At 50.2% G+C, this 144,179-nt stretch overlaps 2 protein-coding genes across 2 annotated transcripts in view; one reads left to right on the top strand and one right to left on the bottom strand.

The window, feature by feature from the left end:
- LRRC3 (leucine rich repeat containing 3) overlaps positions 1-1,451 on the top strand; it is a 1,469-nt gene extending 18 nt beyond the window's left edge. The window contains exon 1 of the mRNA XM_034782134.1: positions 1-1,451. This exon is cut by the window's left edge and continues 18 nt beyond it. Coding sequence (XP_034638025.1) covers positions 3-785 — 783 coding nt within the window. The 5' untranslated portion in view covers positions 1-2 and the 3' untranslated portion in view covers positions 786-1,451.
- Positions 1,452-18,387: 16,936 nt separating this feature from the next.
- On the bottom strand, positions 18,388-96,655 carry TSPEAR (thrombospondin type laminin G domain and EAR repeats). Its single transcript, XM_034782140.1, has 12 exons — positions 96,562-96,655; positions 81,241-81,461; positions 80,732-80,970; positions 78,651-78,741; positions 69,757-69,913; positions 65,867-65,998; positions 54,405-54,637; positions 38,537-38,723; positions 30,079-30,308; positions 25,354-25,541; positions 20,966-21,067; positions 18,388-19,525 (listed from the first exon to the last, which is right to left on the bottom strand). Exons 1-12 carry the CDS (start codon positions 96,653-96,655, stop codon positions 19,372-19,374), a joined length of 2,028 nt encoding a protein of 675 aa, XP_034638031.1. The 3' UTR covers positions 18,388-19,371.
- Positions 96,656-144,179: the final 47,524 nt, after the last annotated feature.

Below are 144,179 nucleotides of genomic sequence, written 5' to 3' on the forward strand. Positions count from 1 at the left end.
CGATGATCAGAATGTTCCTGGCACACCCGGCAACCTCACTGGCACAGCTGTCCTCCACCCGCGTTTTTTTCTGCCTCCTCCTGTGCATCCCTCCTGTGTGGACCTCCTGCCCCCAGCCCTGCCAGTGCACAGACCACTCAGGAGCCAGGGCTGTGCTGTGCAGCTCAAAGCATTTGGATGAAATCCCGAAGGACATTCCCAAAGATGCTGTGTTTGTGAAACTCGATGCAAATAAAATCACCCAGATCCCCAACAACGCATTCAAACACCTGAACCACTTGGAAGAGCTGGACCTCTCCAGAAACGCCATTGAGAAGATAGACATGGCAGCTTTCAGAGGGGTGGCAGACGGGCTGCGGACACTGGATCTTTCCAATAACCTTATTCAGAGTATTCCCAGGGAAGCCTTAGTCAAACTGAATGCTAAGATCCGCCTGTCCAATAACCCGTGGCACTGCGAGTGCGCGTTGCAGGAGGTGCTCTCGGAAGTGAATTTAGATCCCGAGTCGGTGAACGAGATCACCTGCCAAACCTCTGTGCGCGAAGAATATGTCGGGAAACCTTTGATCCAGGTCCTGGACTCTGGCGTCAATTTCTGTAACATCCATCAAAAGACCACAGATATCGCCATGTTCATCACCATGTTTGGCTGGTTCACCATGGTCATCACCTATGTGGTGTATTACGTTCGACACAACCAGGAAGATGCCAGGAAGCACCTGGAGTACCTTAAATCACTGCCTAGCACCCAGGTCCCCAAAGAGACCATCAGCACGGTCCTGTAATGCCAAGCACCGAGCACCGTGTCAAGAAACGCCTCGGGGGAAGCAATCTGCTTCTGACCTGCTTGCACAAGCTTTTCTATGAGATTTTTATGTGACATTTGATAGAAACATGAAAATGTATTTTGTTATTAACTGAACCGTGGCCACAAGCTTGTAGGGGAACAGCAGTACCCCTGTTTACGTCACATCCCATGCCGTGGCGGGTTACTCATTGCTAACTAAAACACAACAGGATATGTCCTGGCCGCTGCAGAAGGTTAGAGAGCAGAACCCCCTAGTCCTGCCTGCCTCTGTCATTTCAGAGCGTGGTGTTCCGGAGCGTAGAATGTGCAGCCAGAGATCAAAGGTCTCCAGTGTCTGGAGGGAGTGCGGGGATCCTAAGTTGTGCCGCTGAGCAGTCAGTGTCTGCTCAGCACCATCAGCATGAGACCAGCACAGAGGCCTGTGCCTGCAACTGACACAGCCGTGTGGCCTTGGAGCCTAAGACACCAATAACTGCCTCGGGCTGCATTTCCCCTGCCCCACCGCAAGTTCCCTGCTAGAGGGAGCCCTCCACACTGATAGAGGGGTCAGCCACATTGCAGCACCAGCCCCTCCTTGCCCCATACAGGCGAGAACGGCTTGGGGAGGGGCAGGTCGGGGATCTGCCTGCTCGTGCTATGTACTGGTTGGGCTCTGCAAACGAGCATGTTGGGGTCTATAGAAGAGCCTGGCAGCTCTGTGTGGAAGGCCCTGATCTGGGTCCCTGTGCTGGGAGCATCCATGGTCAGATAGCTAGATGGGCGCACAAGCCAAACCAGCACATGTTGGTTCCTTCAGCCAGGGAGAACACCCCAGAAGTGGGAGATCAGTGGGTCACCCTCAGTTTCTGTCATGCCACAGAGACACATGCTCAGCCCTGGGCCTTCCTGCCTGGGTTCAATGGGGTCGACTCACCCCCACCTGTCCCCTTCTGGTCCTGGGCAAGCTTCCCTGATGAGAGGAGAAAAACGAGCTGTTTGCCCAAGCCCTCCCCAGTACCACCCACCCCAGTCATGAGTCAGACCCCACCAATCATGAGATTAGCTCCAAAATCAGGAGGGTTTTGGTTTAAGGAGTGCAAGGATGAGTTTGGGCTAGTTTTGGATTTTTGAAAAAAAAAAAATTGTGAGACAATCAGTGCTGCCAGCTCTTCCCTGTGTGTGTGTGTGTGTGTGTGTGTGTGTGTGCGCGCGCACGCACGCGCAGGGAAAGGCAGCCCCTTCCCCAGCCCAAGACTCCTCCGGCTCCTAAGGGGAGGGGGGCAGAGCCCTGCCTGCCTCCTGCAGCAGCTCTCAGCACTGCTCCCCACCTCCTGCCCAAGCCTCTCAGGGCCCCGGGGCGGCTGCAGCCAGGGGATGCTACTAGGAAAGGGGCCAGACCCAATGCACCGGCACAGCGACACCTGCATTCCCTGGAGAGCTGCTGAGTCTGAGGGCGGGGCCTGTAAAGGAGAAAGTCCTGCCGCAATGGGCAATGGGAGGAGCTCCATGAGCAGAGCCTTGTGAGAGTCCTTCTCCCAGAGCCCCCTCTTGGGGCATTGGTCAAGGGAGGGGATGAGCCAGCACTGCTGGGCGATAGCTAGATACTGGCTGGGCGGGTTAGCTAATTACTGACCGTCTGTCTGCGGGGATAGCAAGTTATTGAGCAGCTGTCTGTCTGGACAGTTTAGCTAGTTACTGTCTGTCTGTCTGGGGCGGGGAGGGGGAGCTAGTTACTGTCTGTCTTGGGGGGGTTAGCTAGTTTCTGTCTGTCTCGGGGGGAGGAGGGTTATCTAGTTACTGTCTGTCTGGGGGGTGGGCAGGGCCGGCTCCAGGCACCAGCTTCTCAAGCAGGTGCTTGGGGCAGCCGCTCTGGAGGGGGCGGCACGTCCAGGTATTCGGTGGTAATTCGGCGGACGGTCCCTCACTCCGCCTGGGAGCGAAGGACCTCCCGCCAAATTGCCGCCGCAGATCGCGATCGCGGCTTTTTTTGTTTGTTTGTTTGTTTTGTTTCGGCTGCTTGGGGCAGCCAAAACCCTGGAGCCAGCCCTGGGGGTGGGTTAGCTAGTTACTGTCTGTCTGGGGGGCGGGTTAGCTAGTTACTGTCTGCCTGTCTGTCTGGGGGGTGGGTTAGCTAGTTACTGTCTGTACAGGCTTTCTGGATGTAAAGTACAATAGGGGACCTGTGGTGGTGTTGTTTGGTTTCACTCTGGGTGTGCAAGTTCCTGTTTCCACACTTGCAGTTTTCTTCTCCCCCCAGCAGTGCTGTGCATGGGGAGCCAGTGCAGGAAGCCGGCTCATCCCCTCCTGTGGACACTGTCCCAGGAGAGGCTCTGGGAGAAGGACTCTCCCCAAGGCAGCTGTGGATAATGAGAGATGGTTGGGCTACAAAGGGAATAGCCGGCCCTCACCCCTGCCTATAGCTTTATTAGATTCTCGGTCACATCCCCAATGAACTAACGATGGAACGAACTAACAATGAGTGTGCGTGCTGCAGAAATAGGGGGCGACCCTGATTCCCTTCCATTGCCTCTGTTGAGGGAAAGATGGCTGTTCTGATGGTGTTCACGCTCCACTACAGCGATGGATGGCTTTGGTTAGCGAGCAGACCATGCGGAAAAGGGGCCATTCTCTTACATTCCCACCCAAGTGCCTCCTCTGCTCCGCGTACAGCACCTCAGGCAGGCACCAAAATGCTGTTGCTTTTCTAACCTTCCCTTTCTCAATAAAGTCATACTGAATTGCCGAGCTGCTCGGGTCTCGTCGTGTCACGTCATGTGTAGGAACGAGGATGGGCCTTGTGGGACCTGGAAGGGACAGGGGCACAATGGCCCAGGGTACGGTAAAGCAAAAAAGCCTGAAGTTTGCTGTGCAGTGTCTTTTAAAGTGTTTCAGACACTGAGCTGTAGTTGGCTCAGTAGAGCAGAGCTGAAAGAGTGCATTTCTTCAATCTAAGACACATGCTTAGCCTGGAACCGATCCCTGGGAAAGGCAACCATAAAGTACTCACAAAGGAGTTTTTGCTGTAGAATGGTGTGCATTTGTAACCTTAGCAATGGCTGCTTGTAGCAATATTTAGCACCAGGTTAGCATGCACAGGCAGTCCGGCAGCTGGCATTCAGGTGCCGTGGTTTCAAATATAAATGACGACGGTGTTTGTTAGATTTTTATGAAGCCATGAGGAGAGAGAGTCTCTTGTCTCAACAAGGGTGACCTGGAAAGGCGTGTAAAGAAAGAGTTGGCCTTGCCAGCCAATACGCGCGGTTGAGCGAGAGGAAAGAAGAGCTGGTGATGCAAGAGGAAGGAATAAAAGCAAGAGGGAGCAAGAACAAGACAAAGGTTTGAAAGAATGCAAACCCAAGGAAAGGAACTGTGAAGAAAAATGGAAGGCCTTTAATAATGGGGATTAGCTGCGCAAAGCATTAGAATTTCACTAGTTTATATGCACACCCAAGACCCCCTTGCTTATTTGTAAATATTATTACTGCTGGAGACTCTAGTGGCCTCTGCCTGGGTCAGGGCCCCATTGTGCCAGGCACTGTACAAACATATAGAAGAGACACTTCCAGCTTCAATTAGCTTACTGTCTAAATGAGCAAAGAAACACACACAGCTAATGACTGCTGCTGCCTCACACCATAGGCTTCATTCATTCCCCGGTGGGCGTTTAGTTGTGCTGAGAACACTTCCGGGCCTCCGTTGTGTGTGAATAGCACTACCAGAACAAACTAGCACCAAAGCAGCAGCAGCTGAACAGAGCAGCATGCTGGTCAGGCTTTATTTTGCTACAGTGATTAAGGCTTTGTAATCTCAGATCTCCTTATGGGGCTGATCCAAAACTCATTGGAGTCTTTCCATTCACCTCAATGGGCTTTAGATCTGGAGCTAAAAATCAGCCTGCTATTAAATGTTCTGTGCCAAGCAGCTGGATGTCTACTGATTATGGGGCAGGCGGGTTACTGAAGCGTGAAAAAAGAAAGTTCTGTGGAAGTGAACATAAGAACAGCCGTACCGGGTCAGACCAAAGGTCCGTCTAGCCCAGTATCCTATCTACCGACAGTGGCCAATGCCAGGTGTCCCTGAGGGAGTGAACCTAACAGGTAATGATCAAGTGATCTTTCTCCTGCCATCCATCTCCACCCTCTGACAAACAGAGGCTACGGACACCATTCCTTACCCGTCCTGGCTAATAGCCATTAATGGCCTTAATCTCCATGAATTTATCCAGTTTTCTTTTAAACGCTGTTATAATCCTAGTCTTCACAACCTCCACAGGCAAGGAGTTCCACAAGTTGACTGTGCGCTGCGTGAAGAACTTCCTTGTATTTGTTTTAAACCTGCTGCCTATTAATTTCATTTGATGACCCCTAGTTCTTGTATTATGGGAATAAGTAAATCACTTTTCCTTATCTACTTTCTCCACATCACTCATAATTTTATATACCTCTATCCTATCCCCCTTAGTCTCCTCTTTTCCAAGCTGAAAAGTCCTAGCCTCCTTAATCTCTCCTCATATGGGACCCTCTCCAAACTCCTAATCATTTTAGTTGCCCTTCTCTGAACCTTTTCTAGTGCCAGTATATCTTTTTTGAGATGAGGAGACCACATCTGTACGCAGTATTCAAGATGTGGGTGTACCATCGATTTATATAAGGGCAATAATATATTTTCCATCTTATTCTCTATCCCCTTTTTAATGATTCCTAACATCCTATTTGCTTTTTAGACCGCCTCTGCACACTGTGTGGACATCTTCAGAGAACTACCACGATGACTCCAAGATCTTTTTCCTGATTTGTTGTAGCTAAATTAGCCCCCATCATATTATATGTATAGTTGGGGTTATTTTTTCCAATGTGCATTACTTTACATTTATCCACATTAAATTTCATTTGCCATTTTGTTGCCCAATCACTTAGTTTTGTGAGATCTTTTTGAAGTTCTTTACAGTCTGCTTTGGTCTTAACTATCTTGAGCAGTTTAGTATCATCTGCAAACTTTGCCACCTCACTTTATACCCCTTTCTCCAGATCATTTATGAATAAGTTGAATAGGATTGGTCCAAGGACTGACCCTTGGGGAACACCACTTGTTACCCCTCTCCATTCTGAGAATTTACCATTAATTCCTACCCTTTGTTCCCTGTCTTTTAACCAGTTCTCAATCCATGAAAGGACCTTCCCTTTTATCCCATGACAACTTAATTTACATAAGAGCCTTTGCTGAGGGACCTTGTCAAAGGCTTTCTGGAAATCTAAATACACTATGTCCACTGGATCTCCCTTGTCCACATGTTTGTTGACCCCTTCAAAGAACTCTAATAGATTAGTAAGACACGATTTCCCTTTAGAGAAACCATGTTGACTTTTGCCCAACAATTTATGTTCTTCTATGTGTCTGACGATTTTATTCTTTACTATTGTTTCGACTAATTTGCCTGGTACCGACGTTAGATTTACCGGTCTGTAATTGCCGGGGTCACCTCTAGAGCCCTTTTTAAATATTGGCTTTACATTAGCTAACTTCCAGTCATTGGGTACAGAAGCTGATTTAAAGGACAGGTTACAAACCCTAGTTAATAGTGCCGCAATTTCACATTTGAGTTCTTTCAGAACTCTTGGGTGAATGTCATCTGGTCCCAGTGACTTGTTAATGTTAAGTTTATCAATTAATTCCAAAACCTCCTCTTGTGACACTTCAATCCATGACAGTTCCTCAGATTTGTCACCTACAAAAGCCGGCTCAGGTTTGGGAATCTCCCTAATATCCTCAGCCGTGAAAACTGAAGCAAAGAATTTGTTTAGTTTCTCCGCAATGACTTTATCGTCTTTAAGCGCTCCCTTTGTATCTCCATCATCAAGTGGCCCCACTGGTTGTTTAGCAGGCTTCCTGCTTCTGATGTACTTAAAAAACATTTTATTACCTTTGGAGTTTTTGACTAGCTGTTCTTCAAACTCCTCTTTGGCTTTTCTTATTACATTTTTACACTTAAGTTGGCAGTGTTTATGCTCCTTCCTATTTACCTCGCTAGGATTTGACTTCCACTTTTTAAAGGAAATCCTTTTATCTCTTACTGCTTCTTTTACATGGTTGTTAAGCCACGGTGGCTCTTTTTTAGTTTTTTTACCATGTTTCTTAATTTGGGGTATACATTTAAGTTGGGGCTCTATTATGGTGTCTTTAAAAAGCGCCCATGCAGCTTGCAGGGATTTCACTTTAGTCACTGTACTTTTTAACTTCTGTTTAACTAACCCCCTCATTTTTGCATAGTTCCTCTTTTTGAAATTAAATGCCACGGTGTTGGGCTGTGTAAGCAGTGCTGCCAATTATTAAGGTTGCCTGATACTTCCCGTTACAAGACCCTGTTTTCACTTCTTTATAACTTTGCCAAACTTCAGCTATTAGGCGTGAAATCTTCCTTGCCAAGGCTGTTGTGTGTCTGCCTCAGGCTGAATTTCTTTGGAAAATTTCAGCCAAAACAGTTCAGCCATTCCCAAGAACGAGCTTTGAGAAAAATGTGTTGTTTTGCCCATATTAAAAGCAATCCGGTGAGCTTTTGTTAGAACGGCTCTAGCATTTCAAAGTGCTGACCACACACTGTGTGCACCAGCCTCACAGAGTGACTGAGCATGCTTCAGCCCACAGCTACAGGGCCGATAGGCCTTTTTCTGTAATTGCTGCTTCCAGCTGCGGTAGGATGGGGCCGGGCATAGGAACTGAGGGCAGGGAGTCTCTCAATGAACCCTCCTGATGGCCCCCAGGCAATGTGGAGGAAGCCATCTGATTCGAATGCAGAAAGGACAAAAGCCAGATCAGGGGGAGAAAAGTAGCTTGGGACAAGAAGTCTGGTGAGACTGAGACTGGAGGGGGAGAGAGAAACTGGGACTGACTGCACAAGGAGACTGGGAGTTTGAATATTAACACCCAGTCACAGCTGCTTTCCTTACTCTTACTGTATAGTAGGTATAAAGGGGTCAAGGCTTTGAATACGGGGTCACCAAGAGGAGACATTTGAGACATACAGAGCTAGGGGCTAGTGCACTGGGCGCAGGGCCGGCTCCAGGGTTTTTGCCGCCCCAAGCAGTGCAAAAAAAAAAAAAAAAAAAAAAAAAAGCCGCGATCACGATCTGCAGCGGCAATTCAGCGGAAGGTCCTCCCCCCGGGGGGGGGGGGGGGCCCTCTGCCCAAATGCCGCCGAATAGCTGGATGTGCCGCCCCTCTCCGGAGTGGCCGCCCCGAGCACCTGCTTGGCCTGCTGCTGGCCCAGCCAGTTCTGGGCATTGCTTTATAGCTCTGGACACATTCCCTTTCCTCTCCCCGATCCCAGCAAGCCGTGGTTCAGTGCAGCACCCCCAGCTGGGAATACACAAGGCAGGCCAACCACCCACCCCTCCCGCTCTTCTCACATGTCAGCAAGCCACTGACCCCACAATCGGACTATTTCTCTGGCAGCTCGGTGTTGCTAGGCAATGCTTTAGCCCCTCCTTCTTCTTCTGGTTTGGGCCAGTGATCATCTTGACTAGCCTCTTACGCTGTCTAGCTGCGTAGGTCCTTCTATGGCTCCTCTCCGAAGTGTGTGAGCGTCTCATACACACATCAGCACAAACCTCCTTCTCATTTCACTGCAAGATTCAAAGGCTCATCGAGAGGATAGCAGCATCCTGCCTTCAGAAGGCCATTAACCCAGGATATATGGGGGCACGGCCCTCTAGGGGGAATTTTCAAGACAGCAAGGTCAGGGGAGAAGGAGCAGAATATGTTAGACTAATAGCAGCAAGACAGCACAAGTACTGAGCAGGACACAAATATAGTTGATTAATCAGTTTAACAACTGTAGTTCCAGTACATTACAGCTTCTGCATTCTTCTATCTATCCGTCCATCCAAGATTTTAGTGCCCAGCTTACGATGGGGCATAATCAATACATCCTGGATCAGGCACATTTTTCTCTGCGTGTCAAACCATATTTCCATATCTCACAGCACAGGCCATTACCCAGCAGTTGTCTATTTTCCTTATCTTGCCTTTCCATCTACTTGGGGTCGATTTAGGGCTGTTGTTCTTGGCTCATAGTAATGGAGAGAAAATCAGATTCTCTGTTTCCACCAAGAGGAGGAAATTAAATGGAGGAATCAGTGAACTCCTGCAGCTGAACCCACTTTACATACCATCTACGGCTTTGCTAAGGGAATTTGTTCTCTGACAAATTGCAAACTCTGTCCCCGTCACAAAGCGTCAAGAGCTGCAGCCCTGTACTAAACGGAGGCTCAGATACATTGTTTCTGCAAGTGAGGTGGAAATGGTTTGTATTCTAACAGAGAGGGAACTGGTGTTTTCATGGATTTCCAAAATGTCCCCCACCCACACAGTTATCACTGCGGCAGTGCCTTCCCGGGGGCTGGGAGTTTTGTAATACTCCAGCTTCATACAGAAATTGTATGAAATAGGCTTGCTGGAGGAGTTGTTTTTCCTTACAGCAGTGCTTAGGTTCATTACATTTTTCATTACATCAGTGCCTTGGCTAAGATCCAGTTCCCATTGTGCTAGGGGCTGCACAGACACCTAGTGAGAGATGGTCCCTGCAGAGAGGCAGAACATGGTTTGCCCAAGGTCCACAAAGCAGATCAGCAGCAGCGCCTGTAGAGTACCCCGGTGCCCTGACTGCCAGGTCAGTGCTGTATGCGCAAGGGTCTAGACCATGCTGTGTGTGCCAAGTATGTACATAACCCTCAGTCCAGCAGAGATCTCCGGGTGTGTGAGTAGTCCCAGTCTGGAAAAGGAAGAACCAGTTCCCCCATGGGGGAAGGGATGGTGTCCTATGTGGGCGTGGTGATGGGGACACTAAGGTGTTTTGCCAAGCAGGGTTCAGTGAGAGCCCTCTCACAGATCACCCAGCAGCTGCAGGAAATATGGCACTGGATGGAGACAAAGCGTGGTCAGCTTCCCTAGGCTTCCCTCAGACTCTGCTTGGGAGAGACAGACCAGGGTGCTAGGAAGGGGGGATGGAACCATTTGGGGGTCATTCCCTGGGGTGCGCTGCGCTGAGAACTGTTCCACTGGAGAGTTGCCAATTCTGAGCAATGAGCTAAGCCTGGCCCTGCAGTTGAGACAGCGAGAGTGGAGCAGCTATCCCTGGGCTCCCACCCACTACAGAGGTGCCAGGAACCCTCATGTCACCACAGCATCCGACTCAAGTGTGAAACTGGCAGAACTGTGCAATGACCCCCCCTGCATGCATCCCATGTTCGGAAGGACCATGGGACCTCCAGGTCTAAGCCTAGACTGCCTGAGCCAAAGGTCAATTAGTTTACTCAGAAACCTCTCTATACAGCCCCACCCCTAGAGTGGGCCAGAAATTCATGCCATGTTATACACTCAAAGCAGCTTGTCCTGAGCATCGGAGACCCACTGCAGTTCAACTCCCTGTCCAGGCCACTACTCATAAGGACAGCCCTGGGGGGCCACCTGAAGGGATTGAACCTGGGGCCTCAGTATCTGAACCCACCACTGCTCAATGGGGTGCCTCTGAAACAGGGTTCTCACAGGTCCTGTACCACCCTGTACCAGCTCTCCCTGGTGGATGCTCACCAGACTGCTGTACCCAGACCTACCCGCTGATCCCACATGCTCTGGCTTGCAGGGTCTGGGCAGACCAAGAGCCTTGCTTATTTTCTCCATATTGAGGACCCCCCCCCCCCCCCGTGCAGCTTGTAACTCATGCACCTCTCACCCTCTGGGCAACCGTGAGCCCTGGCAGCCACAAGCCCTGAGAAATAAAACGGAACAAGTGCTGCTGATGCATCTAACAAAAATTGTGAGCAAGAGATTCCACCACTTTCCAGCTCACGTGTATGAAGTGGACACTCATACACGTTGGACACTCAACTAAATAGCAGTCCGGTTGCCCTACCTCCTGGGGCCGTAGCCTGCACTCAGGGCCCTATTGCACGAGGTGCTGTATAAACCCAGAGGACAGTCTCTGCTCCAGAGAGCTGCCGATCAACCTAAGCAAGAGAGCCAAAGGATAGATGGATTGTTACCCCCCATTGTACGGCTGGGGAACTGATGCCAAAGGGATAGGTGAGTAGCCCCAGGCCCCATGGGCAGACTGTGGCAGCCTTGCCAAAGAGATAATGGCAGGGCTTGGGCACCAATTGGGCTGGCAGGAACTGGGTGGGGCGAGGGCATGGCAGGACAGTGCTGTGTCACCCTGTGCCACTATAGCTTTTCTTTCTTCTTCGGCAACAGGGAAACCCCCACATGGCCTGAAGATTGTTCCCACATCAAAACCAGTCACATTTCCAAGGCCGAGTGACAGGCGATGAGAGAAGGGAGTGTTCCTCCTGCTCCCAGCCCCTGGTCCCAACTGGAAACAGCCCACTGCCCAGTCCAGCAGGAACCACACAGCTCTGTGGTGGGCTGCTGTGCTCAGCTCCCCGCCCCAGGCCGCTCCTTGGCACTGCGTCACCATGGCCCAGAGCTCAGAGGTATCTATGGAAGTTAGGTGCCAAAAGGCCTTTGAGCGTCTGGGCTTGAGTCCCTGACGGTGCAGTGCTCTGCAGCACGCCCAAGCATGGTTCCCAGGGACCCAGGAGAGTCATTCCAGCAGGTTCCCCTCCTCCCTGTCACTGCTATACCGCCACACAGACTCCTATGGCTCTGCAGCCCTGCTGCCCCCAGACTCCTCTCCTGCTTGCTCCTTCGCTATCCACTATGGGACGCTCCGGTGACCAGCCAGGGGCCCTTCACAGGGCCATGACTGGCCAGCGATGAGGCAGCTTCTCAGGCTGGCCTTTGAGGGTTAGATTCTCCTCCAGGGATGTATGCATGAGAAAACAGCTCAGCCACTGCCGATGGGGCCGTCCTGGGCTCTTGACTGCCTTTGGAGGCTGAGTCCTTCCAGCAGCCGTGTGGTTTGGAGCACCCTAGATGCAATCATAGCCACATGCCTACACACCACACTTCCATGTGCAGGGACAGACTGAGCTGTTGGCATTTAGCGTAGCTGGAGCTCTGCTGCACTCCGACAGCTGTCCACACCTAGGGTCCGGGCCCCTTCAGCCCACCTAGCTGGCTGGGGTCCACTAGCACCACTTGGGCTCCTGGATGCACACCCGCACTGTGTGGCACTGAAAGAGTTACACCGGTTTGTAATGCCCACGGTGCTCCACAGCCACTCAGTCTCCTTCATTCCAGCAGCCGTCCCCAGGGGCTGTGTAAGAAGCTTGCATTGAGGCAGTCGACACCAGCGGCCACTGGGGCATGTGCCTAGAGCCGCCGGGCTGTGATACTCACACAGGCTCTGTCACAGAGAGAAGAGTGCCTGGGATGCGGCCAAACCTGTCTCCTCATTAGTAGAGCAGCTGCTTTAGAGATGCACGCTGGAGCCAGGGGCTCCAGGCTGCTCACTAGTCCTCTCCAAACACACCAAGTTTCTGCTCAGAACAGGACCAGGAACTTCACCACACTAGGTCCTGGCAGCCAGTCCTTGGCCATCCACTGGTCATTGTTAGCACGGCTTGTTCCCTCTCCGGAGCGAGGACTGTAATGAGTGCACCAGGCACCATTCTGTGCCATTCACACTTGGGTGGAATGTTGCTGGGCCGCTCCTCAGCTGGCATAGGCTGGCACAGCCCCAATGGAGGTGTAGCCCAATAACTGTCCTCTTGGCTGCGGGCTGGAGGCAGCCTCACACATGCTCTGTTAGCAGAGGCATCCATCTGCCAGCTGAGCGAACCACGTAGGCAGCCTGCCTCTTAATGCAACTCTTTTACCAGTGCCCATGCAGCTCCCACAGCTCATCTCTGGCATCTCGTATGCAAAGTCCCTGAAATTTCTGCTCGTCTCTCACCCTAGCTGGGGTCACTTGTCTTCTGAGAGCTTGATCATACATGGGCCCAGCATGTTCCCTGCGCCTGCATTGCCACCTTCTGGGAACAATACGGCATATGCCCAGTTAATGCCTGGGCGTGAGCATGTGGCAGCTCATTGGAGGGTGCCCTGAACTGCACACTACCATAGTGAGCTCCATATGACCATACCATACAACCCCTCGACCAAGCAAAAAAGAGGAAAAAAGAAAACCTCAGCCAGCCAATTATCAGCAGAGCTCAAACAACCGTCCAATCAGAGAGAGCAGAGAAAAAAAGTGGACCAGCTGAGAGCCCCCTGCAAGTTGTGCTTGCTCTGGGTGCCTGCCCTTGCTTGCCCACCCCTGGCTAGGGTCCTGCATACCGGGGGCTTTGCTGGAGAGGTCCACAGTGGGAGTGTGTCTGGCTAAGCTGGTTTGGCACATGTGGAACCCAGCCCCCCATTCCAGAGCGCTCTCAGCTCTGCTCCTCCCCAGCACGGAGGAGGGTTTGCCCACCTGGCCACTGGCTAGTACTTAATAGCATCATCCCTTCGCACTCACAGGGCAGAACATGCCAGAGCCAGGCACATAAGACTTGCAAATCAGCTCAGGCTGAGGGCCCCTTAGGCCAGTGTCCCATCTGTGCTGGTGGTCAGCGCCGGCTGCGTACGAGGAAGGCACAAGAACCACTTTAACAGGCAACTGGGGACTAACCTGAGCAGTGAGCAAGCGTCTTGCTGAACTCAGGCAGGGCGAGGCTGGTTTCTCACCTGTACCAGGCCTGGATTAATCAATGGGCACTCACTGCCAGTGCTCAGGGCTCCCATCTAATGTCCCCGGACTGCTGGGGAAAAACAGTAACCCAAGTGGTGCTGTGACCCCAGGGCGCCACTCACTCCGATTTGGCCCAGCAGCCCATGAGTGGTGCAGGGTTCTGTGGGTGCAGGGCTATGGGAGTGCGGGATGGGCCGTGGGCGCTAGTGGAGGGGGGCCAGGCAGGGGCAGCCCCAGTCTGGGACTGGAGCAGAGAGCTGAGGCGGTGGTGAGTGGCCAGAAGTGGTGGTGGGGGGTGTTGGGAGGCTGTAGTGTGAGGGGTTGGAGGCATGATGGGATGGGGGCTGTTGGGGGGCTGTGGAGTGGGGGGTTGTGGTGTGAGAGGGTGGTGGAGTGGTGGGGGTGATTGGGGGATATTGGGGGGCTGTGGAGTGGTGAAGTTGGAGGTGTGGTGGTGAGTGGGGGACGTTGGGAGGCTGTGGAGTGGGGGGTTGGAAGAGTGGTGGGGTGGGGATGTTGGGGGCCTGTGGAGTGGGGGTTTGGAGGTGTGAGGGGGTGGTGGAGTGGTGGGGGTGAGTGGGGGATGTTGGGGGGCTGTGGAGTGGGGGGACTGGGGTGCGAGAAGGGTGCTGGGGTGAGTTCTGGAGGCTGTGGGGAGAATTGGGATGTTGGGGGCAGATGGAGCATTGTGGGGGTAATGGAAGAGGTTGGGTGGGTTGTTGGGGGCTGGAGACTGGGGTTGCAGAGTTGGGTTGCTGGGTTGGGTTGGGGGGCTGTCAGGGTAAATGGGGCTGAGGGAGATTGTTGGGGTATATGGGCTGGGAGGGCATGCAGGAGTGCAAGAGAGGGGTGGCTGGGCCAAACCTGAGCGGTGCTATGCCCTGGTGCTCGCCCCCTCCTCCCCAACCATAACCACTAACCCTCCAAAGGCTCACACCGGCTGGTAGGGGCTGGCACGGGCATCCCAATGACATTCTGCCTAGACATTCCCTGTGGGGACCCCAATTTTCATAGCACACAGGGCCCCGCATTTCTTTACCCTGGGCCTGCCTGCAGCAGGAGGGGTTCTCGCTCTTATCCATTCAGCCCTAGCAACATAGCTGTACTGGCTCTCAGTCTACATGGACACAGCCTCCCTGCATGCTACGCTGTAGCCAAAGTACCCCCAGGCGGCACTGAGACGGCAGGAACAGCTGGTGGCAGCTACCTGCCAAAGCAGTCGGGGGAGAGGCAGTCTGGCCTAGTGCTGAGGGCACAGGGCTGGAGCCTGAAGGGCTGCGTTCTAGTCCCAGCTGTGCCGATCCCCTGGAGCAGATCACCCACCTGTCCATCCCTCTGCACCTGCCACCCCGGGGCCAGCTCGACCCTGAGGCTGGAGAGCGTTCATGGGGGGCAGCTGCAGTTCAGGGGGTGGCTTGAGGTTCTAGATCCTATGTCATCCCATATAGATTCTGGACAGGGACGCGACCAGAAGGCGCCTATGGAGGGGGCCCAGGACTCTCCCTCCCCTGCCCTGGTCCAGCTCTCGCCCCACACTCTCTCCCAGCCCCTCCCCTCACTGGCACTCTCCCCCTGTCCCCAGAGCCAAAATCACTCCCCTCCTGCTGCCCCACACCCAGCTCTGAGCTCCCCCCTGCACCGAGCCCTGTGCCACGCCCAGACCTGAGCGCAAGGGAGGCAGTCAGCCTGAAGAGCATCACCCCCAACAGCAGCCAGGCAGTTCTGGGAGCCCCCAACCCAGCCACCTTCTGCACCTCTGCTTCCCCGGGAAGCACCAAAAGCTGGACCCACCCCTCCCAGGGGCTGGGGGGTCCTGATGCCCCCTGCCCCACTTCTCCCCAGGGTCTGGGAGTGGCCACAGGTGCCAGGACTGCAAAGAGGGGTGGGGGAAGCAGGCATGAGGGGGGTTGCAACGCCACTCAATTTTGGCCTAGCTGCCCCGAGTGGCTGGCCAAATTTCCAGCTCCTGTCAGGGGTCAATGTGGGGGGGAGCCCTCTACCCCCTCCCCTTTGTTACATCCCTGCCTCTATAACAATTTAGCTAGTGCATGTTCTGGGCAACTCATCTTCAGGACCCAGCATCTAATTGCAACAGACTTCTAAAACCTGGAGTCAGACAAATTGCTAGTTGCAGCCGCAGCCGCTTGTCATAGTCGTAGTTTACATGTAGCAATGAAATAGCCCCATGCGGCGCTACGACCCAGGAGGTGGGAAAATAACCAATGGAAAACCAAGGGAAAACATGTCTGAGCTTTTTTTTTTTTTTTTTTACTGTCTGAGCAAGGCAAAAGCGTCAGGCTTTTATGGTGAGCTGAACCCAAACCGTTCCCTTGGATTCGATTTGCGTCTGCTAATTGAATCGTCTCGTCCCCGTGGCAGGACTGTAAAATACAGTCTGGCCATTTGTCAGGGGCGGGAAGGGAAGATGAAATATAACCAGGGCACTGAGCTTTGGCGCCAGTTGAAACGGCTGCATGAGTTGTTCTGGGACGGTAATTGGAGGTGGGAGAAGGACAGGCGGGGAGTGTGCTGTGGAGAGCAGTGGGCGGTGGGCACAGTGGGCCGCACGCTTTGAGGACAGTCCTTTCTCAGCTGGAGCATTCGAAATGTTCTTTGCAGCTGGCTGGAAAGCACGGCTCTAAACCAGACATTACTGCTTAGGAAAGCCTGACTCAGCCACGCGGTGACACATTGGGATCCAGCCTCGCCCAAAGTCCTGGACTCCCTCCTGGCCATCTCTGCTCTCCTCCCTTTCCCAGGTGATACGAACATAGTTGAGGGAGGGATAGAGCTCAGGGACTGAACCAGAGCAATCCCTCTCCTCATGTGGTAGCCCTTAGGAGGCTGGAGTTTCCAGGCAGAGAAGCATTCAAAGGAGCAGACGGGGGAGATATTCCAGCTTTGTTGGTGGGTGTCTGACCCCTGGGAAGAAGACAGGGTAGGATTATAGGCTAAGGCCATGTCCACACTACAGCCGCTAAGCACAGGTCTGGTGCTGCGGCTGTGCTGTTATAGCACCATAGACTTGTCCTATCCCCATCCATGCAGTTACTCCACCTCTCCGAGAGGCAGGAGCTAGGTCAATGGAAGAATCCTTCCATCAACTGAACCGCGTCTACACGAGTGGCTAGGTCACCGGAACTACCGCGCACCATGTTTCACTGCCCTGCGCGCTGTAGCTAGGTTGATCTAATTTCTAAAAGTAGCCCAGGTCTAGGCAAGAGAGGGGGGAACCAGTCGCTGGCTGGGTTTGGGGCGTATGAAGGGGAAATGGAAAGGGATCGATGTGGGGCCAGTTTTAGTGGGCGTGGAATCACATGGCAGCGTGTGAAGGCAAAGCAGGCACTTGGCAGTGGGGCCCTAGCTAAGATGGCAGTGGGTTTCCAGGCTCTAGCAGTGCCACCAGCAGCAGTGGTCCTATCACTCATTATACACACCCTGAGCACCGGGCAGAATGGGTATCACAGCTATTCTGGAGCAAGCCAGGCAGCTGGGACAGGGCTGGGGCTACCAGGAGAGATCTGGAGCTGAGAACTGGTCTAGTCAAGGCTCATTCTCTCTGTGCGATTTCCGGCAGCCATTGTCGGCTGTGTGCTAAAGGCCGAGTGCTGCAGGCAGGACGAGGAGCTGCGAGAAACAGACGTAACCCTGCCAAGAGCCCTCCATCCTCAGCCGGCTGAAATAGCCCTGCAGTCGGGGGTGCTGGGTGCGGGCACAGGAGAAGGCGTTTGTACTTGTGATGTGAGCGAGGCAGGGGCAGGGTCTCTGAGCCAAAAGCCGCATTCACCTCCCCACTGTGCCCCAGCAGCATGAAATACACGCTCTGGTTTAGATTCCAAAGCCGGCAGCTAAGGGGAGGGCTGGGTTTGGCTGTGAAGCACAAATGGGTTTTTCCTCAGTCTTTGTCCATTGTCTTCTGCCCATGCACTGGGGGCCCGGGGCCTGGCCCAGCCTCTTCTGCCCATGCACTGGGGGCCCGGGGGCCTGGCCCAGCCCCTTCTGCCCATGCACTGGGGGCCCGGGACCTGGCCCAGCCCCTTCTGCCCATGCACTGGGGGCCCGGGGCCTGGCACAGCCCCTTCTGCCCGAGCACTGGGAACCCAGAGGCCGGCACAGCCCCTTCTGCCCATGCACTGGGGCTTAGGGGCCGGCACAGCCTCTTCTGCTCATGCACTGGGGGCCCAGGACCTGGTACAGCCTCTTCTCCCCATGCACTGGGGGCCCGGCCCAGCCCCTTCTGCTCATGCACTAGGAGCCCGGGGGCTGGCACAGCCTCTTCTGCCCACACACTGGGGCTTAGGGGCCGGCACAGCCTCTTCTCCCCATGCACTGAGGGCTCGGGGCCTGCCACAGCCCCTTCTGCTGGAGCACTAGGGACCCAGGGGCTGGCACAGCCCTTTCTGCCCATGCACTAGGGGTCCGAGGGCCCCTTCTCATTTAGTCTTGCCCCATATTTTCTGCAGTATTTGTCCCCTCGTCAGGACTCCTTCATCAGAATCTCTGTTCCTGATGCTCCCATCTCTCTAGGGGAATCCCCCCTTGGGGCACACTGGGGCTCCCCCAGAAGCACTCCCCAATGTGGGGGAGGACAATGGTCTTATGTTCATACAGGGCTTCTTCCCAAATCATCCCCAAGTGGTTCCATGCAGCCCCCCTGGAGGAAACAGGCCCGTTGTTTCAGAGCACTTAGTGCTGATGCCCGGGGGTGGCTCATTAGAGTGCAGCTTCTTTCCCCTCTAGCTCACACCCCAATTGTCTCCCCATGCTCCCCTCATATGCCCCTGCCGCCCGCATGCCCCCTCTCCTGGTGCTCAGCCTTCCAGAGCTGCTGCTTGGTGCACCAGGGGAGCCGGGGCAGGCTGGCTGGAGCTGTGATTAATAATGGCGATAACTCCGTGCATGTTCAGGGTTCAAAGGGGGCTCTGTCTCTGAGTCTACGCTGTGGTAGACCTCTGGTTGGTTAAGCAGAGGACCCCAAAGAAGGACGAGAAAAACAGGACAAAATTGCAACTGGAGCATTTTGCAATGTTTCCTCTGTGACTGTGAGTAAATATCTCATTAAAACAATTAAACAGACGCTTCCATGGGAAAATGACTTCGCCAGATTCGGGGGCAAGGGGTCAATGGTGCGAGGGTGATTTCCACCAGCTGAGGATCTGCCCTGCTACTCTAATGACTAAAATCCCTCTAAGTGCAAATCTCAGTGCAGCCGTAACTGTGGAACTGCCACCACTGCCTCCATCATTGTAAGTGATAAATCATTACATCTCCAATATACCTATTGATTTCTGCAATATAAACACGTCACTTACAGGAAATGACTGGAAACAACAACAACAATGGGAGGAGGTTAGACAGACACTGCACGCCACCTCAGGATTACAGGCAGGTGGACATGGAAACAAGGATCAATACACCTTGGAGGACATGGGCAGCATTACCAGAGGACATAACCATGCAAGGCTTGTGCATCAGACCAATCCAATGGAGGCTGGACACTCCTCAGAGCTGGTGTTCTCACCCGCTGGGGTCTGCTGCAGAGTGAGCTAACAGATGGCTGCCTAGGATGGGTTTGAACGTAGAACTAGATTGTGCCCTCGGACCATCTCCACTGCTGCATGTTATCCGAGCTCAGAACGGCACCAGCCTGACAGCCGCCATCTGGCTCAAGCCGTAGCTGGGCTTGCATGGTGCCCTGGCCAGCCCCTGGATCGAGGAATGGGAAAGGTGCCATAGAACCACTTTCCCTGTCTGTCCAGGTCCTGCGCAGAGCACAGCTCAACCAACCCCAGGGATTTGGCGCTGAGGCTCTTCTTGTCTCGGCTTCAGACTTTCCCAGCAATCCTGAGTTGGCGTATTTCCTGCAGGGGGATAATTCTAGCCTGGGCCGAGCCAGACAAGTTGCTTCTTTGCCTGGGTTTGCCCCACTCCTGGCAGCAAACAGACATCACTGAATAGCTGATCACACGGTTTTCAGCTTCAGCACCTTGGAGAGTGGTTCCCTGGCACTCGAGTACATGAGGTAGGAGCCCGCCGTTGTGTGAAATGCTTCCCAGTCTCGACAGCCAAACGTCGGAAGACGATGAACCGCTACGAAGCCTTCATACCCTTGCCACCTGCAGCACAGAGGATATGCGTTAATACCCACAGCCTGGGTTTGCATCTCCAATGGGCACCTCCCCACGCTAGTGACTCTGAAGGGCTGTCTATGCTGCAGTCAGCGGTGGGACTGCAGCAGGTGTAGATGCACCCGAGCTAGCTCTGACCTAACTAGCTCCAATAACAGCAGCAGTGACGCTGCTGCAGCATGGGCCAAGCTACCTAGATCAAAGCTAGTTCAGGTATGTCCACGCGTGCTGCAGTCACACCTCTGACTGCAGCCTAGACAAACCCTTGCTAGATCAAACTGACAGAAATGTTGTCCCGCAAAGATACATTGGCTAGATAGAGAAATGCTCCTCCCAGCCCCCATCACTCCATTGCAAGCTTCCTTATCTGGAAGGGTTGCAACTGGAACAGAACTAGAGGAAGAGCTCGCTGCTTGAGGCTTGGTGCTATAGTAGGCCTCTCCCCGTCAGGGATGTTTTGTGTAGTAGCAGACACTGGATTCATTCCCAGTCTGAATAGCTTCATAGCTCTGCCCCCCCTACAGACAATGAGGCACTGATGACTGGTCATGAGATACTGAACCTTTTCCCTCTAGGCTGGTGGTTGAAAAGTCACCCAGTAGTGACCTAGAATGATCACCTGATGGCTGGGTGTGGTGACTTATGGGAAATGGATTTGGTGGCCTCAGTCCAGGCCCTAGTGGACAGGGTCAGCACCACCCCACAGGTCACTGAGAGCAGGTGGGCAGGCTCAGCAAAGGTCAACGGGCAGCCCAGCCATGGAGACTCTCGCCCTGGTGGTGGCACCTCCCGGTCAGGATTGCAGTGGGGCAGCACACAGAGCTCGCGGGGCTGCTGCCCACACAGCACTGGTCCCCAGCCTGACGGAGGCCTGCAGGATGTTCGCTCGGGTACATTTTACCAGTTCTGCATCCACTGTGAAAAGCCTGAGGAGAAAGGCCTCTGCATGGGGTCCCCTCTAATCACTGTCCGTGGGCACTGAACCCAACACATCTATTGGCCACAAGAGAGCAGTGGAAGGTGCGGTGTCTCTCCTTCTCTCCCTGCCTCCTCCTTTGGGTCCATTGCCTTGCTTTGCTACTTTTGGCTGAAATAGCCCAGCTCTGCATGGGTTAGAAAGATGCTTGCTTTGTACTAGGGCCCATTCAGAGGTATGGATCTGCAATCAGGTAATGAGAGTAGAAGGAAAAGGTGGAATAACTTCCCCTGTACATTTCCTGCTTGCTCTGCTTCTGGGCCACCTGCCCCCATGCAGAGCAGCCCAGATCCTGAGGAGGCAGAGGAGGGTGACAAGATGAAGTGAATCACTCCGGCCTTCTAAGCCGTCTCTCTCTGCATTTCCTCTGGCCCTTGATTGCAGACAATTGACAGTGCCTCTCCAACTGCCTGTGGCTCTAAGATGGTGCCACGCTGCTCGGGCATCATTACCTGTATATAATACTGTTCACAGAGAAGGTGAATCCGTCAAAGGAGTTTGCTACCACCAGAAAATAATCTTCTCCCACTGAAAAGAATTCCCAGTCCAGAGCACTGTGATAGGGAGCAAGCACACAGATGGGTCATTAGAACCATCCCTAGAGAGGCTCACCAGGTCCCTTCGGGGCACCAGCCTGCATCTGGCCCAGGGCAGCACAGAGACACAAAGCTGTTACCATCTGCTGGCCATTTCCTGGGCTTTGTGATGAATTGGTGGCTCCAGTCCAGTTCCTAGTGTCCCCGGGAGAAAGGCCATGACCACAGCTGGCATGGAGTGGCCGCGGCAGCAGGAGGGGATGATGGGTATAAAGTACCCTCCTCCAAACAGGGTTGGTCTCCCCAGATCAGGGTGGAGGCACATTGGTGGGACAGTTTGCTGTGCCACTGCCCACAATGCACCTGTTTTGTGGATAAATAGCTGCTAATTCAGCCCTTTCCACAAGCACTTCATTCATAGCAAGCCTGGCCTCCAGTAACAGCCAGCTATGGCCGGTCCATATGTGGGCGTGAGTTATACATGCCACAGAGTCATGTCAGCCCTGGCCAGGTGAAGCCTTGCCAACCCAGACAATGCGGGTCATTGCTGTGGCTATACTGTGACATCTAGCACCACAAGAGGTTAAGAGTTGAATGGGTGACAACACCTTACCTCCTTTCAGCATGGTCAAATTGCACTGTAGACTCAGAGGAACTGATACAGGGAATGATTAGGGATCACAGCCAAGCTTTCCAATTGATATACGCTTGCTGCTAAATTCAGAACCACACATGACTGGGCTGGGCATTGAGGAAGACAGAACTGGGCCCATATGCTGTATACAGAAGAGGCAAGATCACCCCTCCCTTACAAGTGACTTACAAAAATTATGTCAGTTTGAGGGGAATGCAGCTCTTTCCACACAGAGGCAGGTTTTCCCCAAGCTGCCTTCAGTTATAATACATTTTGAAAAGAATCTTTTCAACAATTGATCCTCACACATTTTAGTTCCTATCATGTTCCAGAACCAGCTACCATTCAGCGAATTCCCAGCATGGGTCAGTGGAGAGGGAATGGGGTAGCCAGTGATTTTTTGTGAAGCTCCACATTTCTCAGCCAAGGTACAGTCGAGGTCCGGACTCCAGAGAAACATTTTTCACATCGCAATAACAATAATGATAAGAAGTAAATAACAAGATTTCGGGGTCCGTTCAAAAGCGGCTGGCGGTCTGGATTTGGCCTGCGGGCTGCCTATTGATTACCCCTGGGATAGGGCGTGGGTGGGACACAACAGATATTGCTGGTGCTTGTTATCGGGCCTGATTTTAAGAAGTGCTGAGCAACCTCATCTCCCATTGACTTCTGTGGTGCTGGGCAGCCCGGACTATCAAGCCACTAAGCTTGCTGCCTCCGTTTCCCTACCTGTAAAGAGGGCTAAAGCCCTTAGCCAAGTGGCTTGAAACCAGTGGCTGAGAACAGCCAGACTGGCACTATTTGTTATTGCCACTCTCCAAGCTCCACCCTCAGTGGGATTGGCTGGCAGAGCACCTCTCCGTGTGTCCTGCAGACAGCTCCAGAGAAGTCGACCTGAATGCTTTGCTCTGGGGAATGGAGTAGGGCGCTGCCCGTGCACAGGCCAAAGCACCAAGGACTCACCCGCTTGCCTTTTCGGTAACGGCTGCTGGTTGAGAGAAGGAGCGGGATACAGCCAGCTACGGTGGGGGCCTGAAACACGCATCCTCACTTTGGTCTTGGCTAAAAGAGGCATACTGCCTTTGAGCAGCTGAGGTCATGTTGGGCTAGGACCCCGTCTGAGCGGGCTGACAAACGATGGCCAAGTAGCTCACCTATGCCATGGTGCTGGTGGCACGGAAAGGCTGATTTCCCACAGGAGGAGGAGTTCAGTTAAAGACCTACCAAGGTGCAGGTGGCTCGCAGGTGTTACGCCAATGCAGAGGGCTGGCAGCACTCATGAGGAAGGCTTGTTTGGGCTCAGTTTAAGACTCTGATGTGGAAGCAGCTGGCTGAGGGGAGAGCGGTCCTACCTGGCCCAGGGCTCTTACATCGTAAAGCCTGGCTGGCAATGTATCCATCCCCCTACGGTCTGCATTCAGACCGAATGGGGAGAAGCCTCCTTTCTGCTGAGCTACAAACGGCCTCTCGACACTCCCTTCTGTCCCCAGTCTCAGCACACACAAAGCTCCAGCGCCAGGCCTTGAGGCTGCCTGATCGGGATCGGCACTCTGAAATCTACCCATGCCCTGCCAGAAGAAGGACCTGGGCCTCCCCACTAGCTCAGCCAGGAAGATCCACCTCAGCACAGAGAAATGTGTGGAGCAGAGCGAAGTGCCTGTATCTGGATGGGCCCTGGGTGTGGTGGGTCCCCACTGGGCACAGAGGGCCGGAGCAATGGACAGAGACAATGAAGGGGTGTTTTCTTTTGTTCTTGTCTGGCTTTGCTGGTGATACGGACTTTGTAACCGAGCTCTGCAAAGGACACTGGGCCTGGTTCTCCTCTGCCTTGCACCTTGGGCAGCCTGTTATATAGTGCAAAGGGGACATATAATGCAGCCACTGAAATCCAGTGTGGGGAGGGGAAAATTAGGCCCAAAGTGGGGGCGGGGGGGTTCCTCTAACCACCTTCTCCCAGTACTATGCTAGTAGAACTCCCAGAGAGTAACTATCTAGATAGCTTTCAAAGTAGCAGCCGTGTTAGTCTGTAACTGCAAAAAGAACAGGAGTATTTGTGGCACCTTAGAGACTAACAAATTTATTTCAGCATAAGCTTTCGTGGGCTACAGCTCTCTTCTTCAGATGCATAGAATGGAACACAGACAGAAGATATTATCACTTCAAAGTTTTTTCTTCTGCTGCTACTGATAGCTCATCTCATTGATTGGCCTCTTACAATTGGTATGCGTACTTCCACCTTTTCATGTTCTCTGTATGTATAGATATCTTCTGTCTGTGTTCCATTCTATGCATCTGAAGAAGTGAGCTGTAGCCCACAAAAGCTTATGCTGAAATAAATTTGTTAGTCTCTAAGGTGCCACAAGTACTCCTGTTCTTTTATCTAGATAGCTGTTCAGCCTACGCTCCCAACTGCTAAACATCAGATAACCACTGTAGCCAGCTGTGTCCTCCTCTTACACAACGTGGTTCATTGAAACAGGATGGGAACAGACGCATTGGTGGAACCTTCATTGACAGACACGGGACTCTGCTTCTTCTGAGCACCACAGCCACCCCAGTCGTCAGTCTCCCTCCTTTGCTTGAATGGGAACATGCCTCAATTTCCAAATCTGGGGCCTGATCCTCAGCTGGCGTAAAGCAGCACAGCTATTGAAGTCCATGGAAGTTGGCTGTTTTAAGCGAGGTCAGGGTATGGGCCCTGGTGTTCCTACGTAGTGACTTCCTCTCGTCATGTTTCCCAAGGGGAGGGGGAGCGTAATCATAGGTGTAGTTTGGGGGGGCCTCTGGGGACACTGTCCCCACAGAGGGGAGGCATAGGGGTCACATGCCATTCCTTCCCCCCTATTTCTGTGGGTGCTGAGCTACCCTGCAGGGCTTGCTCTGCTCGACCTGGGGGGCAGGAAGAGAAGGGGCTTTGTCACTGCCCTCATTTCAGCTCCCCAGAAGGCATGGAGCAGGATTGAGTGAGCAGCTTTTCCTGGGTCCTAGTGCCCACCTGATTCCTCTCCAACCATGAGTGCCAGTGGGGGGCAGAGGGGAGGGGACAGAGCAAGGGGGGTGTGGTGGTGAGAAGAGACAGTGGGAAAGGGAAGTCGGATGGGACGGGGGAAGAGAAGGGGAGAGGAAGAGGGAGGGGATGGGGAAGAAAAGGGGATACGGGAATGGACAGGGGGAAGCAGGAGCCCAGCATGTGACGTTCCCTGGGCAGCAGCAGCCCCAGCAAGGAGGCAATCGCAGCAGCAGTAGAGCTGGGACCTCGCTGTAGCAGCCAGTGCCAGAGTGGCTGCCAGCAGCAACTGGGGCTCCCCCGTTATGCTGTCCTGTCCCCCCCAGCACCAGCAGCCCAGGTACCACTGAGGGAGGGGGGAAGAGCCAGTGAACCAAGGGGACTGACTTCAGCATGCACCTGTGTGTGCTTGTACATGGGTGTGCTTTGCCCCCCCAAACAGAGCAGTCAAACTACGCCTATGAGCGCAATTCCTGGCAGATTCAGGTATTATGTGAATCCTTGGGTTAAATTCTCTGCCCTGTGCTATGCAGGAGGTCACGGTCCCTTCTGGTCTGAAAAAATCTACGAATATCTAATTCTGTGATCACTGGAAAGGACATTGAATTGGGAACTTTCTGGGACCCAGTACAGATGTTTTTGCACTGAAAAAAGAGTTGGTACCTGTAGGTGAGAAGATCCTGAAACTTGACAAACATCTGTGCCGTGATGTTCAGCTCATAGATGGAGGAGTTGATGGCGTAGTAGTTGTTTGGCACTACGGTTCCACTGTCGTAACTGTGACTGTTAGCCACAGCGAGGAAGATTCTGTCTCCAATGCGAAAGACCTCCCAGTCGGCAGCACCAAAAGTCTAGGATGAAACGAAAAAGTGAACATGGGTAACATATCTTTAGATTGTAGTCAAGCTTTTCACACCGTCCTACATGACATTCTCATAAACAAACCAGGGAAATGGGGTCTAGATGAAATTACTATAAGGTGGGTGCCCAACTAGTTGAAAGACCATACTAAAGGAGTAGTTATCAATGGTTTGCCGTGGAGGATGTGCCTAGTGGGGTCCTGCAGGGGTCAATCCTGCATCTGGTATTAGTCAATATTTTCATTAATGACTCAGATAATGGACTGGAGAGTGTGCTTATAAAATTTGTAGATGACACCGAGCTGGGAGGGGTTGCAAGCACTTTGCAGGACAGGATTCAAATTCAAAATGACCTTGCCGAATTGGAAAATTAGTCTGAAATCAGCAAGATGGAATTCAATAAAGACAAGTGCAAAATACTTTGCTTAGGAAGGAAAGATCAACTGCACAACTACAAAATGGGGAATAACTGGCCAGGTGGTAGTATTGCTGAAAAGGACTAGGGGTTGATAGTGGATCTCAAATTGAATATGAGTCAACAATGGATGCAGTTGCAAAAAAGACTAATATCATTCTGGGGTGTATTAGCACGAGTGTCATATGTAGGACCCAGGAGGTAATTGTCTCTCTCTACTTGTCACTGGTGAGGCCCCAGATGGATACTGTGTCCTATTCTGGGTGCCACACTTAAGGAAAGATGTGGACAACTGGAGAGAGTCCAGAGGAGAGCAACAAAAATGATAAAAAGTTAAGAAAACCGAACTATGAAGAATGGTTAAAAAAACTGGGCATGTTTAGTCTTGAGAAAAGACAGCTCAGGGGGAACCCAATAAAAGTCTTCAGATATGTTAAGGGTTGTTATAAAGAGGAAGGCAATCAATTGTTCTCCATGTTCACTGAAGGTAGGACAAGGAGTAATGGGCTTAATCTCCAGCAAGAGATTTAGGTTAGATATTAGGAAAAACTTTCTAATTATAAGGATAGTTAAGCTCTGGAATACGCTTCCAAGGGAGGTTGTGGAATCTCCATCCTTGGAGGTTTTTAAGAACAGGTTGGACAAACACCTGTGAGGGCTGGTCTAAGTTTACTTGGAACTGTGACAATACAGGGGACTGGACTTGGTGACTTCTTGAGGTCCCTTCCAGCCCGACATTTCCATGATTCATGAATAATTTTTAATGAAGGTCTCAAACCTATTACACAGGTGTGCGTAGACCCGTGTTAGGCCACATTTCAGCAGAGCATTTAAGCACATGCTTTACTTCAAGTACCACGTGCATGCAGAACTGTAAGGGTACTTGGTTGAATAGGGATGGTTTACTGAATCAAGGCCTGAGAAACTGCATGGTGTTGCATGGGAGGACAAAGCATTGCACAGTGCGTCACTTCTCATCCTCAGCAGCTTCACACTGTGACGCTATTATACATGTATCAGGAACAGGTGTCGTACGTGCTATTTCAGAGGTGGTGATCCAGAGGCTACAATTGTCACAAAATACTCTGACCAAAGCTGTGAAAGAGAAGAGATTTTGGCAGCTTCAGGGCAGGCTTTTGGGACACAGGTTCTCCTCCCCAACACTAGCACAGTCTCTGGGTGACAACCTTTCCCCAACATGAAGCAGATAGGAAGCCCTACCTGTTAGAACGACACACTTAGGAAGATCAATGTTCAGGCAATTTGATTTTGAGGCCATAGTTTCCTTAGCTCTAGTTCTGAACTTTCTGTTCCTTTTGTTAGCCCCTGCTGCTTTAGGAAGGATAGGGATTTTCACAAATCTTAAGGGTAAATTTAAAAAACAAATTGGAAGTTTGCAATTTCCCATTAAAAAGAAATCAAACTCTCCAGACATGGAGCAGTGTCTGAGAAATAGGACTGAAATGCATCTCCGACTTGTGAGAATGTACCTGCCACATTTCACTGGTTGCAATTTGGAGCTTGTTAAATACTCCTCTATGAAAGAGAGAACATACCCCAAGAGGGCAATCATGCCCTACCAAAAACAACTTCCACACAGGAATTGGCTGTTATGGCCTGAAACAAGTCCTGCTCCTGGTAACTGGAGGAGAGCGGCAGCTTTCTGAATCCTCCAGTGGCTCTTTCCCATAGCAAAGTGTTCCAGTAAACCCGGATTTCCTCTCAGAACACTCGTTTCCCTGGCCCTCCGGGGACTTAAATCTCAGCAGCATCATCATGGATTTAAAAATCACAAGGAAGGGAGGGAAGGTGAAATTGTATAAATAATGAACCTTCCAAGGAGCCTAGAGCAGGGGTGTGGCAACGCCACCAGGCGAGTGATTTGCTGATTTCAGCCAGTTGTTTTCTCAGAAGGATACAGCGGGTGACCTCGATGAGTCCCTTTCTTTTCTGGGCCCTGGCACTGTCTAATTAGGAACACAGGCTATTATTCAGTAGGCAGAACTTTTACTCTAGGTCCAGCGAGACCCCCGGTAGCTGCTGTCCTGGATGTCACCCTCGGAGAGCACAGGCTGCAGCTCTAAGGGCTGGGCGAGGAGAGCAGCCAAGCGTGGGTACTTGCTTTTCAAACGAGGACAATCTGGCAGATGAACACTCAGGAGCTGGGTCAAACCTACGCTGTGTTCTTGGTCTTGCTGTGAAGGAGATAGAAAGAAACTCCCAGCACTCAGCAGAGACTGCTCCAGTCAATGGGATGAGGGTGAAATTTAAGTCAATGGCAAAACTCCCACAGACTTCAGAGGGCTAGAGTTTCACCATCAGTGTTGGGTCCTGCTTGGCTATCGGGCTGGGAATCACAGGGCCTGAGAGGGCAGAGGTGTGTATGGAGAGCAGGGCAGAGAGGTGGAGCCGAACAGTTTGGTAGGGATGGGGAGAGCATTACGCTGCTGTCTCAACCAGGGCTGCTCTCTCCATCAGCCTGCCGAGCCCTGCTGCTCTGCTGATTTGGAGAGTGGCCTGCAAAGTGACTTGGGAGATCCCCACCCACCCAGCAATGTTTTCCTGGGCAAGATAATGCAGCAGGGGCTGTATAGGTCACTTTTTCTATATTCAGAGTGATTGGAAACTGCTGTGGAGAGTTTGGGCTTGTTTGTTGTTCACATGGTTTCTGCTACATGTTTGAGTCAGCCCATGGCAGGATGCACGAGGAGCTGCTGTAAAGCTGTGAGGAAAGGCAGGCAGCATTCAAGGAGCTGCCTCCAGCTCTTCTCTTCTGCTGGTCTGTTCGGGTCTCGGCCTGTGAGCTCATCAGGGCATGGACATTGTCTTTCCAGCAGTCTCTAAAGTGCCTGGCACACTACTGGAACTGTACAGACAGCAAACATTAATATGTGCATTGACGAAAGCGGGTGTGTAATGGGGTTGGGGTTGAATCTGAGGTCATATAGTCCCCCCCCCCCCCCCCCCCCACCGCCGCCCAGCGCTCTACTATTCCTCTCCCCTGCTGCCCCAAACCCCCTCCCAGGCTGGTGTCAGCTAGTGACACTGTCACTGCATATAAAAGAAACCTGAACTTGGCAAGTCTTTAGGGAAGAAAACCCCAGCAGTACCCCATGGGACTAGAGATACTTGTCTCTACGCTTATTTCCTAGCATTGTCTCGAATCCCTACAAGGCAGGAGACAGATTTCAGGCTATTACACTCAAGTAGCAAAAGACAAGAGAACAAAGCCGGGGAAGAGTGTAAGGTTTGTTAGAAGGAAGCAGCTTGATTAGTTTTCTATATTGATTTTTGTCTTCTGTGGCCGCGAAATAGGCTTCCGCAAGTTCCGCGATCAAAGGGGACACTCAGCAGCTTTCGCTTTTTTCACCAATTCACACACAAAGAGAGAGAGAGACTGTTGGTCTGTCCCCAGGACATGAGACATGCACCTCCTCCTACAGCCAGATCCCACTGGCCCCAGGAGCCACGCCTCCTCCTAGAGCCAGATCCCAGTGGCCTCCATGAGCCATGCACCTCCTCCTAGAGCCAGGGCCGGCTCCAGGCACCAGCCCACCAAGCTTGTGCTTGGGGTGGCACCTGGAGGGGGGCGGCGCGGCGCTCCGGCCCCCGGGAAGAGCGGGGCCATGGCCGGGCTCGCCGCCCTCCCCCCGGCGCTCTGGCCACTCTCCCCCCCGGCGGGAGAGCGGCGAGTCCTGGCTGGGGCTCACCGCCCTCTCACTGCCCTGCCCCCTGCGCTCTGGCAGGGGCTCGCCGCCCTCCTCCCAGGGCTCCGGCCGGGGCTCGCCGCCCTCCTCCCAGGGCTCTGGCCGCCCTCCCCCCGGCCGCTGGGGGGAGAGCGGAGCCCCCGCCGGGGCTCGCCGTCCTCCTCCCAGGGCTCCCCCCAGCTGCCAGGGGGAGAGCGGAGCCCCCGCTGGGGCTCACCGCCCTCCCACCCCCCGGCGGGGGGGAGGGCGGCCGGCGGCTTTTTTGCCTGGGGCAGCAAAAAAGCCAGAGCCGGCCCTGCCTAGAGCCAGATTCGGCTGGCCTCATTTAGCTGGGAAGTCCCATTAAAGTCACTGGATCTACTCAGTGCAAAAGGGAAGTCAAATCTGATTAATATCAATTTTTTACCAGGATTGACTGGAAGAGCTGAAAGGAGCCACCAAGCCAGATGTAGATGTGGGAGTCGATCTTCGTAGATGTGCCATTAAATGTGTTGGCCACGACCAGGAAAGAGTAAGGTCCAACAGTAAAAAATTCCCAGTCGTAGGCTCCAGAGGTAGGAATGGTCTGGTTGGCCTCGAAAAGTCTAGTCCTGGGGTTCCACCGATATATGACACTATTGATGTTGTGATTATCCCCTGGGAACGACAGAAACAGAAGAGGGCATTAGCAAACAGAATCTAGTCTGGTGATCAAAAGAAATGAGACAGTAACAGGACAGATTGAAGGAAATATACGAATGGGGGAAAGCAGCTAAGCTGTCTGTCCCTTAGGGACTAATTTCTTCCCAAGAAGTAAACGAATAGATGCTACAAATTCAATTCCCCTCAGCCAATGGCAGCGTTAACCCAGCAAGGACAGCGAGGAGTAAGTAATACCTAAGTGGAAACCTCTCCTGGATATGTGGGGGCAATTCTAACAGTGCCTTGAGCCCTCTGCAGCTCAGTAGGGGTGCAGCTATAGAGTTTGGTGCATGGGCACCACTGAAATGTGGCACTTCAAAGGGAATGTCCCAGCTACTCCAGGCAGCTGGGGATGTACCATTCACCCTGGGTAACTGCCGGGTGAGACTGGACCAGTCTTACTGTTTCCGAGAGACCTGAGGAAAGATTGCACAGGATGCATCAACAGAAAGGCAATCAGTTCCTCTCTGTGCGTGTACAGATACAGACACTACAGTGTAATCACACACACACACACACACACACACCCGACTGGGATCTACCAGCTCTTACATCTAGGGGTATGGCTACGCTTTGGGCTGGGGTGTGATTTCCGGCTCACAGAGACTAGCAGCTCTGCTAGTTCTCCCTCAGCTAGTGCACTGAAAATAGAATGCAGCTGGGCAGCGTGAGCTGTGGGAAGGGCTATCCACCCCACCTGTGTGCCCATCTGAGACCCTAGGCATGTACTTGGGGCAGCTAGACCGTCCTGCAGCTCATGCCAAGCTATCCCTATGCCACGGCACTCTCCTTAGGGCTGAGGGCAGCCAGACATAACACAGAGCAGCCCTGAGTCTGCTCTGAGACATGCCAGGGGCTGGACAAGCCCCATCCTGACGCAAAGTTTGCTTAAAGTGGCCTTTGGACTCAGCTGAGCTGAGCGCCTCTGGGCTGCAGCCATGGCACTAGCCCCGTGTGAAAGCAAGAGAACTTCATTCCCAAATACCAAACCTGGTTCCAAAGCCCACCGCACAGGAGAAAAAGTGAGAGGTGCTAGCGCTGTGACCAGGCATTGGGAGTGACACGCAGCTGTGTGCAATGGAGAACTGCTGTTTGGCCCAAACATTAACACTGGCTGCATTGCCAGCTTTCCCTTTCCCAGCAAAACACTTGAGAATAGAGCTTTCTACCCTCCCTTCCATCCTCCTCACCTCCCAAAGGAACATCCTGGGCAGCCTGATTTTTGGGCTTCTATTTCATCTCTCCTCCGTGGAGTTACCCAGCGCCTTTCAGCTCGCACCCCCAGGGTCTCTTGGACCATAGTGCTGCCCGAACGTGTGAGTCACTCCAGCTTGCCTCTAGGACACAGCCCAATGCACACTAATGCATGCGTAAGGACTAGAGCTGGTCTGAAAAAATACAGCCTAACAGTGTTCCATCGCACATGCAGTCCATCAAAATCTAAACACGTCACAAAATCATGTCGATTTCACCAACATTTCAGACACAGGAAGAAAATAGTTCCAGCAATCCCAGTGTTCGGTCTCGGCATTTTCATAATGAAACATTTTCAGTTTTAACTTTTGAAATTACTTTTTGTTGCAACATTTTTATGTTGTATTATATGATCTATTGTAATAGAAAATAAAAGTTGATCCTTTTGATTTTCATACTGTCATTGAGCTAAAACAAGTCTCTTTCCTGAATTTTCTTTTCTTACAAGTCTGTGTGTAATGGAGGGCCCCTAAAAGTGCAGGGCTGATAGTTTTCATAGGCCACTGATTACCTCCTGTCAATATCTCCGATTGCTTTCTCTTGTGGTTCTGTGCCTAATTATTGCACAGCTGGTCACACGGGATGGTTGGCTGTTTGCTTGATTTACACTGAGAAGGCTGAAATAAATCTTTCCACTTTATATTTGCAGCAGTGCAGCAATTCACACTTTCTCAGGCACATCAGTTTAAACCTGCATTTTTTATAGAATTTTTAATCGCTCATGTTTTAACTGCAAAGAAGTGGAGTCGTTGGCTGTACCGGTTACTTACTATAGAAGCATAAAAAGAGAGAGTGACAGATATACAAGAAAAAGAGGTCAAGGAGGTTTCAGTTATGGACATGATCATTTCTCAGGGGGAAATCAGATTTTAAATCATGATTGGAGGTCTTTCTAATAATATGCTCTAGCTGAATCGCAAGATATGGGCTGGATGCAGAAATCACTAAGACAAGCCTCTGGGCTATGGTATACAGGAGGTCAGACTACATGGTCTAACAGTTCCTTCTGACCCTCCAACCATTTCCTCACACCACCCTAATCCTTTAACAAACCTTGCTCTGTTCTATTACTAGTGGCACAACCACAAAGAAAAATGTGCTTTTCAGACAGACTCAGCTATTTTCATGAAACTGATTAAACCAATGGCTAGTCACTCGTTTTGCTAGGGTTACCATATGTCCTCTTTTTCCCGGACATGTCCGGCTTTTCGGCAGTCAAACCCCCGTCCGGGGGGAATTGCCAAAAAGCCGAACATGTCCGGGAAAATGGCGGCTCTGCTCCTCCCCGACTCTTCGGCTCTGCTCCTCCCCGACTCTTCGGCTCTGTTTAAGAGCCGGGCTGCCCGAGTGCTACCGGCTTCGGGCAGCCCCCGTGCCTCCGGACCCTGCGCTGCCGGAGCCTGGGAGGGGAAGTGCCCAGCTGGGGGCGCAGGGTCTGGGGGCTGCCCGGCAAACCCTGAAGCCGGTAGCCCTGGGGCAGCCCTTTCCCCCTGGCTGGGAGTGGGAGGGAGCGGAGTTAGGGTGGGGAAGGGGCGGAGCTAGGGGTGGGGAAATGGGCGGGGCTAGGGCCCGTGGAGGGTCCTCTTTTTTTATTTATTAGATATGGTAACCCTAGTTTTGCTTTACATGCAAAACCTTTGCCAAGCCTCTGAGTACAGTAACTCCTCACTTAACGTCATCCTGGTTAATACTGTTTCATTGTTACATTGCTGATCAATTGGAGAACAGGCTCATTTAAAGTTGCGCAATAACGTTGTTTGGCAACCGTCTGCTTTGTCCACTGCTTCCAGAAAAAGCAGCCCATTGCAGCTAGCTGGTGGGGGCTTGGAACCAGGGTGGACCAGCAGCCCACCTATCAGCTCCCCGCTCCCCTAAGTTCCCTGTGCAGCAGCCGCCCAGCAGGCTATCAATTCCTGGCAGTTCAGCTGTCCCTCCCCCCACTGCCATGTGCTGCTCCTGCCCTCTGCCTTGGAGCTGCTCCCGGGAGCCTGCTGTGTGTCAGGGAGAGAATAGGGGGGCTAATGTCAGGGTGTCTCCTTCCCCCTGCTCCTGCCCCCCATTTACCCCATCTCCATAGAGCGGGGGGGGACGGACACGACAGGGCTCAGGACGGAGGGCGCTTACTAGCAGCAGCTGCTGTCTCAAATTGCTGATCTACTTAAAAAGGCAATGTACTTAGAGTGCGGTCAGCGTACTTAAAGGGGCAATGCGCATCTCTCTCTCTCTCTCTCTCTCTCACACACACACACACACACACACACACACAGGGTGTGTTTCTCTGTCTGCCATGCTGTCTCCCCTCCCTCCATTTGTGCTGCCTTGTAGAGTGTGAGGCTACATTAACAACAATGGGTTAACCCTTGAGGGCTCAGCTGAATGCTGGTTCATCATTCAGCACTAAGGCATTCCCTGGGAAATATCCCACCCTCTAACTCCACCACCTCAACCAAGCTTCACAATCATCATTGCTGTGTACAGTATGAAATTGTTTGTTTAAAACTTATACTGTTTGTGTGTGTATATATATATATATTGTGACAAAGTTCCTCCTCTATCTTGGTGGGTCCTGCGCTTATTGGCGGATTTTTTTGCCTCAGAGATTCACCATGTGGGTTGGGGAACAACCCAGAGACCTTCCCCTTTAGAAGAACCCACAGTCCAGGTCAATTGGGAGGTTTGGGGGGAACCCGGGACTGCCTTCTACTCCGGGTTCCAGCCCAGGGCCCTGTGGACTGCAGATGTCTATAGTCCCTCCTGTAACAGCTGCATGACAGCTACAACTCCCTGGGCTACTTCCCCATGGCTCCTCAGTCCTCCAGCAGCACACCCTCTCACTCTCAACTCCTTGTGCCTCTTGCTCCCAGCTCCTCACACTCGCACCACAAATTGAAGTGAGCTCCTTTTAAAACCCAGGTGCCCTGATTAGCCTGCCTTAATTGATTCTAGCAGCTTCTTAATTGGCTCCAGGTGTCCTAATTAGCCTGCCTGCCTTAACTGGTTCTAGCAGGTTCCTGATTACTCTAGTGCAGCCCCTGCTCTGGTCACTCAGGGAACAGAAAACTACTCATCCAGTGACCAGTATATTTGCCCTCTACCAGACTCCTGTACCCCACTGGTCTGGGTCTGTCACAATGTATATATATATTATATAAAATATAGTCTTTTGTCTGGTGAAATTTTTTTCCCTGGAACCTAACCCCCCCTATTTGTCATAGAATCAGAGAGTATCAGGGTTGGAAGGGACCTCAGGAGGTCATCTCGTCCAACACCTTGCTCAAAGCAGGACCAACACTAACTAATTCATCCAAGCCAGGGCTTTCTCAAGCCTGACCTTAAAAACATTAATTCTTATGGGGAAATTGGATTTGCTTAACATCGTTTTGCTTAAAGTCGCATTTTTCAGGAACAGAACTACAACGTTAAGCGAGGAGATATTGTATTACTTGCGGCCCTTTTGTGTTAAATAATTTGGATGCATTGTGGTTTTATACTAACATTCCCCTCTGGGTGGCAGCACACTGCAACTCTGTGGCTAGCCTCAGCGTGTGGAATGAGTCCAAACTCCTGCATCCTGTTAGTATGGACACAAGCTAGCAGTCAGTGGGAGCTGAAGACCATCAGTGCTCAGTCCTGCAGGGTGCTGAGTGCTTGGGACTCAGTCCAGGGGGACTTGACATTTGTGAAGAGTGCCACTGAAGCCAAGTCCCAGTCCCAGTCCCATTGAAGTTTAAAGGTAAGCACGTGTTTAAGTGCTTGGCTGGTGGTCAGCAACTCACAGGATCAAACATCCCCAGTGCTTTGGAAAACTAGCCCTTAGCTGATGACGTTTGGAGACGCGGCTGACACAAGGGGAAAGACCACACTGCTCTCAGAGGCCAAGAGAGAAGTGATGATGTGACAGCAACATGAACACTTTGGGGAAATAGTGTGTAAATAATGACGTTCACCCCATGCACAGCCAGCACAAAATCTGGGCACACAAGTCCCATGGAACCCCCATTCTGAGGAGTGAAGGGGTGCACAGTCATTATACCTAGAGACATTCCCCAGGGGAGGAGAATGATTGACAGCTGGAGTCTACCTATGGTAATTATCTGCTCCCGTTACCACAGCACCTGAGCACCTCCCAGTAGTTAACATATGTAGGGCAGGGCTGTTACGCTCACCTGACAGATGGGAAAACTGAGGCCCAGAGAGGCTAAGTGACTCGCCCAAAGTCCAACAGGCAGGCTGTGACAGCAGGGAACTGACCCCACATTTCCCACAGCTCAGTCTAACACCCTAACCACCAGACCCTGCACCTCCCTCACATCGTGACCATGATGGGAGGCCTTGAGGAATCCATCTGGGAAGCAGAGGCTTCCCCTGGGAATGAAACGGCTCCCAAGGTCTCCTCCAACTCCTCAACGTCCCTGATTCCCCATTACAAACATGGGATCCATCGTTCAGATTCACCCTCCCATATTTGCTAGCTCTAGGTTTTCCATAGACAACTGCTGTCTTTACTCCTGCAGCCCACAGAGCCTGTAGACTGGGATTGTGGGGCTCTCTCTCACCTGGCAGGTGTCTCTTACTATATTGCTCTCATTTTAGGATCCCACCAGGCCTTGCGTGTTGGTCAGACACAGGGCATAGAATTGTGGCTACAGCACTCAGTGGAAGACCTGACTTCTATTCCTGGCTCTGCCAAGACCAGGCAAGGGACATCACTTCTCTGCGCCTTGGTTTCCCCACCCTTAAAATGTGGAGAATGATACCAGCTTCCTTTGTAAAGCACTTTGAGATCTACTGATGAAAAGTGCTGTATAAAGCCTAGCGAGCTATTACGGGAGATGCAGACTGTGTAAGAGGAAAGGTAATTTCAGAGACTATTTTAACCCATTGGGAAATCAAGTGTGTTTTCACTGCTCCCCAGTAGAAGTACTGTCTCTTTAAAACTCTTCTGAGGAGCCACATAATGCAGCCCATCCATTGAATCCATTGCAATATCCCTCCTGGCAGAACAAGCCTCTGATGGGGGTGGTAGGTGAGCTATTAGGGAGATATCACAATGCCCAGCCGGCTTGTATGGGGGTATCCAAATCCCCATTGGTAGATCATCACAGCTGCTGGTACAAAACGCCAGTGTGAACACATGGAATGAAGTTAGGCCAGCATGGTATGCTCATGGTTGCTCCACATAGGATGGGGCTGGGGGTGGGGCATGCAAACACACTCGAATGAAGAAATGGCTCATGACTCGCAGTCCGAGCAGTCAATACAAGCAACAGTTAGTCAACTACCCCAGAGTATATAGCAAGAACATAAATGTACTCTGGAGAGTGTTACAAGGTAGCCCCTGTGCTCCCTATGGTTGCCCTAACTTGAGAGTTAAAGGGACACTTTTCTCTCAGGATGAGATGTGGCCAGGCTGACGATGCCCTTTTGATGCTGATACTTCACAATCATTAACATCTGACAGATCAGCAGAAGGAACATCTTTAAAGGGCTGGTGTTTATAAGGCTCTTCTAGGTGCAGCAAAACACAATGTGGGTAACTCAACAGGTGAAAGATGCTTCGCCGGCCTGGTGTTTCAAAGACCCACTTGTACACTATCCGTTTTCTCCAGCATGAAGCAGGAACGCATGTCAAGGACCGCAGTAAGGCGACTGGGATTGTGCCCTGCTATGGAACTGTGACAAACACAAGGATTAGCGAGAAGCAACAACTGCTGGGTGGTTAGTGAGGTGTTTCATCAGAGTCCCTCTGAAGTGGAATCCTTCACTTTAACAGTGAGAAGGGAAATTGTAACTCAAATGTATCATTTCATATCTACAGCCACTCCAGGATAAGAGGGAGAGGGATCTCTACAAGACAGAGATGCTGTTCCAGTGATGGGCTAGAAGTGGGCTCTGATGGAAGAGGTCACCTATGAATGACAAGGGATTAGGATCTCTTTGACCTAACAACCAAGGGAGCTCTGTTTGTGGATGGCTGGCAGGATTGGAAATTTTCCACATGGTAAAATGGATCATTGTGCACCTTCCTCCCAGCAATGACCACATTTTTTCCCATCACCACAGTTTGTTTGCTAACCGAAAATCACACCACCTTCTAGGAGGTGTTAGGGAGACTCATGATTAGTGGTTAAAGCACTGGAGCTGGAAGATCTGGTTTCTGTTTCTAAGCAACTGGCTTGTTGTGTGATTGTGGGCAAGACACTTAATCATGTTGAGCCTCGGTAAGATGGAGACAATATTTCTCTCTCTCTCCGAGTGATTTAATAATTTCTGCAGAGTGCTTTGCTATCTGTAAGTGGAAGGGGTAAGAAGGTTCTGCAGGTAAAAGAGAGGTTGTCTTATGGCCTTCATTTACATTAGCTGGGTCAGGCTAATTAATACCCCTGTCCCATGACAAGGATCAGTCTCCGCTGATTCCAGTAGCTACTGTTACGTCTTCTTCCACCCCCTTTCTCCTGACAAACAAATGGAAATGAATCACAATATCCAGCCAAAACCAGTCTCTAGTGCCCCCAAAGCACTGCTAGCTCCTGCCTTTGCTACAGACAGCACGCTGAGAATGCAAAAGGCTACTGTTTAAAACACTTTACTAGGCATCAGCCTTACCTGATACAAAAGCGTTTCCCCAGGGTTTGGATTTTATGGGTGAAATCCTTACCCTACTGAGATCACTGGCAGAACTCCCATTGATTGCACTGGGGCCAGGATCCCACCCCACATTCCTGCTGTGGAGGTGCCCGCACAATAATGGGGGGATTAACAACCCCATGAGGTTAGTCCAGAACTTCCCCACCCTGAAAGGTGGCATTACAGGAAGGAGGGGTCCCTGAGTCCTCCTTCAACAGGCCCCAGCTGGCTGTCTCCCGCTAAACCACCTGCACTCAACACCTACCGACCGAGCACTGCCAGGAAGAATAAGGGCGAGGTACCTTCTCTGTGGTTGGCAACCGTGAGGAAGGCCTCTCCCTCAATGTCAAAGGCCTCCCAGTCCCTAGCGCTGTGCGTGGCGATCCGCTGGTACGGGAAGAATTTCTCTGTTCTGTGGCTCCACTTGTAAATTACAGAGAACTGCTGACCCCTTTCATTCTGCTCAAAATTAGCCACTGCTAGGAAGATCTGAAAAATAACAAGCCAGGACATCTCAATTTCTCCCCTTACAGGGAATGCTCAAGCGCAGGTGCAGTGAAAATGGGGCACGCTTTGGAACACAGGGCTGGGTGCGGCACATGGGCACCTCCCACTGGGTCACGGCAGGGCCTGGCAGCAGGGCCCTGGGGGGCTGAAGGACAGTGCAGCTAAAGTGCACCCCCTGCTGGCCACACAGAGCAGCTCTCTCTTCCCGTTCCTGTCCCTGCGTCAGAGGGGAGGGAGAGGGAGGAGAGCCATGGAGGGAAGGGGTGGAAGAGAATGGACAGGGCATTCGGAGAGCTAGGAAGGCAGAGCAGAGCGGGTGAGCGTTTGGGCCCTTGTAAAGACTCTACCAAGGCTGCTTTGTGCCCCAACAGGGCCCTGTGGCACCAGCTGGAGGCATTCTGAGCCGGCCTAGTCTCAGTCTGCCCGTCTTTCCTTCCAGGTCCATGAGCCCAGGGCTCAGACTGGCCCTTGTCAATGATATCTTTGCTGTCTACTGGGTCCACGGGCGGAGAAGGGGAAGTGAGGTCTCCTGGTTAACAGTTACCACTGTATCACTCTGAAGGACACCCCAAATTCCTTGCAAGGTGAGACTGCTCTGCAGAGCTCTACCAGTTAACAGAAGAGCCCCCCACCCTCCGCCTTGACCCCAAATTCAAATAAAGCTTTTTTTCTGAGGTTCAGAAAAGCAACGTTCACTGGTTCCCCCCGCCTCTGAATCTGCAGCTTCTAGCTCGACCAATCAGACCCACGGCATCTGTCACTAGCTCAGATAAGCGTCCCTTCATTTTGGCACTCCCCTTAGCTAATACCAACTCCAAGCTGTCTAAGGTTAGCTTTTCAAAACCAGGCAAACCCGTGAAGCAGCCCATTCAAACGCTCGGCACTGCCACCAGCATCCCGGCCTGCCATAGCACAGCTCTGACAGAAGCTTTCCTCACAGTCCTGGGCAACTCGACCAGAGTTAAGGGAATTGTCCCCAGGAAATCCTTTCCCACTGCAAGCAGCTCGGGGCAGGAACTGTCACTTACTATCTCTTTGCACGATATCTCGCACACGGGGCCCAACCTGGTTAGCCTCAAGGTGCTACCATGGTATAAATGTTTATGAAAATAAAAGATAGTATTAACGCAGACAGCCCCCCAACCTGAAGCAAATACTCACCAGCAACCACACACCACACAACAAAAATACTAACCCGGGAACCTATCCTTGCAACAAAGCCCATTGCCAACTCTGTCCATATATCTATTTGGGGACACCATCATAGGACCTAATCAGATCAGCCACACTATCAGAGGCTCGTTCACCTGCACATCTACCAATGTGATCTATGCCATCATATGCCAGCAATGCCCCTCTGCCATGTACATTGGCCAAACTGGACAGTCTCTACGCAAAAGAATAAATGGACACAAATCTGACATCAGGAATCATAACATTCAAAAATCAGTAGGAGAACACTTCAGCCTCTCTGGTCACTCAGTAACAGACTTAAAGGTGTCAATTTTGCAACAGAAAAGCTTCAAAAACAGACTCCAACGAGAAACTGCTGAACTTGAATTAATATGCAAACTAGATACCATTAACTTAGGTTTGAATAGAGACTGGGAATGGCTGAGTCATTGCACAGATTGAATCTATTTCCCCCTGTTAAGTATCCTCACACCTCTTGTCAACTGTCTGAAATGGGCCATCTTGATTATCACTACAAAAGTTTTTTTTCTCCTGCTGATTATAGCTCATCTTAATTAAGTAGCCTCTTAGAGTTGGTATGGCTACTTCCACCTTTTCATGTTCTGTATGCGTATATATCTCCTTACTATATGTTCCATTCTATGCATCCGAAGAAGTGGGCTGTAGCCCACGAAAGCTTATGCTCAAATAAATTTGTTAGTCTCTAAGGTGCCACAAGTACTCCTGTTCTTTAAACAATAGTCTGTGGACTGATAGGGAATATTCTAAATGTAACCTGTCCTGCTTGGCTATGATTGGCCATATAAGTCACACAGTATTGCTTCTCTTCCCTGACTGGTTGAGCACAAAAGCCCTTATAACATAAATACGTACACACATTTAAAATGTCCTTTCTGTGGCCACTCAGCATGCAACTTTGCCATTCTCTTTCTGCAAGCATTTTTGCCAGCTGAAGTCAATGGCTCCCATGTTTGTGGCAAGGGAGTACAAACAGGGCACGGAGGTGGTGGTGGTGGCAGAGAATTCATTTCAAAATTCAAACCCACGGGAGTGGAAATTGCTTTATGTTATTTGCCCAGCTCTAGCGCTGACTTTGCACCCCAATGGCACCCGCAGAGTATGCTTGGGTACCGTGCAATCCCAGTGGCTGACACGGCACCAGTCCGACATCCCTGTGGTAGAGGATAGACAGGAACATGGCTGTGGGCACCTCTTCCTTTCTGTTCCTGTTTTCCTGCTCTCCCCCCGTCTCTGTCATGTCCCTGGTTAGAAACCCATAGAATTCTACCATACAAGCAGGAATTCATTGGCCCGAACACCTTGCTAGTGTAGCATTTGGCCAATTAACTGTCTATATTAACATGCCACTTTGCCATAGACTTTTAGTTCTGCCTATATACAGTATTTCCTAAATCGTTAGAGACAGGCCTAAATTTGGGGATGTCCAAAAATCCGCAGCTGAATTGCACATGGTATCTACTTGCCTGAATATGTGTGTGTATGCAAGTGTGTCTACATGTGTGTGCACACTCATCCACACTCAGTACACGAGTGTTTGTGTGATCACCAGCAGTGGGGTGCCTATGAGTATGTCTGCCACAACACCCACTGTCAGAGGAAGCTTGAACCACACTGGCTTTATGTAAAGGCTTTTCTGTGGTGCTCATAGAGCACCCCGTACACTTTAATGAATTTATCCTCACAGCACCTGAGCAAGGAGCAGTGAGGGCACTTAATAAACTCATTCTGTTTTGGAGCTATTCCAGACCTCAGGGACTAACCACTGGCTGTCCCCAGGACGAGAATGTAGCCCCCATAGGAAAGTGATATTATTCCCATAGGAAAATGAGGCATAAAGGAGCATCACACAGGGTGTTTTGTGGTAGAGCCGGGCACCTAATGTACAACTCCTGAGTCCATCTTTGGTGGTCACCACCTCAGTCATAACACAGCTAGTTAACAATCCCACAAAGGCTCCGCCAGTTCTTAATTGCTCAGAAAGCACCCTGCCATGACAGCTATTGGCCTAGTGCTTCAGTATAGATCAGTGGTTCTCAACCTATTTACCGTTATGGACCGCATGTGCAGCCCACAATGTGTTATCTGGGCCGCATCCAATACTACCTGTTTGGGCCAGAGGATGTCACATGGGCTGCAGGCAGCTCTGTGCAGAATGGGCTGCAGGTTGACAACCACTGTTGTAGACACTACCTACGCTGATGGGAGGGGTTCTCCCGTTGCTGTAGGTATCCACCTCCCTGAGAGGCGGTAGCGAAGTTCCAGTGCTGTCTACACCAGGTTATTTTGGTCGGCACAGCTTCTCTCTCGGGGGTGTGGATTTTTCACCCCTCTGAGAGAAGTAGCTATGCCGATGTAAGTTCCCAGTATAGCCAAGCATAGCTCCAAACCACATGTCAAAGATTTGTCCTGGGTCTGGATAACTCAGTCTCTTTTCGGGGGTAAGCTGTACAGCACCATCAGAGCTGGACCGCCCAAGATGGCTGCTAATCATCGCCCTCCTTCTGTCCCTCTTCCCAGCCATTCATTTGAGCTATAGTGTTGAATTGAGCCAAATAAACCTCCAACAGCTTTTAAGTTATTTGATCTGGGACAGCCTGACCGCTCCCCTCTGGCCCTCTGCGCATTACAAACAGGGTAGCAAACTGTTGTAAATGTCCCCTGGCTGCCCAGTTCATCAGCCAGGCAACTGCCTTCTGCTGTGGTCAATGCCCCTTTGATTTCCTTCAGGGGACTGAATTGCTGCAACTCATCACAGTAGGCAAGTTCCAAATTGGCCAAAGCTTGTTTGGTCTACACTATCTCCTGGCAGAATTTCTGGCCTGTGGCAGTCAGGTTGTTGATCATCCTGTCAATCTGTTTGACCATTCCAGACTGGGTATGTCGCAGTTGGGTTTTCCAATCCATCTGGGCACTTGGTAGTTGCTGTTCCAGAAGGGATCTCATCTCAGCGTGCAAGTCATCTCTGAACCCTTTCTGGGTATCCTCCAACTCTCGCTTTAGATCCTGCTTTAGGTCTCGTTTTAATTTGTGCTGGGGCTTTTTGATTTCTGAAAGTAACTCCATCATTTGTTCCATCTTGGTTCAACAGGAACAGCAGCTCACAATCTCTCTAGTCTCCTTGGAAACTTGGTCCCGCTCCTACACGTGTGCTGCCCCTCTTTGATCCAAGCAGTTAGTCAAAGCTGGAAGGATACATCGATGGAGGCTCCTATTTTCTTTGCTGCCATCTTGTTTAGTTACAAGGAATGTACGAAGTCCTGCTTCTCCAAATACAGGAGGACCAAGAACAAAGGCAGTAGTTTCTTAGCTCACAGGCCCAAACCTCTTTAGCCAACAGACCCACGAGGTCTCTCTCTAGCTTTGCCAGTGAACTTAGGCTCCCTGCAGGGAGAACCATGTCAGTGTTGCTTCCCACAGGGCCCTGGACTGGGATATGTGGAGAGGGAAGGAACAGGGGTCCCCCTTGCACACCCACTTAAGGGCTGTTGCCCAGATGCAGGTGGAGAGCCGAAGATTCCAGATTAGGGTCAGGGACCAGCCCCTCTACCGTCCTAACAGAGAGCAAGGGGCTGGAAATTGGGTGTGCTAACTGCTAGGCTGCCTGGCTCTCCAAGCACCCTACCACCAAGCCTACAAATGACACACATCTGATCTGGAAGATCATAGGCTTAAAAGGACTGCAATTTTATTTTTAGCTGAACTTTGCTACAGAATGAAGGGAAAAAATAGCTTTCAGCAAAGCTCACTAACCCATCCAGTGCATGTGCCTCTCTCAGCAGGTTTGTTTAGAGTGAGCAGCCACTCAAAGGCACGCAACAGGGGATTCTGTTTCATCCTGCAGCAAGGATGGATTTAGGAAGAGAAAAATAATCGCCTGTTTGCAATCTGTATGCTAACGCATCCCTGATGGGATTGCTGTTGGAGTAGGTTAATGCAGGGGACAAACAACCTTGGCTGTTTTCTTTTAATAAAAGCTGTTATTTCTATTGTTAGAATATCTCCCATTGCAAAGATTTCCCCAGATACCAGGGAGAAGACAGAAAGTGCCTATGTAATCACAATGTTAATTTCCATCCAATACTTTACCTTTTCATTCTCCAATAGCTTTCCTCTCATAGGTTGTGTACCTGTAACATACCCTGTTAAGAACCCTTGAATCAGTTATGTGGTAACTGACCCCTAATTGATTAGGATGCTCATATTGTTGGATTGTAATTTGCTGATGTGACTGAACCTCATGTGGGAAACAGCAGACATTTGGTGAATAATATCAGACTAACTTGATGTCTTTTTTTGGTGACATTACAAGTTTGGTTGATAAAGGTAGTGGTGCTGATGTAATAAACTTGACCTCTGTAAGGCATCTGATTTGGTACCACATGACATTTTGATTAAAAAACTAGAACAATATAAAATCAACATGGCACACATTAAATAGATTAAAAACCGGCGAATAGATCTCAAAATATAGTTGTACACAGAGAATTGTCATTGAACAGGTGTGTTTCTAGAGGAGTCCCACAGGAATTGGTTCTTGGCAGGGGGGCCGGAATGGGGGGGCCAGGGGCTATGGCCCCTCCACTTTTAAAAGAGGGAGGCCTATGCCCTTCCGCCTTTTATCAGCCCTAAGGAAGAGCAACGGGGGGAGGGAAGAGACTGTGTACGGGAGCAGGGCTTCCGGGGAAGGGGCGGCGTGGGGGCAGGGGGGAAGGGGTGGCATGGGGGCAGGGGGAAAGGACGGCATGGGGGCAAGGGCTCGGGGAGAAGGGGCAGTGCAGAGGCAGGATCTCAGGGGGAAGGGGCAGTGCAGGGGGTGGAGCCTCAGGTGAAGGGTTGGCATGGGGGCAGGGCATCGGGGAAAGGGGAGGCGCAAATGCAGGGGCTCAACGGAAGGGGCAGTATGGGGGGTGGGCCACGGTTCAGGTGCCGGTGGCCCTCCCACTGTTTAGAAGCTTCCGCCACCCCTGGTTCTTGGCCCTATGCTATTTAACATTTTTATCAGTGACCTGGAAGAAAGCATAAAATCATCACTTATAAAGTTTGCAAATTACACAAAAATGGAGGGAGTGGTAAATAATGAGGAGGAGAGATCACTGATACGCAGCGATCTGGATCGCTTGGTACATTGTTTGCTTGCATCCAGTTTGTGTTGTAATATGGCTCAATGTAAATGTATACGTATAGGAACAAAGAATGCAGGCCATACTTACAGGATGGGGGACTCTCTCCTGGGAAGCAGTGACTCTGAAAAAGATTTGGGGGTCATGGTGGAGAATCAGCTGAATGTGAGCTCCCAGTGTGATGCTGTGGCCAAAAGGACTAATGTGATGCTGGGATGCAAAAACATCTATACTTGGCACTGCTGTGAGCATTGCTGCATCCTGAATCCAGGTCTGGTGCCCACAATTCAAGAGCGATGTTGAATCGTGAATGATTAAAGGATTAGAAACGTGCCTTATAGTGATAAGCTAAATAGCTTGAGCTCCTTGAGTCTAACAAAGAGCAGGTTAAGGGGTAACTTGATTACAGTCTATAAGCACCTACATGGGGAACAGATATTTATGATGGGCTCTTGAATCTAGCAGAGAAATGTGTAAAAAACTCCAGTGGCTGAAAGTTGAAGCCAGACAAATTCAGACGGGAAATAAGGCTTAATTTTTTAATAGTGATGGTAATTAAACCCTGGAACCAAAGATTTTGGCAGATTCTTCATCACTGGAAATTTTTAAATGAAGACAGACATTTTTTCTAAAAGCTCTGCTCTAGGAATTATTTTGGGAAAGTTTCCTGGCCTGTGTTATGCAGGAGGTCAGACTAGATGTTCCTACAGTGGTCCCGTCTGGCTTTGGAATCGCTGACAGTCATGCTTAGTCTGCATATGTGGGCAGGGCTGGATGATATCCAGAAGACACGGCCCCTCTATTAATATCTACCTAACAATGCAAAATATAGCGAGAAGCACTCTGTGATAGAAAAGATCTTAATGACAAGAGGTGGGAAAGTGAGAATCACTCGGGGTGAATATTGGGTTCTTTCTGTTCAATTCATTGTCTGCAGCTGAGGGAGGGTTTATTGAAAGTAAAAAACAAAATCCAACCCCCCATACTTTACTTGCAAGATAATTTACCTGTCAGTCCATGTGATGCTCAGAAGAACAGCATCTGTGGAGTTCTACCTTGGTGGGGAAATACCTGGCTTCACCTGATAATGTCAAATCCCGTCTGGCTCTTTCTTCTTGCTCATGTGGGCAGAAGTCACTGTCACATAGGGGTTTGATCTAAAGCTCAGTGAAGTCACTGCAAAGCCTCCTCTTTGTTGGCTTCCTTGGGCACTGGATCTGATGCTACGACCATAAATCCAGCTCCTCACAACCAGGCTAGCAGCAATCAGATTAGGAGCATTAACCTCGGAAATCCCCCTCAAACCATCTTATTCAAGTGCCCCAGGTGTGCTGTCACCTCTCCCATTCTGTGTCACTCCCTCCACTTTTGGTGAAGGGGTGGTGAATGATGGGGCGGAGAGGCAGGGAGCTGGCTGCTAGGTTTTGTACAGCACAGATGGGAGAACTGCTGAACAGATAAATGAATACACCCTTTACCCAGAGGTCAGATTGTCCCATGAGCTGGTAAGGTAGGCTGTTGTCAGGGAGGCCTAGTAAAAATATTATTTGGCCTCTTGTAGATACTAGGCTACAGGTAGACTTAAAAAATCAGCATTAACTTCCAAGGTCCGCACTTCAGAAACAACGGTGAAAACCAGGAGAGGACTCAGAGAAGAGCTACAAGAAAGATTCACAGTTATAAGAACATAAGAGTGGCTAGACTGGGTCAGACCAATCATCCATCTAGTTCTCTACCCTGTGTTCCTACCGTGGCCAGTGCCAGATGCGTCAAAGGGAATGAACAGAACAGGGCAATTATCAAGTGATCCATCCCCGTCTTCCAGTCCCAGCATCTGGGAAGCACACCTTCCTGAAGGCTGTTAAAAGCTGAAGGAGCTCAATCTCATTAGCTTATTGAAGAGAAGGTTCAGAGGCGACTTGATCATGGTCTACAAGTACTTAGAAGACGAGGAGCTTTCTGAGACTACCAGGCTTTGTAATCTAGCTGTCACGGGCAGAACAAGATCCACAGGCTTGATGTGGAAGTTAGAAAAATTTAAACTTGAAAAAATGCAGTTTGTTAACCGTGAAGAACCATTGGAGCATCTTACTGAGTTCCACAGGTTGACTGTGTGTTGGGTGAAGAAATACTTCCTTTTGTTTGTTTTAAACCTGCTGCCTATTAATTTCATTTGGTGACCCCTAGTTCTTGTGTTATGAGAAGGAGTAAATAACACTTCTTTATTTACTTTCTCCACACCAGTCATGATTTATAGACCTCAATCATATCCCCCCTTAGTCATCTCTTTTCCAAGCTGAAAAGTCCCAGTCTCATAATTAATCTCTCCTCATATGGAAACTGTTCCATACCCCTAATCATTTTTGTTGCCCTTTTCTGAACTTTTTCCAAGTCCAATATATCTTTTTTGAGATGGGGTGACCCCATCTGCACACAGTATTCAAGATGTGGGAGTTCCGTGGATTTATATAGAGGCAACATGGTATTTTCAGTCTTATTATCTATCCCTTTCCTAATGGCTCTCAACATAGCTTTTTTGACTGCTGCTGCACACTGAGTGGCTGTTTTCAGAGAACTAGCCACAATGACTCCAAGATTTCTTTCTTGAGTGGTACCAGTTAATTTAGACCCCTCATTGTATATGTATAGTTGGGATTATGTTTTCCAATGTGCATTATTTTGCATTTATCAGCATTGAATTTCATCTGCCATTTTGTTGCCCAGTCACCCAGTTTTGTGAGATCCCTTTGTAACTCTTCACAATCTGTTTTGGATTTAAGTGTTTGGAATAATTTAAATCAAATTCGGCGAATAGTTTCAGACAAAAAAAACCCTGATTTTGTTTCAGAAATGCCAACATGTCTTGTTTTGACATTTTCTAAGCGAACCACTTTGACATTTCATCTTGAAAAGACATTTTCAAACCAAAATGTCGATTCTAAGTAACATTCAAAATGTTGCATTTGATCCACGCAAAAAAGTTCAGCTTTTTAGCAAGAAAAAACAAACAAAAAAGAAATCAGTTTTGGTTTGAAGTGCACTGGGTTGGTTTTTTCTGATTTATTGGTTCAGCTACTGAACCAAAAAATCCATTGCTCACTCTAGTTTCCAAAATAAGGAAAAATAATTCCTTTTACTGCAAACTTTTCCTTTGATATAGCCCCGTTTATTTCCTTTGGTATAGCTCCTTGTATAGTCAGTATATCCCAAAGTCCCTTACAAGCAATAAGTTAGCTACTGGTACTCGTTCCAGAATAAGTGTATCCACATAGAGTGTTATTCATAGAATATAAGGCCAAATGGGACCATTAGAGCACCAAGTCTGACCTCCAGTATAACACAGGCCAGAGAATTTCACCCAGTTTTTCCTGAATATGATTAAACCTGTGTCTGACCAGCTTTCAGAAAGGCAGCCAGGCTGGATTTGAAGATCGTGGGATAGACTGGATGGAGAATCCACCACTTCCCTTGGTAGTTAATGCCAGTGGTTAACCACTCTCATTGTCAACAATGTGTGCCTTGCTGCTCATTGAAACTTTGTCTGGCTTCAGCTTCCAGCCATTAATTCTTGCTATGCCATTTCCTGCTAGATTAAAGAGCCCCATGAAGGTCCTTAGACACTGTCATCTTCTGCTTGAAAAATTAAACAGATTGAGGTCTCCGGGAACATCTATACTGCAACCTCCCCCTGCCCCATTGCAGAAAGCCTCAAGGCCAGGTCAATTGGGCTTGTGGGGTTCACACTACAGGGCTCAATATAGCAGTGTAGACATTCCAGCCTGGGCTCAGAGATCCTCCCCGCTTGCTGGGCTTCAGAGCTCGGCTTCCAAATCTACACTATTTTCTCCAGCCCTTGAATAATTTTTTGTGGCTCTTTTCTGCACCCTCTGCAATTTTTGAACATCCTTTTGAAAACATGAACACCAGAACTGGATGCAATATTCCAGTATTGTTCTCCCCAATGCCATGGACCAGTGTTTCCCAGATGGTGGGGTCCTGACATGCCAGTAGGTTGCAGGAAGGATCTAGATGGGTTGCATGTGCCTCAAAGGTGCTCTCACCCCACAACCCATGCTCTCCCTTCCCCTGGGAGAGGCTTCATAACTTCTAATTTATATAAATTACTATCTGTTTTCCATTTGTTATACACTGCCATTTTATTTCTAGGTATTGCCTTCACTAAACCAAGATGGGCTTTTAGTTAAAGTTGTCCTCTTTATTATGGAATCGTGGCTTTTTTTCCCCATCTAATAAATGCTTCTTAAAGAATTCCCACTTTTCATTCACATTTTTCTGTCTCAATGTTTCCTCCCAGTCAGTTTCGCTCCCAATTTTCCTCAGCTTTGGGGAAGTAGCCCCTTTGATGCCCCAAGTGTATATATCAATGATTGGGACGATCCTCTGTTTCCCCATGTTGAATGTAATCAGATCACATTCACTGGTCCTTAGGCAATGACCAATTTCCAGTCTAGTGATTAATTCATCTTTAGCCATCACAAGGAGGTCCAAATTAGAGTTACCTTATGTTGGGCGCTATACCTTTTGTGTCAAAAAATTATCATCTATAATTTTTTAGAAACTCTAAACATGTTTTACTGCTAGCTGCATGAGACCTCCAGCATATGTCTCCCAAACTGAAGTCCCCCGCAACAACAGTTTTTCTTTCCACATCTTACAGACAGTAAGGAGCTTAAGGAGTAACTCATCCTGTCCTCTGGTTGGATTTGGCAGTTTGGGAGAGATCCTCGCGAGCTCCCTCTTCTGGGCTTTGTTAGATAGCCCATTCAGCCAGAGGATGCAAGGTCCTGTGGTTCTGAGTTATCGATAACTCTAAAACAAGTAGTGGTGTCTTTAATGTAGAATGCCACCCCTCCACCTTCTTCCTGAGCACATTATAACCAATGATTTTAACATTCCAATACTGTGAATTGTCCCAGCAGGGTTAAGTCATGTCAATTATATCAAATTTATTCTCGGCAATGAGAATTTCCAGTTCCTTTTGCTTGTTACCCACACTCCTAGCATTGCTATATAAGCAATTGAAATTTGCTCATATTCTCTTCATGTTATTTGTCAGTGGTTCATGCCCAGCATTTTCTGCCATGAAAGACCACTGAGAAGATCACTTGGAAATTTACTGAAGTAGCTATCACAAGAGTAGACAAGCTCTATGTTTCCAGCCCCTGTGGTTGCAGAGAAAAGCTTGAACATGTAACTTGAATGCACCCGAGGCTCAGAAACCCAAAGGCAAATAAAAAGAACTCAATATTTATTTTAAAAATATCTCATGATTTTTGGGGCCTGACTCATGATTTTTGAATACTTGGGGTGGCAGTACTGCATAAGGACATGGCATTTCTTCATCAGTTTGTTTGCCGTCAGGTTATAAGCAGCCTGCGGTGCATAAATCCTTTTGGGCTTGGCACTAAGCAAGCTGGAAATGATTCTGTAACACTCTTCCTGCACTTTAAGAAAACCGAGGCAATCCATGGATTCCAAGGCCAGAAGGGACACTTGTGATCATCCAGTCTAACCTCCTCTATAACACAGGCCAGAGACCTGCCCCCAAGTAATTCCTGTTTGAACTAGTTCTTTTTTTTTTTTTTTAATCCAGTTGATTTTAAAATTGCCAGTGATGGAGAATCCACCCTGGTCCTTGGTAAATTGTCTCAGTGCTTACTTACCCCCACTGTTAAAAATGTGTGCCTCATTTCTAATCTGAAATTGTCTAGCTTCAACTTCCAGCCATTCGATCTTATTATCCCTTTCTCTGCTAGACTGAAGAGTTCATTATTAAATATTTGTTCCCCATATAGGTACTTACAGAGGGTGATCAAGTCAGCCCTGAACCTTCTCTTGGTTAAACTAAATAGATTGAACTCCTTGAGTCTATCACTATAAGGCAGGTTTTCTAATCTTTTAATCATTCTTGTGGCCCTTCTCAGACCCCTCTCCAACTGATCAACAAGACCATATCCCAAAAGCAACAATACATATTCCTTGATAAGTGATGACACCAGGTGCCTTTCAATGCATGTTCACTTTAAGAAAAATGAGATCACTGTGTCTTCTATGCAGGTTAAAGCTTCTAGCAACCCACGTGCAAAACTGGATGAGCTGCTGGCAAGAGGGCAGAGAATACAAGCAACAGAAAAGCTTACATCAGCTTAAGACATGTGCTTTCAGTAGTAACCTAAAGGACTCTTCACCGACTTCCTCCTGTAACTTATATTTGACTATGTTTGGATCTCCTTTTGGAAGGTTGATACACTGTACTTGACAAGGCCAGTAGAAATACAGGTTTGCTCTAGGAAGGGCCCCAGAAATACAGCAGAAGTGAATATCTTCATAATTTTTAAAAGGACATTTTCAGAACCTATCCCAACTTTTCTTCCAGTAAGATGCTATTACATTTTCTGGACAGCTAGATCAACTATTTATTTTATTATTCCTATCACTAAGGCTTCCACAACTGAGACATCCAGTGTACCCAGAATTAACTGAAGAGTACATCCAGGATCCTTAAGAAAAAGGGGCCAGTTCTTTCCCTTGCCACACTAGAAATTGGACAGGAGCAAGATCATGATGCAGGTGCTGTTGCAGTACCTGTTTACAATGGAATGAGAGTGGCAGAGAGGAAGAGGACGAGAGGGAGGCACAGGCAGGCCACCGTGACTTTCATCCTCACCCTGGGATGGTGAATTCTGGCTCCACGGAGTTCTACACTTCAGCTGCACAAGGAGCTGGGATGTGATTGTTGGGGGGTTGGACTGGGAGGATTTGTGTATGGTCAGAGGAGATGTACAGAGGTTGGGGAGGTCATAAGCAGTGCATGTGTATAGTTTGGGGGGCGGCTTTGTTTTCAACATGTGTTTCAATCATAGTACATTATGTCCATGAGTGTGAAAAGACATTTCTCAAGTGTTTACAGACAGCCGGCTGGCTCTCTCACAAGTTGCGGGCCCAGCTCCCTACCTCTGCCTGCAGGTACCAGAGCAGAAGCCAGACAGCAACCGCCTGAGTACCACATTCCCAACAGCGGGATTCGAAGGGCCGGCTTAGCAAAAGAGCCCAGACCCAAATTTTCAAGGTCTCTGACTGGGGCCAGATTTTCAAAAAAGTTTGGCCCCCAGCAGGCTCCAGGGAGAGCCACAGAAGCTGCTGAGAACTTTTGAAGATTGTGTGGCTGAGCAGTGTTGGAAAATGCCCCTTCAGACAGGAAGCGCAAAGTGAGCGAGAGAACAAACACCCACCACAGCATCACCTGCACAGAGCTGCCAGCTCTCAGCCAAGAACAGCCCTGCTAACATTCCCTGGTGGACGCTTCCCTGGCTGAGTCTGTGGTCTCTGAACCCTGGGGCCCAGCTGTTATGGTGGGCATTGGTGCTGGTGAATTCCCGATGTGGTTCTCCTGCTCTCTCAATCTGCTAGGAAAGTGCTGCCGTTCTTCTACCAACGCTTCCCTCCCCAGATCAACATATATTTTCCTGAATCCGAATATTCATGATCATCATCCAAATGTCAGAACCTTCAGATCCAAACATCATCTAAATCCAAATGCGAGCCTCTTTGCCCATCCCCAACAGACAGCACGTGCGGACGGCAGAGCACGTAACATATGCATGCAGCCTGCACAGAAAGCTCCCATTAGGCCAGGAGCAAGGTGCCGAGCAGTGTGCAGAGCAAGAGGTCCGTGTGAAGGAGGTGGGGCTGAGATGTAATAACATAGGAATAATGCTACTACTGATCTGTATTCATTCACGAAGCTTGTATGTGACCAGGTCATGGGCAATGTGTACTTTAGGACTATATTAAATAGCAGAGGTAGCAGGAAGGGAACACAAATAGATAAGAAACCTCTGGGTAAACCCTTGCAAGGGGCCTGGACTAGTGAGCTAGGTTACACAGCTGTTTTGCCCAGGTTGGCACAGCTGGGTTGAAGGGACTGAAACAGATCAAAAGTGACTGCCGAGGAGGCAGTTGTCAGGGCCTGTTTGTGGAGAAACAGACTAACACAGAGACAGGCCCTGTGGGAGGGGTCTGTAGCAGCTGGTCCCTCCAACCGACCAATGTAAAGGCCTTTACTGTTTAAAATCCTCCAGCTGTGCTGTGTCCCTGCTGCTAAGAGGAAACAATTTGTTTTAAGAAGGCTGTTTGGTCACAGGGCACTGCAGCCCACAGCCCAGTCTAAGACTAGGATAGTCATGGGATTCCACACAGGGCAGGTGAAGGCATGAGGTCTGACACCAGGAGTGGGGTGCATTTGGGGAGACAAGAGCTGGGCCACGGGGGCAGCTGGCCCTGAACCATGACAGCCACACACAACATACGGTGCGATTCCATTTACGAGTACACCAAAAAAGAGAAAGTAAGCTACAGCAGAAGCAATGTACAATGTACTGATTCTCCACTCCATCATCCACCACTTTTATGCTGGAAATAGACTGGACAATCCATGGAGTCACAACAGCATAAAACTAGTGCAGTGGAGAAGAGAATCTGGCTCCAGATCTAGTAAATGGAAGCACGTCCTGGCTAAGATTCTAGAAGGTTCATGTTACACACATGGAGTTCTGCCCAGGTTTGGAAATCAATTTTACTTTTCTAGACAGTGGGGACTTTACACAGTTTTATGGAATCAAAGGGGCATGTGTCACACAACCCAGTTCTCAGGAAAGACAGTTATTAGACTGGGAAAGTCATACCCATTAGACTTATTAAAATCCATCCACGGTACAATTCTGCAGGATACATGACCCGCATGGGAACAGGACATTGCGACATTCACAAATATGATTTTAATAGAAAACTATTAATGTCTGAGCTGAGAGCAGACAGAGTCCACCAGAAATCAACAGCAACAAATTGTTGTTTTAGAGAGTCTTGAGAAGAAAATCATGGGCTTGGAGGCTTCATATAGACCTACATGCCATGGAGAATAGTAATTCAAGAAGGACTGACTGATGAGCTTTGAATGCTATGGAGAGACAAACAAGTATCTATTTCCTATGGAGTATCAGTAATTGATATCAGCTTAGCACAGAGTTTTGCTGCTTTGTACAATAGTAAAACAAAAAAAAAGCAACATTCCCTTCCCAATCATCTATGTACAGTTGGAAATTTGCCAAAGACATGGGGACAGCCCCATTATACCAGCACAACTCTGTTGAAATTAATGGAGCTACACCAGTTTACACCAGCTAAGAATCTAGCCCTAAAACATTAACCCTTTCAAGACTCAAATTTGGGTCAGCCCTTCAGAGAAGAAGCTGTCATCTAGCGTTTGCAATTTGACACAGTACCAAAGGAACCCTAAAAGCAGAATTACCTTTTTTCCTATGGTGAAATAGCACCAGGATTGAGCTTGGTAGGTGGGGATGTTTTGGTAAGACTGGAATTTCCCATCAGTCCATTTGTAGATAGCTGACCCAGGCGGAGTATACCGATTGGCTGTGGCTGCAAAAAACCCGACCTTTGGAATGACGAAGATCTCAATGCCCATGGTTTCAGAGTTGGTCATCAAGTTCTGATATTCTTCTACATAGTCCAGCCTCTCTTTGACTAGGAAATAACAAAAAAAAAAGTATGGAAATGAAAAATAGATGCCTCCTTAATTCAACTGTGTTCCAAAGTTCAATGGAGGGCTATATTTTTGATTATTTCATATGCATGGCACTGAGTAGCCAAATTAAAAGCCCTGTGCTGAAGGGCTTAAAAAATCAAAGGGCAAGTTAATTTACTGTTGGGCTCTACCAGCACAGTCCAGCCCTAGGCATAGTGACATGACAAGTGATGGCCACAGAGAATGGACAGCATGGAACAGGAAGACAAGGGTTCCATAAACACAGCTCTGTGAGTGGAAGGATGTTACATGTATTGCAGAGGCCACTCTGCTTAAGGATGCAAAACAGTTTCCTTTGTACCTCCCTGTGCATAACACATATTGATCATTTTCCAACACATTCACCTCCAGAGCTGCATTCTGTATGTCTGGTCTCTGCCAGCAGGTGAATGGTTCTAGAAAGTTGGAGCAAAATCCCTTCAGGCATTTTCCCATTATGAGAGGGTAAAAACAAACAAACAAAACAAAACACACATTTTTTTAGTTTAAAAAAGGGTGGGGAAGGGGCACTGAACTTTGAATCTCATTGAGGAGACCATCGGAAGGAACCACCTGGAAGGGAGAAAAGCAGGTAATGCCATACCCTCTAGGGGAGAGCTGAGATCAGCTGGAGTTAAACCCTCTCCTCAGCACCCCAGACCCAGAACTGTGCAAAGGATTCCCCTTTCGGGGACACCAGAACCCCCACCTTCCTATCAGCCATAGGTGGAAGAAACTACTGGGAGGAGACAGCCAGAAACTCAGCCGGCAAGAGCTAAGCCTAGCAAAAAAAAATAATTGTGGTACTATCATGCCACAAACATGTCACCATCATATTGTTCACTCTGCTTGTATGTTATACTCCTTTCCCTTACCCTCCTCTCTCGTCTATCTAGATTGTAAGCGCCTCAAGGCAGTGTCCTGTTCTGGTGTCCCCCATTCAAGAAGGATGTTGATAAATTGGAGAGGGGTTCAGAGAAGAGCCATGAGAATGATTAAAGGATTAGAAAACCTGCCTTAGAGTGATAGCCTCAAGGAGCTCAATCTATCTAGTTTAACAAAGAGAAGGTTAAGGGGTGACGTGATCACAGTCTGTAAGTATCTATATGGGGAACAAATATCTAATAATGGGCTCTTCAGTTTAGTGGAGAAAGATCTAACACAATCAATGGCTGGAAGTTGAAGCGAGATAAATTCAGACTGGAAATAAGAGTGAGAGTAATTAACCACTGGAACAATTTACCGAGGGTCATGGTGGATTCTCCATCACTGACAAATTTTAAATCAAGACTGGATGTTTTCTAAAGGCTCTGCCCTAGGAATTATTTGGAGGAGTTCCCTGACCTGTGCTATACAGGAGATCAGACTATCACAATGGTTCTTTCTATCCTTGTAATCTGTGAATCTTAGGCAGGGAGTGTCTCTTACACTATGTATAGCGCCTAGCAAAACGGGGCCTGATCTTGGTTAGGGTCTTGGGTGCTACTGCAATACACATAAATAATAATCAACCTAAAAGCACATCCACAAGGATTAGGAAGTGCATGATTTAGGCACCTGCAAAAGCTGAAAGATAAAATGGAGACGTTATGAAGGTTTGAAAATATTCCATAGCCCATGCACAGTAGAAAAGAGCTTTTAGACTGCAGGGTGGTAACCCAGTATTACCTCACCCAGCTTCTCTGTCATTAGCTTTTACACAGGCATTTCACACATGGATGTAGTATGCATGGACACACAGCTATTTAACTACCCACTGAAATGCCTCCTTCACCAAGAGAATTCAAAACATGCAAGCATAGGCACCAACTATAGCACTATTTCTCAAATGCGGCCACTGTGGCCTCATGTGGCCGCCAGGGGCTTTTTGTGAGCCAACGACAGCCTCCAGCCTGGGGGAGGGGCAAAGCATCGGCCCCTCCCCATCCCTCCTTGTTGCTCCTGGATGCACCGCCCTGCACTGCCTCTGGAGAGAAGTGGGGCACAACACTGCAGGAGCAAGGTGAGTTCTTGACCCACCTTGGGGGAGGGGGCTTGGGCTGCAGGCTCCAGCAGTGAGACTTCAGGAACCTGGCTGTGCAGCCCCAGGCTCCGACTGCAGGGCAGCGAGTACTGACTCCCGCCCCCCCGGCTCTAGCCACACGGCCGTGGTGTCCAGCTGCAGGATTTCAGCCTCTAGCCCCTGGTTCCAGCTGTGTGGCAACAGGTGTTGGCTCTCAGCTCCAGTCCCGGGCTCCAACCGTGCAGTGACAAGCGCTGGCCACAGGCGCCAACCCCCGGCCCCAGCCGCACGGCAGCGGACTCCAACCATAGGGCTTTGGGCGCTAACCCCTGGCTCTGGTGGCAGAGCTTCAGTCTGCCTCTGGCCCCCAGTTCTGGCCATGTGGTGGCAGGCACTAGCCCTGGGGGCTGGCCCTAGCCCTGGCCCATAGCTCCGGCTGCATGGCAGTGGGCTCTGATCCCTGTCTGTGGCCACGCAGTTCCTGTCCCCAGCGCTGGGTTCAGGCACTGAGCCTTAGATGCATGGCAGCAGACCACCAGGCCCTGGCTCTGGCCCCACAACAGTGGGGCTCGTCACCGACCCCCATCGTCCCTGCAGCCTCCCACAGCCCTGTATCCATTCCCACCCATTCCCCTGGACCCCACTGCCTTTCTGGCCTCACATCCACCCCTACCCCCATTATCACAGGCCCCCGCTGCCTCCCCTGGCCCCGTATCCATCCTCCCTTCACCAGAACTCTGTAGCCTCCCACTGCCCTGCATCCATCCCACCATCGCCTCTGGCCCCTGTTGCCTCCCCTCTTTCCCCCTGCATCCAGAGCTTGCTGAGAAAAGTGATATTAACAAACATGCAAGTATCACTTTTCACAACAGACTTACTAGCTATCTATGAAAAGTGATACCTGAATGTTTGTTAATATCACTTATCACTTTTCATAGCCTCCCAGGTAGCTACTAAGTGTGCTGTGATATTAACAAATACACCTCTACCCTGATATAACGCGACCCGATATAACACGAATTCAGATATAACACGATAAAGCAGTGCTCCGGGGGGGCGGGGCTGTGCAGGGCCACCCAGAGGATTCAGGGGGCCTGGGGCAAAGCAATATCGGGAGCCCCTTCCATAAAAAAAAAGCTGCAATACTATAGAATGCTATATTCTCGGGGGGCCCTTGCGGGGCCCGGGTCCTGGGGCAAATTGCCCCACTTGCCCCCCCGTCTGGGCAGCCCTGGGGCTGCACACACTGGTGGATCAAAGCAAGTTCGATATAACGCGTTTTCACCTATAACGCGGTAAGATTTTTTGGCTCCCAAGGAGAGTGTTATATCGAGTTAGAGGTGTATACAAATATCACTGTTCACAGCAAGCCCCAGGACCCACTAAGCCCTGCATGGGGCGGGGAAAGGAGAGGAGAAGGGGGATCAGGGCGGCTCTAGGCACCAGCAAACCAAGCACGTGCTTGGGGCGGCACATTTTCAGGGGCGGCATTCCGGCCATCTTTTTTTTTTTTTTTTGCTTTGGGCAGCAAAAGCCTAGAGCCAGCCTTGGCAGCAGCAGCACATCGTGCATGGGGGGGCGCCCTGGGGCCGCTGCAGTTCGCGCTGTGGGGGAGCAGCGCCCACACCTTGTGACTGGGCAGGCTCCGAACGGGGGACACTCGGGCTGGGGGCCGCCCCGCGGGGCACATGGAGCCGCCTGCAGGTGCCGCAGGGTTGCCGCCCCCCAGCACCGCAGCCGGGGCTGGGTGAAGCGGCCCGAGCCGCCCAGGAACTGCAGCAGGGCACCCAGAAGCAGAAGCAGCCGCAGTGGGGCCATAGAGGGCGGAGCGCTGCTGTGAGGGGCCCACATCCTGCTCTCCGGGGCTCCACTCCCTCTGGGGCTACCATGCCTTGGCTCCTCAGCCCCCTGCTCGGGTGGTCCCCCGGCTCTGCCCTCCTGGGTCCTGGCCAGTCCTTGAAGTGGGAGCCCTGGCTGGAGGGACCCTGGGCTGAGACACAGCCTGGGAGCCCCGCTGCTTACCCCGACCCTGCCAGCGCCGGAAGGGCTGGAGGCGAGGGGGGAGTGGGCGGAGTCAGCACTGGTGGGGGGGAGCCCAGGGCTGAGGCAGCAGGGGGTGCAGGTGGGGTGCGGGGGTGGATCCCAGCGCTGGGGCGGCAGGGGGTAAAGGTGCGGGGGGGAGAGCCCAGGGATGGGGTTGCAGGGGGTGCGGATGGAGGAAGGGAGAAGAGAGAGCCCAGGGCTGGGGCGGCGGAGGTGCAGGTGGGGGAGGGCACTGGTGTGGGGTGGGTGAGAGCCCAGAGCTGGGGTGTGGGGCAACCAAACATTTTTTTTGCTTGGGGCAGCAAAAACCTAGAGCCAGCCCTGAGGGGGATGCAGCATTATTTCTGTTATTGACTCTGCCAAAAAACCCTACAACTATAAATGACAATGATTTGGATGTAAATCTGTGCATATTTAATTGTTTTTCTTAAAGTTAATTAAGTATTTAGGAAAAAAGTGTCAGTGCGGCCACCAGTGAGAGTTGGTGGTTGCACTCTGAGGCCACCAAAAAATTTGTTGTGAGAACCCCTGGGCTATAGGCTGGAGCACACTCAGAACAAAATTGTGGGTGCTCAGCACCCACCAGCCACAGCTGTTCAGAAGCTGGAGAACGTGCTTGGGGGGGGGTGAAGAGCAGCAAGCAGGCGGGTCCTTGGGGAAGAGGTCGGAGCGGGCCAGGAAGAGACAGAGAGGGCGGAGCCTTGGGGAGGAGTCAGAGCAGGGGTGGGAAGAGGTGGAGCAGGGGTGGGGCCTTGGGGCAGGGCATGGGGGAGCACCCCAGGGAGAAAAAAGAAAGCTTAGCATCTATGCATGCCAGGAATATTAAAAGCTGCTTTCTCCCCAACCACAAGACTTCACTGAAATCACGCGGCTTAAAGGTGAGCGCAGAGAGGTTTTGAGTCTGCAGCTGAAGTTCCAGTCCCACCCCTATAACTGACCCTCTTTAATAATACTTTGTACATAGCATTTTGCAAGCATTATTTTTCACTTGCTCTTTAAAGCTCTTAACTGTGCAGACCCCGGCTATATGTAAGACCTCTTTCATAATAGAACCTTTTAATACTTAATACATAGCATTGTTCAATCCTAGATCTCAACGTGCATTATAAAGGCAGGTGAGTCTCATTACAATGATTGAACTTGCCTTCTTCACTCAAGTTCTTCACACACAACCCACCCACTCACACACAAACAGCTAGTCGAGCTAGTTCTCCTGCAGGAGTGGAAGGCAGGAAGTAGATAAATGTTGCTGCCATTTCTAAATATTGAGAGGTGCTTTTATGCTGCAGTGATGGGGTCAAATCCAAGTCCAGTTTACAGATGGGTACACAGAATTGAAATTACTTCCCCAAAGCCATTTCATAACACAGCTGGGAATAGAAACCAGGCGCTCTGAACCCTAGTCTGGTGCCCTATGTAATGCAGTTCTAGAGATGAATTTTCCTAGTGTCAAGCAGTTTTCAACCAGATGCTAAATAGGTGTGAAAGCCTGACCTTTGGTCTTTTAATATTCCAGTTGTCATATCATTTTGTTTCTTTGAAAACCAAAAACCAACAAAGACTAGTGCTGATGCAACATTAAGGTTGAGAAATCAGAAGTCAGGAAGTACAGAGTAAGAATAAAAGCCCATCCTTAGTTCTGACAACTTGTGTTTATGCCATAAAACATGATCCCTCTTTTTATCATTAGATATTATTTACCAATTAATATAAAATATAATAGAATGCAAACTGGGATTTCTGATCGGACTTGACTTACAATAAATAATAGTGCATAACTTCTTAAAACTTGGCTTGATTTTTAAGTCTCTATGCAATCTACAAAACAAACCAAGTTTGAAATTGGTTTAAAAATTATGAAAAAGTTTAAAGCTGAATGGTTCAAAACTCCAGACAGTTTCCTACTTGTATAAAGCTTTCTTAGCAGCTCATCCACAGAGCTGTACTGGTTTTTATCTCATAACCAGTTTCTAATTCCACACCTCAAACTGAATGACTATAGACTTCTAAAGGGAAGATTCAGGCATAGAGCGGAGTGAAAAATCAGAATTTCCATTCTGGGGGAAATGACACAATTTCAACTTTTTCTTTTTTGCAGAATGAAAAGAATTTTTATTCAGAAATTTCAAAATGTCTTGTGACTATATCTGCAGTCATGTGACTCCCATGATGCACCATGCTTCTCAGGATCAGTCTTCACTGCAGAGTTAACTCAAATGATCTACACTTGAGTTACTCCTCTTGAGTTAGCTTAGCTTGAGTGAGAGTAGCTATGCTATGAAATGACACGCTAGCTTCTGTGTCCACATTGGTGCTGCACTCACTTGTGTATGGTGCTAAAACTTCTGGGGTCCCATCCTGTGGTTCTTTGCACTGCACTAAGGTCAGTTACTGTATGAATCTTTCCCCAGTAAATTGTGGAGAACTTGTCTGTCCTTTTTGGGCAAACAGGGGAAATCGTGCGAAGGCTCTGGAGGACTAGCAGCACTTGAATGGCACTAGCCTGTATCCATACTACAGAGTGGTCATATTAGCAGCTAACTCAAGCTTTAGTCTCTTACCTCCTGACACGCTAGACAACTGAAGTTAAAATCACCATCAGACTTGAGTAAAGGGGTTTTGTTTGTAGATGGGACTCGGGGCAACACTCAAGTTAGAACACGAGTTAACTGCAGTGAAGACAAGCACTAAATCAAAGAGGAGACCATGTTGCATCATGGGAGATGTAGTCCAGCCAGGGACCTGGAGAATAGGGAAGAATGGGGACACCAGGCATCCAAACTACAACTCCCATGAAGCAGTGTGCCACCATAGGGAGATGAAATGTAACGTTGAACTGACTTGAAAGAAACATTTCAGTTCAGCAAATCAAAATATTTCAGTTTGCATTGAACCATCCTGAAACAAAATAATTTGTTTTAATTTTCCATCAGGAAAAACTGAAAAATTTCACCCAGGAGTTGAAACTGCATTTTCTGTCCAAAAAAACCCACATTTGGATGGAAAAATTCTGACCAGCTCTAATCAGAACAAAAAAGGAGTAACCCACAGATTAGTGGATTATTAGCACCATCCAGAATGGCAATAGGAGAAGAAAACAATCCAATGAGCAGACGCTTGAGGGGTATCACCTAACACCAATAAAGGTCTGTATAAGTGGGGAAAGAGGCTGGGTGGTGCAATGGGATAATTCACTAGCTATTCCTTTCAGGAGATCCAGACAATCTAGAGATGGACCAGAGTCGTAGAGCAGTGCCAGAGGATGGACCTACATCCCATACTGTGACGTTGCACTCTATATGTTTTATGGAAATATGCTTATGAGTGTGAATATGATGTAACTGGAATATGCTTTATGCAAAAGGTCTCTTGTAAGGTATTATAACAAAGGTTATAACCTACTGACTATATTCCTCTTATTTGTATGCATGTAACATTCTTGCATATATACCTCCAGACCAGTGGCACTGCTATGGGCACCCGCATGGCCCCACAATATGCCAACATTTTTATGGCTGACCTGGAACAACGCTTCCTCAGCTCTCGTCCACTCACTCCCCTTCTCTACCTACGCTACATTGTTGACATCTTCATCATCTGGACCCATGGGAAGGAGAACCTGGAAGAATTCCACCGTGATTTCAACAGCTTCCACCTCACCATCAACCTCAGCCTGGACCAATCTACATGGGAGGTCCACTTCCTAGACACCACAGTACAAATAAGTGATGGCCACGTTAACACCACCCTATACCGAAAACCCACCGACCGCTACGCCTACCTTCATGCCTTCAGCTTCCACCCCAGACACACCACACAATCCATCGTCTACAGCCAAGTGCTGAGGTACATCTGCTCCAACCCCTCAGACAGAGACCAACACCTACAAGATCTTCACCAAGCATTCTCAAAACTACGATACCCACACAAGGAAATAAAGAAACAAATCAACAAAGCCAGACGTGTACCCAGAAGCCTCCTGCTACAAGACAGGCCCAAAAAAGAAACCAATCGAACTCCACTGGCCATTACCTACAGTCCTCAGCTTAAACCTCTCCAACACATCATCAGTGATCTACAACCCATCCTGGACAATGATCCCTCACTTTCACAGACCTTGGGAGGCAGACCAGTCCTCGCCCACCAACAACCCACCAACCTTAAGCATATTCTCACCGGCAACCACACACCGCACCATAACAACTCTAACTCAGGAACCAACCCATGCAACAAACCTCGATGCCAACTCTGCCCACATATCTACACCAGCAACACCATCACAGGACCTAACCGGATCAGCTACAACATCACCGGCTCATTCACCTGCACGTCCACCAATGTTATATATGCCATCATGTGCCAGCTATGCCCCTCTGCTATGTATATTGGCCAAACTGGACAGTCACTACGCAAGAGGATAAATGGACACAAGTCAGATATCAGGAATGGCAATATACAAAAACCTGTAGGAGAACACTTCAACCTCCCTGGCCACACAATAGCAGATGTAAAGGTAGCCATCTTACAGCAAAAAAACTTCAGGACCAGACTCCAAAAATAAACTGCTGAGCTCCAGTTCATTTGCAAATTTGACACCATCAGATCAGGATTAAACAAAGACTGTGAATGGCTATCCAACTACAGAAGCAGTTTCTCCTCCCTTGGTGTTCACACCTCAACTGCTAGCAGAGCACCTCACCCTCCCTGATTGAACTAACCTCGTTATCTCCATACTGATTTATACCTGCCTCTGGAAATTTCCATTACTTGCATCTGAAGAAGTGAGGTTCTTACCCACGAAAGCTTATGCTCCCAATACTTCTGTTAGTCTTAAAGGTGCCACAGGACCCTCTGTTGCTTTTTACAGATTCAGACTAACACGGCTACCCCTCTGATACTTGTAACATTCTTGTATCTGAAGCTAGAAATATGAAGTATAACTCCGAGGTCCTATTGTAATTATGCAAAGTGTGGGCTATTAATGGTGGTTTAGAATCTTGATGGCTCCCATCGACTAGGACAATTGGTTGTAAGTGGTTTATTTACCTGCAAGCTTTCCTGTGTACGTGTGGGCCAACCCAGGAAGAATGGAGACTAGGGGTCATACACTGGCATGTGACCATGTCACATGATACCGGAATCCATCTTAATCATTGTACTTTTCCATTGATGATGTGAGGGTGGAGACAAGCATAGACAAAAGATTCCCACCTTGTGCCAAAGCTATAAAAAAAATCCCTGCTTACCACCTGAGATGTCTGCTGGAACTAACAAGGACTGTACCAGGGGAAAGGATTGGGCCCAGACTAGGAAGGAGTCTAGTCTGTGAAAGAAGCTTGTTGGAACATCTCTGAGGGTGAGATATTACCTGTAATCAGTTTCTTAATGTATTAGGCTTAGACTTGCATGTTTTTGCTTTATTTTACTTGGTGACTTACTTTGTTCTGTCTGTTATTACTTGAAACAGTTTAAATCCTACATTTTATACTTAATAAAATCACTTGTCTATTAATAAACCCAGAGTAAGTGATTAATACCTGGGGGAGCAAACATCTGTGCATCTCTCTCTATCAGTGTTATAAAGGTCAGACAATTGATGAATTTACCCTGTATAAGCTTTATACAGAGTAAAACAGATTTATCTGGGTACTGGCTCCCAGAAAGGCTGAACACTGGCTGCTGGGAAAGTCCCTGTTAACTGAGAAGCTCCTGGGCTGAGTGAATCTCAGTTTCAGTGAACTGCAGAGAGGCATAGTCCAATCTCTGGGTCTGTGCTGGAGTGTCTAACTCAGCAAGACAGGAGTAGAGGGGTGCCTGTTCTGGCAGGAGGGTTGTTCTCAGTGGTATCCCAGCTCATAGAATGACAGTCTCTGTGATCGAACCCATCACACATACAATGAAAAATGAGGGCAGGAGAGCAGTGAAAAGATCTTTCTGTACCTCTGCTGAGATCTCACACACCCACTAGCAAAGAACAACCCTGCACAAGGGACAAAGAGAGAAAACACCTCATCTTGCCATGCTTACACCATTTGTTAATCATTATTATTCATATAACACCAAATATATGCTAGGTGCTGTCACGGTTCAGGGCAACTGTACCTGTGTTTCCCCTCAATGGTACAGGAAGGGCCCCCAGCTCTCCAGCCATCCCCTCTCTTGGGTGGAGACCTGTGTCTCTTTTCTTCCTGAACAGGGTGTCTTCAGGCTGAACAGTTCCCAGCAATCACCGTGTTATTCCCAGGAAAAGACAATCTGTTAAGCACATCTGCTTGCTTTCTCTCCAGAGACTAATAGTGTTTGCTGATCACAATTAAGCTACCACACAGCTCTTCCTAAGCAAGCACGTTTATTCTTCGGGTAAAAGCACTCCAGAGAAAACATATTAAAAACAATAAGAGAACCTACGTGCATGCAGACAAGCTTACCAGAGGTCACCCCAACTCCACCATGGCAGGAGTTTTTCCACACCCCACAAAGTGGTCTCTGCTATGGTCAGAAGCCTCAGCTCAGAACCAGCACCCAGTCTTATGGGGCCTCAGATGGTCAAATCCTTCCAAACCTAAAGATTGGGGCCATCTGTCGCCCAGAGGTCCTGTCCATTTGCTGGATCAGGGAGAAGGCCCTGAGTCATCTTTCTGTGAAGTCCTTTCTGTGTCTGTCAGTCCCTGGAGAATCCAGATTGTGTCTCTGAACTGCCCGCATGTAACAGGTGATCAACAGACAACAGGTGCACCCCTCAGGGCGAAGCTTCAAAGACTGAATGTGTAGGTGGGGGGTTGCAATCTCCTCACCTCACGTATTTCCTAGGAGCTCCACTTCACACTTCTGGTCCCCAAAAAGTCCTTGGAAGTTCCTAATCCATCCTAGAGATTGCACTAGTCAGTCTCCTGTAGAAGCTCCACAATAACACATCCACACTTGCATTTTTAATACAATAGACCCCAAGGTATTAAACTTAATTCAATAACATTTATCTTAATTCCATAAGGTGTGTCCAGGGGGGTGTCAGACCAGTCACAGGTGCTCCCAGATGAGAAGACTGAGTCTGAGCTCCATAGAGCTCGCAATCTAAATCTCTACCACTAGGAGCACCAAAGTGAGCCATAACGGCAGAGCTGTCCACCAGTCACAGATCCCTTACCTTCTAGCATGGCGACCCAGGCACTCCCATCACATAGATAGAGCCCTTTCCGAGAAGCATTAAACCAGAACTGGGCCTTTTCATTCTTCGTGCAGGGAGGTCGGGATCCCAGAGTCAGTTTCATGTCAGCCTCTGAACACAAAACAAGAGCAAACAGGTCCCTTTAATGCCCTCGATACAATGAAAGATTAAATCGGACCATTAAAAATGGAGACCCACTGCACGCTGCCCTGCCTGAGCATATAGCATAGGGTGGCCTGAATTGGATAGAGACTCCTACGGATCACAATGGGTTACATGGCTTAGGACCCACACCCCACAAAGCGCCTAAGCACACACTTAACTTTAAGTACATCAGCGTAATCCACTCATGTCAATTAGAGTACGGCTGGGCTTAATGTCAAGCATGTGCTTTAGTGTTGTGCTGAATAGGGCCTTCACTCACGAGAAAGAGATCGCACGTCCACTTTGCAGGAGCAATAGCAAGAGCACTGGTCCAAGACAAAGTCAGACTCAGCAGATATGCTGCAGAGCTCCAAGGGCCTAATCTATTCCATATCTGTTAAGGCCCAAGGTCCAGAAATTTGGAGATATCATACAAATGTACAAGCGCTTGATTTGCACATCAATTACTATGCATGGCCTCATTTCCATATGTTTTTAAAGTGGAAAAAACGTTTTTTTTTTTAATTTTCTCCCTCTGCTCCGAGCTCTCCCCCAGTATCTGTTATTCTGTTACAGGGACAAGCAGCCTATTCAAGTCAGTCCTAGGGGATGTCTACACTTGGAGCTGGGGGTGTGATCCCCAGCTGTAGAGGACATACCCATGCTAGCTGAGATGGAGCACTAAAAGTAGAGGGTAGCCACGACAGTGGGATCAGCAGGAAGAGCGAGCTGCCCTGAGTATGTGCCTATGGTCTAGGGCACGTATGCACTCAAGGCGCTAACCTCTCGCACTGCTTGTGCCACCATGGCTAGTCTCTATTTTTAGCATGCTAGACTGATCAGTGCTTGTGCATGTATGTCTCATGCTGGTCGGGCGGAACTGCTCTCTCTCTCCCCAGCCCCTTCTGGCTTACAACACCCGCTGCGGGCCACAGAGCGCTCTCAGATCCCCCTGCTCTCAGTGCCCGGCTCTCCTTTGCTCTCCAGCGACTCCCAAAACTCAGGCCTGATTCTCCTCACTCTTACACCGGTGCAAATCAGGGGTAACTCACTGACATCCAAGGAATCACACTGGCGTGAGCCAGAGAAGAATCGGGCATGGAGACTTACTAATGGATTCATCCCAGAATTCCAGAGTGAGCTCCCCACTCTATTCCCTTTGGGGACACAAAGAGCCCATACCCCACCATCCTTCTGCATGCTACAAGCCCTGGAAGATGCTGCGCTATGCTTAGAATGATAGTAAATAGCCTGGAGGGAAAATAGAACCACAGCAGTGCTTAGAATAACTGCATAGGGAGTAACGCTGGGCTGTTTTCTGAGCAAGAGAGACCAGCCCAGACCTGTTTCCACAGAGCTCCACATAGCAATGCTCTAATGAGAATATTACTGTGCATTACAGGCATTATATCCCCAGGACACCTCTCACTAGCTGATCTACGATTCTGAGGGCAGTGCCTTGCTCCCTAGCAATTCTCAGAAGTGGCCTTTGCAAACTGACATGTACCACAAAGATCAGACTCAGAAACGCAGCTTCTCTTGCTATTTCCAAGGGATAAAACCCGCTTCCTTATTGACAGGGCTCTGCAGAATTTGCCACCCAATCCACCCCTTGCCAGAATTGGACGCTAGCCTAAGCTTTCATGTTTAAAAAAAAAAAAATTACGGTGGTAGCTATTATGGGACCGACAAACACCTTCCACACAGGAACAGAATGCAAAACACAATAGTGCTGTCTGCCTGAGTCTGCAGACAGCTCAACACAATGGATATGAATGGCCTGAACTGTCTCCATGCTATTTAATGAGCTCTTCACGCTAAAGTCTAATGAAGACTGAATGGTGGATTTATTTCAGGAGTGGGTCTCTGGACTGCTGTATGGGCCAACTCTCCTCCCTGCATCATCCCGCTGGGCCCTCTCTCCATATGCCCCATCCTAAGACTATTCATTAGTATCAACTCCTACCCAGACCGATAGATTAGACCAAATCAGTCATTTCTGGTAGGGTTACCATACGTCCAGATTTCCCCGGACATGTCCGGCTTTTTGGTCCTCAAATCCCTGTCCAGGGGGAATTTTCAAAAAGCCGAACATGTCCGGGACAATAGGGAGGCATAAGCCTGGATCCGCCCGGCCCGAGCACGACCCGCCGGATCCGCAGCGCAGCCCAGCCGCCCGGGCTACATTGTAGCGAGCGCGGGCGGGGGGAGAGGGGGAGCACAGCTGCAGAAGGCGGCGGAGGGGCCGCTACTGCCCCCGCAAGCCGGGCGGACCGCGTGCCCCAGCCGAGCTCACAGGACCATGGGGAGGCCGGGCCCAGCCAGCGGCTCAGGCTTCCCTCGTGGGCGGGGACCCCCCCGGCCACTGGGGGACCGTTCCTGCGGCCCCGTCGCCCTGCGCGGCTCAGAACCTGGCACTGCGGGAGCTGTTTCCAGCAGGGACAGACAGGCCGGGGAATGTGCTCGGCGGCAGCAGGAAGGAGGCTGCGGCGTGTGCCGGGGCTGCAGGGACCCGCGCCGCCCCGGTCGCCACTGAGCATCCGAAGCCCCCGCCAGGCAGAGGCTGCCGGGAGAGCGGGGGCGCAGAGCAGGCGGGGAGCGCAAAGGCTGCAGGGTGAGGAGGAGCAGGACAGGCAGGGGCATAGAGGCTGCAGGGGCAGGCGGGTGCAGGGGCAGGGCAGGCAGGGGGCGCAGAGGCTACAGGGGCGGGGAGGTGCAGGGGCTGCAGGGCGAGTGGGGAGCAGGGGTCGCAGAGGCTGCAGGGGGGGGGGGGAGCAGGGGTCATAGAGGCTGCAGGGCAAAGGGGGGTGCAGAGGCTGCAGGGCGAGTGGGGAGCAGGGAAGCACTTAGCAATCCCCAACCAAGATCAGAGCGGGAGGGAGGAGGGGGAATGCGGGGTGCTCAGAGGAGGGAGCAGAGTTGGGGCAGGGACTTTGGGGATGGGGTTGGAATGGGGGCGGGGATGGAGTGGGGAAGTGGCGGAGTTGGGCCAGGGACAGGACCCCCGTGGAGTGTTCCCTTTTTTCAGTGTTGAAATATGGTAACCCTAATTTCTGGGCCAAGCCATTTTGGAGTTATGACAAGCCAAACAAAACCTTCAGAAGGGGAAAAAACCTTCGTTTTTAAGCCTTGTCTCTCACAAAACCTTTGATCAACATGCCATTCACTTTTCAGAAAGATACCCTCCCTAAAGTCATCCAGGAAGCTCGTAGCAGAACAAAAACCTGGATCTTCTGCTGCCCAGGCCCCTCACCTTAGTCACTGTACTATCCTTCTTCTAAATATGCTACTGTTTTGAGATAAGATTCTTCCTATACTGTACTGACAGGAAATTGCTTAGGGAAATAGTTAACAGCAATATGCAAGATAATGTAAGTGGTGTTCTGGGAAAGGAGATGAGCTACAGCTATTCCTTCCAAGCTTGGCACAGGTACATGATAGGAAATATCCTCAAGATTGCTCTGTTCCATGACTGATTCTGCAAGTTTCCAAGAAAAGCAATAGGATAAAATCAATGGAAGACAAAAATTCCTTCCCCTGAGATGTGAAACGCTTTGCAACTCTTGCCTTCTTGCTATGCAGTCTGCTCACCGTGGTTGGCTTTCCCATCAGACTAGCATCAGGCTACGAGTGGTTAGAAAGCAGCAATAAGCTTCTGCTCTAATGTTCTGCTAATGCACGATGGTGAAGCACCTCATGAACTATATCTGTTGCATGTTACTGACCGTAAGGGTATTTCAGCACCTCATTGCTCGCTGGCTTCACTGGGAGATCCTGCAGTACTGGGGGGATGGAGAGCACTGCTAGCTTAAAGTTCATGTTAGTGCACATCCTTGAGGTAGCATCAGATCCTGGCAACAGGACTAGCTGTCTTAACAAGCCCTGAAAAGAGAGGAAGAAAAACTAGGGAGATCAAATCCATCAAGACTGCAGGTCATGGCGAATGACAGGTGATGGTCTGTGGTTTGAATTTCCCTTAAACTCCTGCAGTCCGAGTGGGTGTGATTCATGAACAAGGGTCAGAATTTAATGACACCATCTTAGCTTTCCAAGAAGTCCATCCACAACAGTTCTAGAGCCATCACCACATTAATGTCAATAATGGGACAATTAGCTTTAAGAAGACCTAGCTGCCAAATTAGGGACCAAGAATGACCACAGGCAACTGTTCCCTTGCCTTTACAAAATCACTGACACTTCAAAAACCACATCAGTCCCATAGATAAGGGACAGTCAATATTTTTTCACACCTCTAAGATATTTTCTTAAAAACTTTTGACATTTTAACAAACTGCCTGAGTCACTTTCTATGTATCGTGCAAGTCTGGGAAAATGAGAGGAAATGTTGGGTCATTTTACATTTCCCACGCTCAGAGCCAGATCCACAGCCCATTGAAATCAATGGGAGTTGCTTTGGGTCAGGGAAATAGGGGCAGATTTTTCAAAGGTGTTTAGGGACCTAAGGATGAACATAGCCATCTAGTGGTATTTTCAAACTCTCCTAACTTATGAGTTTCATAGAATATTAGGGTTGGAAGAGACCTCAGGAGGTCATCTAGTCCAATCCCCTGCTCAAAGCAGGATCAACCCCAACTAAATCATTTCAGCCAGGGCTTTGTCAAGCCGGGCCTTAGAAACCTCTAAGGATGGAGATTCCACGAGCTCCCTAGGTAACCCATTCCAGTGCTTCACCATCCTCCTAGTGAAATAGTGTTTCCTAATATCCAACCTAAACCTCCCACACTGCAACTTGAGACCATTACACCTTGTGCTGTCATCTACCACCACTGAGAACAGCCTAGCTCCATCCCCTATAGAACCCCCCTTCAAGTTGTTGAAGGCCGCTATCAAATCCCCCCTCACTCTTCCCTTCTGCAGATTAAATAACCCCAGTTCCCTCCGTCTCTCCTCATAAGTCACGTGCCCCAGCCCCCTAATCATTTCCACTGCCCTCCGCTGGACTCTCCCCAATTTGTCCACATCCATTCTATAGTGGGGGGATCAAAACTGGATGCAATACTCCAGGTGTGGCCTCACCAGTGCCGAATAGAGGGGAATAATCACTTCCCCTCAATCTGCTGGCAATGCTCCTACTAATACAGCCCAATATGCCATTGGCCTTCTTGGCAATGAAGGCACACTGCTGACACATATCAAGCTTCTCGTCCACTTAATCCCCAGGTCCTTTTCTGCAGAACTGCTGCCTAGCCATTCGGTCCCTAGTCTATAGCAGTGCATGGGATTCTTCCTTCCTAAATGCAGGACTCTGCACTTGTCCTTGTTGAACCTCATCAGATTTCTTTTGGCCCAATCCTCCAATTTGTCTAGGTCACTCTGGACATTCACCATGCCCACTTCTCTCAGAAGACACACGGGTTAACCTGGTGTTTATGCCAATGGCAAAGTAAAAGCAGCTTGAAATACAGGCCTGATCACGGCACGCAGAAGAAGGATTATGTCCTTGCTGCACCACCATATGAGCTCAGGTCCCTCCCTTTACTCACAGGGGATGGTAATTTACTGCTGGCATGTCTCAACAACAAATTGCTTCCCCAACTGTCACGTTATTGGTTTGAACTGGGACCATATAGAACATGGTTGCAACCAAGGTCCTGTAGTGGCACCAAATCTTGTATAAAGGGGGTGAAATTAGTTGTCTAAGACAAGGTTATGGTTTGCTGGTTATGATTATGCTGTCTATATGTGTGTATCAATTTTGTAGTTGAAGTTATAAATATTGGCTCTATACTGTCTGCTATGCTTCTGGGTGACATCCCAGACAAGTTGGTGTTATCTCTGCCTAGCCTGCTGGATGGTCCATTAAGGACCATCAGCTATACAATTGACCCATTGAGAGAAGGCAGATATGCCTTGTGACTCAGCAAAGTATGCAAGGACTTGCCTATGTGACTGCAGACTCCATTTTGCTGTAATTTTCCACAGTAAGAACAAAGAGGTTCTCACACCTGGAAAAGACTATAAAAGGCTGATGTCTCATCTCCATCTTGTCTTCAATCCTGCTTCATACCTCTGGAGGAACTTTGCTACAAACTGAAGCTCTACACAAAGGACTGATGACCCATCCCAGCTGGGATGTACTCCAGAGACTTGATTTTGAACCTGCAGTTTATTCTATCACTGCTACAAGCCTGAACCAAGAACTTTGCCATTACTGTATGTAATTGATTCCATTTAACCAATTCTAGCTCTTATCTATATCTTTTTCCTTTTATGAATAAACATTTAGATTTTAGATTCTAAAGGACTGGCAACAGCATGATTTGTGGGTAAGATCTGATTTGTATATTGACCTGGGTCTGGGGCTTGGTCCTTTGGGATCAAGAGAACCTTTTTTCTTTTACTGGGGTGTTGGTTTTCATAACCATTTGTCCCCATACGAGTGGCACTGGTGGTGATACTGGGAAAGTGGAGTGTCTAAGGGAATTACTTGTGGTTAGCCAGTGGGGTGAGACCAAAGTCCTCTTTGTCTGGCTGGTTTGGTTTGCCTTAGAGGTGGAAAAATCCCAGCCTGGAGCTGTAACTGCCCTGTTTAAAGCAATTTGTCCTGAATTGGCACTCTCAGTTGGGTCCCGCCAGAACAGCATCGTTACACCGACTCTCTGCACTGGCCAGAAAAGGGGGAAGTGGAGTCAATGCTCTGCCCATTCCCAGTTTAGCCCCAACCATCTGCCCCGCTCACTCCTGTGCCTGGCCTCAGGGCCTGGTCTCCTGTGTGGGGCAAAAGGCTGGCATTCATCCCCACAGGGATGCCCAGGCCAAGCCACTGCCCTGCCCTTCAAGGGTTGCTCTTAAACCATGTCACCCTCGAAGTGAGCTTGGGGCAGAGCCTCGGCGTGGGGATGGCACTCAGACCTCTCCAAGGTCTTCCTCCTGGGAGCTGCCTAGCAGCACTCCGAGCCCAACCCAGCTCCTGAATGGTCTCTGTCCTCGGGGTCATGACTCTGTCAGCAAAGATGGGGGAGGCAGGCCCTGAAGTGCCGCCAGACCCTTGCACAAGCAGAGGGCCCAGCACAGCGAGGCCCCTTCACCCCTCCTGCAGCCTCACCAATACAGCCAAAGTTCCCTCATATCCAAGTTTCCCCCTCTCAGTCCCCCCAAACTGTCAGCCTCTCCTCTGCCCCAAACCCCTTATCCTCCTTTCTCCCTCTTCCCCAGCCCCCTCATCCTCTCCTCCCCCTCCTACCAACCCCTCAAGCCCCTTCATCCTCCCCCTTCCCCAGCCCCCTCAGCCTGTCATCCCCCTCCTACCAACCCCCCCCCAAATACTCCCCTCCCCAACCAACCCTCCAAATTGTTCCTCCCTCAACCCCCAAATCCTCCCTGTCCCCACTCACCAACCCCCCAAATCTTACCTTCCCGCAACACCCTCATCTTCCCCTCCCCCCCACCAACACCCTCATTTTCTGGAGGGGCCTATTTCCTGGAGCTCTGACAGCCCATCCAGAGGCAAGAACTTGGCATGTCCTGCAGGTGACTCAGCAATGGCACCCAACGGGGTGACTCTCGGTTGCTGGATTGTGTGTTCTAGAGCAGCAAGAAATGACTCCATTAGCAATCCTTTTCCTCCAGGGCATGCTCCACATCTGAGCCCCTTCCACAACCTCCTTTGCAAGAGTCGCTCACAAAGTTCTCCACCTGTGCAGCCAATAGTGGCAACTCAGTGGACTCCAGCTGATGGTTCTGACCCTGTGATCACAGGGGTGGCTGCAGGCCATTCTCTTGATTTCAAGTTATCCATTACGTCACATGCACGCTTCATTTCATATTTGTAGCCTGTGGATGTGGCCTGGGGGAGGGAAAGTCTCAAGGGATAGATCACTGGGTGTGGACAGTGTTGTATTTGTTGTTGCTGTTTCAGTGAAGGATGAGGCTGGTTTCAGGACAACCCATTTATCTAACTAGCAACAAGAGATGAGAGACAGGGGAAACAAATTACTGCCTAATGTTTTAACAACTCGCCTGGCTGCATAGCTGCCTCTGGAATAGGGCTGTGAGATATTGCATCTCCTAACCATCAGGGTTGTTAAGCACTGGAACAAATTGCCTAGGGAGGTTCTGGAATTTCCATCACTGGAGATTTTTAAGAGCAGGTTAGACAAACACCTGTCAGGGATGGTCTAGAGATAATACTTAGTTCTGCAGGGGACTAGACTTGTGCAAGGGACTAAACTTGAAGTCTTGTCCAGTCCTACGATTCTATATGATAAGATAACTAATTTTCCAACAATATTCGCTCCCACATTTAAATAAACTCTCTTTGGCCACATTTGCTGCCCTATGCGCTTGCTTTCCGCAAACACTCAACTGATTGAGATTTACTCACATCAAATGTTCAGAGAAACCCAATTTCAAAATTTAACACATGAGTGTTTGTGGGGAAACTAAATTTAAATCCCCACCCACAAGTATTTGGAGGTCCTTGCAATCTCATCCAGCCACAATACCATGTGACTTTCTGGCTACCACAGCTCAGATTTTAACAGGTGGTGAGTACTGAAATTCTCAGAGACACCTGCTCTCCATCAATTCAGAAGGTAAAAAATTAATCCAATACAACATTGACTAAATAAATGTGGATAACTAATACATTCAAGGGAAATCACCAGGGCTCACAGATATTCACCAAGCAGCAGAGACACTAAATCTGGATGCATTTGTTGTGAATTATTTGCTCTGCTCTCCCAAGGAGCTCACCATCAAGTTCCTGAGAGAGGGTGAAGCTGAGAAGTGTTGCAGTTTTTAATACTGTGAAATAAACCCCCTCCCCAGTAGTCTAGGCCATGCATGTAGTGCCTAGCTGCTAGACTGGATCCGTCCCACCACACGTGGCTCTGACACTCGTATGTACAAAGAGCTCCCACACACTCCTAGGCTTTCACAGCTGAATAAGCTGCATGGGGGCTGGAATGAAAATGAGGTTTTCCCCCAGCTGATTAGATGCTCATATAGCAACCCCAGGCACATTGGATCATTTCTCTACCAATGCACCTGAATCTGGCCCTGCAGCCCATCCTCTTATACCAGCCTTGATGCTCTCAGTGGTTGAGGCGGTCAGTTATGCTAGAGTTATGTGTGGTGGAGAAGCTAAATGAATTCTTTGTATGGGTCTTGTAGCAAAGTGACGACTCACTGGCACAGCACCTCCTGCTAGTCGTCCAGGGAATTAGCTCAACTTTAGAGCACCCTCTGCTGGACGGTGTGTCACCTGCCACTGGCCCCATGTCCTCCCAGACCCCAGTGCCCTTGACCTCAGCATTCTGCCCCAGCAGTACCCTCATGCTCTGGGTCTCCCCTCCCAGGGGAAACCTCTATCCCCACCTTGCCTCAGTGGCTACTGCCAGTCATCATCTAGCCCCCACTCACTGGGGCAGACTGCAGTCTATAAACCACTCATCACTGGCAAGGGGGGTTTGGACCTGCTGCCTTTCCCTGCAGCCCAGTACCTCTCTAGGCCTTCCTGTCAAGCCAAGCCTGGAAGGTCACCAGGCCTGAGCTCCCCAGCTCAGCCTACCCCTTCCCCAGCACTGCTCTGTGCATGGTACCTGAGCTCCCAGGCAGCTAGGTCCATCTCTCTCCAGAGCTAGAGAGGGACTCCTCAGCTCCTGGCCCCCAGCCCTCTTATCAGGGCCCTAATTGAGCTGGCCACAGCTGTGGCTACTTCCCCAATCAGCCTAACTTGGCTGCTTTTAACCCCTGTTCTGCAGGAGTGGGGCAGCTGCCCTATTACAATCTTCACTGCAGAGGATGTGAGGAAGATTCCCACACTTAAGCCGTTCTTTTTAGGTGGCAAATCTGAGGAACTGTCCCAGACTGATAAACAGCAACTATCACAAGACTAGCAACAAAATCATGAGAACTGGCACCATTGCATATGTTTGGGTTTAAACTTGTCACAGAGGGGTTTGTAACTTAAAGGCGACCTGTGCCGGAAAGCCCCAGGGTGAAACTGACTAGCTGCTTTTCACAACCCAAGCTGAGAGAAATGTAAAGACTGAACAAACAGCATAAATGGGGAAAGATCAATTAGATTTTTAAAATCCCTTTAATCTGATGCTATTGTGCCATGTCCTAGGCATGCTTTGGTGCAGCAGAGAGCCAGTCAAAGTCAAGCAGGGGATTGGTACCTACACTCAACCCCACCCCCTGCTCAGGGGCATGTTCCATGCTGACTCTCTCCCCTGGCAATGGGAGAGGGCACCAGGATGGCAATGCCCATGCACAGTGTTTCCATAGCTCTATAGGGGAGCGCTTTCCTCTGTGATTCTCAGTTAGCTGGGAACATTCATGGGCGGTGCAGTCTAAGACAGGGTGGTCAATAGCTGCAGCTGTTGGGCAGGAATGGGGGGTGGTACCCAGGAGGGCCCTCCACTGTGGTGATCGGGATGGGCACAACGTCTATCCCCACACCAGTGACCGGCCCCCTGAATCCCCCAAACTCCAGGAGAGTCCTTATCATTTGACGTGAGGATTCGTTGCTCTCTGTGTTTTGAGCACAGATGCAGCAGCGCCCAAACACGCACAGGACTGGGTGAGTTGCTCCAGAGTCAGCTAACATGTTTTCCCTGCTCCTGCCTGCCAAGTGATATGCACTTGGGATTTCTCTCCTCCTGCTTTGCTACTAGTCCAAGCAAGGAAACATTCTTTAAAAAGCAACAATGTTCTTACCCACCCATCATTTACTCAACCCCAAAACACAAAACCCTTTTGAAAAAAAGAAACAAAAGCTACATCAGACACATGGATCAGTCTCCAGTATAAGACCCATGCACCTGTCATTTCACTATCAATCAAGACGATTATATCCTTCACCTATTAAACTACGTAGAAAACTTTATTCTCAAAGAAATTGTAAGTACTTTGACAAAACAAAATTTGGTGGCCAGTTAATAAATACATTTAATGGACATTACTTTCCTGTTTGGCAACACCTTTTAAATGAAAATTATTTAGAGACCAAAACAGAGACAACAAAACCCCACCAAACCATTGGCCAGAGTGAAAGCTGTTCTCTTGTGATGAAATTGGTCTGATATTCTATAAGAATAATGTGGTTGTTGATCACATGGGCAGTGGAAGGTTTATTATTATAATTATTGGTATTATTGATAGAGATTTATATTGTGGTAACACTCAAAGGCCCCATTCCTACTCGGGGCCTCTTGGCGCAAACCATGTAAGTAATAAACATGCATCAGTGCTCCATTGTACTGGGTGCTGTATAAACACAGAATAAAAAGTCAGTCCCTGCCCCAAAGAGCTTCCAATCTAAGTACAAGATGAGAGACAAAAGGCAGATACAGATAGATTTCCCTATCTAGTCACTTCATTGATCTTAAGTGCTTGCATTTGGTAACTAACATGATCGGTGACATACTCTGTTTTCATTCAGCAACCGTTACCTGCTGTGAAACAAAGTAACAGGCAACTGAATCATGCTTGAATTTTTGTTGGCCTTGCTGTTCCAAAAACAAGGGTAATCTGGTATCTGCCATTGTCTTTAAGGGAGAAGCTGAGTGCACCATCCAAAAATAGCTGAAAAGAGCAGTACCCCAGTCTTGCAGAAAGAACCACATGGGTAAATCCATGTGCCCAATGCTCATAATGGTATCACTGGAACTCCACACTGGCACAGAAGTCTGCCTGCATGCTATCAGTTGCAGGACCGGGGTCTACCCTATTAAGAAGTGACCCCAGATTTTCCAGGTTTGTTCTGCCACATTGGTCATACTGCCTCCCATCTGAATTCCATACAGGGGGCAAAGACTGCATGGGAAGAAGCACATGGTCTTGGCTCAGAAATGTGCTCGTGTTTGCAGCCATAAATCAGCAGGGAACAGAAGCAGCCATGTGAATCTCTATCAAAATTCTGTAACTGCCACAATGGTGAATGGAGAAGCCACAACAGTGCAGATCAGCACTGTCTGTCCTGGCTCCAATCCTACACGGTTTGCTCACATTAGCAGAGCCATCCAGAGAATTTGTGATAAGGCCTTGCACCCTCAGGGGAATCCAAAGACTCTGCAAATAACTAAAGGGTTTCCCAGGACTGGCCGCTGTGCAGTGATCCCGACATCTCTTTACGGTGTATTGTGCAGGCGGGGGCTGTGGTTACTGGACGGATGCCTGGGCTTGTGAATAAAGAGCTGGAATGAAACCCAGTGTAGATACTATCAGGACAGTGACCGGAGGCCAATGTGGCTGGGAGCCAATATGTGCTCAGGAACTGCCGTGGCCATTAGATGCTGTTTAAAGGAAAGAGTCAATAGAGGCCAGCGTACCAGGGAGCTCCTAAGCCTTTTTCAGATGGAGGAGTTTTAAACCGGGGTCCCCTCCCCCTGCCTTTGGGAGCTCGGCTTAGAAATGTGCAGCCATCTTTCCCAAAGGACAGCCCGGCACTCTGTGCTACCTGGGGCCAGTCTTCCTGAGAGGAGAGTGTGTCTCAAACCCATGATGCTTCTGGCCCAGAGATGGTGGCAAACCTGCACTGCCACTGCTAACTTATCTCGCTGGAGCCCAGGTAAACCAGAGCCTGCCCTGTGTCTGATTATCGTGTTCTCAGAGCACACCAAGCCAATCCCACGCCACGAGTGACACTTACCGTGAATAGCCCTTTCCTTCTCCTCCTGCTCCCAATATAAAACCTGGATCCCTTCACGGACAAGGATGCAGGGAAGGGTGTATCCACCACCCTGGAGGGATTACAATAAGAGGCACATGAGCACAGAGCAGCTAACTTCATGGCATCCACCGGTGACTGGAGAGACCAACCCTGGGCCTGCCTGGCCTAAGGAGATTCGTGTAATTACAGTGCTCAGGTGCTAGGAAGACAAATGGAAACACAGGCATTGCCAGACTAGTTCAGACCAATGCTCATCTAGCCTGGGGTCCTGCCTCGGACAGTGGCTAGGATGCTATTCATATTTGGACTCCTACTAAAAGATGATGATGATGATTTCATGTGGCAGAGAGTTCCAGAAGGTAATTCTGTGATGGGCACTAAAGTCTTTCCTTTTCTCGGTTACAAACATGCTGCCTTTGGATTTTAGGGAAGAACTGGGTCTCACAGGCTGCGTTGACTCTGACCTGGACAGAACATCCGGCGGCTTTTCAGATGACAAGTCCCCTACTCAGGTCTTCAGCGAGATCACTTAAGCTGAGACTGTTTCTGCTCCCCTTCATATCTGCTTACCAAATCCTCCCTCCCCATTTGTAACACTGTGGATGCCCCAGATTATTCCCTTCCCTCCAGGGAAGGCACCCGCTCCCCCAGACCTTCCACCTGGGGTCAGTACCTTCCTCCTGAGCCAGCCAAGCTACAAGTGAGCCCCTCCCCCCCCAATAATGCCCCTCCTCAAAGGGGGAGCCAATGGTGGACCCTTCTCACACTAAAGTCACCAGACAGCAGAGCCAAGCAGCCTATGGACTGCGAGCAGCCAGTTTGGTGATTATTATGTAGCATTTATACTGCAATAGCACCCAAAGGCCCTTCTCCCCAGCTGATCCATCTTGCCCTGGGCACTGAACAAACTCTGGAGCTGGGCAATACACATTTTGTAGGGGTTGCAAAAATATTGGAAAGAAAATGAACAGTTTGTGTTTTGTCCAATGTTTCACTTGATTTCAGGTTTTCATTTTAATATGAAAAATTGCAAAATGAAAATGGAAAATTTTCATTTTATTTAGAAAAAAATCATTTTTATTCCAAAAATATTTCAGTTTTAGGAGGGCTCCCCCTTTTCCCACACTTTTACTCCCCCTCACTTTTTTTCGGAAGGGGGACTTTCCCCACTATTTCCAAATGAACATTTAGATTTTTTTCCCCAAAGAACTCCTTGAAAACAGGCATTTCAGGTAAAAAAAAAAGTCATTTTTCAGTGAAACCCTGTTTTTGACTGGCTTTTTGGTGACATTTTTCCAGCCAGCCTCAACACAGCTCAGAGCACCAGATCCTTGGGCCTGAAACACAGACAAGACAAACAACAACAGAGAAGTGGAGCATTGTGGGGGAATGAGATAAAAGCAAGGAGACACCTTCCTTTCTCCATTCCCTACCTCCCCATTCCCAAAACATCTCCTCCACCCCCACCCAGCTTACCCTGCCAATGCTGCCCCAGTGCACCCTCCTGCTGCCCTGCCCACCTCATGGCACCCGTCCAGAGTGACTGACGGCCTCTAGCCCGGCATGATGGGACTCCAGCCAGCTCTGTTCTTTGTAACTCCATGGCAGAATGGCACAGAAAAGAGGATACCATGAACCTGGATTGTCTCAGTGCTCCCGCCCCTGAGGAGACTTTTGTGGAATTCCTCTTGGGGCAGGCAGGTCACCCCCAGAACCAAGGAGCCTGGCTCCAAACTTGGGAAAGAGAGCTGAGTCCTCCAAAAAATTACTGACATTGCTGGGTATCCTCTGAGAATGCCAGGCTGGTGAGAGCTGGAGCAAGATGCTGCTTTCCAGGACTCCCTGCCTGAGGGCCAGGGACAGGACATAGAGTTCTGTCCTTTGTGCAGCATTGGGAAACATCCAGGTTCTCTGCTTTGTTACGTGTGCCAGGGTGAGCTGGCAGGAGTAGACAGAGCAACAGCAAAGCCTGCAGAGCACCCACATCTGAAAAGCTTTCACCTCCCCCCAGCCAGCCCTACACCCAGGAGGTCCCCCTGAATTGCACTTACTATACATACACGTCAATGGGGATACTGCAGTCCACAGTCAGGGAGAAGAATTGCCCAGACACGGCCAAGACAAGCGTGTGCCACTGATTGTCAGTTAAGGAGATGCCTTGGAAGGTGACCTGGGTCTGCCAGCCATTGGAGAGCTCTCTGCTCCAGAAGAGGAAGTGGAGTTTGTTCAGCGAGTACCTGAGCCCAACCAGCACCGTGTTGCTCTCCTCCTTCATCACAGTGAAGATGTACTCATTTTTCTGAAAGAGCAGGGAAAGGGTTAGTTCTGAGGTCAGCATTTGGGGCGTGGAGGCTGTCCATGGACGACTATACATTCAAACCTTTTTTCTCATTGACTGCACTGGAGAACTGGGAGCTCACAGGCAGGAAGGATGAGCTTGTGGTTGAGACACTGGAGTGCAACTCTGGTCTGGATATGGGCTTGTATCCTAACCATTCACCAAAGGGGAGGGGCATCCACACCCAGGGCCCTGGTGCAGGCCCTTCTCCATGGCATGGTTGGTGTTTACCTTTGGTGGGACGCTGAGGACCCTCAGGGTGATGATGATGGAGAATTCCTCTGGGAAGAGGTCACAGTAGAGGAAAATCTGGGAAGCCGGGAAGCTCAGGGCATGGCGTGCTGATGCAGAGAACTGAAACCCACGTGCCCCCTGCACTTGGAGCATCCGAATCCCACTTCTCACACCACTAGTCGGAACCACTTCCGAGAGAATATCCAGGGGGCGCAGGTCTGTGCCAGAGAAATCACAGAGCCATGTCACTAAGATTGCTCACCACCCTTGCCAATGGCATGAAGATCATCAGTAGGGCTGAGCTAATAATGGATTTTTCCATTTGGGTACCGAACCAGAAACAAAAACTGGTTAATTCAAAACCATTTTTTTTTTAATTCTAATAAAAATTCATTTTGAATCAACTGAAATATTTTGGGTTGATTCAAAATGATTTTTGAGTTTTTCATTTCAAATTGGCTGTTTTCAGGTGTTTTTCAACCCTTTGTGTGTGGGGACAGGGAGGGAGTGTTTTAATTGACCAAATTTGAATTCAAAATACCTGTTTCAAATGAAAAGGCCAAACAAGCTGTTTCTAAATGGCCAACGTGAAACGTGTCAACTTTTTCAAAAAGAAAGTTCATTTTTTTCCCCTCAGCCAAAAACCATTTGTTGAATTTGGCCCAAATTCACAAATAGTTTGGGAGCCCTGAAAAATGCTTTTTGTGACCAGAAGATCGATTCAGCTAAATAAGTAACTAAAACCACCCAGCTGGAATCACCAACAAATGGGGGGGGGGGGATGATGGATCAGATGCAGGGGGAGGGGAGGTAACATACAAAACCCCCAATAGCACAGCTGCCACGCCATGTGCATATGCCATACCAGAGCCATGCCCCGGACTGACCAGTCAGCTCCGCCCACCTGCTTCCCCTCCCCCTTCTCTACTTCAACCCTCAATTTGCTGTGTCATTTTGGATGTAGGCTGTGCGCTCCTCTGGGCAGATGTGCCTGCGGTTGCTTTTGGGAGGTGCCTCCCACATTGCGGGGGCTCAGAAAGGACATGCACAGATGGCTCACGCTCACCCCACGCTGCTGCATGGTGTCAGCGCTGTAGCATCACTGGTTTGAGATGGCTGGATTCCTTATGAGCGGTGACACCCACTCACTTCTACAGCCCTAGACAGGGATTTGTTTGATGCCCTGTATTCTGCAGAGATCACAGAGTTCAAGGACGGAAGGGGCCAGCAGATCATAATCTGACCTGTAAAGCACAAGCCCCCATCGCCACCCAGCCACAGTGCTTGAAATGGGGAGAGGGCACAAGGGATTGCAGACCTGGCCAAAAAAAAACAGAGTTTCAATTGAGCTAGGGGGCTCCAGGGGACACTTCCAGCACCGTCTTACCAAAGCTGCTGCTCCCAGATTCTGAGAGGGGCCCCACACTTTGGGCATGGTTCAGCCACCTGCACACCAAACCCAACAACCTGAATTAGCCCAAAAGATTACAGTCCAGAGGAGACTAAACTATTGTGTGCCACAGGCAGAGAACAGAGAGACTGGGTGTACCAATGCCTGAGACCCCTGCACTGGCAGGAATGATTCAGTGAGAGATATCCAGATAATCCTGACAAGTGACCCGCACCCACACACTGCAAAGGAAGGTGAAACCCCCGAAGGTCACTGCCAATCTGACCTGGGGGAAAATTCCTTCTCGACCCCACATGGCAATCAGTTAGAGACTGAGCATGTGAGCAAGACCCAGCCAGCCACACATCAGAGAGAGAATGCCTAGTGCCATCTCAGAGCCCTGGCCCACCCTGCTAGTGTCCCATCTCCAGCCATGGCCATCCCTGATACTTAGGAGATAACCCCTCCCCTCAAAAAAATACATTGGGAGGGGGAGTTTCCTACCTCACCACAAAGGATTAAGAATGCTTTTTAACTCATGGGACTGGTCAATGAAGCGGCGCCAGTTCACTCCGCATGGGAAACAATATTTGTATCCCTCTGCCTGTAAAGCCATCCCGGCTTGGAACCCAGAGTTCAGCTGTGCTTGGAGGGATAGAAAAATCACTGCTAATACATTTCAGATAATTATCTCCCCCCTACGCACTGGGGCCAAGGATCAGCCCATGATCCACTTCAGTCTCTGCTGGCACAGATGCCCTGATGGTAGAGAGTCCACCATGGGGAGGGGTGTTGATGGAAAGTGGCTTCTCCCTTCCCTCCACTGTGGGACCTGCATCAGAGTGGCCAGGGAAGCTCTGATCTAGCATGTCTTTCCCATGGATCCCTGTCCGTAAACTAATGCTGCCCACACCATTCAGAATCTCCAAGAGGGAAAGTCAAGCTCAGCTCCACCTCTGATTGGTGATATCCACGTACATGGACAGCTGACAAACTGTATTTGTCATGCGCTTTTGAGCACTGCCCCTGCACTCTGCCCATCTTCCACGGGACTCACTCCGACAGCCCAAACCTGTGAGATGCTTCAGACAACTGCTTAAAAAAACATTTCTTTCCTTCTTCAGCCCCCTACTCCCATCCTTCAGGGGAGAGGGCATTTCCTTTCCCTCCCCACCCCAGGGAAACAATGACCCTGCTCTGAATTGCAGGGCAGTCGCTGCTCAGTCCTGTGCCAGGGACAGGTTAAAGAGCCAGTAGCTCTAATCCATCAGGCCAGCTTCCTGCTGAGACATAGCACTTGATTGCCAGCCCTGCTATGGCCCAGGAGATTGGCCCTTGCAATCCTGGCATTATAACGGCTACTTTACGGATTGCTCGGTGGCGTTGCATTGAATCTGTGTGCTGCAGGCAACATGCCCAATGACTAGACCAATCAATGACTAAGCCAATCAAGCATGCCTTGGGGTGGCGGGGAGCCAGCTCTAGAATCCTGGCCCTTCTCTTCCAAAACTACTGGTCACTGTCACGCGAGCCAAAAGCCATCTCCCTTCAATGGGTCACATATCCTCGCTGCCACTAGGGGGCAACACACACCTAGTATAACACAGTCTTCCACGTAGGGTACTGAGGTGCCTGGCTTTACATGCCCCCTGGGACACAGCTTTCTAAAGACTCCTGGAAGCACAGAACACCTTGGGGAGGACTGCACCAGCCCAAACTCCTGCTGGTAAATGCTTTGTACAGCACTACCTCACCCACTGCGTGTCTGGCAGGCAGAGAGATGGGCAGAGGCGATGCAGGTGCGGATCCCAATATAGTTTTAGGCTAGAAATCATCCTTAACCAGAGCCTGCATCTGCATCTGGGGAAGTTCAGGTCTGGATTTACGCTACAATTCAGGGTGGAGGCTCAAGCAGCATTGGGGTTTGGGTGCAGAATCAAGGTCATGATGAAAGCCTCGGGAGCCATTCCCACAGGGATTCAGTCAAAAGGGAGAAGTCCTGGGAGCTGTACCGCTCTCATGAAGTTTCAGAGACCCAGAATCCCACAAAGGGCTCTGAACGTTTCTGCATATGAACTGAGACCGAAGTCGTAGGGGCAGGTTTGGATCTGCGGCTCAAAATCCAAATGGCCCTGGAATTTGAAACAGCTTGCTTTGGAGGTTCCAGGTTTTTTGGCTCATCCCTAATTATGCATCCACCAACCCACCCGGCCATAGGACATCGTTGTTAAAGAACTGACATCTACTCGGAGAAGAAAAAGAACAGGACTACTTGTGGCACCTTAGAGACTAACAAATTTATTAGAGCATAAGCTTTCGTGGACTACAGCCCACTTCTTCGGATGCATACAGCGTGGAATAAATATTGAGGAGATATATATACACACATACAGAGAGCATAAACAGGTGGGAGTTGTCTTACCAACAAGCAACGCACATGTGGCCTCAGGGTATTCCCCCCCCCCCCCGAAAAACTCAGCGAGCAGACAGCCTTTGATTGGGTACAGCTGGGAAGTGCAGACATCAGCCTGGCCACTCACACAACCTGTCTGCAGCGCTTCAAAGCCATGCCAGCAATGCTGAATTGTAGCCAGTTAAGAGCACCCGCCATCTGATCTCTTCACAAATATCGTGCTGTGGAGCAACTGCGAAGGAGCAAACTTTGCTCGGGTGCTTCACCTATTAACCGGCATCCGCATCACATCGGTCCAATTTTTCTTAATTGCTGTCGGCGTCCCTGACAACGTTCTTTGTATAACAAAGGCAGATCAGACCAGAGTGTTTGCACTGGTTGTGCACTTGAGTAAAGATCTGTTCGTTGCACAGAATCTGGTGCATTGATGTTCCTCCCACCCTCAGCTACACCGATGCTTTTAAGGTGACGATACTTTTCAGCAGAACTGTGCTAGACAGCTAGCTTGCCTGGCTTTGGTATCTACTGGCTCCTGCTTGTAGGAGAAGATATTATTATTATTATTATTTGTATTACTGTAATGCCATGGAGCCCGCATCATGGCCAAGGACCCCATTGTGCTAGGCACTGTACAAACTCAGAACAAAGAGACCGTCCCACCCCAAAGAGCTTACTAGTACCTGCTTTGGGAACTCCCAGAATTCAATGTGAGATTCTCCAGGTGTCTGTAGCAAGTGAATATTTTCTACCCGCAATGGGGCAGATTCTGATCCCCTTACTCCTGGGGAGTAGCACCTTGCTGCTCAGAGAGCAGGCTCACTAAACGCAGTTGAGTACGACGCTACTCCGTGTGAGTCTCCATGCATTTCCAGTGGGCCAGCACCATGAGATCAGAGTGAAATAAAACTCCACAGGCACTCGGGAAACCTAAACCTCATCTGTGGAGCAGCTGGGCTGGCTGGCAGCACTCTGTGGCACCAAGGAGATGATCCTGGATACCATTCCAGGTTCAATTTCTCACCATTCTGGGACACAGCCATTCTTGTTGCTTTGGGGTTTGTCGGCTCCATGCTGTACCCTCCCTTTGAACTGGTTACATTTTAGGGAATGAAATTCACATTTTTCATACAAATTTGTCCTGCTTTCCATAATCCAATTAAACAGAGAAGTTCCCAGGTTCCTAGTGGAGCACCCAATATTTAGTTGGGTTATGAGTGAACACATTATTTGTTGAATTTCACCTCTTCTTCTGCTGGTAAAAGGTTAGCAAACAAATCACAGGGTTTTTGATTGCATGCATTACACCAAACTCCTTGCTCATTTCTTCCTGGCTATTTTCCTTATATGAAGAGCTCATGAAAACTCAGTTGGAAATAATCTGCATTTGAATTTGGAATATGGCTCCACGATGGTTAATATCGTAAGTCACAGGCTATTATTTCTGCCCCCTAATTTATGTAATGAGACATCAAATGTACAATTCAAACAAATTACAATTCAAAATTCCCTTTTAGCCAAAATGCGTGCATTCAAGCTTAACATTTGCTTTTAGCTGCTATTTCTGCTAAGCCTTGGCTGCTTAAATGTTCATGGCAAGCCAGCTGCGAAGGGTCATGAACAAGGCTGAAATTGAATTTGTGTTTGAATTCAAATCAATGATTGTGGGAAAGTCTCTTCCCGTCCACTCCCTGAATTTACTCAGCTCTACCTAGCTCTCATCAAATTCCAGCCCTTCCCCATAGCCTCTGGTCTGGAAGGGTCACACAGTTAGGTACACTTTTCTTCCAGAGAACAATGGCTGTCTCTCTATGGGTAGGCCTGTGTTGCAGTCACACGGTGTGCAGCTGGAGTAGATCTACCTGAGCTAGCTCACATATGGCTAGCAGTGCAGAGAGCACTCTTCAGCGTGGGCTGTATGAACCTGCTCAGACCCCTGGCTAATTACTTGGTGGTTAGCCTGTACTGAAGCCTGTTCTCCACTGCTCCAGGCCCTGAGCCAGCTAGCTGTCTATGCCTGCTGCAGTCACACCCTCAGAAATACACTCTAGCTCAACCAACATTATGGGCTCCATGCAGTAATCACTGGGTGATACTCTCTGGTCTGTGTTACACAGGCAGTCAGACTAGATGATCTGATGGTCCCTTCTGACCTTAACATCTGTGTAACTATGAATCAGTGCTAAGGGCTGGATCCTCCACTGCCTTGCAGCTTGTTTAGTCATTGAGACTTGGACAAGTAAAACACTATCCAATCAGAATTCTCTACCACCTGGGGGGTAGCATTTTGTGACCCATGCATAGCTGATGGTAGCTTACACCACTACTGAACACGACCCAGAGACTTCAGCAGGATCTGTAGCCTCTTACAACAGATTTGGATATGCTCTGTTTCCTTGGGGAACCCATGGAGCTTTGCAGAACAAGTAGAAAAGAGGTGCCATGTGAAATGATTCTGCAGTAGGGTTGCCAAATTTGTAATATTTAAAAACTAGACTCTCTAGCAGGAGTGCCAGAACCTTCCCTGCCCTGCCTCTTCCCCCCGAGGCCCAGCCTCTGCCTCCAAGGCCCCACCCCCATTCACTCTTCTTTCCCATCACTCACTGCTCTTGCCCCACTTCCCCCCCCCTACACAGGTGAGGAGGAACTTGCCTGTGGAGCCGGGGCTGGGAGCTGCAGCCACCCAACACAGGTAGGAGGTGTCCCCAGCTGAGTAGGGGCTGGCGTGGATGATGACCAGCACCTCAACACCTCCCCCACCCACAGTAACTGAACTTTGGGTGTCCAGTCAGTAGATCTAACCAGACACTGTCAGGTCCCCTTTTCAACCAGACTTTCCAGTCGAAAACCGGACACCTGGCCACCCCACCCCCTCTGCAGGCAAGAAATGAGCTGAGCAGAAAATGGAGATGTTAGAACAACAGATTAGGAGCCACACCAGTGCGAGCCTGCAGAGTATCGTTCCAGAGCCCAGCACCACAAGGATGGGTGGGTGGGGCAGCGCCACATCTTTCCTGAGCCTTGGCAACGGGGGCCTATCAGCTCAGCCTTGGCCAATGCCAAGATCCTGGAGGGTCCTGATGCTTTGCTTGGATCTAATAACTGGCAATCCAGCCTGCAATGGCATCTCATGTTTTGCTGCTTGTTGCCCAAAGCGTTTCACTGCTTGCTGCATTAGCAGTGAGGCAGCTTTGACTTCGCTGCACAGTCTGACCTAACAGTAGGGTGGGCTCAACAATGACCTAACTCAGGGGTTCTCAAACTTCATTGCGCCGCAACCCCCTTCTACACAACCCCAGGAGGGGGGACCGAGGCCTGAGCCTGCCTGATTACTGCCACCCCAGGTAGGGGGCCAAAGCCCTGCTGTCTGGGGGCGTGGGGGGGGGAGGGGAAACCAAAGCCCTCAGGCTTCGGCCCCAGACAGTGGGGCTCAGGCTAAGTCAGCCCTGACAACCCCATTAAAATGGGGTCCCAACCCACAGTTTGAGAACCACTGACCTAACTTAACTCCCATTGAAGTCAATAGTAAAATGCCCGCTGACTTCAATAGGACTAAAGCTAGGCCAATACAGAAGATCCCAACCGAATACATGCACCAACTTTGTATGTGTCGGAGACTGTGACAGGCCCGCTGACGGGGTGGGGGGGAGAAAGGGGACAATTGCTCCGCGGCCCAGGCAATTTAAAAGGGCCCAGGGGGACCCCAGCCACCGCCACAGCAGGGCGAAGGCAGGCTTCCTACCTGCCCTTGCTCTGTGCTGCTTCTGGAAGTGGCCGGCACGTCCCTGCAGTCCCTGGGGACAGGGTCTCTGCGCGCTGCCCCCACCCTGAGCACCAACTCCGCAGCTTCCATTGGCCAGCGCCAACCCCCTGCCTCAGCCCAGAGCCTGCACCTCGCACCAAAACTCCTCCCAAAGCCCGACCCCTCACCCTTTCCCACACCCAAACTCCTTCCCAGAACCTGCACCCCATACTCCGACCCCTAGCCTAATGAAAGTGAGTGAGGGTGGGAGGAGTGAGCGACGGAGGGAGGGGGGATGGAGTGAGCAGGGGCGGGGCCTCAGAGAAGGGGTGAGACAGGGGCATGGTTTCAGGGAAGGTGTGGGATAGGGGTCAGGTCAAGGGTCTTTGGGTTTGCGCAATTAAGCAACCCCACCAGACGGGCATGTGGAAGCCCTGGCCGTGCCAGAAGAGCAGGCCCAACAGGGGAGCTGGCAGCTCGGTTGGCACCAGCCAGCACAGACGCAGCACCGCCCAAATGTCAGGCGGGCCACTTCCGTGCGGGCGCAACTTGTGCACGTGTGGGAGACCCATTGACTATTCTGTCCTGGGGCCCAGAATTTCTGTCAGCGGTGGGCCTGGGCTGTGATGCTCTCCTGTGGCCAGCTAACTCTCAGCAGAGGGTGAGCTTCTTTGGCTTACGTGGGAGACATCTGTACTTCTGAAGAACTAGAGGCCTAGAACCAGAGGGTTCCCAGCTCTGTATGGATTTACATTGCCATCAGCTGGTAGCAGCTCATAGATTCTTTCCCTAATCACAGCTGCCTTGTGCAGATGAATCATCTGAAGTTCATTTCCCACAGGGCTATGCATCTGGAATGAAGAGTTTCATAAGTTGTATTAATGGGAGCTGTTCTTGCACCCAAGCTTTCCATAGCTTGCAGTCAGATTTTAATATGATGGAGAGCCACCATCCCTTCAAGTTGATCTTCAATTAAAACCAAAGACAAGGATTTGTGTTTTGGTTCAGCTCCCACATTACAGGCACTGTTAATTATTAAAACACAGCTGGTGATTACACAAAACCTCATTAATGATTAGAGCAGCAGCTGGGGTGGTTTAGAGCAGTTTGTCAGTGTAAAGATCTTGAAATCTGGCTGCTTTCATGTCTTGGAATCTGGGGAGCTACCTCTTACCTTTGGCAAAAAGAAACACTATTCTCCCCAGGGTGGAAGCACTGCACAGATAAGAAAAAAAAGTCTGAATGCTCTTACAAGAAAATAGGTGCATTTCAGTGCATAAGGGATTGGCTGAATGTGTTATTGTATTTAGAGCTGTGCTTGCCAATACAGACAGCAAATATTGCCTGCACTCAAACCAGTCTGGTCATTTTTGTGAGACAAGGTGGGTGAAGTAATGTTTTTTACTGGACATTTTTGTCTCTCTCATCAGCAGAAGTTGGTCCAATAAAAGATATGACCTCACACACCTTGTCTCTATGATCATAGGACTGACACAGCTACCCCTACACTGCATACAGCCATGGTCATTTTTGTGAGTAGAATAGAACTACAAGTCACTGAAAGAGGCAGTCTTATTTGTATTACAATGACCTCTCGTGGCCTCAGTACTGGCTCAGGGCCTCATTGTGCTAGGCACAGCACAAACATGTAACAGCGAGATTGTCAGCTCTTTAGGGTACCCACAATCAAAGTGTTACAGCTGCCCAGAAAACAGAATTTCCATCCCAGGGGAAATTCAAAACTTTCCAAATTGGTTTTTGGTCCAAATCGGGAGGAAAAGTTGAAATTTGGAAAATTTCCTAGAATGGAAATTCCAAAACCTTTTGATTTGGAAAGATTAAAATGACCTTATTGAAAGGTTTCATTTTTATAATATTAAATATTTTGCACACAAAATAATTGCATGAAAAGAACATTAGTAAGGTTGTGAAGTCAACAGATAGGAAATGCCATAATTAATGTTGTCCATGCAACCTGAATGTGGCCCCCTTGTGTGTGTGCATTATGATATGGTCTTTAATGACATAATCACATAGTCTTTTTTTCCACAGGACACCTGCCTCATTCAGTGCACAGGATGGATGGTGCTCACTTAATGAGCAGCCATTCAATATTTGTATTCTCCTTGTTGTTCAGGGTGTGACCCCAGAACTTATTTATTGCAAACTATTCAAACCATTTTCTAAAGGCAGAATTATTAATCTCCTCGTGGTCTTTTCTATGGCCCTCATCACTATAGTATCCAAGTGCTTCATAGCTTATTATAACAACAGCCCTGTGAAATGACGGGGGGGGGTATTATCCCCAGTTTACAGCTGAGAAACTGAGGCACAGAGTGATTAAGGTCAAAAGTTTCCACTAATTTGGGGGGCTCAATTTGAGACACCTAGGAATTCTGTGGCAGAGGCAGGCACAGAATCCAGTTCTCCAGGGCAGCATTCAACTGCCTGAACTTGAGATCCTCCTTTTCTCTACCTGCAAACCCGTGCCTTGTTCACTAATCACCTTTCAGTCTCTGCAACAAATGAGACAGGGCCTACAGACAAAAGCTTCATTCACTACACCGCCATGACTTATCCCCAGAGCAACTCCATCCTGTGCCCTGAATGAGGTAGGGGTCCTCTGGAAAAAATAGGAGGTGATCATGTAATTTAAAACTGTCTCATAATGCATATACCCCAGAGGGCCAAATTAAGTTTGCAAAGGCAAACTTAAAGTTGACCCTAGCTACCTTAATCAGGTGCTTTTAACATAGTTGTTTTGTGGGTAATTTCCTAGATTTTTAACAAAGCAAACTGAAAAACAGAAATTCCATCTTGTGGCATCATATTGATTAATCAGCAGGGTTGGAACCGTTAGATCCACGGCACAGAGCTCTGCCGCTTGAGCTAACAGAGTACCTGAGAGAAGTAGTAGGTTGTTATCCTCTGTGTTGACCAGCATAAAAGGGGGCAAGACACGCACTTTGACATCTGGATGCCAGTAGGTTTCACAGCCAATCCCAGTTCAGAGGCATCTGAGGTTCTATTTCATGCTCCGGAGAGGAGTGTTCTCTTCTGCTCATTTTCCCCTTCTGCCCTGTCCCCTCCAATCTGTCCCTGTCCCAGTCCTGGCTCTTCCCCACCACTGGCTCCTTCTTTCAGTCCCATTATCCTTGCCTACCCAGGACCAGTCTCCACTCTCAGGCTTCACATCCCAATCCCATTCCCCTTGTCCAGCTGGTCCCAGTTCCCCGCTCACAACTCTTGGCTCAATCAGTCTTTCCCCTCCCCCACCACTGGCTCCCAGTCCCAGACTCCCTCCTTGGGCTCCTCATCCAATCTCAGCCTCCCCGCACCATCCCTTCCCTGGCTTTTGGCCCAGGCAGTCCCATTCCCCCCGACCCCCCATCTCCTTGTCAAATGCCAGTTTTTTCAGAACAATTGTTTGGCAGGAATGCGACAGTCTGGACTAAATTTGCGTAAGGGCAAGGGAGGAATCTGTGGCCAGAGAAAGAAAGTCACCTTCCCTAGACCAGCCAGCATCCAGGGGGCTGGGGCAGGCACCTGGATATGGAGGAGCCAGGTTCAAGGGCCTGGTCTGAATCAGGGATTGCTGGCTCTTGTACCTGGGTCCCACACAGCCCAGGTGAGTGCCTGAATCACAGGACTATTGGCTCGGCTCAGCTCATGCTTCCGTCCTAACAAAGAACAAGAAAACCTGAAATCGCAGACACATTCATGGGCCACGAAACCCAGTTCCCAGCCTGCCTTGAGTGCCCCAGAGCTGCCCAACCGGGAGCTCAAACCACCATGAGACAGACCAAGAAGAGAGCCGGCTAAGCGTTTCTAGAGGTATATCTAGGAAACCCCATGTCCTTTGCGCTCTGATTCACCCTTTATGCACTGTTCCTCCTCTCTCCTCCCCCAGTTGGGGCATTTCAGACCAAAAATTCAAGATGCAACAGAAGCTGGGTGCCGAACCGGCCTCCAGGAAGGGTACCGCCAGCACCACTGCCAGCCCTCGGGGTGCCAGCTCCTTGCCCTGCTCCCGCCACTCCAAGCAGTGTCCCTTGCCTCCCGCGGGTGTCACTCCAGCTCACTCCTCTGAGCGCCACCCCTCAGAGCTCCCATGCCCTTCCCTTGGCCTAGGCATGGGCCCCAGCCCAGCTGCAGGGCAGGTCCTGCAGGCGGGGGATACCACCCTGTGTTGAAGTTCTCTGCTCACTGGTCACAGCGCTACAGTGAGTGGGTGTGGCCTTGGGCTGCTAGGCCTCCTCCCCCAGTTGAGATGCACACCTGCCTCCATGGGCCATCAAATCCCCTGAGAGCTGAGTGACATAACATTGGCATAAAAATGGTCTCCTCCCAACCCCCTCCCCATCTCTGCCCCTCCCGCCCTTCGGGGTCTCCGTCCCATATGCAGAAGTAGAGCTGTGAAGAAGGTTCTGTGAATGGGATCCCCCAGCAGCTCCCCCGCATCCTAGGGGCAGCACTAGAACGGCACCTGGGGCACAGCAAGCTCACCAGAAGATGCTCTCCGAATTACAGTACTACCAGCCTGCCCCAGCACTGCTGCAACTCTGTCCCTGTTCTCTCTCCTTTATCCCCACCCCCCACCCCACTTTGTTCTTTGCTCCCACTCCCAGCTGTCATTTTGGGGGCAATCTCTTCAATTAGAAACATCCACCCAGCAATATTGCAATATGAATTGGGTCGTGTTACCCATTCCCTGCAAGGACGCTGGCGCTGTCTGGGCAGGGCCTGGGTATTGAGGGCTGCTTTCCTTACCTTTCCGTTCTTAGTGTTTTCATTTAGACTTTGTGTTAAGCGTGTCACGAATCCGCTCAGAGAGCACACTGTGAATGCAGCCGCCACTCCTTGCTTTAGCTGCCAGAGCAGCAGGGACAGAACTGACTCCAATTCCAAGATGATCATGAAGCAAGAGCGTGTGCCTGGTCCTGAGCAGCAGGAATGGAGCCTAACCCTGGCTCTGACACCGACATCTCTGTGACCTTGGGCAAAACACTCAATCTCTGCCTCAGTTTCCCCAGCTGTGAAGTGAGGATAATAGCACGTACTTAGGTACCTCCCGGGGCTGTTGGGAGGGGTGTTCGGTGCCTGCAAAGTACTTAAAGATGATAAACGCTCTGCACTGTTATTACGCAGCAGGCTCAGGCTTGTGGGCTCACCATGAGCCCTGACTCTCCCCTTGCAGAGATGACTAACTCCAGCAGTGCCACGGCAAAGGATCCCAGGGACAGCCTGTCCAGAAAGGGATTCAAACTCTTCCCGGTGTGTGAACTTGATCCAGCGCATATGGGCTCAATGGCATGGGCCTGCCATGGGCACACGGCTCAAGCCCTGCCTCATATAGGACCTACAATGCACGGCAGATCAGAATCCACTGTGGTGTTTACAAGGGTGTTGCCACTAAACTTTTGGGCCCAGCAGTGTCTTGCAGGTCTGTGCAGAGTCCGAAAAGTGAGAGCCACCATCCGCCAGGGCTACTCTCACCTAACGTAGTAGTAAGACACAATCTGCTGCTGCCCCTCCCTCCAGACCCCCAGCACCCCAGTGTCAGCCTGGCTGCACCCAGCATGCACGTGAAGCAAGGCGGCGATGGGGTTTCGGGCTGAGCTGCTGGCAGTCCCCGGCTGTGGGGCGGCGATAGGCAGACATCATCACCTGCACCTGCCCTGCTGCCCCACACCCAGCTCAGGGGCAGGGGCACTGCTGGGGCCTGGCTGCATGGAGACACATCGCTAAGCGGCCCCACTAGTTAATTAGCTGTGGCTGCTGTGCAGCAGAAATGCTCGGCCTTCCCTTTGCCCACTGGCTCCCCACGGCAGGTCTCCTGCCAGGAGGGCTAGGGACCACCCTGAGCACAAAGCACTGCCAGTCCTGCTCCCACCCCACTGCCCATCCTCCATCATCATGGCCAGTCCCCATCACCGACTCACCTCCCTGCGCCCCCGTTCCACTCAGCAGTCTTTCCTTTCCCCAGCTCCCAGCCACAGGCCCCATCTTGGCTCCATCACAGTGCTGGTTCAGATCCCCCTCTCCACACTCCGTCCCTCTGCCCCCCAGCAGCATCCAGCCAGAGTCCCCATCCCACCCTGCACACCCCTCCACACAATCCTCCCCACCTGCCTGAGTCCTGATCCCCCCCAGCTGTATTCCCCTGCAGCTCTCCTCCCGCACATGGGCAGCCAATCTTGTCCCTGCCACGCTGTATTCATGGGTTTCTGCAAGCAGAGGACGCCACTGGAGGCAGGAGAACAAGGTGGCAGCCCCACAAGGGCCACTCCTCCTCCTCTACCATGTGCTATATATTGCCCACTCTTCCCCCCCTTCCATGCCCCCATCCAGCCTGCCCACTCCCAGCAACCATGGCCCTACCAGGAACTCTGTCTTTGTCAGCTGTCACCTTGCAGCATGGGACTCCAGAGTCCCTGGGGAGATTTGCTGATGGGAGAAATTGGAACTAGCCCCTACTGGAAAGATGGGTGAAGGGCTAGGGCCTTGGGAGACCCAGCTTTCATTCTCACCTTAGCCATGGGCTTCCCGGGTGACCTTGCTAAGTGATATCATCCACCTTGTGTCGTGGTTCCCTGCCTACTAAATGGGGACCAAACACCCTGGGAGGCAGGGACTGCAAGGATCAAGTCCCATTAATGATGGCGATGCTCAGAGGGCCAGATGAGCACCCAGATCGGTTGCTATGACGACAGTTCAGGATGGAGGACATTTGGGCTGGGTTCTGAAATGGTTCTAGCTGGCCCAAACAAAGCCCTTGTCACCGTCAATAGCTCCACGCCCATTTTACACCAGCAAATCCAGGCGGCTGGCAGTTGCCTCCGTCCCATGCTTACAACCCTTACACATTCCCCCTACAGCAATACAAAGGCCACAGAGACAACAGTATATCCTGGCAGATTAAATCCATGTAACTATTGGCCACCTCTTCTGCAGCCCCCTGCCAATGGCAGCTGTAATACTCCAGGCCCGGACTGCCTGATTTCCTTCCCTATTTTCAGTGGAGGTTGTTGGATGAATGGCAGGGCACATGCTATTCATCACAATACTTGGCATGATGCCGAAGCCAGCTCGTTAGCAGAGAAATCAGGTCATCTTTAATAAATTGCAGAGCCAAAAGCCCACAAGCAGACCCAGCAGTTCACTTAATTCTGGCTCAGTCAGATGCCCCGCCCGCTTTTACAAATTTCCATCCATAGGTTACGGCATAGGAATTTTTTTTTCACCAAAAACTCCAAGTGCCGTTGAATTGAGGTTGCCAACCGTTGTGACTGGAAGCCAAGCTAAAGCAAAGCAAACTGTCCAGAGGGGCAGCACAAGATCCTCGAGGGAGAAGGAAACAAACCCAGCTGTGCCTCTGAGTGCGGATTAGGCCACTTTGCCGGATCAAATTCCCGGGCAAACAGGACTCGTGGGCTCTCATGGCAGACCCAAAATATCTGGCATGTCCGCCAGCTTCATTTGACCCTATGTCAGAGTCAGCGCTGAAGGGTGAGGGCCGGAGGACATTGTCAATGGCTGAGTCATGCTGGGTGTAGTTCCACATCAGGGTCCCTGGACTGCAGCTGAGGCTCTTCCAGAGGAGGAATGTTTGACATGTTTGTGATTATCTACCAGATTTGGAAGGGCAGCGTTGAGTGCAGAGGTTGGAAGGTGGGTTGCAAGCTCCTCCACACCCCGTTCCGCCCCCCCCAGCAAGATGGCTAATAATTGCTTATCAAACAACTTGTACTAACCCCCATGACAAGCTGCTCCTACCTGTGCAATGTCGCCATGACGTCCCTCCGCTGGCCAGGTAGCTGGTGAACCCTGAGGGCAGGAGCACAGCCCAGACCACCAGCAAAGCAGACATCGGGGGGCCTTCTTCACCGGCTCCATGCACAGGAACACTCCTGCCCTCCTGTCTTCAGACCCCGGGCAGGTGGCACTCTGCTCAGGAATCCACTACAATTTCTCATAGCCAGCTCACATGACAACCACTTCTGGAGACCTCCTCATCCTGGATGCAGACACCCTCCACCCCTCCAGGGCACTTCCGGGAGCAGGACTCTGCCAAGGCTCTCACTGTAGCAGCCTCACAGCTTCAACTGCTCCTCTGAGAGCTGGCCACGCAGCCTGCCCCTCCGCTTTGCTTCTCCTCACGGCCACACGTGCCGGCTGAGCCCCGTCTCTGCCTGGCCTCTTAGCCGGCATTAGGTAGAGGAAAGGTTTCCAGAAGGAAGCACAAAAATCAGCACTGCAGTGGGAGGCTCAGAAAAGAGGACGCATAGGAACTGTCTGCTTTAACTGGCACATGTGGTCGGTGAGCCTTGGAGAAGCCAGTGCCCCATCCCGAAGGAGAACAGACTTTCCCCCAGCAGCCACAAAAGCAACTCTAGCTGGAGCCTGCCTTTGCAGACATTTAAAGGAGAAGTCAGTTGTCAAGAGGAGGAGTCCCACGGCCTTGGAGAGCTTTGTATCTTTTGCCCAGCCCTCTGGAGGTTGTTTCTTTTTGTTTGTTTTCGGGGGGGGGGGCTGGAAATCTTCGGTAGAGGAATTTCCCTCTCCAGAGAAATCAGAGAGGGAATCAAATGGGAACAAGGCGAAGACACGGCTTTGCGCACCTGAGTGCTTTAGTGTCTACACTGCCGATAGCATGCATTTTAGCACACAAGGGTGTGGGTGGTGGTGGGGGTGAGCCCATATATTTAATTACACCCCTCTTTTGTGCAAAAAGGTTTTGTTTTAATGATTCCTGGCAAGGCAGTGCTGCACAGCTGCTGCTGGGATCCCCTTTGAATATTATTATAGCTCAAGGAAATAACTGCCTGCCTAAATGCCAGACAGCAAAACCTGATCTGCTAGAAGGGAAGCACTTGAAGAGAGTGTCGCTTTAGAAACTCTGGAGGTAAAAATATTCAAACAGACTGAGCAATGGAAAATCTCCTCGAATGTAGCAAGCTCCATTTGGTTTCTGTAGCCACACACACAAAAAAGAAGAAGGAAAAAAAAGGGACTTCTGTTCTTAGAACAATGCAGTTAGCATCCTCCAAGTTCCCCTACAAGACAAGTTACAAAATGGAAAACTGCTGTCCAGAAAGAACTGCCAAGAAGTTTCAGTTAAAACTTGGGTTTGATCTCTTTTTTAAAGAACTCAAGACGACAACTTAATGATGGGCTTCTTTGTGGGGCCTAATCTGGCCAAGTGCTGTGCGTGAGGGCACGGACTCCCCCGATGGGGCACTCACACAGAGTCAGGACCACAGAGGGACTTAATGATGATTTTAATGCACTTAATGCAACTCAGCCGACACTTCCTCCTTTTCCTTTGTTCTTGCCATTTAAAGTTCTTTATATCATTCAACTCGCATTTGTTTTTTTAATTACATGAACGTAAAAGATTAAATATGGACCCTGGCATAGTGCTTGCAGGAGATCTCAAAGTGCTTTATAAAGGAGGTCAGCAGCATTAGCTCCATTTTACAGGTGGGGAAACTGAGGCACAGAAGGGGAAGTGACTTGCCCAAGGTCACCCAGCAGGCCAGTGGCAAAGCCAAATCTAGAACCCAAGTCTCCTGAGTCCCCATTCAGTGTGCTATCTACTATGTCATACTGCCTCAAGCCAATGGCATCAAAGACAGGTACCTAAAGTTAGGTGCCGCAAACACACACAGGCACTCTCATTCAGCCTTTTTCCTATTTACACTAAGGCTGCTCACTGGGTGTAAGTGTAATTTACTCATTTTAAGGCCCTTTCCTACTGCCAGCCAGGGGCCTTAGTATAAATGAAAATCTGGCCAAGTGAGTTCAGTGGGACTACTTATGTGGGTGAAGTTAAGCATGTGGGTAAGTGTTTGTAGGATCAGGGCCTTAATCCTTAGGCAGCTCTTATGTGGCCTGATTTTCAGGCGTATCAGCATGTAGCATCTTCCATTAAAGCCATTAAAGCCACAGGCTGGTTTAGGCCGTCGCTGACGATTTTCCATAAAAACATAGATCAGCCAAATCTACATATTTGTCTACCTGGTGCCTGTGCCAGCCACTTGGGTCGCTTAACACCTGCATTCAAATCCAATCATCAACAACGGAACAGTGACATTATCCTTGTTAGTCCGACAGTGAGATTGGAGGAAGCAAATTCTCAGAGGCTGAATCAGAGCTGGGCTCCAGTCTCAGACCAATTAGCACCAGCTGCTTCAGAGGAAGGGGCAAGTACCCCCACTGAGCAATTATGGAATGACCAGTTCCTCCTTCCCCCCCTCAGCAGAGCTTGGAGTATCCTGTCCTCATTTTTTTTAAACTCTGTCTAATGTAACTATAGACAACCCCTCATCCACATAAACAGACGGTCCTTTTTCTTGAGTCCTGCTTAGCTCTTGAGATCTTGTGGCAATGAATTCCACAGGTTTCTTGTGTGGGGAAAAGTAATTCCTTTTATCTACCATGCAGTTTGACCGAGTGTTTCTTTCTCCACCACTTCTGCAAAGGCCTAGAGAGATTGGGTGAGTTCTGCCATGTGTAATTGCCAGACTGACACAATTTATACTAGCTGAATAAGAGCACTCACAGATGGATCCTTCTGTGTATAAAATAGGCTAGGAAGTATGTTTCCTTATTCATATCTAAGGCTGATGGTAGTCCATGGCACAGGAAAGTCAAGCTAGCCTACACACTGCTTGCATTTTTCTGAGAAAACAGCTGATATTTGTCAGGACTGTTGAAATCTCTGAATTCGCCCCAGACAGCTCTCAGGTAACAAACTATGCAAGGCCAGGAGCGCCACCTGCTTTTTTGCCGCCCTAGGCGGCGGAAGGTCCCGCCCCCGAAATACTGCCGACGACCGGGGCGGCCGAAGATCCTAGGCAGTCGCCACCCCCCAAATGTTAGTGCCCTAGGCGACTGCCTAGGTCACCTAATGGGTTGCATCAGCCCTGTGCAAGGCTCTTATACAAGCCTTGCAAATGCATGCCAGCAGGGAACATGGTGACAGGAGGCAGCTCTGCAACTGGAAGCAATACGTGGTAAATTATTAATCCCTTTGGCATTCTGGATGCCCCACGATTAGTCAGGAGGAAATGCTTTGCATGTATCAGTGTGGCTTGGGATTACAAACCCTGGCCTTCAGAGACAGGGGCACAGTACAGGAGCAGAGAGCTCAGGCACACTCGAGTTTGATTCCACCAAGTCGCAAAGTTGGTCACTGTGGTATGGGAGAGACTCTCCAAATTCCCTTTAGGTTAGCAGACCGTGCACTGAGCTGGGAAGGTTCCAACCTCACCTCTGAGCTGTTTATATTTCAGTGCAATTCCTAGCCCAGCTCATTGGCCAAGGCTTCAGACACCGACCCTCCAAGGCAGTCTAATCACAGCTTCCATTTTATAAATAAGGTAAGAGCAACTGCATGACCTCAGCTGATGCAGAGGTGAGAACAGAACCTGCAAGAGGAAAAGCGTAAGTCTCATGCACACCATGCTGAGCATCTCAAATGCCATGTGTCCTGAGCTGCCCTGTCTGCACAGGACATTCCCCTTCTGAGCCAGGCTGAAAATGCTGGTCCCCCAACTCCTATTGTTATCTAACAAATAGCTCATGACACTGGCAAAGTGTGTGCCGCTGCCCTCCCTTGCGGCTGGCCCATGTGGATTCGAACACTGGCTGTTTAGCTCTGGTCAACGCTGAGGGGCTGGGGCAGGTGGCCCTGGGGAGGGCTGGCTGTTGCTCCTGGGAGGCGTCCCTTGGACAGGGATGGAGGAGCAGCAGGCAGGCTGCTCTCCCTGCAGAAAGCCCAGCTCAGATCCCCATGCATCCAGCCCTGTCCCCAAAACAGCAGCTCACCCCTCCACACAGTCCCTACGTGCACCTGTGCCCTTGCCTGGGACCCCGAAGTCCAGCATCACATGGCCCTCATTACCATCAGCACTGGCCACGGGCTAGTGCCAGGGCCCTGGAGACTGCCCCCTTTGTCCAGCTGCTGCAGGTTGGTTATTCCACAGTTACAGTCAGCTTCTCTGAGGGCTGGTCCACACTAAGCCCCCAGTTCAAACTAAGATACGCAACTTCAGCTACATGAATAACGTAGCTGAAGTCGAAGTATCTTAGTTCGAACTTAAAAGTACTTACTGCGGGTCCACATGCGGCAGCAGGCTCCCCCGTCAACTCTGCCTACTCCTCTCGCAGAGCAGGATTACCGGCGTTGACAGCGAGCACTTCCGGGATCGATTTATCGCGTCTAGACAAGACTTGATAAATCTAGACAAGACTCGATAAATCGATCCCAGAAGATCGATTGCTTGCCGCCGAACCAGTGGGTAAGTATAGACGTACCCTTAGTCTCCATCCATCCCACGAACTGGGGCTGCATGACCTATGTTGCCCCCTAGTGATCACCCAGGTGTGGTACTGCTGGGGTCCTGCAGGCAAGCTCCCCTTCTACAGAGAACCTCATACCAGCAAGTCCTTCTACACCAGGGGTAGGCAACCTATGGCACATGTGCCAAAGGCGGCACGCGAGCTGATTTTCAGTTGCATCCACACTGCCTGGTCCTGGCCACTGGTCTGGGGGTTCTGCATTTTAATTTAATTTTAAATGAAGCTTCTTAAACATTTTATAAGCCTTATTTACTTTACATACAACAATCGTTTAGTTATATATTATAGACTTATAGAAAGAGACCTTCTAAAAATGTTAAAATGTATGACTGGCACACGAAACCTTAAATTAGAGTGAATAAATGAAGACTCGGCACATCACTTCTGAAAGGTTGCCGACCCCTGTTCTACACGCAGGCTATGGCCACCTGGGCAGGCCGTTGCTGATAGCTGAGCAGTCTCTGCTCAAGTGCCCAGCTTCATTTCCTCTCCCTCCTGGATCCAGACTGGCTCCTGGGCCTGGCTGCACAGCGCTCGGCAACACAAAGCCTCCCACAGAGGGGGGTAGGGATGCAAGACAAATGCAGCCTCCCCACCCCCAGAGCCAGTGCAGCCCTGAGAGTACAGAAGGGTGTCAGGCCTAGGGCATGTGTGCATTTAGAGCACCTACAGGGGAAGCTATCCTGGAAGGGCACCCAGGAAGCCTCAGCTGCTCCCTGCAGTAGAACCCCGGGGGGGGGGGGGGAGGGGTCAGTCTAAGCACTGCCTACACTGCCAGGGGGGTCCATGCTCAGAGATACTGGCCCACTGGAGCAGTGATGTGCCATGTGCACCAGCCACATTTCTGTGCATGAAGGGAGCCCTCGAGTGGAACGGTCCTCAGCAGGTTGCATGTGTTTGATGCTATTGTGACTGGCAATGGGTATGAGAAATCGCTCGCTCCACATGCCAGCTGTGGGGGAGAGGGGAGGCACATTCCAGGGGCCAAGGGAGCTGATGACTAGCACAGCAGCAGACTGAGAAAATGCCAAGCTCTGTTTATCAGCATAAAGGGCAATAAAAGAGGCTGTTAATGGAGCACTCTGCTCTTTGACTGCTTGTCATTATCATGGAGTCCTGGCGTGGCCTCTGTCATTAGATGTTTCAGTTTTGTTGCCATTGCTGTAAGACAGGCAAACCAAACTGATCATTAAGAAAGTGTGGGACTTTCAAAGGTGGTTTGGGGAGTTCAATGAGACACCAATGGGAATTGTGTCTTCAAATCCCTTGGGAAATCCTGGCCTGGCACTGTTAGCATGCCTGACATGGAGGAGTTTGCTTACGCTTGTTGCTCCAACCTCAGTGGCATCGTTCATATGGTTGGGGAACTAGACCACAGTGTTCAATAAGAAACAGGGATCCATATTTTTGCATGATGTTGAAGCAATAAGATACTATGTACAATATACTTCTGGGGGAGGCCTTGGATGGTGGTTTCTGATCAGGACCAGGAGTGCGCTGGCATTTTCAGTCAGGACAATGCGTTTCTCCTGCCAATGATTCTTTGCTATTTGTCACGTCGCAAGGCATCCTTCTGCCCTGTCCATTTTCAGCCTTGATTTGATTGCTGATAGTGGAAAGAGTTCTTTCACCATGAAGCATATCACTTAGGCCTGGTCTACACTATAAGTTTAGTTTGAATTTAGCAGCGTTAAATCGAATTAACCTTGCACCCATTCACACAACGAAGCCCTTTACTTCGAAATAAAGGCCTCTTAAAATCGATTTCTGTACTCCTCCCCGACGAGGGGAATAGCGTCGAAATCGACATTGCCATTTCAAATTAGGGTTAGTGTGGCCGCAATTCAACGGTATTGGCCTCAGTGAGCTATCCCACAGTGCACCATTGTGACCACTCTGGACAGCAATCTGAACTCTGATGCACTGGCCAGGTAGACAGGAAAAGCCCCGCAAACTTTTGAACTTCATTTCCTGTTTGCCCAACGTGGAGAGCACAGGTGACCACACATCACTCATCAGCACAGGTAACCATGCAGTCCGAGAATCGAAAAAGAGCACCAGCATGGACCGTACGGGAGGTACTGGATCTGATCGCTATATGGGGAGAGGATTCTGTGCTAGCAGAACTACATTCCAAAGACGAAATGCCAAAACATTTGAAAAAACTCCACGGGCATGATGGAGAGAGGCCACAATAGGGACTCAGAGCAGTGCCGCGTGAAAGTCAAGGAGCTCAGAGAAGCCTACCAGAAAACCACGAAAGCAAACAGAAGGTCCGGGGCAGAGCCGCAGACATACCGCTTCTACACTGAGCTGCATGCAATTCTGGGGGTGGGGGTCGCCACCAGTACCCGACCCCTGACCGTGGATTCCGAGGAGGGGTAATCTCAGCCATGCCTGAGGATTCTGCGGACGGGAAAGATGAGGAGGAGGAGGAGGAGGAGGAGGACGAGCTTGAGGAGAGCACACAGCACTCGGTTCTCCCCAACAGCCAGGATCTTTTTCTCAGCCTGACTGAAGTATCTTCCCAACCCCCAGACAATGAGGCCATGGAAGGGACCTCCGGTGAGTGTACCTTTGTAAATATAAAACATGGTTTAAAAGCAAGCATTTTTTAATGATTAATTTGCCCTGAGGACTTGGGATGCATTCGTGGCCAGTACAGCTACTGGAAAAGTCTGTTAACGTGTCTGGGGATGGAGCGGAAATCCTCCAGGGACATCTCCATGAAGTTCCCCTGGAGGTACTCCAAAAGCCTTTCCAGAAGGTTTCTGGGCAGTGCAGCCTTATTCCGTCCTCCATGGTAGGACACTTGACCACGCCATGCTAGTAGCAAGTAATCTGGTATCATTGCATGACAAAGCCTGGCAGCGTATGGTCCCGGTGTTTGCTGGCATTCAAGCAACATCCGTTCTTTATCTCGCTGTGTTATCCTCAGGAGAGTGATATCATTCATTGTAACTGGTTGAAATATGGGAATTTAATTAAGGGGACAGAGGGGGCCATTCCTACTGGGCTGTTTGCTGGTGGCTGAAAAGAAATCCTTCCCTGCAGTTAGCCAAGCGGGGAGGCTGAGGGGGAGGAGGATCATTGGCACTGAGATTTTCGTGTTTGGCTAGCAGGGATCTTCCCTGATACCAGCCACGTGGTGTGGGGAGGGATAAAGTGATCATCCCAGGGAATTGGATGGGGGGGAGGGGTTAGTTTGGTTTCTGATGCTGCACGTTAACAGGAAAACCGCAGCACTCAATGGGCTTTGCTTGGTATGTGGGAAAAGAGGGCGCTGCTTTTCTGAAGGCTACAGAAGCCGAAAGACAATGGCTTACCATGGCCGCATGCAAGCCGAATTCTGTTGCCCGGACCTGCGTCTATGCTCTCTAACACCAAAGCCGCAGGCACTCAATATTAAGATGCAAAATGCGATCTTGTACCGAAATCACATGTGCTATGTAATGTGAATTGTGTTGTTCACCGTGAAAGAGTATAAACATTGTTCTGTAAAATGTATCTTTTTAAATACTTCTCTACCTTTTTTCCCTCCCTCCTGCAGCTGCAAATTTTTCAAGCCTCCCTCCTCCATCCCGAAGGTTATCTCAGATAAGGCAGCGAAAAAAAAGGACGCGAGACAAAATGTTCTCTGAAATCATGGAATCCATCCACAATGAAAGAGCTCATCTGAATGAGTGGAAGGACACCGTATCAAAGTACAGGAAAGATGCCAATGAATGTGAGGCCATGAGGGACGCTCGAGATGAGAGGTGGCAGGCTGCAACCCTGGGGCTGCTGCGTGATCAAACAGACATGCTCTGGCATCTGGTGGAGCTTCAGGAACGGCAGCAGGATCACAGAGTGCCGCTGCAGCCGCTGTATAACCTTCCTCCCCCCTTACCATGTTCCATAGCCTCCTCACCCAGACGTGTAAGAACGCGGGGGGTGGGGAGGCTCCTTGCACCCTCCCACTTCACCCCAGTGGGCAGCCCAAACAAAAGGCTGTCATTACTTTGAACTTTTTTAGTGTCCTTTTCCTTCCCTCCTATCCTCCTCCCAAACCCCACCCAGGCTACCTTGTCAGTTCTCTCCCTATGTTTATAATCAATTAATAAAGAATACATGATTTTTAAATGATAGTGACTTTATTTCCTTTGAAAGCAGGCTGTGATCGAAGGGAGGAGGGTGGTTTGCTTACAGGGAATGAGTCAATCAAGGGTGTGGGTTTTCAACAAACAGAACTTTCACACCATAGCCTGGCCAGTCATGAAACTGGTTTTCAAAGTTTCTCTGATGCGCAGCGCTTCCTGGTGTGCTCTTCTAATCACCCTGGAGTCTGGCTGCGCGTAATCAGCGGCCAGGCAATTTGCCTCAGCCTCCCACCCCGCCATAAATGTCTCCCCCTTACTCTCACAGAGATTGTGGAGCACACAGCAAGCAGCAATAACAATGGGAATATTGGTTTGGCTGAGGTCTGAGCGAGTCAGTAACATGCGCCAGTGACCCTTTAAACGTCCAAATGCACATTCTACCACCATTCTGCACTTGCTCAGCCTGTAGTTGAACAGCTCCTGACTACTGTCCAGGCTTCCTGTGTATGGCTTCATGAGCCATCGCATTAAGGGGTTGGCTGGGTCCCCAAGGATAACTATAGGCATTTCAACATCCCCAATGGTTATTTTCTGGTCTGGGAAGTAAATCTCTTGCTGCAGCCATTTAAACAGAGTAGTATTCCTGAAGACGCGAGCATCATGAACCCTTCCCGACCATCCCACGTTGATGTTGATGAAACGTCCCTTGTGATCCACCAGTGCTTGCAGCACCATTGAAAAGTACCCCTTGCGGTTTATGTACTGGCTGCCCTGGTGTTCCGGTGCCAAGATAGGGATATGGGTTCCATCTATCACCCCACCACAGTTAGGGAATCCCATTGCAGCAAAGCCATCCACTACGACCTGCACATTTCCCAGAGTCACTACCTTTGGTAGCAGCAGCTCAGTGATTGCTTTGGCTGCTTGCATCACAGCAGCCCCCACAGTAGATTTGCCCACTCCAAATTGATTCCCGACTGACCGGTAGCTGTCTGGCATTGCAAGCAAGGGCTATCGCCACTCGCTTCTCAACTGTGAGGGCTGCTCTCATCCTGGTATTCTGGTGCTTCAGGGCAGGGGAAAGCAAGTCACAAAGTTCCATGAAAGTGCCCTTACGCATGCGAAAGTTTCTCGGCCACTGGGAATCATCCCACACCTGCATCACTATGCAGTCCCACCAATCTGTGCTTGTTTCCCGGGCCCAGAATTGGCATTCCACAGCTATAACCTGCCCATTAACAGCATGATCTCCAAAGCGCCGGGGCCCGCGGTTTGATAGAATTCCATGTCCATGTCCTCATCACTCTCATCGCCGCGCTGCCATAGCCTACTCCTCCTCGCCTGGTTTTGCAGGTTCTGGTTCAGCATAAACTGCATGATAACGCGCGAGGTGTTTACAATGTTCATGACTGCTGTCTTGAGCTGAGCAGGCTCCATGCTTGCCAGGGTATGGCATCTGCACTGTTCACCCAGGAAAAAAGGTGTGAAACGGTTGTCTGCTGTTGCTTTCCCAAAGGGAGGGGGAGGATGCACCCAGAACCACCCGTGACAATGTTTTTGGCCCCATCAGGCATTGGGATCTCAACCCAGAATTCCAATGGGCGGAGGAGACTGCGGAAACTATGGGATAGCTATGGGATAGCTACCCACAGTGCAACACTCCGGAAGTCGACACTAGCCTCGGTGCATGGACGCACACCGCCAAATTAATGTGCTTAGTGTGGCCGCATACACTCGACTCTATAAAATCAGTTACCAAAAATCGAATTCTGTAAATTCGGAGTAATCCCGTAGTGTAGACATACCATATCTAACACCTGGCTGCACCGCCCTACCACAGCCTCTCTCTCAGTCAGGGCTTTGTCAGGGGACACACGGGGGCAAATCCTACCATTGCTTGCTGTTAAACCCATAGACATCACTTCAACAGCTGGGGTGCGCAGTCGAATCTGGGCCACAGAAGTTCTAGCCCAGCCCCCCAGCTAGAACCACAGCCATCTATTTACTCCCATGGGAGTGCTGACTCTCGTGGAGTAATCACATGAGCCCTAGCACCTCCCAGGCCTTCCTAGACTCCGCCTCACAGCAGCTCGGTGAGGTAGGGAAGGAGAACTAGCCCTATTTTACCTACTGGGAACCGAACCCCAGAGAGGGTCAGTGACCAGCCCAAGGTCCCAGAGCAGGTCATAAGCAAAGCTGGGAATAGAAGCCAGCTCTCCCAAGGCCCAGTCCAGGCTGTTCTGGTGTGGAAATCTGTGTCCCGGTGACATCCTGAGCGTTAGCAGATCCTGCCATGTGTCAGTGCCATCCGGCCCTGGGGTTGGCTGTATCCTGGCTCTGTCTGCCGCGGTGTTCTCAGTACAGCCAGCAGCACAGCCTGAGGAGCTGGGGAAGCCCAGGAACAAGAAGGGGGCACTTCTGAGTATGGCCAGGCCTGTTCTCCCTCAGCTGACTGAGCCTCTGCTGTTCCAAAGTGCAGACACTTTACACTGGCAGGGCTGTCAAAGTGCCATGGGACGAGGTGGTGATAAAGCCAGGCCACACGGGGGGGTGCTGCCGGCTCCTCCCCCATGGGTGACTCGTGGAAGGGACCCTACACAGTTTTAGAGGTGGGGCAGGCCAGGGTAGACCAGGCAGTAATTGCACTCTGGTGCATCAATCACCAGAATACCAGGCCAAGTTCCAGGTTGGCCTCTAGGTGGTTGGAAGCTAATAGAGTTTTGATCTGTATTAACTCCACTGGGGAATCCCTCCATCACCCATTGAGTAGCTGCAGCAGGAGCCAGCAAACGGCAGAGTGGCTCCCATAGGAGGCCCAGAAAAGAGCCATGCAGAGGGGTAGCCAATGCTGTCTATACAGACTGGCCTCTGCATCCTCTCCCCCCAAGCCTCACTACAATGCTGCACCCAAGAGAACCTCCCTAAATGCGCCATGCCTTCCACATTGCCGGGGGAAGTCAGCTGGGAAAGGCCAAGCGCAATTGCTCAACCTGCCAGTGCTGGAGATGGACGTGCCTGGGGATTGCAAACCAGCTGTAAACTGCCCCTGCATGACTGCATGAGCTGTTCAGCACTGCTCGAAGGGGGCTGGGGGGGGAAGCCAGCTGAGCACTGATGGTTGCTGTGCAGGTGTCATTTTCAAAGCAAATGCAGGGCAGCTTCCGCACCAGCTGGGAAACCTCAGGTACAGAAAGAAGCCTTGACAAAGCAAGATGCGTTTTCATTTGGTTGTATAAATTACAGCAAGAAAGGCTCCAAATCATTCCTTGTAGCTGCTAGCATGGCTCCAGGGAAGGGACTGGAACAAAGATCCTTAGAAGACTCAGGAGGCAAGAGCCCAAACAGGTGAAGATGACGAATAACAGGTGCTTCCTACTTCAGACCGCACAGACGACGACATTTTAGATAAATAAACTCTCGGAACCTGATTTTCAGTCACACTAACCCCACTACATCGCTCCAGGCGTGCAACGGGCCATAACAGGGGGGGGGGGGGTGAATTACAATTCCAACCGGTGTAATGGAAAGGGGCTGGAGTGAAAATGAGAATTGGGCCCTAAGTCTCTTACATTAAATTTAAAACGTGCCCCTTATTGTTCAAAAGGATTGTATTTCCCTCACACTGCGTGGGATGCCATGTGTGCAAAGCTCATTAAAAGTACCAGAGCCTGCGGTCAGATGTATTGAAATACCCTCCATGGCCTGATTCTCTGCTCACACTGGTCTAAATCAGGTGTAATGCCACTGAAGTCACAGTGACCCTGTGGTCACAGAGAGAAGCAGCAAGTCATGCTGCTTGTTCAAAGGGGAGGGATTAAAATGTCCTTCCATGGGGCTGAGATCTGCCCTAGGATTCTTGTAGGTCATGAATGAATTACTCTAATGAAACAAGCCAAACGAGGGGAATCACCAGATGGTATGATCAACTTGCATTGCACCTCTGCCAGTTCATGAACTTTCCTGGAGCCACACATAGCTCGTTAGTGCTTGATTGATAGATCAGCCCGGGTCCTTATAAGTCAGGCAATAAGGCCAACGTTTGCACCAGAAACAGCCTTCCCATAGCTGCTCTCCAGCAGGGCTAGTTTGATCATCAAACATAAAACAATACGTGGGTCTTACTCTGTAATACCTGTAATCTGTGCCTATCCTCCTGTTGGCCTGCATGGGCGATTGTGGGAAGACCAGCCTTGCGATCCAGTCTGCTGAGGTCAGAATTACATATTCTAGGCTCAATCATTCCTCTAGATCTGCAAGTTACCACAGACCTTGCCATCCCATCATGGTGCCACCTAGACCCCTGTCGCTGTCCCTAGACCCAGAGGGATCCGTGCTAGGAAGGGAGGCAGCCAGAGAGGTAGGGCCAGGGAAGGCACTGTCTCAGGCTATAACACTGTACTAGAGCCCCCTATGCACCAGGAACCCCTATTTTCAGAGGGGTCCGGGGCACCGCTAGCTGGGGTAGCTCTGGGAGAGCAGTAGAGGGCACAGGACCTAGCCCAGAGGCCTTCTGAGCAGCAGCTCTCAGGCTTGTGTGGGTCCCGGGAATGGGGATGGTTTGAGGGGCTCGGCCCCCAAGCTGCTTCAGTGGGGCACAAACCCAGCTCCCTCTCTCCAATGGGCTGAAGGGAACCTTGTGAAGATTTCTCCTCATAGGCCCTGTCCTGTGCTTGGCCCCCTATGGGGGCGACCAGCCCTGCTGTTCCCATTTCACAGTAAACCATGCTGCCGGGCTGGCTCCTAAGTACTAACTTTAGCCCTATTGATCTCTGAACACCTCCCCTTTCTCCCCCCCCATCCCACATGCCGTACTGGCCTCGGCCCAACCGATCAGCTCCTCAGCTTGCCAAGAGTCACATCCACTTCTGTGCCTTTGTTCTCAGCAGAAGCCATTTAACCCTGTTCCCCTAGTACAAGACACACCTGCTCTGTACAACCCGGCCTCTGGGTGCTTTCAATACCTTCCATGCCCCTTCTTTAAAAAGAACAGGTGAGATCCTGGCCCCAGTGAAGTCAGCGACAAACCACCCAAGAGTTCCCCAAACAGATTTCTGCTTCCTAGTCTTTTTGCCTAGCCCTGTCCCAGCAGAAACTGTCTTTAATCTGCAAAACAGAGCATTGCACTTCACTACAGCATGTCCAGCTTTCCCTAGCAGTTCTGTAGGAGGCAGTTGGCTAAAGGCTCAGTCCTGCAAGGTGCTGAGTGCTCTTTGTGCCTATTGAAAATCCTAGGATCAAGGGTCCTCCGTACCTGCCTGGACTGGACCTTTATCCCTTTGGTTTGCTTTCACCATTGGATCAGATTTCTGCCCCTCATTCTCGCCAGTTGAAGAAGCGGCTGCAAAGTTCAGGCATTGTTGGACCAAATGCTCAGGCAAAAACAGCCGTTTGGCCACACAAGTGGTTGAATGACTAACCTCCAGCCTGCAGAGTGCAAATCAGCTTGGCATCTTCATTTTCTTTTATTCCTAGTCCACGATGCCCAAAGCATCGTTAAACACAGATCCGCTTGCAGTGTTTGGGATAAAGAGACCGTACGTAGTGAGACACAGATGCAGTTTATCTTGGGAATGTCAGTTTCTTTTTATTACTATTTACCATTTATATTGCAGTGGTGCCTATCCACCAACCAGGTTGGGGCCCTATTGTGCCAGGCACTGTACAAACATGTGGAACATTAGAGTCCCTGTCTCCAAGACATTGCAGTCTAAAAGAGGAGACATCATGGGTGATGAGACAAACAGGCAGATCAGAGTGTGGAGCAGGCGAGAGAGGGTAACAAAAATAACAGGCTAGGCACCCTTCTTAGCCAGTTCTTAGATTGGCTTAAAGCAGGGCCGGCTTTAGGAAGTGCGGGGCCCGATTCGAACAGTTTTGACGGGGCCCCGTCTAAACTAAAAAAAAAAAAAAAAAAAAACACGTAAAAAAAACGTGGGGGTTGTACTCACAGGGTGGCGCTCCTAGTCTTCAGCAGTGGTCCTTCACTTGCTCTGGGTCTTCGACGGCACTGAAGGACCTGCCGCCGAAGACCCGGAGCGAGTGAAGGACCCGCTGCCGAAGTGCCGCCGAAGACCCGGAGCGCCGCCAGGTGAGTAAAAATTAAAAAGGAGCCTCTAGCCAGGAAAGGGATTCTCGGCCACTTTCCCCCACCCCGGTGGCCCTGCCACTAGGTGTGGGGCCCTCTTAGGCGCGGGGCCCGATTCGGGGGAATTGGTGGAATTGGCCTAAAGCCGGCCCTGGCTTAAAGGCAAAACCCCACCCAACTGTTTAGTGCAATTCCTGAGCTCTGTGCCTCGGCCACTGGCATAGTTAGGAGTGGACTCTGGATGGGAAATTTTTGCACCAATAAATACGTGAATGGTGGGGGGGACATTGGAATTTTCTTTAACATGGTATCTTTTTTGCAAGGTTTATTGCCATAAGGAAAAAAAATATGGGAAAGTTTGTGAAAATATTGATAAGACCAGGAGTGGGGAGGGCAGAGAGACCCTACTAGAGAAGGTAAAATCTTCACACTGCAAACGTTTCCACCAGAATCACAAGCAGTGAAGCACTTACATGTAGCTGGATAGGGTCATATCTCCCCCAAGCTGCAGGTCAACTCCTGTCAATTTCCTATTGGCCAGCAGTAAGGGCAGCATGAAGGCCAGCAGCATACTGACAAGAAGTGGAAAATGACACTTCTGACATGATGTAAACCCCTGAAGTCTCCTTCTCCTATGTATCTAACAACAGCATTTGCCTAGGCTCTTTTCTGACTCCTATCACCATCCTTCCTCCCCAAAGAAGCAGTAATTATATGTTATCAATACGCTCAATTTAACAGGTGTGAGACCATGATCTGCACTGCCTGTGTGTGGATAACAAGCACATGCTACAGCCACATACGTGTCAGACACATACTGATCCAAAGCCCTAGGGAGTCACTGAAAAAACTCCCATTCAGCAGCAGGCTTCGGATCAGAGCCACAGGCTGTGCCAGATACACGTGAGCCAGGAGTAGCGATACTGCCCATCTGCAAAGCTCCTTATTGGACCAGACTGAGATGTCCAGGTTCTGTTATTTCCAAGCTGTGTTTTGCAGAAGGCTGCCAGGGTGACAAAGTGTCCTTTGAAAGATATATTATTTGCTTTTGACCTCAGTTAAAAAAATCTGTCTTGTAAAAGCAATAAACTGAGCTCCCGAAGCCAAACACAAGAATGCTGAGGCTTGGTTCCCCGTTTCTCATGAAGAGCACTGCCCACACATGTTCCTGGCCCTTCTCCTGCATGCTGACTCGCTAATGATTTATAAAACACAGCCTTTGCACATTGTGGGAAGAGGTTGTGGCTGACAGAGAACATGGTGCAATCGGTGTTGAGAGACAGGGAAGAATTACAGATGTGTAAACTTTCCTTCTGTCAGGAGCTACAATCTGAATTAACATGCAAACCAGGGCAGGGTTAATCTTTTGTGGGCCCTGCACCAAACATATTTGTGGGCCCTCATGGGGGCAATGGATCATGGCACAGGGAGGTCAGTCCCCGGAGTGAGGGGCCAGCCAGGGGCAATGGGGCATGGCATGGCGGGGGTGGACCCGCTCCGCCCAGTGTGAGGGCACTATTTACAAACTGGCAGTCGCCAGATGCACACTAGCCCACCTGGTGCTGTGCTGCCAGCATGCCCTTTCCCCTTGGGGGCAGAACCATGCCACGCCACACAGCCCCCCCCCGGACCCGCTATGCCCAGCACCCCTGCCCACAAATGCACAGTGTCCTGCACACTACCACCCCTGTCCAGCACCCCACAGAGAACCCCCACTCCCTATCACTCCAACACACACAGATCTCCTCCACCCCCCATTGCCCTTCCCCACAGTGCCTCACAGACCCCCCAACTGCCCACCACCCCAACACACACAGATCTCCCCCACCCCAACTGCCCAGTACCCTTCCCCACAGCCCCACCACAACTACAGAACACCCCCCCCCAAGCCCCACTGCTCAGCATCCCAAAACACACAAACCTCCCCCCTGCCCAGCGCCTGAGCGAGCCTTCTACCTCCTCACAGCCCAGCATCCCACTCACCCCTGGACCTGCTGAGCCCACCACCCATCCCATCCCAGCGCTAGGGGGCGGGGCAGGACAGCTGAAGCTCGGGAGCACAGAGCAACCCCATCCCCTGGGACCCTACCCAGTCCTACCCGCCTGGTGCTGGTGGTGCCTGTGGCAGGGGAGGCATTTCCTTGCATGGGATGGCGGGGGAGGCAGCCGCCAACTCCCTCAGCCCACTCTTTCACAAAGCGAGAGGGAGAGGCGGGCCCCGCCCCTAGGTAGCCAGAAGCGGATGGTCATCCGCCCGGAGTGGCAGCAGCTGAAGGCTCCTCTCCATCCCCGTCTCTGCCAGTGGCTGCCAGTCAGTGATGGGGGCAGAGAGAGCCCTCAGCTGGCTGAGAGGAGCAAGTAGTGGGCAGGGGGAGGGATCGGGGGTATGGAGGAGCCGGCAGGTGGGGCCAGGGGCAGAGAGAAGCCCTGGGCCGGCTGAGATGAGCAAGTGGTGGTGGGGGAGGAGCCAGCTGCTCCGGGTGCAGCACAAGTGGAGTGGGCTAACCTGGTACTGATGCAAGCCTAAGGGTTCCCTGTATTGAAATCCAAGAAAAAAGGGCTGGGTGAATGGCCACGGAAGGAGTGCTGTACACTGCTAAGCACTTCATCTTAGGATAAAACCTGCCCTTGGGGTTTTGTTGGCTCCGGATTTGAGTGCTGAGGGTTAGAGCTCTCAGTAATGAAGATGAGCCTCTGTCTACAAAGCCAGGGAGATCCCCCTCTGAAAGGTTTGCAAGACACAGCTTGCTTGGAAGCTTATTTAGTACTTGACCTGGGCACTGCCAGGGGTGGCTGCTTGCACTGAAAGGGGGTGTTACTAATGTAACCCCCAAGGAGATTACATAGATTCCTGGAGCTCTGTCTGCTGGCAGCTCAGGGAGGAGGAGCCAAGGAAAACTCAGAATCTGCCCAGCAACCAATAGGGAGTGAGATGCCCCTCCCAGGGAGTTCAGGAAAGGGGAGAAGCCATTTTGGAGGGATCTGGGGTCAGCCAGGGCACGGGCAGGATTGGTTGTGTGGGGAGCTGGTGAGTCCCAAGCCTGCATGCAGGGTTCCCCCTGAGAACTGACCTCTAGGGACCTGACAGCAGATCCCTCAGCTGGGTTTTTCCTTCCCCACTGATGATTCCCAATTTGTAGTGTTTGCTGGGAAATTTCCCCAGCCAGGCTGAGTTTGCCCTCCAGCTCCCTAGGTGAGGCCAGTCACCACATGGTCAGCTCTGCTCTGGCTCCTAGTCCAGAGAAGCTGCCTGCGGAGTGCGTGATTGGAGGCTGGGCTAGGAGGCTCCAGTTTGGATGTCAGTTTAGTTGTATAACCTACACCTTGAGCCCTGCACCCCTTTGTGGTGAGGGGAAATCCTGGGACCAACACAGCCTGATTCCTGCATGAGGAGGATCCTTGACAGCAGACAGCAGCCCCTCTGCAGTGACTGAGGAGTCCAGCATCATCTTCAAACCTGAAGATCATTCATGGAGTTCATGAGTGCACCATCTTTTAGTTAGTTATTCAGGGAATTTGGTTTGGGGACCCCTACTCCCTGAACTGTGTCCTTAAGCCAGGGAGTAAGGGTTTGAGGATTTTATAACCTGCTGCATATTATACCTGTGGAGCGATTTACCACTTCCTCCCACTTGTGAGTCCTTTGGGCTGTACTGAACCCAATCAGCCACACTGCTAAACCACAGCTGAGAAGAATTTTATAAGTCATCAAGGGCCCCAGCAAAGTACGCGTACCAACAGGACACTAATTTTACAGTTGTTACATCAAGTCCTGAGTATTTTCAGTGTGGGCACCGGTGACCCTAAAAATAGTGATTCACCCCGTTATGTTCTATTTGTCTCCTGTTTGATATAATTATTGTGTTGCATATATTTTTATGTGTTTGTGTTATTTCTTGGAAATCTCCAACTCTCTAGCAAGTAAATGGGGATTACTCTGTAGTTAGAATTTTTTGTCCAAGCTGCCCTGGTGACCCTGCCAGGAAGGAGCGAGGGTGGTGGAGGCACCGCCAAATAATTTCATAGGGAAAAAAGATACACCCTGCTGAGTGGGTGGCGGGATCCAAAAGAACCCAGACCTGTCCATCAAAACCTATAAGCGGATTTCCATTAAAGGAGGTAACCAGGTGGAGAGGGGCGCTACACTAACACGAAGTCCTGAAGGCTAACATAGGGGAAAGGCAGCCTGAGTTGTTCTGTTTTTCCTGAGCAGAGTCACTAACCCTCCACTGAAGTGAGCGAAAGGTGGAACAGTATAAAACTGACACTCCTGTTAATACACCCCAGAATGTTAGCTCTTTTTGCATTTCATGACTGACCCCTGGGGGTCACAGTACAGCCAACCCCCAGGGCTCGGTCATGAAATGCAAAAAGGGCTAACATTCTGGGGTGTATTAACAGGAGTGTCATATGTAAGACAGGGGTAATTGCTCCACTCTACTAGGCACTGGGGAGGCTTCCGTGGGCATAGTGTTTAATTCCAGGCACCACAATTTAGGAAAGATGTGGACAATTGGAGAGAGTCCTGAGCAGAGCAATAAATGACCAAAGGTTTAGAAAAACCTGACCTATGGGGAAAGGTTAAAAAAACTGGGCATGTTTAGTCTTGAGAAAAAGGACAGAGGAGAGTCCCTGATAACAGTCTTCTAATATGTGAAGGGCTGTTCAAGAGAGAATGGGGATCAATTGTTCTCCACCTCCACTGAAGGCAGGAGAAAAAGTAATGGGTTTAATCTGCAGCAAGACAGGTTTAGGTTAGAGATCAGGAAAAGCTGTCCAACGCTCCTGGTAGTTAACTCTGGAACAGGCTTCCAAGGGAGGTTGTGGAATCCCTGTCACTGGAGGTTTAAGAACAAACACGGACCAGATTGGTCTACATTTACTTGATCCTGCCTTAGCGCAGAGGGCTGGGCCTACATCTCTCATTCTATGACATGGTCATAGACGTGATTTTTTTTTTAAGGTCACAAAGGTTGGTTCTTTCCCTTCACCCTCTGGTCTCTGAGCCTTCAGGTTGCGGTCAGGTCATGGTTTTAAGCTTTGCTGAGCAACCACAAGAGCCAGACGCTTCCTTTGTCTTTGCAATGGAAGCTGCGATTCTCCCACATTGACAGCAGCTTTAAAGGGGAAAACGCACACAAGCTATCACAAGACTGGTGACAAAAATCACAAGTAAGCAAGACTGCAGCCGTTCACACAGCCACCGCACTTCAGCATTCTAATACTGTACACCTTTTACTGCTACAGGCCTTTACTGCTACCCTGTTTATTACTGGGTTTATTCAATAAACTCCACATTGCTTGCACCAGAGTAAGTGTAATGAACTGGCTGTCAGGTCAAATCAAATAACTGACAGTGTGTCTCCTCACTGTACCTTCTGGATACCAGCCTTCGGACAGAGCCTCTCTCTTATCTCATCACCAGCGTCTAGACAGCCAGGGACCTCCAAGAGAATAGGTTCTCAGACATTTTGGTAGTGTCAGAGGATATCTTCTCTGACAATAAGTGAACCATGGTAGTTAGTTAATTTCCACCATTAATTTTTAAGATCACCTAGGCAACTGCTGAATATTGGTTATATTACAGAAGCCCCTGGTGTCCCCAGTGAAGTTCAGTGCTCTCTCACAAAATGCATGGGCACAACGGACAGCTGCTACCATGACAATCTGAGTAGACAAGGCAGAAAAATGGTGGTAGGAGGAATTGAGGCCCGGGGAACAGAAGTGATTTGGCTCAAGGTCACAGAACAAGACAGTGGTGGTGCTGGGAACACAACCCAGGTTTTCTGACTCTCAGCACAGTGCTCTACCCACTAGACTACGCTCCTCTGCAGAAATATGCTACATTTAAACCTTAAACACCTCATGAAACAAACATCAACTGCAGACATGGCTTTCTGCAGTGTGGAAATCCTGTTGTTAAAGTTAGACCTGGGAAAAGATCTAGCAAGAGAAACCTCCTCTTCCTTCTGCCTCTAGCACCGAATGAGCTCCCAGATTGCAGAGACCTTTGCCCTGCTAATAGGCTAATTTTCTTTTGCTCAGAAGGAACAGTTAGTTAAATGCTGGCTGGGTCATATTATCTAGGAGGCCTTGATGACAGGGGATCCTCTTGTCTGAAGCTACAGCAAAGCACAGAAGTTACAATTCCCTTTGTCTAGACCAGGGGCGGGCAAACTTTTTGGCCTGAGGGCTGCATCGGGTTTCAGAAATTGTATGGAGGGCTGGTTATGGGAGGCTGTGCCTCCCCAAACAGCCAGGCGTGGTCTAGTCCCCACTCCCTATCTGACCCCCACTGCTTTTCGCCCCCTGACGGCCCCCCGCGGGACCCCTGCCCCATCTGCTCCCCACTGCCTCATCCAACCTCCCCTCTCCTTCCCGACGGACCCTCCAGGACCCCTGCCCCATCCAACCACCTCTTCTCCCTGACCGCCCTCACTGCCGTTCTGGTGAAGTCAAGTGAATTTCCCCATTGCCAGCAAGCCAGAATTTGGCCCCCAGATTCTCAGTTAGAGTGTATTTTCCTTGATAATTCATTGCCTTAAAAGGTGCTGTCCCATTTTCCACAGCCAGGGCTTCGGCCTAAGGTTGTGGTACACAAGGCAGATGCTGTCTGGGCTTCTCACACTCATAGGATTCTCGGTGACACTCTCAACTCTTGCTAACCTCTCTCCATACAAAGCAGAGAGGATTTATCTCCTCTCCTAGGCAAACAGGAATCTACACCGAGTTTTCAGTGAGCTCTCTTTGACCCGAGGGCATTTAACACCATCCAAGAAATCGCTGCATTTACACACAAATGAACAATTCCCTCAGATACTGGCAGGTTGCAGGTGCACTGAGGAGTACAGTCTGAAAGAGACTAAATATTTCCAATTAGACACAATACCTGCATGTAAATACAGATAAGCCTCTTTGTCACAAATACATGAAACAGCTTCAGTGGGTTTGTTTTGTCCATGACATTAACTCTGCCCTGGCTATTGGATCTGTCCCAGGGCTCATTTCATTGTGCTGCTCAGGCCCCAAGCGATAAATGCAAAGAACACAGTGAGCTCAGGTAGCTTCCTCATCTACCTACATGGCTCCCATCATCAGAGCACCTGACAATCTAACCTACTCCACCTCACACCACCCAGAGAGCAGGGCAGGGCAGGGCTGTTATCCCCATTGTACAGATGGGGAACTGAGGCACAGAGAAGCTAAGTTGCCAAGGGCAAGAGCAGGCTGTGGCAAAGAACAGAATTGAACCTGGGACTCAAGTCCTAGGCTAATGCCCTAATTACCAGGCCATCCTTCCTCTGCAGCCTGCCTGACTGGCAGGGGATCTCAGTTACACTAAGGCCCCTTTATACCACCCTGGCAGAATAAGAGGGCTGTAGCATGGGCTTATATTACATTGCACTGCCAGAGAGGATCAGGGTCCATAACTCCCAGTGAGGTGACTAAGCTGGTAACAGAGTTGAACTCACCTGGCTGCATCCTGGATCTGCTGTGAAAAGCAGCAGCCAGCAGAGAGAGTGACAGTTGGTCATCCCTCGGTGACGTTCTGCCCCCTGGTTCAGGTGAAGGGGAGTGAGGCAAAGGATCCTTGTGCCTCATGCAAGTCCTGGCTGTGGAAACCTGGTGAGATTTGTTGAAGGGGTCCAGCAAGCCATGCACCATCCACTGCTTTCACCAAGAAACAGGAAGTTGTCACAAGCAGGGATGGCAAAGGGACTCATTTGAATGCTGTATTCCTTTCCCAGAGGCTTATTTTTAAACTGGTTCCAGTGTTATTAAAACACACACACCAGATGGCCACTTCCATTCTGCTACAATGCACTTGCAGCGAAAGTTTGTTCTTTTCCTTACTAGCTGACTCCTGATCATTTTGGATCTGATGCTTATTCCTCTTCATCCAGGGCCTGCCATGTCGCTTACTCCTTTGAGTAACCTTCACTCCAGCAGTTAGTACATCCATGACACTACTCCCATGAGTAAGGCTTTGGAGGATCAGGCTTTTGCAATGACTCTGCTGTGTCTGTTTCTCTTTTGGTTTGATGATGAAACGAAGCACTGCTTTAACACATCTGTTTCTGGGGAAATCGGTCAGTTGCTAAGTGGAACCCCTAGGGCTTGGAAGCATATCCATTTACAGAGCGATAATGCACACAGCCACAAGGGAAGTGGAATGCTGGAATAACTCAGTCTATGTTCGCTTCTGTGTCAGTGCCTAGCTGTAATGGGTGAGAGCAGGCACCAACTCCTTGTATACATTAGGCCAGTTAACAGTGAGATTCAAGAGAGATGGGCCTTTCCCTGGGCCTGGACGATGGCTACAGAGCTTACTCTTGTCAGAGACAAGAATGGCCAAGGGACTAACACGTACAGAACTAAACAAATGCATCTCTGTGACTAAATCTTGCCTCAGGAGCTCTACACATACACACCCCACCCACAAACACGCCATATAACAATCCAGCTGTTTCTCTTCCTACATTAGAGCCTATGTTACAATCAAATACTTGTGAGACATACTTGTAGCGATGAGAGACATAGGAGCCAAGATAAAATAAGATTAAGAGATGTGGGAAAAGGGTCATAGTTACAGGCAATGCCTTGTTTCTTTCCTGTTTGTTCCACTGAAAACCCCATTGAAAGACCTGGGCTCCTAAATCACTCGGTGCTTATTAAACTCACCCCCTTAGGGAATATCATGGAATGAAACATAGGCGTGCACACGGGGTGTACCGGGTGTGCCCGAGCACACCCTAATGCAGAGGTGGGCAAATGGCCCCCCTCTCCAGGTGCGGCAAGCCGCGGGGTCTGCGCTCCCCGGCCGAGCGCAGCAAGCTGCCGGCCCCTCCCCTGCCTTCCTCCCTCCCCATGAGTCCTGCTGCCGCGTGTGCAGTGCTTTGGGAGCCGGGGCTGCATGCGCTCCCGCGGGGCAGCATTTGGCTCAGCGGGGAGGCTAGGAGTCTCATCTCATGCCATGGTAAGGAGTCTGGGGCCAGGGGGGTTGGATAAGGCATGGGGGGAGTCAGGGGACAGGGAGCATGGGGGGTTGGATGGAGCATGAGAGTCCCGGGGTCTGTCAGGGGGCAGGGGGGTAGATAGGGGTCAGGGGACAGGGAGCAAGGAGGGTCCTGGGGGGGCAGTTAGGGTGGGGGGGCCTCTGGAGAGGGTGGTCAGGGGACAAGGAGCTGGGGGGGGGATTGGATGAGTTGGGAGTTCGGGGAGGGGGCTGTCAGGAGGCAGGGGTGTGGAGAGGGGTTGGGAGAGGCAGGGAGCAGAGGGGGTTGGATGGGTTGGGAGTTCTGGGGTCCTGTCAGGGGACAGGGAGCGGTTGGATAGGCGTGGGAGTGGATAAGGGTCGGGGCAGTCGGGATAGGTAGGGGGTAGGGTCCTAGGGGGGTAGTCAGGGGACAAGGAGCAGGGAGGCAGGGGCAGGGGTCCTGGGGGGCAGTTAGGGGCAGGGGTCCCGGGGGGCAGTTAGGGGCAGGGGTCCCAGTAGGGGGTAGTCAGGGGACAAGGAGCGGGGGGGGTTGGGGGTTCTGAGGGTGGCAGTCAGGGGGCAGGAAGTAGAAGGGAGTGGATGGGGCGGGGCTCCCTGGGTGCACACCCTAATAAAATGGGCTGCGCACGCCTATGGAATGAAATAAGATCTGCCAGTCATTTGGATGACTGAGCGAATTTGTTCATGATGCCAAAGGCCTTGGCTACACTGGCGCTGTACAACGCTGCAATTTGCTGCGCTCAGGGGCGTGAAAAAACACCCCCCTGAGCACAGCGAGTACAGTGCTGTAAAGCGCCAGTGTAATCAGTGCCTGCAGCGCTGCACCTCGCTCGCAGCACTGCAGGCTACTCCCCTTGGAGAGGTGGAGTACGTACAGCACTGCGAGAGCTCTCTCGCAGCGCTGGCGGCGCGACTACACTCGCGCTTCACAGTGCTGCTGCGGCAAGCGCTGCTGTGGCGGCTCTGTGAAGTCCCGAGTGTAGCCAAGGCCTATGAGCAGCACCTCTATGCATTGGCCCTTAGCTATCCCAATGGTTTCATTTTTGCCCCCACCTTGGTCAACAAGAAAATGCACACTTGCTCATTGCCGGGGGAACGTTCCATGCCTGCCTATCGTCCCAGGGATATACCAGATTTGTTTTCTCACAATGACAGAGGGGGAAATAGATTTTTTGTCTGCACAATTTTAAACAAGGAAACACGGCCTTCCCACCATTTATTGATTAGTGCCTCATTTTTACAGATGGCTGTCACAATTATCAAACTTCAATATGCCCAGGAAACGGACATCCCAAATATAGCATGCCAGTTTTCTGGAGATATTGAAGATGTCAGGAATACTGGGCAATGATCTAGCAATGTGCCAGTTTGGCACAGACATTAAATAGCTATCTATGGAGCTATTGGTTTAAGATTCCAAAGTCCAATCAATGCATAAAAGGAAGGATATTTGTTAAGACTCCACAACAGGCAGGGGTGAAAGTAACTTAAGGGACTTACCGGTACGCAGGGCCGGGGTCCTGAGCAAGGGGGTGGGATCTCAGGTAGAAGGGGTGGGGCCTTTAAATCCCCAGGTCCTTTAAATCACCGCTGCTACCCTGGGGCTCCAGCAGTGATTTAAAGGGCCTAGGGCTCCAGCAACGGCAGCCAGGAGTCCCGGGCCCTTTAAACCACTGCCGGAGCCCCATGGTACCGGTAGCTGCAGCTGCTGCTGGGAGCTCTGAGCCCTTTAAATCACTGCCGCAGCCCCGGGGCTCCAGCAGCGGAGCTTTGGCAGTGATTTAAAGGGCCAGGGCTCCGGCCGCTGCCGGGAGCCCAGGGCCCTTTTAAATTTTCGGCCTGGGGAAGCTGCCCCCTGCTGGGAGGGTCGGCTATGTACCAGCTCTTGCCGGTACGCAGTACCAGACCGGACCATTTTCATCTCTGAAAACAGGGAAAAAAATAAATCACTCTTCAGCATCCATTCTTGAATTTGGCCCCCTACGTTGTAGCAGGGATTACAAGAGACTTTGGGTTAATCTTTCATTGTGGGAGATGCAGGGCTACATTAACTCTGCCTAAAAGGAGAGGAAGAGCTCAGAAACGTCTTTCTCCAGTATCGCTTTTTTGCATGTGGCACAGCTGGATTCCAGCACAAAAGGGGATGAGCAAAGCCACCTGGAGTACCAGAGAGCATGTGAAGGAGAAGAAAAGAACAGGTTATTTGAGGTGAACCTGGCATTTTTCCTCCCTTTTATAGATTGCATTTAATTCACATCAAACAGAATGTGGCCTTTGTTCCTGATGGAGTCGCACGTCAGTAAATAGAGGCCTTGCCTCACAAAGAGCAGGAGATCAATAGACAGGGGGACTGTGTGTGAGGATGATGAGCAATCCCTTGATCACACCCTGAGCCCAGCTCTAATTATAACCCTTCTTCCAGGAGATGCAGCAATGCAGCAAAGGGAAGCCTCCTCCCATCTTTTAAAGCCTTTGAAGTCAGGCCTTTCAGAAATACCTGGGAGGCTGCCCAGGCCTCTTTGCGCTGTTAATTGCAGTGTGCATTGCAGGAGGGAGAAGGGGCTTCAGCCAGTCCTTTTTTGCAGCTGGAGCGAGTGGTGCTGTAAGTTACAATGCAGATCTCCATCAGACGAAAGACCTGTACTTCTGCTCAATGATAATCTCACCAGAATTTGAGCAATGCACTCTGGTTGCAAGGCTGTGTTAATGGCAGGTTAAGTGCCTTCCTCCCCAGGAGGGCTAACCATTTACCTGGAGTGGACTGGTTGCCCTATAGTGACCTATCTGTCTGGGGATTGGCCCTGCTTTGAGCAGGGGGTTGGACTAGATGACCTCCTGAGGTCCCTTCCAACCCTGATATTCTATGATTCTATGATTCTTCCATCACTGCACCTGGGCTCATTGGCACATTCCTTTTTTCCATTCTCATAGGCCAGATTATGCCACTGAAGTCAGTGGGGTGTTCTGCTTAAGAGGAAATGGCCCTTTGCAGCCCCATGAAACCGCCTGCTGTTGTCAGACGTGTGTATCCTTTACGTGCTCACAGCTAAATCCTGTACGTCCCTCTGGAAATCATTGCTACAGCCCTTTGCGAGGCTTCACCTTGCTGCCTTTTCTGCCTCTCATTTTCCTTGGAGTTTCTAAGTGGCTCTTTTTCATTGTGGCACTTTCGCAAAGGCATAAGTTAGGGAGCATGTGAGGGCAGGGGGTGCACCCAATCAACACGAGCTCTGCTTGATCCAGGCAGCATATGTACCACAGGCAGCAAGGCAGAACCAAGCAGCAATTCACACCCCACCATGGGCATAGACGCTGACTCCGTGGGTGCTCCGGGGCTGGAGCACTCACAGGGAAAAATTGGTGGGTGCTCTGCACCCACTGGCAGCCAAGCTCCCCACCCCACCCCAGCTCACCTCCGCTTCGCCTCCTCCTCTGAGCGCGCCGCGTCCCCACTTCTCCTCTCAGTGCTTGCCGCTGCAAAACAGCTGTTTCGTGGAGTAACAAGCTCCAGGAGGGAAGAGGGAGGAGCGGGAACGCAGTGTGCTCAGGGGAGGAGGCAAGGAAGAGGTGGGGCTGGGGCGGGGATTTGGGGAAGGAGTCCAATAGGGTCAGAGAGGGGGCGGAGACTTTGGGGAAGGGGTTGGAATGTGGGCGGGGCAGAGATGGAGTCGGGTGGGCGCCTGGGGGTTGAGCACCCACTGACACCAGGAGAAGTTGGCACCTATGGTCATGGAGGCAGGAGAATGGAGGATGGGAGCAACCCTAGGGTGACCATATGTCCCATTTTGGCTAAGACAGTCCCTTTTTTAAGCCCTGTCCTGAGTCTTTTGGCAAAACTGGACATTTGTCCCATTGCTCTTGCCAATGGATCACCTGGCAAGAGCAAACTAGACAAATTCCCAGTTGTGCCAAAAAAGTGGGGTGCAGCCCCTAGTGGGGTGGGGAGGAATGTGTGGGGGGAGGTGAGTGACAACACCAGACCTGTGTGGGAAGGGGAAAGAGGGGGGTGCCATGGGCTGGTCCCATACCATATACCATTTTCCCTTTGGGAAAATATGGTCATCCTAAGCAACCCCTAAAGTTCACAGTTAGCAGCAGAGAAATGGGACTAGGTTTTGTGATGGTTAAGGACAAAGGGCAAGTTTCCCAATCTTCATCCTGAGTGGAACACTGCACCCTGGCATTGGCCCTGTCCACGCAAACACAAGCCAATGGCTAGGACTCCTTCCTGAATATGTAACCTCCAGGGTCCCACTTTAGATATTATCACAACAACACATACTGTGTACAGCACTGACAGAGCTAGCAAGAATGCAAGCACTGATCTGATTAGGGTTGGTGGGTGCCAGCTGGGAGACCCTGCTGTTCAAAACCAAAGACTCCTGGGGCTCGGAGCTATCTTCCCTATTAGTCTGTGGTACAACCTCACTGAGCGCTAGAAACGTGTATCAGTGTCCGCATCATAAAGCCTTTGGTATGGAAGCAGTGCTTGTGGTGTAGAAAGGGCAGAGGAACAAATACATTTGTTCCAGAACATACCCTACTGGCATCTCTTTTGGGAATATATTTGCCCAAGAAAACCCTGCTCAGAATAATCACACTGGAAACAGGAAGGTTCCTACTTTTTACCCAGCTGCAGTACAAGGAAGGGTTGACCTGAGTGCCCTGGCATACACTGGACAGATCTACCCTGGACATTTTAGTTGTGTTTAAATGTGTTAATTACCACCATTGCAAATTCTAGTGTCATGGAATGCTGTAACACTGTTGTAATAGAATGCTAAAGTGTATTATACCATTCAGCCACTAGGTAGCCTGATGTGTGAGATACCTTATTTAAAACAAACTTCAGCCATACATGGCAGAGCATTAAAGGATCTTATGGGGAATGCATCTGGGGTATATGAGCAAGCTCTGTGACCAATTCATATCTGGTACAGAAGAATACAACATGGTGTCAGAAGTAAACCAAGAACAGAAACAGAAGAAAAACAGCAACAAACATTGCAGACAGAAGGTTTGCAGGATCTCATCAACATGCCACTCTTCAATGCCCCAGAGAACTTCAGCTTTCACAAACCTTCACAATGAACAGACTGGAAGCCGTAGTTTGCAATATTTCAAATTGCAAGCAAACTCCACAAAGAAACTAGGAGATATACAGGTATCTTCTTTAATTTACGCTCTGGGGAAGCGAGAGGAGCATATCTTTAAATCCTTTGACTTTACTGAAGACAGTAACAAAGATGACCATGAAAGGGTTCTGGCTATGTTTGATGCATACTTTATACATCAGAGAAGTGAAGTGTTTTATGATAGGGCATGTGTTCAGAGAATTCAAGAACCAGGGGGAAATGTTGAATGTTTGATAAGAACGCTGCATACATTGTCTGAAAACTGATTTTAGGAATGCAAAACATGAATATCAAAGACAGACTGGTTATTGGGTTAACAGATAAGTACCTTTCACAGCAGCTAACTAGCGAAGAAAGTTTTAACCCTAACCACAGCTACACAGAGAGCAAACCAAAACAGTTAGAATTAGCCAAACAGAACAATAGGCAGAGGCATCTTGAAAAATCTGAAGCTAGCTTAGAAATTATAAACAGATATTTGAGTGATAAGTCGTCATCATAAAACCCCTGAGGCAAGGAGAAAGAACTTCCAGGCTAAGAGAGTAATTCTAGCCTACATGTTCAAGGTGTGGAAAAAATCATATCCACAGAGATGATGCATGTCTAGCCAGAGGCTCATTGTGTAATATTTTGCAGCTGTTTGCCACACCAAAGCAGTCAGGGAGTTGACTCATATTACAGACCATCAGGAGCCATTGTTTCTGGGATCTATCACATTTGAAGACACAGACTGCTTGGAGAGTGAAACTAAAAGTTCAAGGCAAGACTACTGACTTTAAAATTGACTCAGAAGCTGAGGTCACAGTCATCTCAGAAGGGACTTACCATCACCTTCAACCCCTCCCAGAGCTGTTCAACCCACCTGACACAGCTCTGACTAGCCCTGGATGTATTCTGAACTGCATGGGCCAGTTCACCACAGAAAACTTCCAGAGACAAAAAACTTTGCATTCAGAGTGCATGTTATCAAAAGATCAAAGAACAATAAACCTTCTGAGCTGTAGAATGGCAGCCATGATGGGCCTAGTGAGAAAGGTGGAAGAACTCTGAGGATATTGGACATTTGAAAGGAGATCCAGTACAAGAGACAATGCTGAACCATACAGTGTACAAACACCTCTATCAGACAGACCTTGGAAGTGACTAGCTGCAGATTTATGTGACTTCAGAGGACACCATTAACTTGTTGTCATGGACTATTTCCCCAGGAATATAGAAATAGTGTACTTGAAAGACATAATGTGTCAGTGTTAGAGAAACTGAAGTGTGCTTTTGTTTACTTCGGTATTCCAGAACAACTAATGACGGACAATGGACCACAATTCACTGTGGCAGAATTTAAGTCACTGTGAATGAAATATGATTTTGATCATATTACTAGCAGTCTGTGTTATACACAAGCAAATGGAGAGTCTGAGAGAGCTGTACAGACAGCAAAGAATATCCTATAGCAGGTGTGACCAACCTGAGCCTGAGAAGGAGCCAAAATTTACCAACGTACATTGCCAAAGAGCCACAGTAATATCTCAGCAGCCCCCCCATCAACTCCCTGCCCCCACTCCCAGCGCCTCCCACCCACCAGCAGTCTCGCCGATCAGCGCCTCCCCTTCCCTCCCCACATCTCCTGATCAGCTGTTTCGTGGCGTGCAGGAGGCTCTTTGGGGGGGAGGAGGAGGGGGAGGCAGGAGCAAGAGCATGGCATTCACCTCGAACTGGATGGAGAAAAAGGATGGACAACTCCAGCTGTTATAATGAAAAAGACTTCAGCACCCAGGTTGAGTGTGTGATGCTGCACTCTATATAATTTTATAAAAATATGCTAATGAGTGCAAATATAATGCAACTGGAATATGCTTCATGCAAAAGGTCTCTTGTAAGGTATTATTACAAAGCTGATAATTTACTAAGTATGGTTATTTTATTTGTATAAATGTATTATTTTTGTATCTAAAACTAGAAATATGAAATATAACTCTAAGGTTCTATTGTAGTTATGCAAAGTGTGGGCCATTAATGGTGGTTTGAAATTTTGATGACTTTCATTAACCAGAACAATTAACTGTAGATGGCTCTGTTTTACTTGTAAGTTTGTCTGTATATGTGTGTGCTGGCAAGTGGGTAACAAAGTCTTTAGGTAACATGTAATCATCTTACCTAATCTAAAATTCATTTTTAACCTGGTGTTTTTTCATTTAGAAGGAGGGGTGGGAACCCAGAGGGACAAAGGATTTCCACCTTATGCAAAAAATATATAAGTGGGTAAAACAAAACAAAGAAGGGGCCATCATAAAAAATCCCCTAGCTACCACCTAAGCTGAAACAAGGGCTGTACCAGGGAAAAGAATTGTGCCCAGACTAGGAAGGCATCCAGTCTGTGAAAGAAACTGATTAAAACATCTCTAAGGGTGAGATTTTGTCTGTATTCACTTTTCTTACTGTATTAAACAAACTGGTGTGTTCTATTTTATTTTACTTGGTAATTCACTTTGTTCTGTCTGTTACTACTTGAAGCCATTTAAATCCTACTTTCTGTATTTAATAAAATCACTTTACTTATTAATTAACCCAGAGTACGTATTAATACCCAGGGGAAGCAAACAGCTGTGCACATCTCTCTATCAGTGCTATAAAGGGAAAACAGGGTAAAACAAATTTATTTGGGGTTTAAACCCCATTAAAAGTGTTAAAGACAAAAACACTTCTTAAGTTGCTTTCAGTTAACTCTGCAGCTTTGGGGCGTGTGGTTCAGACCTTGGGTCTGTGTTGAAGCAGACTGGCATGTCTGGCTCAACAAAACAGGGTGCTGAAGTCCCAAGCTGGTAGAAAAAGCAGGGTCAAAAGTAGTCTTGGCACATCAGTTGGCAGTTCCCAAGGGGGGTTCTGTAATCCAACCCATCACAGAGTGGTCGAGACCAATCACAGAGAGTTAGAAACCATTTACACCTCCATTTTTTTCCTCAGAAAGAACAATCAGAGCACACTCCACAGATGGCAGATACAGAACAAGATGATGACAACTCTGTGACAGTACCTCCCATAAGGCTTAGAATGTGTTTTATGCTACATATGCCATGTAACATATCTCAAATGTTATGATCTACTGAATGTATTAATCCTATTTGCATGCATGTATCATTTTTGTATTTGAAGTTATGAATGTTGGCTGTGTACTGGCTTGATTTCTAAATAACCTTAGTAGAGCATTTGGTCAGTTCCTGGAGAAAGGAATGTTGAAATTAAGTACCTAATCAAGAAACACTTAAAGGACAATGGATCTTGGAATGCTCCAATCCACATAAGAAGTCTACTTGAGGACGTTCAAGGTAGCATGTAAACAATGGATGCTACCTGTAAAAACTGTGTCATACATGGACATGTGACTTGCCCAGGTGACTCCTAAACTCCATCCTGGAGATGGACTTTGCATAAGAGTGAGGAGCGGGTCTCCACCCATAAGAGAGTCTATTTAAACCCCTGGGAGACCTCCATTTTGTCTTCAGCTGGCTAAAGAGGGAGCCTCTCCACCCTCCAGGATACTTGAAAGAAACTGGAACAAAAAACAGTAACTACAGAGGGTGTGAGTGATTCCTGGACCTAGGCTAAAGGGAGATTAGTCTGTAAAAGGGAGCATTCTGGAACCGGTGAGGATCTTATCTGTATTTAGTTTGATTAGACATAGATTTGTGCATTTTATTTTATTTTGCTTTGTGGCTTACTTTGTTCTGTCTGTTACTACTTGGAACCACTTAAATCCTACTTTCTGTATTTAATAAAATCACTTTCTACTTAGTAATTAACTCAAAGTATGTATTAATACCTGGGGGAGCAAACAACTGTGCATCTCTCTCTGTCAGTGTTAGAGGGCGAACAATTTATGAGTTTACCCTGTATAAGCTTTATACAGGGTAAACCGGATTTATTTGGGTTTAGACCCCATTGGGAGTTGGCCATCTGAGTGTTAGAGACAGGAACACTTCAGTTAGCTGCTTTCAGGTAAACCTGCAGCTTTGGGACAAGTAATTCAGACCCTGGATCTTTGTTGGAGCAGACGGGAATGTCTGGCTCAGCAAGACAAGGACAAGTGCANAAGACAGGGTGCTGGGGTCCCGAGCTGGCAGGGAAAGCAGGGGTAGAAGTAGTCTTGGCACATCGGGTGGCAGCTCCCAGGAGGTTTGTGTGATCCAACCCATCACAAACTCCTCAAGGATTCCAAACCAACCACAGCTGGTTGCTGCAACTACTGGACAGCCAGATGACCAAAGTGCTATGTGTTCAGGTCATGTAATTAGAAAACCAGTACAATTCAGAGACACTTAGCAGACTGATCCATACTGAACTTCAAAGACAGCATGATAGTGTAAATATTGTAAAGGGGAGAAATATAGACCATAAAGGGAGGAGATGTAATGGAATGCTAATCTATATTCTACTGTTCAGCCACTAGGGTGGTGCAGTTTGTGAAATACCTGATTTAAACGAACCTCAGCCATACCTGGCAGAGCATTAAAGGATCTTACAGTGAACACAGCTGGAATGTATAAGCCAGAACACAACAACTGAGACAGAAGTGGAGCTGCTTTGTAATAATTTGTGAATACTCTAGATTAACCTGGTTATTGGGATGTTACTGTCTGAATATATTGCTTTAGATTAATAGATATTTAAACTAAATCAATATTTTGGCCCAAACAACAAGTTTTTACTTTTCAATTCACCAAAAGTTTTGAAAATTTTTGTTTTGGACTTGACTCAAAACAGGTATTGTTGGGTTTGGGGTTTTTTTTTTTTTTTGCAGGGAGGGTGGGGGAACTGGCAGAGAGCCCCAAAAAAACACTCATCAGCTCTGTGCACAACTCCAGCTTTCTCCCTGTCACAGGGTGGGGAGTACAACTATTCCCTTCAGGTACCTGAGCAGCTCTGGAGAAAGGTGACTTGATGACATGTATCAGTACCTTCTCAGGGAGAAAATACCAGGTACTTAAGGGCTCTTTAATCTCGCCGAGAAAGGCAGAACGAGAACCAAGACTGGAAGTTAAAACCAGACAAATTCAAATTAGAAATGAAAGGCATACGGATTTTCAACAGATGGAGAATCCACCAGTTCCAATGGTTAATCGCCATCTCTTGGAGTCTTCAGATCCAGACCTTTCCAGGCCTTTCTGGAAGAGGCTTTAGCCAAAACATTAGTTATTGGGCTCAACACAGGGGTAACAGGTCAATGGCCTGCTCTGATATGCAGAAGGTCAGACTAGATCAGGGGTGGGCAAACTTTTTGGCCTGAGGGCCACATCAGGGTTCCAAGACTGTATGGAGGGCAGGGTAGGCTATGCCATGCCGCCCCAAACAGCCTGGTCCCCCACCCCCTATCCGGTCCCTCCCACTTCCTGCCTCCTGACTGCCCCCCTCAGAGCTCCCCACCCATCCAACCCCCCTGCTCCTTGTCCCCTGACTGCCCCCCCAGGACCCTACCCCCTATCCAATCCCCCCGCTTCCTGTCCCCTGACTGCCTTGACCCCCATCCACACCCCTGCCCCCTGACAGGTCCCCCAGGACTCCCATGCCTAACCAACCCCCCCCATTCCCTGTCCCCTGACTGACCCCCCCCAGAACCTCCATGCCATCTAGCTGCCCCATCTGCCCCCTGGGACCTCCTGCCCCTTATCCAACCCCCCCCCCCCACTCCCTTACCATGCCGCTCAGAGCAGGGTGTCTGGCAGCTGTGCCACCCGGCTGGAGCCAGCCACGCCGCCGTGCTGCCTGGCAGGAGCAGGACGGCCCAGAGGATTCAGGGGGGCTGGGGCAAAGCAATTTCAGGGGCTCCTTCCATAAAAACAGTTGCAATACTGTAGAATACTATATTCTTGGGGGGCCTCTGCGGGGCCCAGGGCAAATTGCCCCACTTGTCCCCCCCCACCCCCGGGTGGCCCTGGGCAGGAGCTCGCAGCCCCGCCACCCAGAGTGCTGGAGACACAGCGAGCTGAGGCTGCGGGGGAGAGGGGACAGCAGGGGAGGACCCAGGGCCTAGCCTCCCTGGCTGGGAGCTCAAGAGCTGGGCAGGATAGTCCCATGGGCCGGATGTGGCCCGCAGGCTGTAGTTTGCCCACCTCTGGACTAGATGGTCTAATGAGCCCTGCCCTAGCCTCGCCCCTGCCACTCCCCCATCCACTCCCTCCCACTGCCCACCCCCTGACTGCCCCCCTCAGAACCCCCAACCCCCCCTGCTTCTTGTCCCCTGACTGCCCCCTCCTGAGAACCCCCCACCCTAACTGTCCCCCTAGGACCCTGACTGCCCCAACCCTTATCCACTCGCATGGGTGGCAGGTTTGTAGAAATTTTGGTGGTGCCCAGAACCCCCCCCACCTGCCTAAGGCTCTGGGAGGGGGGTTGGGTGGGGGGAGGAGGTCTGGGGTGCAGGTCCTGGGCTGGGGATTAGGGTGCAGGAGGGGTGCAGGATCTGGGATAGAGTTTGGGTGCTGGGTGCAGGCTCTGGGCTGGGACAGGGGGTGGGTGTGCAGGCGGTGGTGAGGGGTGCAGGCTCTGGGATGGAGTTTGGGGGTGGGAGGCAGTGCAAAGGGAGGGGGTGCAGGCTTTGGGAGGGAGTTTAAGGGGGAGGGGATTTGGGAGGGAGTTTGGGGATAGGAGGAGGTGCAGGGGTGAGGGCTGTGGGTCTGAGGATGAGGGGTTCATGATGCAGGAGGGGGGTCAGGGATGGAACTGAGGATTAGGGTGCAGGGGGATGAGGGGTTTGGGGCTTTGGAGAGGCGCAGGGCTAGGGTGGAAGGGCGGGATAAGGGCAGCCTGCCTTGCCATTAGTGGATGGGGGGGGGCACTAGGACCCTGGGGCAGCAGACAGCAGTTGCTGCTGGGAGCAAGGTGTAGGAATGTGCTACTCCGGGCTGCAGGGAGCAGGGGAGGGGCTCTGGCTGCTGGAGGCCAATGGGAGCAGCTCAATCAGGCCCAGCCGCCCAATCACCACGCCGCACTTTGCATGGAAGGGAGGGAGGGAAGAGGGAAAAATCCCGGACCTTTTAACTTTGTTACCAATTCCTCCTGGATGGCTATTTAAAGACGCAAAAGCTGGACATGTCCGGGGAAAATACGGATGGATGGTAACCCTAGCCTGTACCTAGCTGACTGCGGCTGGGTGTTAATTCTGTGAGTGCGCTGCCCAGAACCCTTGCTGCCAGCACGTTTCATAAATGAATCCAAGTAAGTGAGCCAATAACTCACTGAGGGACCCACTGTGCCAGCAGAACCTGGCCCACAAATAAGATGGAGAGCGCACTGACAAAAGTGCACCAAGCCTGCAGTCGCACAGCCACTGGATCCACGGCCTTTCCCATCACTGCCTCTAATTCCCCTCTTCTGTCTAACCAGCACCCCACACCCGCACCCCCAGCCAGCACACCAGGCCAATGCATGCCAGGAGAAGGGAGTTTCCGTTCTACAGCTATCCCAGAGGAGGTGGCAGGGAGAGTGGCAAGGGCAGATAAATGCTCCGCATGCTCTATCCCTCCCAAGTGTTGCCCAGCCACAGGGACAGGCCACACACCTCTGAGGCCCCCCACCCTCAGCAGGACAGCAGGCCAGGAGCAAGGTCACCCTGTACTTTTCCCTCCTGGCTACTGCAAGCTACTGAGCTGACAGCAAAGACTTCCTCCTTCCCCACTCATTGCTGCCACACTGGGCCTCTCCCCAAGTGGAGCTGCTGGACCTGCCGATCAATTCCTGCCCTGACGAACCCATGGTCTTGGATCCCCCAGAGGCCGACACCAGGACCCAGGTAGGCCCTGAAGGGGAGTGTGGAAGTAGCCCGGGGGCAGCCAACCCCAGTCTGGCTGCAGCCCTGCCAGAGCCTATGTCAGTGGGTGTTGCGACCAGGATCCCCACTGACAGCAGCGGGTCTTCTGCCACTGCTAGGGCCCCGGGCTGGGACTCAGTGGAATGGGAGGGCCTGCGTCCCCCCTGCCACCCAACCCGTGGGTGGCAGTCTCCCCCTCTCCCAGGCCTTTTGAGGCTTGGGGCCCACTATTGTTGCTCAGCCCTGACTGAGGGCCTGAGCTCCGGACTTCACATTATGAGCAGGGCTGGCCTTACCATGTTCTTCCGGTTACAGTAAGAGCTGCCGGACGAATTTCCCTAGCTCACTGGTGTGTAGTGAGCTGGTGTGGCTCCCCGCTGCCCCAGAGAGGGTCAAGCCCCGGCAAGCTCTTGTACAGGCCTATTAATAGCCGTTGTGGATGGGTAGCATCGATACGTTGTTGAAGATGGAGACAAAGAAGAGTAGATAGGTGGATAGATTCATCTCGCCATTTTAGAGGCAATTACCTTTTTATAGGGCATTGGTCAGAAATCCTTCCTCTTATGCCCAAATTTCATCCTTCCCCACAGAAATGTTAGGGTACACTTACCCCATAGGCTAGTATGTATGTGCGTTTGGATGACAGGTATGTGCGCACTTGTGGTGTACTTGTTAAGTGTGTGGGTACAACTTTGAAAAATCCCCTTTGCCATCCTTCACTGTCTATTGGGTCTAGGTAAAGGTCTCTAGACATCTCTGTGGGTGTTTTATCTATTTGGGTCATCTTTACTTTTCTGGGTAAAGGGTCCCAAAATATGCTAACTTTGCCTTAGCTTAACATACAGGGTTTTGGCCTGTAGATCTCCTGCATTACAGCCAAACTTATTTTTAATATAAATCTATAAACCTATTACACCAAATACTCAAATTTATAAGAAAAGATACATCTATGCGAGCAAGCAGATTAATCCTTAGGGCTACGAGTGCCCCTCTCCAAAGCTCCAGGCACCATCCCTTAGCCTAGGACACCAGCACTCCAAAGGTGGCAGCAGGGAGAGGTGGAGGGACCACGCTACAGCACAAGCGGTGGAGAGCACCTGGTGTCAGAAAGCTAGACAGGGCCCATGTCAGAGAGAGGGATGGGGCAGAGGAGAAATGGCTCTTCCCGCTCATGTGCCCCAGAGTCCCAGCTGCTCATGGTGCTGGGGAGAAACACTGTATCTGGGATTCCACTGCAAGGAGTGAGTGACCATCTCCAAGTTCATAGGTGCTGACTCCATGGGTGCTCTGGGACTAGAGGACTCACGGGGGGAAATTGGTGGGTGCTCTGCACCCACTGGCATCTCCCCTACTCACCCCCCTACCCCAGCTCACCTCCGCCCCCTCTCCTGAGCGCGCTGCTGCATCCTGCTTCTCCCCCCTCCCTCCCAGCGCTTCCGCCGTGAAACAGCTGTTTCGTGCAGCAAGCGCTGGGAGAGAGGGGGGAGGAGGAGGAACGTGGCGCACTCAGAGAAGAGGCGGGGCTAGGACGGGGATTTGGGGAGGGGTCCAATAGGGGCAGGGATGGGGCGGAATTGGGAGGGGGGCACGAGCACCCATTGGCGGCGAAGGAAAGTTGGCGCCTGGGCCTCCAACAGTTACAGAGACCCTCCACAGAGCCTTCATTGGAGGCATTCTGCTAGCTCGGACAAGGGCCACCTACTCAGAAACCATGCACTCTGTTCCCAATGGCACGGACAGCAATCACGCTTCCCCAGCAGCGTGTGCACCCATTTTCCTTTTCCTTTTTGCAGTCACAACAATACTCATGAAACAGCTTCACCAGTACATCCTCCCTAAGCCCTATGTGATTCAGCTAGGAGCCCAAGACGCAGACCTTGAGACATATTGAGAAGAGGATTTAAATTCCTGAATAAGAAGGCAGCAGGTTAGCAGATGACAGATGGTCCCACAGCCAGGATGGGAGCTGGAGGACTCACTGCTTTTCTCCCTGAACTCCTTCCCCAGATGCAGGAACTCTAACCCTAGGTTGGGGAGCTCTACCCATAGAAACCCTATCCCTAACTCCAAGAGTCCTACCCATAGGAAATCTAACTCTAGGGCAGGGGGTCCTATCCATAGGAACCCAAACCCTAGCCCAAAGTCCCCTACCCATAGGAACCCTAATCCTAGCATGGGGTGCCCTACCTATATCATAGAATCATAGAATCATAGAATATCAGAGTTGGAAGGGACCTCAAGAGGTCATCTAATATCCTACCCATGGTGCCTATTCCCTGAATGCAGCACTCCCAGGTAATTATCTGAAAGTGGTGGTGGACAATGGAGAGGGTCAGTTCTGCCAGGGAGGAACCTGGAGACTCAGAGTGAACGTTAACCAATTAGCAACATCCCCCAGACAGGTGAAGTCACTAAATGTTACTCTGCCTATCTCACAAACAGAAGCTACTTCTTCCTCTACATGCTGAGCTAGAGATTCAGGCACAAGGTAATCTGCTTCACTGACCCTGAAGACAGACCTGTTTATTGCAGACACAGTCAAACAACCCCAGATTCGCAGGAAGTTTCTGAAGTCATAAAACAATGTAAAGCAAGCTTAACTCCGCAGAGATCTAGAAAGATGAACACCATGTCAGCTCAGGACTTTACGCTCTTTATAAATTAAAGCACCCCCAAATCACTGAACAAAATACAAGGCTCAGCATACATAAATACACAAGCAATGCCCAATGGCACAGAGAACAGCTTATGGGTTGGTGGCTGAGTCTAATGATTAACCTGTAATTAGCCTATGATTTTTAAAGTAAATTTGAGGTCTGACTAACCTGTGCTAGAGGGAAAAACAAGGAGTCTCCTTCCTTGGAGGTTTTTAAGGCCCGGCTTGACAAAGCCCTGGCTGGGATGATTTAGTTGGGAATTGGTCCTGCTTTGAGCAGGGGGTTCGACTAGATGACCTCCTGAGGTCCCTTCCAACCCTGATATTCTATGATCATTATTAAGTCTCAGCCAAATGACAGCAGCTGAGATTCAAGTATCCCCGTAAGTTCCATTTCCATGAGAAGGGCTTCGCCAGACATGTTAGGTGGGTGTGTTTGTGGTCCCACCACGCTGCAGGCTGAGTGTACCCTGGGTGCACATCCATGGCTGCTCTGGGCCCAGCTTCACTGCATCTTTTCTGAATTTGGAATGTGAGCTCTTCAAGGCAGGAGCCTGCGCAATACATCAGGTCTGGGGGCACGCACATAGCATGCTTTGCGGGTCTAAAAGACACACTGGAGTCAGAGATCCTCCTTCACAATGCAAGATGCATCATTGCTGGGGGCGGGGGGCGGGAGGAGGACAGGAGGCTTGTGCCACATCCCAGTTATTCACTGATAAAAGGACAACTTGTCTGACCTCAGTGACTAAACCAAAGCAGAACGTACCTGAGGCCAAAGGCTGACACTCGCTCAGTCAGAAGGAAGAGACATATTAGTCCCAATTCCTGAACATGCGGGCTTCTCATCAGCCTGACACCCTGAGAACCCAGAGGCTGAATGAGAGTGGGGGCTGGGCTTCTAAATGAGCTCCCTCCCACACCCTCTCCTATCCCCTCACCTGGATCCCAGCAGCTGGATCTTCCTCAGAAGCATTAAGGCTACCTTCATTCTGTTCAACGATCAGAGTTTCATGCTGGAGGAAGCCTCCCAAGTTGGCATCAGTGGTGAGATCCCAGCCCTGGTGAAGGGGGTGGCAAAACATAAGAACATAAGAATGGCCATACTGAGTCAGACCAAAGGTCCATTTAGCCCAGTAACCTGTCTTCCAACAATGGTCAATGCCAGATGCCTCAGAGGGAATGAGCAAAACAAGTAATCATCAAGTGATCCATCCCCTGTTGCCCAGTCCCAGCTTCTGGCAAACAGAGGCTAGGGACACCATCCCTGCCCATTCTGGCTAATAGCCACTGATGGGCCTATCCTCCATGAACTTATCTAGTTCTTTTTTGAACCCAGTTATAGTGTTGGCCTTCACAACATCCCCTGGCAACGAGTTCTACAGACTAACTGTGCGTTGTGTGAAAAAATACTTCCTTTTGTTTGTTTTAAACCTGCTGCCTACTAATTTCATTTGGTGACCCCTAGTTCTTGTGTTATGAGAAGGAGTAAATAACATTTCCTTATTTACTTTCTCCACACCAGTCATGATTTTATAGACCTCTATCATATCTCCCCTTAGTCATCTCTTTTCCAAGCTGAAGAGTCCCAGTCTTATTAATCTCTCCTCATATGGAAGTTGTTTCATACCCCTAATCATTTTTGCAGTCCTTTTCTGAACCTTTTCCAATTCCAATAGATCTTTTTTTGAGATGGGCAACCACATCTTCACACAGTATTCCAGATGTGGGTGTACCATGGATTTATATAGAGGCAATATGATATTTTCTGTCTTATTATCTATCCCTTTCTTAATGATTCCCAACATTCTGTTCACTTTTGACTGTCACTGCACATGGAGTGGATGTTTTCAGAGAACTATCTGAGTGCAAGAGTTCACCCTTAGTAACAACTAACCGTGCACCATCTGATGCTGTTCAGGATGGGATAAGAGGCCTGCCACCCCTACTCATTTAGCCAGAGCCAGTCTTCCTGCCTGGGCAGCAATAGCTCACAGGGACACCGTGGTGTGGGACTCTCCAGGTAGAGAACCCCACTCCCACCACAGAGTGCCGACGGAGGCACCGCTCCACTGCTTTGGCAGGGAAAGTTAGAACTTTAGCTAGCTCCATTCAAGGAGCTCGCCCCAAGGAAGCTGGTGACAACTGGCCTAACAGGTTCATGGGCAAGTTAACCTATCTAAACTCAGCCCAAACTCCTCACAATGAGGGGCTCCATTCAGGATGCTCCTAGAGGATGGAACGGAATGGCCTGGGTACAACTGGCAAGAGAAAAGCTTTGGGGAGTTAAAAGCAGTTGTTGTAGGAGCACCAGGATAGAAATAGGATAGGAAAGAGCCAATGCAAACTTGGATGGGCTGGCAGCAGCAGTTTGGTAACTGCTCTTCTTTGTCAAGAAGGGGTATGTGCTGGAAAGTCCACAGGAGGATGAAGAGAGCGTTAAGCAGCAACGCCGCATAGGGTGCGACTGAAGGCAGAATCTGAACGGCTTTCTTCTCTGCCTTTACTTTCTATTTGCTTTTCTCATTGTTGCCCCCATCTTTTCATAATCGCCAGTGATATCTGTCCTTAGGCTTTTCAATCCTAACACACACAACAGGTCTATCCTGCAAAGCAAGATTTCTCCATGGTCTAATTTATGTCACTCACCGCTGCTCAGGCCAGTTTTGCTAACAGCTCATGGAGACTGATTGATTTATTGGCTGAACCGACAAATAAAGTGAGAACAGAGACACCTGGTGCAGCAGCAAGAAAGGAAAACATCCTGCCTGATCCCAGCCACAAAACACATTTTCAGACACTAAGAACATGAATTAGCCATTAGATAGACACATTCTTGAAGCAGCCAAATAGCTGTCCCTGTCTGTAATTACCCGCTGGGAGTGCTGAACTATATATCAGTGGGCTCTAATTGACTTGTCTCCGATCAGTCAGATAATCCTTGTTTACTCCAGGGAATGTCTACCACATCCCTGGTTTCCCCAGGCCTGACTGCCCTGCAGAACTCACAAGCTGTAAGGCTCTCTTGCCTCGCAGAACTCTGGAGCTCTACAAATGCCCCGGCACCAGCTGCCCTGCCCTGCAGAGCTCAGCCATCATCCACAACATTCTTATTTACCCTCCATGTCTCCTTGCAAAGCAGACACGGTAAAGCCAAGAATCAGGCCCGCTGAGGAATGTTACAAAAAAAAAAAAAAGGGTGATTCTGAAGCAATGATAACTGAATTATTTTTACAACCAATTTTCATCTTAATTTCAAAGATATTCCTAAAGTACCTGGAAAATCAGCACCCAAATCTGAACCAGCCCTGAAAGCAGCCACACTAGAGCACTAAACTGGAATACCCTAAAGGAAACATACCAGCATTTTTTGCTGTGCAGGGTTATAATGGAATCCTGGCTGCAACTCAAACACCTTGACCAGTTTTCTATCTACTGTTCTGATGGATGGTGGGGGAAACCACACTGAAGTTGATAGGTGTGAGAGCCACCCTCAGTAAGGATAATGCAAGAAGCAGTTAAGCTCCGATTTAGAGTAAGAAAGCTGGGCTAATATCAGCCACTGCTCAAATCACAGGTCACATGCAAGGCCAGTCCGAAACTGAGCTATGTGGGCAGAAAGGTTGGCAGGGTATCATCTGCGGAAGTCTGTGTCTCGGAGCAGAAGCAGCCAGAGAGCAGGATGAGAAAAACAGCCAGAAAGCTGAGCTGATAGCAAGTGAGGCACAGGAAACAGGGCCCTAAGAAGAGGTGAAGAGAGGGAGCTTTGGGGGCAGAGTGCTGGCTGGAAAAAGGCTTGGAGCTATGAGCAAACAATGCTGCTTCCTGTTTAGTTCCTACTGTGTTCAGAGAAATATCGTTGTAAATAGAATCGCACAAAAGAAATACCTGACTCCTGCATCAATTTCTCCTCCTAACGTAAACAACCCACAAGACCCCGAATACTAGTTAACCACTCAGGTCAAGAGGAATGACAATACTGTGCAGATTTCTATCATGCAGATTTAGGAAGGAAGTGAGAAGCCACAGTCTGAGATTTTAGGGTATCCATGATCATAGGCACCAGGTTCTTCTGGGCCCAGGGGGTGCTCAACCCCTCGCTCCACCCCAGGTGTGAGGGTTCCAGCTGGGGATACATGCTCTGGTGTGGGGCCGGGGACGAGGGGTTTGGAGTGTGGGAGGGGGCTCAGGGCTGGGGGGTTCGGATTGCAGGAGGGGATGTGGAGTGAAGGAGGGAGCTCAGGGTTGGGGCCTGGGAAGGGGTTAAAGGTGTGGGGTCCAGCCGGGCGGTGCTTACCTTGGGAGGCTCCTGGGCAGCGGCCAGCATGTCTGGCCCCTAGGCGTAGGGGCGGCCAGGCAGCTCTGCGCACTGCTTGCACTGGCAGGCTCCGCCCCCACAGCTCCCATTGGCCAAGGTTCCTGGCTAATGGGAACTGCTGATCTGGCACTTGGGGTGAGGGCAGTGCGTGGAGCCTCCCTGGCCGCCCCACACCTAAGAGCCGGACATTCTAGCCACTTCCAGAAGCCATACGGAGCCAGCCTCAGCCCTGCTGCGCCACCAACTGGCCATTAAATGGCCACTAAACAGGCATTCTGATCAAAAACCGGATGCCTAGCAACCGTAGTCAGCTGCCTCCTGGGCATCCCCCTGGTGACCAGGGGTGCCTATGCAGCATGCTGCTAGCAATTCCTCCCCCTTCAGCTCCCTCTCCCGCTCCTCACACCAGACAGCCTCCAGGCCCTTCTGGTTAATTCCCAGCTCTTCTTCCTAGTACAGAAAATCAAAACTGAGAACAACAACATAAGTTACCAGATGGTTGCAGGCTCTATTGTCCAGGGTCTCTGCCAAGGGTCACTGCCAGGCCACCTGCCTCTGTGAGTTACTGGGACTGTCTACCACTCCCTGCATGGCCCCATCCTCCCGCTCTTATAGTGGAACCACCACCTGATCCAACCCAGGTGTGGCTCCTTGGTAGTCAGGGTTGGCTAGGCCTAGGTCCTCCTGCCCTTCAGGGCAAGCTGCTCTGTTATGCCTCCCCTGAAAAACCATGCCCACCCCAGGGAAAATCCAACCCAAGGAGAACCCTCCTCCCTGGGGTACAGTCTCCCTCAGGACTGCTGGAGAAGACACAGGGCCTGGCTTCCTTTGCCTTCTCCCCACAAGGGAAACGAGTTCCAGTGGGTCTTTCTACCCTTCTCCAAAGCCTTGCCCATGCCCAGGCCAAGCTTCTCTCCTCACAAGCCCTGCGCTGCTCTGTCCTGCTGCTCTTATAGTTAGGGCCCTACCAAACTCAGGGTCCATTTTGGTCAATTTCATTGTCATTGGATTTTTAAAATCATAAATTTCATGATTTCATCTATTTAAATCTGAAATGTCATGGTGTTCTAATTGTAGGGATCCTGACCCAAAAGGGGATTGTGGGGGGATCACCAGGTTATTGTGGGGGGAGGGTCAGATATTGCCACCCTTACTTCTGCACTGCTGGCGGAGGTGCTGCTTTCCGAGCTGGGTGGCTGGAGAGCAGCGGCTGCTGGCTAGGAACCCAGCTCTGAAGGCAGAGCCACTGCCAGCAGAGGCGCTGAAGAAGGATGGCATGAGATGGTATTGCTACCTTACTTCTGCGCTGCTGCCTTCAGAGCTGAGCCTCGGCCAGCAGCTGCCACCCAACTCTCTGGCCACCCAACTCTGAAGGCAGCAGCTCAGAAGGAAGGGTGGCATGGTATGGCATTGCCACCCTTACTTCTGCACTGCTGCTGGTGGTGCACTGCCTTCAGAGCTGGGCACCTGGCCAACAGCCACCGCTCTCCAGCCACCCAACTCTGAAGGCAGGTCAGACGTAAGGGTGGAAATACCGCAACCCCCCCTACACTAACCTTGCAACCCCCCACAATCACTCTTTTAAGTCGGACTCCCAGTTTGTGAAATGCTGGTCTCCTCCATGAAATCTATATAGTATAGGATAAAGGGGGGATAGCTCAGTGGTTTGAGCATTGGCCTACTAGACCCAGGATTGTGAGTTCAATCCTTGAGGGGGCCATTTAGGGATTTAGTTGGGGATTGGCCCTGATTTGAGCAGGGGTTGGACTAGATGACTTCCTGAGGTCCCTTCCAACCCTGATAGTCTATGATTCATACAGAAGACCAGATTTCATGGTCTGTGACACACTTTTTGCAGCTGTGAATTTGGTAGGACCCTACTTATAGTGGAACTATCTGATCCAACCCAAGTGTGGCTCCCTGGTAATCAGGGTTGGCTGAGCCTAGGCCCTCCTGCCCTTCAGGGCAAGCCACCCTGTTACTCTCCTATAGCTGTGCTAGATGCTGCCTAGAAAATACATACCCAGCAAATCCCTGCCCTGGAGGGGTTATAATATAAAGTCCTGATCCTGCAACTGGATCTGTATGGGGGCAGCCTGACATCTGCACAGAATCCCATTAAAGTCCATGGGGCACCACCTGCCTGCATGGGTTCACCCACACAGATCTAATAGCAGGATCAGGCCCTAAGAAATCCTAGGGGATCCTCTCAGGAAGGGCTGCTCTACCGAGGGACCATTATCACCTTGTTGTACCATGTGGACCTCAGCTGTCACACACTGGTTTGCGCATGCCAGAGGGCTAGTGCACTGGGTCGCTGTAACAGTAGGGAGCTCTCTGCATTACAAACCTTACTCTGTCTGGAGGAACTCAGTCGCTTCTTAGGCTGCAAGGCAACAAGTCTGGAGGTCGGCTTCTCTGCAAACATTGTCTAATGTTGACTGACCAGAGACACAGGGTCCTTACCGCACGACGTTGTCCTCAGCAGAGAGCAGAGGTTCCTTGGGTTAGGGTGGCATTTCTTCACTGCTATTCCTTTGCAGCACTTACCAAGTACATATAAAACTGTGTCACCTGCAGCTCCTGGGTCAGAGCGCTCGTGGTGTGGGCCCCAAGCGCCAGGCCTTAGAGAACACTGCTCACCTCCCGTTAGGCTCCAGGCACTTGGTTCCCTTCCACTGCCCTTGAGGAGGCAGGAATTCATCTCAGAAATGACTGCTGCACTCAGCTAGGACCAATGCCGCCATCAGGGCAGCAGCCAGCAGGGACAACCCCTTGTTTAGTACAAGGGCCCAGCAGGGTCCGGGGGAGTCCCACAGACCCTCCCACACCACAATAGCATAGCTGCCAAGCCCTATGGAGGAATGCTTTCTAACCTGAGCAGCCCCCACTCCCCTCCCCCCCCAGGCTCCTCATCCCAAAGGAAGGCCCCTGGCTGGGAGGGCTGAGTTCCAGGCTCTGCTGCATTATCTACTGCCCATCGCCATGGTTGCTGTGCTGGCCAGGGCTCCCTGCTGTACCGGGGCCGCTCTCCCAGCCTAGCTGCAGTCTGCCCCAGCCCAGGCCTGGATTAATCTATCACTGGCCCTAAACCAAACCCCCTCGTATCTGCCCCCAGGGTTCTCAGTTGCCCCTCCCCTGTGTGGGCCCTCAATGCAGCTCCCTGGATTTATAGAAGCTGTGGAGGGTGTCGCTGAGCGAGTCCTGCAGCCACAGCAGAGAAGACCCAAGCTGCTGGAAGTGGGTGAGGCCGAGCAGGCCCCCACGGGGAGCCCCAGTGCCAGAGCCAGTCCCATGGTAGCAGTGAGAAGGAGCAGTGCTGGCCACCCTGCTTCTCCCTCAGGTTTTTCCCACTGCACCTCCATCACAAGGGGAAGCAGGAGGCCAAATCTGAGGGAATATAGGCGACCAGCTGGAGTCCATAACGAGTGGTGCCACTCAGAAGAGGCACATGGACAACAGCCAGGTATAATTAACCCTACCATTTCTGTGTAGGGGCCTTGGCTTGACCCTGCGATTGGTTCAGCAAAAGCGAAGCTGAAAAATCTCCTGCCATCAATACTATAACGTGAGCCTTGACAGATAAACGGCCCATAAAAGCTTTGTTCCTATGTTATATTGTGTGCAACACCCGATTTCCCTGCTTTATATTGTTACGCTGCCATATCCTTCAGCACTGCAATTATTGGCATTTACATTCTATTTCTTGAGGGGTTTCTACAAAGGACGCCTGCCAGCTTCCTCCCTTATATAGGACTGCTACAGGGTGTTCCCTGATTTTAATTGCTGTTGTAGCAAAGGCTGGGGATATAGAGAACATTCAGTTTTAGGGAATAAATTTACACATGGCACAACTCTGTTTTTTTCCAGCTGCACTTGCGAGGGGCCCCTAGAAGCTCACCACCTCCCAGTGTGACAAAGTGGGGATTTTTTGTAATATTTGTATGAAGCTTGTG

The sequence above is a fragment of the Trachemys scripta genome, chromosome 9, assembly GCF_013100865.1.
Source record: "Trachemys scripta elegans isolate TJP31775 chromosome 9, CAS_Tse_1.0, whole genome shotgun sequence".
NCBI classification, from domain to species: domain Eukaryota; kingdom Metazoa; phylum Chordata; order Testudines; family Emydidae; genus Trachemys; species Trachemys scripta.

Coding starts and splice junctions, on each gene's coding strand:
- TSPEAR (XM_034782140.1), bottom strand. CDS start 96,655: ATGTCTGCTTTGCTGGTGGTCTGGGCTGTGCTCCTGCCCTCAGGGTTC. Junction 69,914..78,650: donor GAAGGAAAGGGCTATTCACG/GTAAGTGTCACT, acceptor CTCTCTTTTCAG/GGCTTGTTAAGACAGCTAGT. Junction 54,638..65,866: donor CTGGGTCGCCATGCTAGAAG/GTAAGGGATCTG, acceptor GTTATTTCCTAG/TCAAAGAGAGGCTGGACTAT.